General features: G+C 41.9%; 1 protein-coding gene across 2 annotated transcripts; it reads right to left on the reverse strand.

Moving 5' to 3' along the window:
• Nucleotides 1-28,663: 28,663 nt before the first annotated feature.
• Nucleotides 28,664-109,807, reverse strand: gosr2 (golgi SNAP receptor complex member 2). 2 transcript variants are annotated; one of them, XM_072249297.1, is made up of 6 exons: nt 109,629-109,805; nt 95,851-95,915; nt 85,247-85,355; nt 82,027-82,159; nt 72,886-73,026; nt 28,664-30,826 (listed from the first exon to the last, which is right to left on the reverse strand). In XM_072249297.1, exons 1-6 carry the CDS (start codon nt 109,655-109,657, stop codon nt 30,665-30,667), a joined length of 639 nt encoding a protein of 212 aa, XP_072105398.1. In that variant the 5' UTR covers nt 109,658-109,805; the 3' UTR covers nt 28,664-30,664. The 2 variants fall into 2 exon arrangements, with proteins under 2 accessions (XP_072105398.1, XP_072105399.1); XM_072249298.1 differs by lacking the exon at nt 28,664-30,826 and adding an exon at nt 54,265-54,316 and having other exon boundaries at nt 109,629-109,807.
• Nucleotides 109,808-144,179: the final 34,372 nt, after the last annotated feature.

Here is a 144,179-nt window from a genome sequence, read left to right on the forward strand (position 1 = left end):
CCTAATCTAGACATCCCTGACCCATGCACCTGGGAGGCAACACATCATCCGGATATCTCTTTCACATCCACACAATTTGTACCTGCTCCTCCAATTATGGAATCCTTATACCAACTGCACTCTTCTTCTCCCCCTCCCCTTTTGAGCCATAGTCAAACTCAGTGCCAAAGACCACATATAACCATATAACAATTACAGCACGGAAACAGGCCATCTCGGCCCTTCTAGTCCGTGCCGAACTCTTACTCTCACCTAGTCCCACCGACCTGCACTCAGCCCATAACCCTCCATTCCTTTCCTGTCCATATATCTATCCAATTTAACAATCAAATTTCAACGGTCCTAAATATAGACTTACAACCTCATCCAATTACTGCTATCTTTGGACTACCAATGATAGACTCAAATAACTTAACCTCTTCATCACGAAGGATGATTGCATTTCTTACTTTAATAGCTAGAAGGTCCATTTTGTTGAATTGGAAAGAGGTCAACCCTCCTACAGTATTTCATTGGTTTTCACAAACTATGGTGTGTCTGAATCTGGAGAAAATTAGAAGTGCAGTTTATGACCCTTCTATTAAGTTTGAAAAAATTTGGAGGCCATTTATTCAGCATTTTCATTTGATGTAATTTGATCATTTCCAAACTTGTTTTATCTCTCTGTACTGTTGTTGGAGGGGAATGGAATCGTCGACGCTGAGGTTTTCTTCTTTTCCATCTTTAAGTTGTTAGTTTTGCCCAAGTCTTTTAGTTTAGTTTAGTTTTTTTTCTTTTGGGATGGGTTTTTTTTTCTCTTTTCCTTTCTTTTTTCTTTTTTTTGCTTTATATTATCCGTGATCAGTTCTACATGTATGGGAGTTTTGGTAATTTCCACTATTTGGTTTTGCAATTACTCTTTTTTTTAAATGTAACAATACATCTCATATTATCTGTATTATTGCTATGTTTTGTTTCTATATTTTGAAATTAATAAAAAGATTGAAAAAGAAAGACAATTTAACTTTAAGTGACAACATCGAACCTGCCTCAACCACTTCTGCTGGAAACTCGTTCCACACAGCTACCACTCTCTGAGTAAAGAAGTTCCCCCTCATGTTACCCCTAAACTTTTGCCCTTTAACTCTCAACTCATGTCCTCTTGTTTGAATCTCCCCCACTCTCAATGGAAAAAGCCTATCCACGTCAACTCTATCTATCTCCCTAATAATTTTAAACACCTCTATCAAGTCCCCCCTCAATCTTCTACACTCCAAAGAATAAAGACCTGACTTGTTCAACCTTTCTCTGTAACTTAGGAGATGAAACCCAGGCAACATTTTACTAAATCTCCTCTGAACTCTCAATTTTATTGACATCTTTCCTATAATTCGGTGACCAGAACTGTACACAAGACCTGACTGCTGTGGCTTTCTTCTGCGAGTCATTGCTCCCAACAGTATCCAAAGCCATTGAGGGGAATGGCCACTCTGCACTGACTGCCTATCCCATTTTCCCCTCATGACAGTCACCATGATACCAGTGTCCTGCACCATGGTTGTAACTACCTGCCTGTATGTCCTGTTGAATGATCTGGAGTTCATTCAGTTCCAGCTCCAATTTAACATGGACTGAAAGGAGTTACAGCTGGATGCACTTGCTGCCGGTGTAAGTGCTAATGACACTGGAGGTCTCCCTTCCTTCCCACATTCCACAAGGGGAGCATTCCATTATCCTGCCTGGTATCCCCACTGCTCGAACTGTGCAATAAGAAAGATAGAAAGAAAAATTAAATGAAAAAATCTGCCTACACCCTACACATCTCCTTGTGGAAGCCTCTATGAGCCAAAGCCTGAGCTCCCCACTCCAACACTGACCTACTCACAGAATGGCCTCTCTGATTAAACGTAATTTCTTCATATTGGCCCTTACCAAAATGCCCAATTATGCACAATCCAATGCCTTGTCAGGAACTGCGGCATTTCGAATGTCATTTCTTTTGAACTCTCTCCTGCTCTGTAATCCAACGTCTCCTTGGGAACTGTGGCGTACAGAATGTTCCGACTGACCCCACTCGCTTCTTTTGAACTCTCTCTCTCCCACTGTGCAAATCTGTCTCCTCAAGAACTGTGGCACACAGATATTCCTTTGCCTGTTCCCCACAGCCCTCAATTCCTCGATCTTTTACCCATGCTTCTTAGTTTGCCTATCTTCATCTTAAATATATCTAATGCTTGGGCCTCCAAATCCCTCGGGGCAGAGAATTCCAGAGACTTACCACCCTCTGAGAGGAGAAAATTCTCTGCTGCTTTAAGTGATTGGCCTCTTATTTTGTAGTTTTGTCTCTTGTCCATTGTTCTCCCACCGGCAAAAACATTTCAATTGTTAAGGATGAGGTTAACCTTGCCTGACGAACCTGTTGGAATTCTTTGAGGAAATTACAAGTAGGATAGATAAAGGGGATGCAGTGGATGTTGTATATTTGGACTTTCAGAAGGCCTTTGACAAGATGCCATACGTGAGGCTGCTTATCAAGCTAAGAGCCCATTGGAAAGTTACTAGCTTGGGAGTCCTTGTGCAGAGCACCCTAAAGGTTAACTTACAGGGAGAGTCGGTGGTGAGGAAGGTCAATGCAATGTTAGCATTCTTTTCAAGAGGTCCAGAATACAGGAGCAGGGATGTGATGCTGAGGTTTTATAGGGCACTGGTGAGGCCTCATCTTGAGTATTGTGAACAGTTTTGGGCTCCTCATCTGAGAAATGATGTGCTGGCATTGGAGAGGGTTCAGAGCGGGTTCACAAGGATGATTCCGGGAATGAAAGAGTTATCATACGAGGAACATTTGATAGTTCTGGGTCTGTACTCACTGGAATTTAGAAGAATGAGGGGGGATCTTATTGAAACCTCTCAAATATTGAAAGGCCTAAACAGAATAGATGTGGAAAGGAGTTCTCCATGGTGGGGGAGTCTAGGACAAGAGGGCACAACCTCAGGATAGAGGGGCGTCCATTTAAAGTAGAGATGCCAAGAAATTTCTTTAGGCAGAAGATGGTGAATCTATTACCACAGGCAGCTGTGGAGGCCAGGTTGTTGGGTGTATTTAAGGCAGTGATTTATAGGTCTTGATTGGACAAGGCATCAAAAGTTACGGGGAGAAGGCTGGGGAGTGGGGCTGAGGAGGGGAGAAAAGGATCAGCCATGATTGAATGGCGGAGCAGACTTGATGGGCCAAATGGCCTAATTCTGCTCCTATGTCTTATGGTCTTATGGTCTTACCTCAGTATTTCCACTATCAAGCTCTCTTACAATATGATATATTTTAATAAAGTCATCCCCACAATTTTCTAAACTCCAGGCAATACAGATGCAGCTGTCCAGCCTCTTGTGATAGGAAGCCATCTCAACCAAAGAATTAGCCTGGTGAATCTTGGTTAGACTGTCTTCAAAGTTACTATCTTTTTTCCTCAGCTTATCATCATCAAAATTATGTGATGTGAGATCATGGTCTATCTATGACTATGATTGTTCTTGGCAAATTTTTCTGCAGAAGTGGATTGCTATTGCCTTCTTTTGGGCAGTGTCTTTACAGGACGGGTGACCCCAGCTATTATCAGTATTCTTCAGAGACTGTCTGCCTAGCGTCAGTGGTCACATAACCAGGACTTGTGATATGCACTGACTGCTCGTACAACCATTCACCATCTGCTCCCATGGCTTCATGTGACCCTGACTGAGGGGTTAAGCAGGTGCTGCACCTTGCCCAAGGGTGACCTGCAGGCTAGTGGAGGGAAAGAGCACCTCACGCCTCCTTTTCCTAAGTTAGGGGAACAAAACTGTGTGCACGGCCTTCCAGGTGTGGTTCGCCAACATCCTGTACGACTGTAAAAAATCTCACTGCTCTTATATTCTAACCACTTGGCAATAAATGCCAACATGCCATTTACCCTCTTATTTATTTGTCGGTTTTACTTGCTAACTTTTTGGGAATCATGCACTGGACTGCCTATATCATAAACCATAATTTAGGCATCTTATGTTGCTGCCAGAGGCATGGTGACATGTGGGCTACCCCCAGCACATCCTCAATGCAAATTACACATTTCACTGTTTCAATTTTTTGATGTACATTTAGTGATTAAAGGTCATCTTTATCTTTATCTTTAAATCCTTCTGCAGTCATTGCCCATGTAGATAATAATCCACCCTTTGTTTCCCCTTTCCAAAGTATAAGACCTCACACTTCCCCACATTAAACTCCATTTTTCCACTTACCAAGTTTTCACCAGATTACTCAAGCTATTTATAACCTGTTGCAGGAACTCTATGTCCTCATCACAACATGTCCTTTGACCTATTTTTGTATCATCAGCTAACTTGGAAACCTTATATTTTGTTCTCTCTAGCAGGTCACCAATGTAAATAGTAAACAGTTGAAGGCCAAATCTGATCCCTGGGGCACTCTACCAGTTACGTCCCTCCAGATGGAAAATGACCCACTTAGTTCAACCTGTTTTCCATGTGACAGCCAGTCTTCTTTCTGTACTTTACTCACTTCTTCCAATACCGTTCCTTCATATGACACCATGTCAATGCCTTTTAGAAATTCAAATACACCAAATCTGCCGGTTCCACCCTGTATACTCTCCTTGACACATCCAAATCAGGTTTGTTATCACTGGCAGATGTCATGAAATTTGCTGTTTTGCAGCAGCAGTACAGTGTAAGACATAAAAATCATTGGAGGTTAAAAAATAAATAAATAAATAGTGCAAAAGACAAATAACAGGGTGGTGTTCATGGACCATACAGAAATATGATGGCAGAGAGGAAGAAGCTGTCTTAAAATGTTGAGTGAGTGTTTTCAGGCTCCTGTACCTCCTCCCTGATGATACCAAGGTGAAGGCCCTTAACGTTCGATGCTGCAGTCTTGAGGCACCTCAAGAATCTGACTCGTTTTAATTCTATTCAGCTTTCCTTAATGATTAGTGATTTGCTCTGTGATTATTAACTCAGGTATCTTGCCAATAATGGATATTAAATCAACTGGTCTATAGTTCCCTGCCTTCAATAGATGTGTAGTGGAGATATCTTGACCCATTGCATCAATATGATATGGAAACACCAATTCCCTTGAATGGAAGAGCATACAAAAAGTAATGAGTACAGCCTAGTCCATCATGGATGAAACTCTCCCCATCATAGAGCACATCTATATGAAGCACTGTCACAGGAAAGCAGCATCCATCATCAAGGCCATGATCACTGCTGAACATCCGTCTTTGTCGTGAGTGGTCCTTCATTAATTCTATTGTGTTTCCTGTACTTACTGTGAATGCCCGCAAGAAAATTAATCTTAGGGTTGTATATGGTGATATATATGTACTTTGATAATAAGTTCACTATGACCTTTGAACTTTTAAACCTTCTGTCTTACTCACTTTTTGAACAAGGGAGGAAGACAGACTGGCTGGTTTCCAATCTCCTGGAACCCTTCTAGAATTTGGCAAGTTTTGTAAAAAAAAAAATCAACAATGGGCCCATTATCTCTGCACCTTGGGTATAGTTAATCAGATCTTAGTGATTTGTTCACCTTTCACCCTGTGAGCTTCTCTCATACTTTATTCCTTATGATTGGAATTTTTAGAAGTTACACACTATTATTTCAAGTAAGATCTTCTGTTATCTTAGGGATATTTGCAGTGTTCTCAAGGTGAAGTCTGATGCAAAAAAAAATGATTTTATCATATAAGACCATAAGACATAGGAGCAGAATTAGACCATTTTGGTCCATCAACTCTGCTCTGCCATTTCATCATGTCTGATCCATTTTCCCTCTCAGCCCCGATCTTCTGCCTTCTCCCCCTATCCCTTCATGCCCTGATCAATCAAGAATCTATCATCCTCTGCCTGAAACATACCCAATGACTTGCCCTCTAGAGCTGCCTGCGGCAACGAATTCCACAGATATCTTGTAGTTCTTTGTTCCCTGCTATTAATTCAGCAGTCTCATTTTCTAAAGGTCTCACACCCAGCTTAGTTGCTTTATTTCTCTTTATATATCCATTTAAAAAAACCCTTGCTGCTTGTTCTGATATTACACACATTTCTGTCAAAATCAATTTTCTTCCTTGTTATGAGAATTTTAGTTTTGCACTGTTGGATTCTGAAAATCTCCCAGTCTCCTGGCCATTTTATATCCTCTGCTGTACAATTTAATATTATCCATATCTCTTTTGTTAACCACAGATTGTGCTTCTTTCCCATGGAAATCCTCTTTCTAAATGCGATAAATTCCTGCTGAGTGCTACAGACGATCAACACTGGTGCACCTCAGGGGTGAGTGCTTAGCCCACTGCTCTACCCTCTATATACACATGACTGTGTGGCTAGACATAGCTCAAACACCATCTGTAAACTTGCTGATGATACAACCATTGTTGGTAGAATCTCAGGTGGTGATGAGAGGGCGTACAGGAGTGAGGTATGCCAACCAGTGGAGTGGTGCCACAGCAACAACCTGGCACTCAACGTCAGTAAGACGAAAGAGCTGATTGTGGACTTCAGGAAGGGTAAGACGAAGGAACACATACCAATCCTCATGGAGGGATCAGAAGTGGAGAGAGTGAGCAGTTTCAAGTTCCTGGGTGTCAAGATCTCTGAGGATCTAACCTGGTCCCAACAGATCAATGCAGTTATAAAGAAGGCAAGACAGCGGCTATATCTCATTAGGAGTTTGAAGAGATTTGGTATGTCAACAAATACACTCGAAAACTTATATAGATGTAGCATGGAGAGCATTCTGAAAGGCTGCATCACTGTCTGGTATGGACGGGGGGTGGGGGGGGGGAGCTACTGCACAGGACTGAAAGAAGCTGCAGAGGGTTTTAAATCTAGTCAGCTCCATCTTGGGTAGTAGACTACTAAGTACCCAGGACATCTTCTAGGAGCAGTGTCTCAGAAAGGCAGCGTCCATTATTAAGGACCTCCAGCACCCAGGACCTCCAGCACCCTTTTCTCACTGTTACCATCAGGTAGGAGGTACAGAAGCCTGAAGGCACATACTCAGCGATTCAGGAACAGCTTCTTCCCCTCTGCCATCCGATTCCTAAATGGACATTGAACCCTTGGACGCTACCTCACTTTTTTAAAAATATATAGTATTTCTGTCATTTGCACAATTTTTAATCTATTCAATATACGTATACTGTAATTGAGTTACTTATTTATTATTGTTATTTTATTATTTTTTCTTTTCTATATTATGTATCGCATTGAACTGCTGCTGCTAAGTTAACAAATTTCACGTCACATGCCGATGATAATAAACCTGATTCTGATTCTGAAGTTGAGTACAGTGTTTTTGACCTGTAATGTTCACCCTGATACCACATCTGGAGTTCTATCATATTGTGATCACGACCTCCCACAGATCTTTAGTAACAAGATCTCATTAGTCCCAGATTACTCAGGATCAAATTTAAAATAGACTGCTCCCATGTAGGCTCCATAATATATTGTTTGAAGAAGTAATCCCTGACACAATCCACAAATTCTTCTTCTAGACTTCCTAGCCACTTTGATCCATCCAATCAATATGTAGACAACCATGACAACCCCTCTCTACAGAACAAAAGGCTGCAAACCAACTACTTCTTATGTAAGGGCCTAATGTATTTTACCTGGTGCCTAATTTAGTAAAAACTCTATTTGGACCCGATTCAAAACAGAGTTCAAAGCCTGCTTCGGGATTTGAGCATGCAGTCTCAACAAACCTATATGCTTTGAGAGTCCTTCTGCTGAAAGTGCTGTCTATCAGCTGCAGTCAAGCAATGCCTCAAATCTAAATTTTTAATTCTAAATTGTTTGTGAATTCCTCCATGACATCACCCTCCCATCTTTCACTTCCTCCATTCCTTGAGCTCTCTGAGATATCTGTAATCATCAATTTCTGGTCTCCTGGTTATCCCTGAATCCAATCACTCCACGACTGGTGTCCATGCCTTCAGCTGCCAATGCCCCAAGCTCAGGAACCCTCTATCTAAAGCATTCTGCTCAGTTTACAGCTTTAATGTGAAAACTACCCAGTGTGACACTATATCTCAGTTGGCTTGATCTCAATGTTCATTTTCCAAGAGGCACCTTATGATATTTTGCCTTATGAAAGGTACTCAAAATCAGAATCAAGTTTATTATCACCAGCATGTGTCGTAAACTATACTTAACAACAAGGAAGGGGCTATTTGGCTCAACAAGGCTTTGTCGTTGATCAATTTACTTTACTTAGAAACATAGAAAACCTACAGCACAATACAGGCCCTTCGGCCCACAATGCTGTGCCGAACATATCTTTACTTTAGAAATTACCTAGGGTTACCCATAGCCCTCTATTTTTCTAAGCTCCATGTACCTATCCAGGAGTCTCTTAAAAGACCCTATTGTATCTGCCTCCACCACTGTTGCCGACAGCTCATTCCACGCTCTCACCACTCTCTGAGTAAAAAAACTTACCCCTGACTTCTGCTCTGTACCTACTTCCAAGCACCTCAAATCTGTGCCCTCTTGTGTCAGCCATTTCAGATGATACTGACAGCTCTGGACACCTTTCTTCTGGATGTTTTGGCATCCTGAACAGTGCATGGCAAGCTACCTGATCTGCTGACCCATCCCAGGCCACCAGACAAAGCTTCGAGCCAACGTGTTCATATTGACCACACCTAGATGACCGGCATGTAGCTGCTCCAACACGTTATCTCTCAGCCTGGATGGTGCAACAACATTCAACCCCTACATAAGGCAACCCCCATGAAGGGCAAGTTCATCCCGGCGCTGGTACAGATGGGAAACTGGAATTTCTGCTGCACATTCCAGCCACCTTCGGTGGCCATGTAGACCTGAGACAGTGTGGCTCTTTTCTGGTTTCCCTTTGGATTATCTTTGTCGAAATAGAGAGACTTCTGCAGGTCATCAGCATTTCCATGATTAGTTGTCCTCTTGAATTTGATCTTGTAATTGTGTCCACCAAGAAACAGAGCCCATCTCTGCATTCATGTGGAGCACCGTCTGTGGATTGAAAATGGAGACTAGTGGTTGATGATCAGTAATGAGGGTAAACTCTCTCCCATACGGGTACTGGTTGAAAAGTTTTACACCTTAAACCAGACTCAAGACCTTCCATATGACGTGGTTGTGTAATGACGTATGCCATTTACGTACTTTTACTCACAACCATAAAGAATTATGCAAACATAGAACGCTTAATCAAAAAAAATTTACAATATTACTTAAGTATTACTGAAATATTAAATACACTACACATCAGATAAAAGTTCTCATTGCTGTCATTCAGGTATTAATCTGAGATGACTTCTGTTCTCTTTAGTGATTATAATGACACCAAGGCTATATTTGAAAAGTGTGGTGTTCTCCAAACCTACAGTTATCTCTCAGTCGATACTGCAAAAAGCAGAGAGACCTTTGTCACCAGCTTCAGCTTCAAGTTCTGGACATTTTGCTGCAAATCAAAGAAGGCCTGCATATGTCGGAAATCTGAAATAAAAGCAGAAAATGTAGGAAAAGCTGAGCAGGTCAAGCTTCAGGCTGACTGAAGTTTTAACTCTGTTACTCTGTCTACAGATGCAAACTGATCTGAAAATTATGTTTGCTTATAGTAGCTGTCAGAACGAGTCAGAAATGACGTTGGAGTTTGGAGTTCAGTCTTGGCACCGTCCTCCCCGGGGGGAATGTGTGGGTTTTCTGTGAGTGCTTCGGTTTGCTCCCACAACGGCTGGTCAGTGGGTCATTGTAAACTGTCCCGTGAATAGGTTAGGGTTAATCGGGTTTGTTGGGAGTTACTGGGGTGGAGTGGTTTGAAGAGATGGAAATGCCTACCCAGTGCTGAATCGCTAAATAAAATTAATACATAAATCATTCATAATTTTGCAAGTACTTGGGAGCTCCAGAGGATGTAAACATAGAACACACATAGATCAGTACAGCACAGGACAAGGCCTTTCAGCCCACAGTGCCTGTGTCGAACAAGATACCAATCCAAAATAACCCCTTCTGTCTGCAGGTCTCTGTGCCTCCGTTCCCTGTTTGTTCATGTGCCTGTCTAAATAGCTCTTCAACATTGCTGTTGTATCTTCTTCCACCACCTCCCCTGGCAGTGTGTTCCAGGCACCTACCACTCTCTCTGTAATCAAATCTACCTCATAACTCCATTCAAACTCCCCCCTCTCACCTTAACACTATGCCTTCGAGTGTTTGATATTATCACCTCACCTTGCTATTTGATATTTTCAACACTTTCACCTTCACTCTCTGATTACCAATTATGTCTATGCCACACATAATTTTGTAGACTTCTATCAGGTTTTCTCTCAGCTCCTGAGACTTGACAGAAAACAATCCAGTTTTGTCCAATCTCTCTTAAATTCTCTTATTTAATTATTTAGGTAAAATCATAACATGAGAACCAGTTTATTTATTTTATTTCTATTTAGAGACTCAGTGCAGGACAGGCCACACCACCCAGTAACCCACCTATTTAACTTTAGCCTAATCACAGGACAATTTACAATGACCAATGAATCTACTAACCGATACGGTTTTGGAATATGGGAGGAAACCCATGCACTCATGGGAAAGACATACAGACTCCTTACAGACAGGTCTGGAATTGAACTTCAAACTCCGACACCCTGAGCTGCAATAACATCGCACGAACCACCACACCGCTGTGGCGACCCATTAGAGCTGCGCGATGTTCTCGAGTACTTTCCCTGGTCACTGGCTGAGGCATCATGCTCCCAGTGTTGTAAAGGTTTATCAATGTTATGTCACCCATTCTGCTGGGCACCTTTCAGTACTTGCACACAATGACATTGCTTTTGCATTTTCAAAATCATCATCATCATCGTCATTATGTGCTGCGTCGTATGACGTGGGCGATCATGGTCTTCATGACCATGATTGTTCTTGGCGAATCTTTCTACTGAAGTGGTTTGCCATTGCCACCTTCTGGGTAGTGTCTTTACAAGCCGGGTGACCCCAGCCATTATCAATAGTGTTCAGAGATTGTCTGCCTGGCGTCAGTGGTCACATAACCAGGACTTGTGACATACACCAGCTGCTCACACGACCATCCAGCACCTGTTTCCATGGCTTCATGTGACCCTGATCAGAGGGGCTAAGCAGGTGCTACACCTTGCCCCAGGGTGACCTGCAGGCTGGCAGAGGAAAGGAGCACCTTACACCTCCTTTAGTATCTCCACCACACCACCCAGTTTTCAGAATGCCCTTGTACAACATGGCATGATAGTGTAGCAGTTAGTGCTGCTGCCTCACAATTTCAGGGACCTGAGTTACAAAGCTGACCTAGGGGGTGTCAGTGTGGGGTCATCTTTCTGATTATTGACATTTCCTCCAAGTGCTCCCATTTCCTTCCACATCTCAAAGGCGTGCAGGTAGTTTTGTTAGTGTACATGAGTGATGGAAAAATCAAAGGGGACTTGACAGTCATGTGAGAGGGAATGAATGTAGTAATGGAAGAATACAGGGAGTGGAGAATGGAACCAATGGGACTAGAAGCTAGTACAGACCCAATGGGTTGAATGGCCTCCTTCTGTATCATAGTATATTTCGCAACCATGAAATGCTTTAGAAGCTCAGCAACCATTGTGTACACTATACAGAACTTTTCATTGAAGCACAGCTGACGTGTTCAAGTCCAATGCACAAAAATTAGGGACAAGTGTGCCATGATTTCCAACAGGCTAGCACATCACAAAGTTTGAAAAAAAATGGCAAACAAACAGTGGGAAGAATTTAAGTGATTACTGCGGGATTGGTTCTGCAAGTATTTGTTACTGGAAAAAAAACTTGGAAGGACCCTTGCCCAAAGTGAAGAGTAGTGTACATCTTCAGTAAAGTAAAGTGAGCTGAGGAACAGCATTGAATCATAGAATTGTACAGCATAGAAACAGTGCAATTGGTCTATCTTCACATACAAGCCACTGGGTGCTGTTCCATATTAACCTCATCTCCCAGCACTGGTCCATAGGCCTCTATAAACCAATTCACGTGTTCTTCTAGGCACTTCTTGAATGCTGTCAGTGAACCAGCTTCAACCACTCTCTCAGGGTAGTACATTGTCATTCTCTGAGAAGGCAGTTTCCCATTAAATCCCATCTTAAGCCTACACTCAGTGGCCACTTTATTAGGTACACCTGTAGACCTGCTCATTAACGTAAATATCTAATCAGCCAATCATGTGGCAGCAACCCAATACATAAAAACATGCAAGCATGGGCAAGTAGTTCAGTTGTTGTTCAAAACAAACATCAGAATAGGGAGGAACTGTGATCTGACTGACGTTGACCATGGAATAATTGTTGGTGCCCGATGGGGTGGTTTGTGTATCTCAGAAACTGCTGATCTCCTGGGACTTCCACACACAACAGTCTCTAGAGTTTACAGAGAATGGTGTGAGAAAAAAGCATCCAGTTAGCAGCAGTTCTGTGGGCGAAAACAACAATGATGTGCAGAAGAGCATAGGTGGTAGTCCATCCAGCACATCAAACCTTGTGGTGGATGGACTACATCAGCAGAAGACCATGAACATACACTCAGCGGCCACTTCATAAGAAACCCGCATGGATTTCCTCCCACAGTCCAGAATCATACTGGTTGGTAGGTTAATTGGTCATTGTAAGTTGTCCCGTGATTAGGCTAGGGTTAATTAGGTAGGTTGCTGGGCAGTGTGACTAGAAAGGGCCATTTCCGAGCTATACCTCTAAATAAATCAAATAGTGAAGCAGGGAGTAAAGGTAGACACAAACTAAATTAGTAAAATAGATAGTACAACAGATAACAACAAGGACATTATTTTATTTGGAAATCTGAGGATGATGTCAATTATTTCAATATAGCTTCACTTTTACTGATTGTGTTTGAGTTTTGGCCCAAATGACAGAAGCTAAGAGCACAAATAAGATTTGAACTTGGAAGGAAATTTTCCCCTCGAGAAGTAACTGATGTGGCGCTTAGAATATCACGAGGTAACTATCTGAATAAGAACAAGGTTCAGCTTATTAACAGTGACGGGGTGAATGAATGCCATGGGAAACACGGGGAAGTTTGACACAGAGTGTTCAACCAAGGTATAGAGTTGTTATGTGGGATGTAAGAGAAAGCTAATGACTTTAGAAATTTAGATGATACATTTTTACCAGAGTGAGATAAAAGCTTTCCTGAGAAAATGGAGGTGTTCTGCAGAGTCCATAATCAAGAGTGGTCTGCACATGCTTCTATGGATAAAGATAATTAGTCAAAGATGTAACAAGGTTGAAGAAAATGGGTTAGAGTATGGTAGAAGTGGGAAGTACTGACTATGTTGTGGAGGTACCTTCTAACTGCTATTAGTTGCCGTCAATGCCAAACAGTGAAAGGAAGACTCATCAGAAAGCAGAAACTTTAGAGGTGCAAATCATTTGAAATCACAATTGAAAATACTTCTTTCAGAATCATGGTGTGGAGATCAAACATGATAGGAGTGTATAAGGAATATAGAGACTACATTGAGTAAAGGAGTGGCACATTTTGCAATCCAGCCATTCATGATTGAGTTGGTCATTTTTTTGTGGACACCTTGGACTTCTCCTTTGCTCACATCACTTTCCAGTTGCTGTGCTATTTAGTCACTTGAAGGCAAACTTGTTTTATTTTCTTTTGTAGGTTTCAGCATTTCACACAGATTAACAAGGATTTCAAGCTTGTTTGCTTCAAGCAAATTTACTGATTTAAGAGACTAGATGCTGTATTGTGATTCAAACTGGTGTTAAAACTCAATACAGGGATATCGGTTTACACTTCTCATTACCTTGGTAAAGCAGCCAGCACAAGCAAAGACCCTACCCACCCCAGGCATTCTTTCTTCTCCTTCCCATCAGACAGAAGATACAAAAGCCTGAAACCATGTAGCATAAAGGTACAGCAGCCTCAGGACCTGCGCCACCAGGTTCAGGAACAATTGCTAACCTAAACCATCAGGCTCTTGAACCAAAGGGGATAACTTCACTCACCCCATCATTAAAATGTTCCCACAACTTATGGACTCATTTTCAAGGTCTCTTCACCTCATGTTCTTAATATTTATTGCTTATTTATTATTATTATTATTATTTCTTTATTTTTGCACTCGCACAGTTTGTTGTCTCCTGCATTCTGTTTGAACACCCTAATTTGACAGTTGTTCATTGATTCTGTTATGGTTATTATTCTATAGATTTGTTGAGTATGCCCACAAGAATATGAATCTCAGAGTTGTGTATGGTGACATACATCCATACTTTGGTAATAAAATTTACTTTAAACTTTGAACACCAGACTCAAGGACAGCTTCTAACCCACTATTATAAAATGATTTGATGGTACCTTAATACCAAAAAATGGACTCCTGACCTCACAATCTACCTCACTGTAACCTTGCACCTTTGTGTCTTCCTGCACTGCACTTTCTCTGTACTGAAACACTTTAATCCGTACTCTGTATTACTTTACCTTGTATTACCAGAATGTACCGTTGTAATGATCTGATCTGCATGTAAGGCAAGTTTTTCACTGTACCTCAGTACATGTGACAATAATGAACCAATTTGCTAATAACCTCCAGAACACGAAGGCCCTATTTGATTTCAGTTCTCATTTAGTCTGTGTCAATGTACCTGAACATACTGTATTTCAATTAGTAAAGCCTTTGGCTATTCATGCATTAAATTCTCCAATAAGATTAAGAGACCTGCTAAAGCTCAGCCAAAAGTCTAAAGTTCCAGTTTGCCCTTCCCACATGCACAAAAGGAGAAACCTTACTGAACTACTTCACCCACTAGCCAAGCCCAGAGATAGGAAGCGATTAAAACTGTAAACGGTGGAATCAAAAACAAAACAGAAATACTGGAAGAACACAGCCAGTCAAGCAGCATTTGTGGAAAGAGAAACCAGTCAGTGCTGTGGGTTGGAACCCTTCCTTGGGTCATGGGGGAAGAGTGGAAGGTTTAGTATTCCAATTAGAGCTAGGGGGGTGGATCAACATGTAAAACAAGAAACTTTATAAGGAGATAGGTTAAGACCGGTTAGGTGATAAGAAGAATGAGTATTGACCACTAGAAAGACATTACAAAGAAATAGGATGGGAAAGAAAAAAAACCCTTTGGTAAATGAAATGATGCAAGAGCAGTTTATGTGAAATAGAGAAATTCAATGTTCATGTCTAGATAAGATCCTGTTTTCCAACTTTACATTGGGCCTCACTATGGCTGGACAAGTCTACAGACAGACAGGTTAGAAGGGGAACGAGATTGAGAATTAAAATGGGATGGAGCAGATTGCTCGGGATCATCCCTGTGGATTGGAATTTGGGTTTGGTTTCCCCAATCTACAGGAGATCACACTGCAGTAGGTGAGATTGGACAAAGTACAAATGAGTCACTGCTTCACCTGGAAGAATTGTTTGGGTCCCTGGATGATGGGCAAGGAAGTTGCTAAGAACTCTCTCTACTTAGTCTGGTCAGCAAGCTTCTTGCAAAGATACTACTGTAAAAATTCCAAGTCCTTACTGAGTTACATCACTCTGAGTTTCATTGCTGGGTTCACAATTGGATTCTGCACAGCATACACACGTGATGGTGGTATGAACCGGTACCCTTTTACATAACAAGAATAACAACCATAGAATCATTCCAAAATTGGCGATCCAGTAAAGGTCTTCTTTCTACCTGTGGTGTTTCAGGTTTGTCTACCTTAGATGATATTTTTTAAATGTTCATTTTCAGGTAGGTGTCACTAGAAAGTCTATTTATTGTCCATCCCTAGGTGCTTAAGTTTGATTCTAAGCTCGAGCGAGCTTGCTGGGTTGGTTTGGTAATAAATAGTTAGACCTGATGAGGTTATCCAGGTTCCTTCATGAAATGACATTGACTCACAAGTGCTGTTATGTTTGCAATAAATAACCACTAAACAAAGGTCAAATCACAAACAAGCGAAAACCTGCAGGTGCTTAAAATCCGAGTAAGTCCTGCCGCAGAATTTCGGCCCAAAATGTCAACTGTACTTTTTTCCATCGATGTTGCCTGGCCTGCGGAGTTCCTCCAGCAATTTGCACGTGTTGACCAAACAAAGGTCCTCTACTGATCCTGTCCCCCACTAAGCAACACTGCCCACCAAACAATAGGGGTTCACAACAAGACCTTGGAAAAGGTGCAGTGCTTTCCCCAGTCACACAGCCCCCGCCCATTAAAGATGAGATAACTTTTGACACCATCTTCAATAAACCAACACTGCTCTAAATTCACCAGAGGGTGGTGGTGGTTGTCCGTCATGTCCGACGATGACAGGAAACCTGTGCGGAAGAGTTTTTAAAGTGGAGAAGCCATCGCACCAGGGCAGTGCCACTCTCTTGACCTCAGACATCCAGGTCCAGTGGTATGAACAAGCATCACAAACTAGGGTCTTCCTTGATTGCAGAGGATGATCATGATGTCTTCCGTGCCTTTTGATCTCCACAGAATGTTGCAGTATCACTTTTCTGGCCGTTGGATCTTACTGTAGTTCTCACCCACACAGTCCGCCAGAGCTGACTTCGCATGCTAGGAAAGGCATGTGCCGATCTCACCGGGGTATGTGGCCACTGGTTACCGTCATCTGGTTTAGAAAAGAATGTTGAAAAATCAAAACTTCAAGCCTAATACAAAGCTCCTGATCCTCAAGGCAGCCATGACCCCTGTCCCTCTCTATGTTTCTGACACATCCCACAGCTTCCACGTCACCTTCTGGACAACCTACAGCAGGCACCTAGGACCACCTACACAGTCTCTGCAAATTCCTTCAAATCTATTGGCACAGTAAGAGAGCTGATTACAATGCCCTCTCCCAGGGCTGACAACCCCACCATTGTAACCCAAATTACACTCATAGAAACATAGAAACATAGAAAACCTGCAACACAATACAGGCCCTTCAGCCCACAATTCTGTGCCGAACATGTACTTACTTTAGAAATTACCTAAGGTTACCGATAGCCCTCTATTTTTCTAAACTCCATGTACCTATCCAGGAGTCTCTTCAAAGACCCTATCCTGCCTCCACCACCGGCAGCCCATTCCACACACTCACCACTCTCTGCATAAAAAACTTACCCTTGACATCCACTCTGTACTTACTTCCAAGCATCTTAAAACTGTGCACTCTAGTGTTACCCATTTCAGCCCTGGAAAAAAGCCTCTGACTATCCACACGATCAATGCCTCTCGTCATCTTGTACACCTCTATCAGGTCACCTCTCATCCTCCATCACTCCAAGGAGAAAAGGCCAAGTTCATTCAACCTATTCTCATAAGGCATGCTCCCCAATCCAGGCAACATCCTTGTAAATCTCCCTCCTTGTAAATCTCAGCCAGCTCTAATGGGCAGGGCACATTTTTTTTAACTATATACTAGCACTGTATTCCAAAATCCAATTATCAGGTGGATGGAGTGAATGGCCCAAGGATGCTATTAATATCTTCCAGAAAAGCCTTCTCAAACCCATGGGAATCCCAATGTGACCAATCAAAATGAAGAAAGAGCAGTCACAGATACTGAGAAGCTTGGTTCTCTTTGTTGAGTGCAAGTGCAAACCCAAAGAAAATGGCTTGGGTTTGCCAACACCCCACCAACTATACACACACCCCAACACGAACAAACTCCTTCCGCTTAAACATTGTCTTCCTCAGTGATCTCAGAACGTACAGAACCAGAATGTAAACAAGTCATCGCGGGCTTTGAGGGAACACCCGACAGTCAGCAAGTTTGGATTTGTGCCACAGCAATGTTGTTTACAGGTCAAGGAATTCTCTCACTTGTTGTAAGGGCCCAGTTGACCAGCATGGCTGGCATGGCTGGTATGACCACTCCCTGCGGCTCATGGGAAAAGAAACCTGGGAATTAACGCAAAAAAGCAGAACAAAAATGTATTCATTAATTTAAAGGCTCAGAATCGGGTATAATATCACTGGCATACAGTATGTCATGAAATTTGTTGTTTTGCAGCAGCAGTACATCGCAATTCATAATAATAAAAATAAATATATCATGCAAAAAGAGAGGGGGAAATACTGAGATAGTGTTCATGGGTTCATTGTCCATTCAGAAATCTGATGGCAGAGGGGAAGAAGTTGTTCCTGAGACATTGAGTGTGTGTCTTCAGGCTCCTGTACCTCCTCCGTTATTGTAGCAATGAGAAGAGGGCATGGCCTGGGTGATTGGAGTCCTTAATGATGGGTGTCTCCTTTCTGAGAGATCACTTTTTGAAGGTCTAATGCATTAAGTAAAAAATATCGATAATGTGGACAAAATATTCTTGGATTTATTTAATACATTCCTCATCCACTGACATCCTAAAGGAATTAAGTAAATTGCAATTTAGTGGTCCTCAATTTCAACATTCTGAATACTTGGTTCTCCCCAGTACAAAGAACTGGGAAGGCCAAATTTGAGCTTTGTCAATACCAACAATTTTATTTTCAGCTCATTGATAAGCATGAGTGATTCAATTACAAAACCTATATCCTTAAGTAAGGAAATTAGGTGAGTCTCAGTTCTGGAATTCTGCGTCTGCCAAATAACTTAATGAGCAACTCACATGTTATCTTTTTGTTAAGTAAGGTGAGAGAATTTATGAACCATTATTAAAGAATTCAAAACTAATGAAGTAATTGAAAAATTACAACAAATAGATGTTAAAAGTAACATTACTAAAGCAATCATACAACATTTACAAATAGAAGAGTGATGAGAAAAGGCCATTTGACCTGTGTTTTAGGTGATATGTTAGGAGGACGAGTCAGTCACAGTCCCTTGAGCATCTGCTGCTATTTAATAAGACCATGAATGGTCAGATTGTAACTTCACCTTAACTTTGCTGTAAAGTTCTAATTATCAGAAAAAAAACAATTTACTTTTTCAGTAAGATTATTCCGAGTCTGCATCCACCACCCTTTCATGGACGTAAAACAGAGCAGTACAGCAAAAGCACAGGTCTTTTAGCCGATAAAGTTGAACCAGGCTCATTTAAAACTAGTAATTAAACACCTAACTAAACTAATCCCTTTCCATTCTTGGGCATTGGTGTTTCCTTATCGGGCCATGATGCAACCAGTCCACTCTGGAAATTCATGTGCCTATTTAAGGACCTTTTAAACACCTCGATTGCATTTGCCTCCACTACAGCCCCTGGCAGCACATTTCAGGCACCCATCACTCTTTGTGTAAAGCAACTTGCCCACACATCTCCTTTGTACTTACCTCCTCTCACCCTCTGATTTCAGCCCAAGTAAAAAGGTACCAGCTATCCACTCTATCTTTGCTCCCATAATCTTATAAACTTCTATTGGGTCTATCAGGGAAGGGAACTTCACTTCATCACTATCCAAACTGGGCAAATCATTATTTTTAATCAATGATCCCTAGTTAGAGATTCTTCCAAAAAAATTCTTGCAACATTCGCCCTTTCAAGTCTCTTAGGGCCTTATCAAAGTCCCTCTCACTGTTCTAAGCTCCAGCAGAAACAAGCCAGCCTGCCTAGCCTTTCTTCAGAGGAAAGCCTACCCATCCTTATATTAGTCTGGTAAATCTCCTTGAACTGTTTCTGTAACTTCCTTCTGTAAATAGCCCATGCCCTATATAACCTCCCTACAGTTTTATTCACTTTTGCTCACAACAAAGGCATTGCGTTAACTTTACTAAATACTTACCGTACCTGCATCCACCCCTTTGCAAGTCATACACCTGAGCACCCAGATCTCCCTTCAGCTGGGCACTCTGCAACCTCTCACCATTTACGTAATATGCTTTTTTTTATGTTTTTCATGCCAAGATGGACAAGTTTACATTTTCAAGCAAGAGAAAATCTGCAGATGCTGGAAATTCAAGTAACACACACAAAATGCTGGAGGAACTCAGCAGGCCAGGCAGCATCTATGGAAAAGATTAAACAGTCAATGTTTTGGGCTGAGACCCTTTTTTTTATTAAGTGCCATCGTGAACAATAGCCAGATCAGAAATGCTGATCAAGTCAACTGGTTCCCAAAGAGAACTCTGATAGGCCAATCAGATGGTTCACTGCTGCTCAGCGATAGAACACAAAAAAATCATATGTACTATTAAGTCCTTCATCAGGGACTGGAGAAAAAAAGATGAGGAGTCAGAGCAAGAAGGTGGGAGGAGGGAAAATTTACATTTTCCTGCATTATACTCCATTTGCAAGATTTGTCCACTCATCTGCCCTATCTCTCTTTCGAGCTGCTTCATAACCTTCCTACTTATCTTTGTTTCATTTGCTATGCGTTTAACAACTACACCTTCTGTTTCTTCATCCATTTTTAAAATTGTAGAAGTTGTGGACGCAACACCACTGATGCCAATGGGCATCATTAATTGATGCCTGCTCTTCGTTTCCTGTAAGCCAGCCATGCCGTTAACTCTTACTCCATCAGCATATAGTATTTTCTGTAATGTTACACGTAATCAAACACCTTCTTAAAGCCTATTAAAACCATCCATTCCCCTTCACCCACAGCACACTACTTCTTCAAAAAATCCAGTAAATTGCTCAAACATCATTTCCCATGTCGATTTTGTCCAATTAGCTTTTTTTTCCCTAAGCAGCCTCTGAAGCCTCTGTCAGTCAGGGTCAACCACGGATGCTGCGTCTGAGCTGTCTAGATACGCAAACCTGGGCAGTATGATACGGAGAGCAAGCCGCTGTCCATATAACAGCTTCCCCCCTCCATGCAGCTAATGAACCCAAAGGAACGGCAGAGACCGATACAGTTTGGTACCAGCAGCATTGCAGGAGTTGCCAGTCAACACAGGACTGTCTTAGAGACTCCAGCTCCAGAATTTTCCCTTGGGGTTTACTCCCAAAGCCTTCCCCATGAGTGGGTATAGCCACAATGTATTGAGGTTTGAGACCTGAGTTTTCAGTCTCCTAGATGAGCTGCAAATCACGGCTGACGAGTCCCATCTGCCCAAATCAACTGGTTTTAAGGCACCAGGAACCTGCGTTTGCCCCTTCTCCTGTCAGTAGAAACACTTCCACTGGGCTTAGTAGCCAAGCCACGCGTGAAGGCCAGGAGCTGGACTTAGTTGTCAGAAGCTATTTGAGATGCACGCCATTGGGAGCATTTAATAGGTAGTGGGAGCTTGTCCCCATTCCCACCCCCGGCTATAACAACCTTAAGGAAGCAAGCGTCCTGCAATAACATATTCAGAAACAGCACCTGACGTTTTCTCTTTGACAGATATTAAGATAGCTGGTCTGCAGTTACCTGCTGTCACACAAATCTTTTGAACAAAAGAGTTAAAATATAATAAACACTGCTTTGTCACAAGTTTAATAAATAAGCAGTCATCTGGCTGACCTCGATAAGTCTGCAATCCTCTTTTTAATTGTTAACTGGTAATTGCAAGTTACCTGATATTATTCTACAAAATGTGTAGGTCCACAGATATCAGTTTGGTTGCAGAATGACAAAGTTTTCCAAGCTGAGGCTACAGAATGAGATGAGTACAATATTTATACTGACTAGGCAGCAGTGATGCCAAATTAATAGCAGAACAGTTTGAGCTAATTCATTCACAGCTCCATCGACGCAGATTAGTCGCAACCTGGAGTGATCTCTGCATGGCGTTTTCACAACCTCCCCTTGAGAACGTAGCTACTTAAAATGTAAGAAGCATAACTCCCAAACTGCTCGCGTCAAGTGCCCATTCGAACACCTGGTGATGATGTTGAAGAATATTTATTGGCCTGAAATACTCGAGAAACTTCCTTTATCCCCACTTTTTGGTGGGGGTCAGAGAGGTGATAGATGGAGCCCCAGTTTAACATCTCCCATCTCCAACACTATTGCACTTGCTCTGCATTGTCTGTGTGAAGTGGGGCCTGAATCCATAATTTTCTAGCTCCAATGTAAGTTGCCATCAAGGGAACCACATCTGACACCAATCAATTACTGTTCAGAGCCTCAATGGCAAAATAATTTTTCAGGAAATGAACAAAGGTAGAGATCTCCAGAGCCCAGCTCTTCACCAGGATAAGGTGCAGATACTGGACCCCAAAGATCCTAACATTCCAGGTTGGTGGTATGAAGACCCCAGGAGGTGCTCAGTGCTGGACTCTCTCCCTGCTAGTAATTCTCGAGCTAAGGACTCTGTGCTCTGTCATGAGGAAACATCAAGGACAATTCTGAATTGTCTAGTTATAGATTGAATTTTCTAGATGGCGCCACCGAACAATGTGACCAACGACGACATCTTACAGACAGCTCATGAAACTACGCAATATGCTTCTTCTCCTGAACTGTGATCGACTGCAGCCTGGAATTTTGAGTTTGTTGATGTTTTTTTAAGCCGCTTGAGCGACCAGATGCTTTTGCTATCTCCTAGGGAATTTGGCGAGATTTTATTTTAATTTTATTTACCAATACAGTGTGGGGTGGACCCTTCCAACCCTTCAAGCCACACTACCCCAGCAACCCCCCCCCCCCAAAACCCCAGTACTACCTGACTATTGGTTTTGATGTTGGTATTGATTTATTATTGTCACAGTGAAAAGTTTGTCTTGGAAACTGTTCAAACAGATCAAATCATTACACAGTGCATTGAGCTGGAATCAGGTAAAACAATAATAATGCAGAATAAAGTGTAAAAACTGCCAACAGAGTGCAGTGCAGTTAAATGATAAAGTGCAAGATCATAACGAGGTAAATTGTGAGCCAAAAGTCTACTTCGTCATACAAGAGGTTCATTCAAGAGTCTGATAACGGTGGGATAGAATCTGTCCTTCAGCCTGGTGGTATGTGCTTTCAGGCTTTTGTATCTTCTGCCTGAAGGCAGGAGGGGAGAAGAGAGAATATTTGGGGTTGGGGGGGCCTTTGATTATGATTACTAAAGCAGCAAAAAGTATAGACAGTGTTTATAGAGGGGAAGCAGGTTCCCCTGTGCTGAGCTGTGTACACAGCTCTCTGAAGTTTCTTGTTGTTACATGCAGAGCAGTTACCATACCAAGCCATTAAGCTTTTTGTGGTGCATCAATTAAACTTAATGAGTCAATGGAGACATTCTGAATTTCTTTAGCCTCCTGAGGAATTAGAAGCGTTGGTGAGCTTTCTTAGCCAGGACATCTACTTGGTAGGACCAAGACAGGCTACTGCCAATGTTCACACTGAGCAACATAAGAGGTGGCCAGAGCTTTCTGCGTGTTCGAGGCAGTTTAGAACTAACCCACTTCCCAAACACCCTTCCAGTGTTTTCACATCACCGGTTACTTCAGTCCTCATGCCTGACAACCCTTGAATTGTTAACGTAGCAGCAAGTTCAAGAATGTCAATGAGTTTATCAGGAGATATAGCTACGTTATTTAGTTCAGTGTGCTCAGTTGCAATTTTCACAAGCCAAATATTTAAAACAAACTCTTAAAATTGATTACAAGGTGCAATGAAAACCAAATCAAGATAACTTGAAAAGCAATTAAAGGTTACAATCAGAGCAATTCCCAGAATTGCAGGCTACCTCACAGGTTCATGTTGAACAGTGGCAAAGCGGTGCCTCTACATTTTGTGTTTTAGAACGTAGAACAGTCAAACACAGAAAATGCAAACACGAGGAATTCTGCAGATGCTGGAAATTCAAGCAACACACATCAAAGTTGCTGGTGAACGCAGCAGGCCAGGCAGCATCTCTAGGAAGAGGTACAGTCGACGTTTCAGGCCGAGACCCTTCGTCAGGACTAACAAAGAGGAACTAGTAAGAGATTTGAAAGTTGGAGGGGGAGGGGGAGATCCAAAATGATAGGAGAAGACAGGAGGGGGAGGGATGGAGCCAAAAGCTGGACAGGTGATTGGCAAAGGGGATACGAGAGGATCATGGGACAGGAGGCCCAGGGAGAAAGAAAAGGGGGGGAACCCAGAGGATGGGCAAGGGGTATAGTCAGAGGGACAGAGGGAGAAAAAGGAGAGAGAGAGAAAGAATGTGTGTATATAAATAAATAACAGATGGGGTACGAGGGGGAGGTGGGGCATTAGCGGAAGTTAGAGAAGTCGATGTTCATGCCATCAGGTTGGAGGCTACCCATAAGGTGTTGTTCCTCCAACCTGAGTGTGGCTTCATCTTCACAGTAGAGGAGGCCGTGGATAGACATGTCAGAATGGGAATGGGATGTGGAATTAAAATGTGTGGCCACTGGGAGATCCTGCTTTCTCTGGCAGACAGAGCATAGGTGTTCAGCGAAACAGTCTCCCAGCCTGCGTCGGGTCTCGCCAATATATAGAAGACCACATCGGGAGCACCGGACGCAGTATATCACCCCAGCCGACTCACAGGTGAAGTGTTGCCTCACAGAAAATGGCCCTTTGGCCCACCTTGTCTGTCCTGACCATGATGCCAATTTAAACTAATCCCATCTGCTGGCACATGGTTTGATCAGAATCAGGTTCAATTATCATTGGTATATGTCGTGAAATTTGTACTTATGTGGCAGCAGTACATTGTAATACATAATAATAAAAACTGTGTTTGTCTTTAGGTTCCTCTATCTCCTCCCTGATGGTAGCAATGACAAATGGGCATGTCCTGGGTTGATGGGGTCCACGATGATGGATACTGCCTTTTTTAATCTTTTTACATTTTTCTATTCTCTTCCTGTTCATAGTCTATCTAAATGCCTCTTGGATGCTGCTACATTTGAGATTTGTTCTTCTTTTGATTTAAATATGAAGGCTGTTTGTAATTAAACCCATTCAAAATAATGCTAATTGTGCATTGTGCTATTACAATCTAAATAATATTGTTTTAGCTAAAGTATCAGATGGATATGTTCATCCTCTGCATGTATAACTAGCAGCAGTAATCCTTAATTATGTCCCCCTTCCCACACCCCCAAAGCTTTCCTCTTCAGAATTGGAGCATACCTTCCCTGTTAAATTAAGGGAAGGTTTCTGCAAGCCAGTGCCTATGACTTTTCACACACTCTGCATTCGAAGAGCGTGCAGTACAAACTTTGCTTAGTAAGACATTCTGAAAGTTGTTCAATACTCAAAAAGTGTGTAAACAGCAGAGTCAACAATCACATGATGGAAATAGAGTGAAGTTAATGTTGAGCTATCCAATGTGGTGCAACACATTATCAGCCTGCATCCTTTCTTATCTGCACTATATCAGTTAGGATATGGCCAAACATTACTTTTATTGGCTCTTTTGAGTCTGCCTGATAAATTTACAGTTGTCAGTATCAAACAGTCCCATGGTAAGCATGTTATTAAGTTGATCATCTGATAGGGCAACTAGAGTGGCATTCCCATGGACTGGGATCTCACACACTGAAACTACACCAATGTCTGACCATTTCAGGATGCACAGCTTAAAATGTAATCAATTCTGGGGCAAGTTCACAGTGAGCAAGTATGGACTTCAACAGACTCCAAACTCTAGGGGATGAAATTGTATTATACTACATTATTAAATCTAATCCCTGTTAATATCACTAAAGTATAAATAATCCTTTTGGGTGCAATAAATGTGCCTGGGATACATATTCCAGCTCACTTGGCAGTGATAGGAGATAGGAAACTGAAATGATAATATAGTAGACCCTTGACAGACGATAAAAATAATTAATATGCCACAGTCATCAAGAAGAAACTAGTTTTAAAATGAAAGCAAGCACTCTGCACAGTAATAGCCCCAAAAGGGTTGTTTCGCAAAAGTAATCTAAAAGTGAATAGAGGAAATTAACTGAACATTTGAAACATCACCCAATGATACTTGTTTCCAATATGACAGATGAGCAAATCACAATGTCACTGATGCAAAATAAGTTGAAATATTAACTGGGCAGAAATTACTGTGCTTTGGACCATTCTGGGTCATTTGGGCATGAGGAGAATGCAGCAGAGAAGTGTGTATAGCCATACAGGGGCCTCCCATAATTTAAATCACAAATTTGCCAAGATTCTGCACCTCATTAGTGGCTATCAGATGCTTCAGTGCTGTAAAAGCTATCAACAGCACCAGCACTCACTGAGAGCCTGGAACTGGGATGAAATCATCATGGATTGAGATGTAATCAACACATGCTGGAAGGAACACTCCAAAAAACCTCCTCAACTGCAACTCTTTTCTACTTTCCCAAAGAACTCTACCCACCACTCCTGATTACAAGATGTCAGGAACGGATGGAATCCCTGCTGAAGTACTAAACCTCGGCAGTGAAGAGTCCAGTCACAAATCCACTATCTTCAAGAAAGAGACAAACCTGCCTGTGGTAACTATACAGGGCTCTTCCTGTTGCCCACCAAGGAGAGTCATTGTCTGGGTCCCACTCAACCAATGCCTCCCAACAGGCTATTTCCAAATCACAGGGTGACCTAGTGGATCAATTCACCAAGCAATAATTTCAAGAAAAAAGCAGGAAGCAGCACTTGCCATCATACTTAGCCTTTGCAACCTTACTTCAGCCTTTGACTAAATCATTCAGTGCACCTCTTTCAAATTCAACTGCCACAAGAAAATTTGCCTCCATCTTACACTGGATCCACACCAGTGTCACATCACTGTGCCAACATTTCTGAATCCTTCTTGCCGCATTTCATCTAACCTCCAAAACTTTCCACGGAAGTGTCACTTATCTTCAAAATTAATAGGGCACTGTTTAACCCACAGCAATCTCATACCTTAACACAATGTCCTTAGCATTGTCAAAGATCCCTCCCATCTGTCCAACAATCTCTTTGAACCTCTACCATCTGGCCGGAGGTACCATAACACTAGGACAAGGATAGGAAGCAGCTTCTTCTCCAAGTCCATAACACTACTGAACTCCCCATCACCACCCAGGTCTCATTACACATGAAGGGCAAGTAGCATTATACTGTTTACTTTTTCAACTTACACCGTATTATTTGTTAATTTATTTGTGGTTATATTAATTTATGTGTTATCTGTGAGAGTTACATGCACTGTGTTGTGTACTTTGGTCTGGAGGAATGTTGTTTCACGTGGCGGTATATATGTGCATGATTGAATAACCATAAACTTGAACTTGAACCTAAAGTTACCCTAACATGGAGACAATATGTTTATCCCTGCTGAGCTCCAAGCCATGTCAGCTCTTTCCAAGAAATATGAAAGGAGGGCAGGATTTACATTCAAAACCTTTATCAAAGGTCCTCTATCAACCTTCCGCTGCTGTGCTGTGACCAGAAGAAACATGGACCACTGCCTTGTCTTTGTTGAGCAAAAGTGGACATTGATGCCAGCTTCAATGCGTCAGTACAGACATTGGACAGTTGGGAAAAAGACTATTTCAAGATGAGAACCTCAGATCTGGCACAAAACCATCATCTACAAAGGCAGCAACAAAGCCTGCCTTTTTATAAACTTCTATAGATTGGACTACTTACAGTGGGCATCTTGAGGACAGTTCAAGGCACAGAGCTCGGAAAAAGCGATGCAACAGACTTTTAACACCATAAATCAGTGAGTTGTTTGTTATGTCTCCCCTCTTGCTGTGAAACGGGGATGGGGACGGGGACGGGGACACAGAGAGAGAGACAGACAGACAGACAGACTGTGGTACGTCCAACTACCGGCTGAACAAGTAGTCTTTAGGGCACTGCAAGTCTGTGTCTTTATCATTGCTTTGCTGCACGCTTGAGTGCTCTGCGGAGGGCACCGATGTTTTTTGGCTGGTGGGGGAAGGTTGTTGCCTTGCTGCTGCTTGTATGTGGGAGGGGCTTTGGGGTCATTCATTCTTTGGGGCACTCCTCTGTCTTTGTGGGCGTTTGCAAAGAAAAAGAATTTCAGGATGTATATTGTATACGTTTCTCTGACATTAAATGTACCTACTCATTGAAATTTCCGATTCAGTATTGCTTAAAGTGGAGGAACACTGAAAAGCTAGAGTCCATTTATTTCAGAGAGGAAAGCTGTACATGCATCGGAAAGGGCAGGTCACCTTATAAACCGCTCAGCTACCTGCCACATCGACACTTCCAACTCTACCCATGGAAGAGTCTGCAGTTCCACCATTGACCTTCTTGGCCACCAAAGAATCCATAGCACTGGAGTGGAAATAAATCAGCCTGGATCTGAGGGGCTGCCTAAAAATGATCTTAGACAGAAAATTAAGTCCACCTCCCTTCTGAGAGCACACTCACCTATTTCAATTTCCACTCTGCCCAGGTGGGTTAATAGATCCAGCAAATCTGCCTCACTAAATTTGGATTGAAATATACATGTTACAGTCACAAACTACTGAGGTGAAAAGACAGGATTTACAGTCTGATAAAGGGAACATCAACATAAATTACAAGCTATAGGGAGTGTAGTTGCAGGATTAAGTTCTTATCAGTTTTCATACATTCACAGTCTAACCATAACTACAACAAATTTACATGCTATACTTTAATGGTGGCCAACATTAAAGCACCTTTGGGCTTTAGTAGATTTACATTTGTCTCTGGGTATCTATATAAACTGGGGCATTTTAATGTTTTTAAAATACAATTTTAGGCCACTCTCCAGTTAGAAAAGAAAATGCTTTCTCTTCAGTCAGTAAATATAATAAAACATTCAAATAGAGACAAAGGAATAATGAGCAAGGATGCCAGTTAGGCTTTTTTTTAATTACTATATGGCAGATAGTTTTTGAAGTATATGCAGGCCAAACAAGAGATGTTTCTGTGGAAAGTTGTCACAGTCTGATGCACAATCAACAAACAGCTTGCTTCAGTCAAGAGCAGTTCACATCACATATTTTCATCAAACACAAACCGATGGTCTTTAGGTACTGATACACAATGGGACACCACTTTTATAATATGCTATTGCCACACTGAACACATCTGGAGACCATCAAGACTGAAAAAACAAGTTTGTTGTTTTATAATGAATACAGGCTCAAACAGCAATAATGAAAATAATTAGAGGCGACATTTTAAATATATCCCCATTTTCCCTCAAGCTCCCTGCATATTTTGACTTTTCTTTGAAAGTGATCATTGTGTAAACTCCAGTAGGTAGGGATTGGGATATCTTGCACACTTGCTGAGCAGCACTGCTTGGGATCCATCATTTGAGCTGTGGCAGATGGTTAGAGTTGACCGTCATCAAATGTCTCAATCTAGGTTGACATTCTCTCACCTAGCACTGTGATTTTAAATTTGTAGTACAGATTTGTACTAATTAACTAATTCTAAGCATGATCTAGTAAAGGTCTAAAATTTAAGATCTGTACTGACTAACCCTCCCATGTTGACTCAACTGACAGTGTTTCTGACTTATGGAAACTTTGGGTTACACTTAGTTCTCAGAACCTTTAGGTAACCCAGGGAATATATATACTTTAAAAAGAACCATTCTTCTACTCAGAGGAAGATCATCTGGTGCAATTTCTGTGATCTGGCAATGGTCAGGTCAAGTGTGACAGACTAGTGAGCTTTGACCTGTATTATCTAAAATTGCTTGTACTGCAATTACAACCTTCTGCCAGTGGTGTCACTGTGTGGCCATTGTTGGCTAATTGCTCAAAGCAGGGTGCCACATCTAATTGTTTTCTGAGTAACATTTGCTTATTTACTTATTTTTAGATACAGTGAGGAATTGGCCCTCCAACCCGCACCACCAAGCAACCCCCAACAATCCCTGACTTGATGCTAATCTAATCACGGGACAATTTACAATGACTAATTAACCAACTAACTGTTACATCTTTGGACTGTGAGAGGAAACTGAAGCACCCAAGAAAAACCTACAGATTCCACGGGGAGAATGTACAGTTGTCAGGGCTGAGCTCTGAACTCCAACGCCGTGAACAATGCTGAATGAGGAAGAAATACTGGCAGGATACATTATTAGGGGGAACGAGGGGGAAATCTCTCTTACTTTTTTCAAAACCTTAACATAAGGTCTAGCTGAGTGGACACGAACCACAGAAAGCAGCCTTGGAATGGATTTGGAATTGGTGGAACTCTGGAATAGGGACTTCTTCCCCTTTGAACTTAAGAAACTGGGAAATTGCACAGAGGCTAGCCAGTTTCTGAAGCACAACTTATGTCACTGTTCATGGCATTCCTAGAATTCAACCTTTGACAGTCAAGGATTAACAGATTACATTGGGAAGTGCTGGTTTTGAAGCCACCACAGCAAATATCTGCAATTATTTAACTTTTTTTTTGAAGAAGGGAAAAATATAGGGGTGGCAGTGCTGAGAGGAGATAACTGCCAAAAAGTAGCTTGCTGGTTAAAAACATTTTAATCAATGTACAGAGTGACTGAAATATTCTTCTATTCCAGGTACAAGAATATAAAGTTCATTGATAACCAGTATTTTATTCACTATAACTAGAATTAATAGCCTTCATCACGACTTTGATCAGTCTTCGTGTTAGAAACAATTGGAAGCTTTATTGCTAAGTGTGCACACTAAAATTGTTCATTGAGATCAGTTGTCCAAATTTGGTCCTGTAAAAGGTTTGAGGCAGGCTGAAGGGAGGGGAACGATTCTGAAAGCAATGAGCCAGACAGATTTGGCCAGTTTCTGAAGGAATTACTGACTGGTTCCTGTAGAAGATTGCATCACAAAGGCATCTGCTCATGTCAAGTATTTAACTGCCAAGACCATGATAATGCAGGTAACAATCATTCCACCGATCATGATGAATTTGTCCTGGAAGGCCCGTTTCTCAATCAGACGCATCACAGTATTTGACATTCCCAACATATTTGCCACATCTAGGACCTTCTTTTGTGCTCCCTGTAATGAAAGAACATAATTATTAGACACCTTTGCAATTATTGTAATTTCTTAAATTAACAACTCAGGTGTATCTTGTTTGAGGGTATTTCTCCTGACATTCTTCTCAATATTTACTTGTTCTTCAACAACAGTCAAAGATTCAGTTTGCATGTATACTACAAGTTATTTGTGAATCGTTTCCAACAGTAAGTGGCTGTCAATGGCTGAACAGTATAACCACTGCAAGTTTTCATAATAAAATATTTATAAAAAAGAAAGAAGGTATGAGCCTTAAACAGGAGCTGGAACAGGTCAACTTACTTACAAAAAAGATAACATCCAAGCAACATGCACAAAACGCTGGAGGAACTCAGTAGGCCAGGCAGCATCTATGGATGAAGGGTCTCGTCCCAAAACATTGACTGTTTACTCTTTTCCATGGATGCTGCCTGGCCTGCTGAGTTCCTCCAGCATTTTGTGCGTGTTGTATCAACTCATGTACACCCTAGTTTCAGTTAGACTACATTTGATCACAAAAGAAAGAGCATGAACAAAGTAATACACACACAACTACACACAGTACATTGGCGTGGATTCATCCTTTGAAGATCAATTAACACATCACTCAGGGGAATCCACTGTCTGGGAAGATTCAGCTGTTTTGTCAGGGCTCTGGTAGTGAGCTGTTTAAGATGAGAGGAGGGTACGCACACAGCCAAGTTTGCACTTATCGAGGCACTGAACTTACTACACTGCAAGAATGTCTCAAGAACGGCAAAGAGGCCCAGCTGGTAGAACCTGGAGAGCTGCGTTAAATCCCAACCTTGGGTGCTGTCCCTGTGGAGACTGTATGGACTCTCTGCAACCAAATGGGTTTCCTTCAAGGTCTCCAAGTTTCTTCCTATATCCTAAAGGTGAGCAAAATTAACCATTTTCTAATTTCAAAGCGATGACCTGCTAACTACATATTGAATGCATTTTTGCAATTGGAGTCTTTCCTGTTCTTTTACACACAGCCTTGTACTCATCCATAGATGGAATTCTGAGTGTTACAGGTTATAATTTATATCAACCCATGACTGTACCTTTTGCAGTGGGAAATTAATATATAGGTGAATGATAGAACCTGGGTGTGCTGATAGAACAGAGGGAAAATGGGTTTAATGGTTGGCGGGGACTTGGTGAACCAAAAGTGCCTGTTTCCAACCTGTATCCGTGACTCTATATACAGCTGTCAAAAGAAAATCACGTTGGTGGCTAAAATAAATGATAGCATTCAGAAATGATGCTGCAGAGATTGGATGGCAGAGTGGAGATACATCTCTACCAAAGAAGATGCAAGGCGTTCCTTTCCTCCACTAGCCTGCAGGTCACCCTTGGGCAAGGTGTAGCACCTGCTTAGCCACCCCCACCCCCCTGCCACTGATCAGAGTCATGTGAAGTCATGGAAGCAGGTGGTGGATGGTCATATGAGCAGCTGGTGCATATCACAAGTCCTGGTTATCCGACCACTGACATCAGGCAGACAATCTCTGAAGAGTGTTGAATAATGGCTGGGGTCCCCTATCTTGCCCAGAAAGCGGCAAAGGCAAACTACTTTTGTAGAAAAAATTACCAAGACCATGATCGTTACATCAATTAGACATGGCACATGATGATGATGCTGCAGAGGTGATTCTGAAATATGAACAGATGAAAAGAAAGCTTTTTTATCTGATAGTTACGGAGCTGATAAGAAATAACATAGATAAGTTGATTTCATGAGGCAGAATTAAATCATGTTACACACAACTTTGAAATGAGATTTACAATTATTTTTGAACAGACACCAACAATCAGACTGCTTGTTTAAACATTTCATACATTTGGTATTTAGATTTGTGAAGTCATATTTCCTCATGCTACCAAAACAACATTTAATTTGCTTCTATTCGTTTGTAAAGTTAAGATTCAATTTAGCACACCGGTACATGAAATGCTTCAGTAATGCGGGACCTTCACATCTATTAGATTGCTTTAGTTATCAGCAGAATCACATTATATTATAAGGTCATTAAGTAAATCAATTTGCAGACTTCCTGCTGTTAAAACTAATTTTGGCAAATCTTCATTCATTCTTGTTGAGGTTCAATTATGTAACTCTATATTCATCAAATACAATTATCTCCAAATCTACATTTATTTAAAGCAAACAAAACTGCCATTTTTTCCCACTGCATAAGGTACAGTCATGGGTTGATATAAATTATAACCTGTAACACTCAGAATTCCATCTGTGGATGAGTACAAGGCTGTGTGTAAAAGAACAGGAAAGACTCCAATAGCAAAAATGCATTCAATATGTAGTTAGCAGGTCATCACTTTGAAATTAGAAAATAGTTAAACAACACTGCACCAGGAACTATATCACACTGTCCTGCGGAATATCTTACTGCAATTATGTGCTCTTCTGAATTTATCAAGTTGATATAAAGCAGTTATTAATAAGTTTCAATGGCATTTGGGATTCTACATAAATCACAATTTTTCCTTACCCCCACAACCAAAATTTAAAATGCTAAGAGGCTACAATACAATAAAACTGTATTAGTAAAAAGAACAGGCACAAACAGCAGGTGAAATCAGAATCAGGTTGAATATCACCAGCATATGTCGTGAAATTTGAGCAGTACATTGCAATACATAATAACAAAAACTGTGAATTACACTAAATATAGATACTAGTTAAATAAGTAATGCAAAAAAGTAATGAGGTCATGTTCATGATTCAATGTCCATTCAGAAATCTGATGGCAGAGGGGAAGAAGTTGTTCCTGAAACATTGAGTGTGTGTCTTCAGGCTCCTGTACCTCATTCTTGATGGTAGCAATCAGAAGAGGGCACATCCTGGGTGATGAGGATCCTTAATGATGGATGCTGCCTTTTTGAGGCATCGCTCCTTGAAGATGTGCTGGATGCTATGGAGGCTGGTGTCCATGATGAAGCTGACTGAGTTCACAACTTACTGCAGCTTCTTTTGATCTTGTGCAGATGGTGATGCAGCCGTAAGAATGCTTACTTGCATACAAACTTATACATACTAGGGTGGCACAGAATTGCAGCAAGTTAAGCTGCTGCTTCATAGCACCAGTAACCGAGTTTGAATTGTGACCTTAGGCACTGTCAGTGTGAAGTTCATAGATTTTCCATGCAAATGCATGAGCTTCCTCAGTATTCTCCAGTTTCCTCCCACATCCCCTAGTGTGTAGATAAGTGCTACAATTTGGAAGTTGATGATATTATGGGTAAAATTTTAAAAAGTGGATTAATGATCATTTAACATAAATAGATGGGTGATGTTCCAGTGTGGTCTGATTCCCTGCTGTCGCCTTTTGTAACTCTAACTCTTACTCTGACTTTATATCAGAGCCTGCAAGGAGCCACCATCCTTCCCACAGGTCCCATTGACACAGATGCTCTTCTCTAGCCTCAAAGCCTGTATGTTCACAAACACCAGAAATAGTTTTCTGCTGTTGTGCACTTGGTAAATGCACTTCTTTTAGACACACACACACTCACAAACATTGCCTTGTCATTCTGTTGTCACTGCGCTGAGCATACACACTTCAAGGTCTTTCCAGGTATATTCTTACAAAGGGTTGGCTTTATGATGCCTTTCCCGCCATACACAGCGGAATATTCCATTTCTTTAGTAATGGGGATGTGTAAATGTGTATATGGTGTGTATATACTGTATTTAAGATAGATACTTCTGTTTATTTTGTTATATGATCATAACTAGATTGTGGGGTGCACTATATTCTGGTTCATGTGTAGTCTTAAGTTAACTTTTCTGGTAACTAAGATAGTATGGCTTAGTGTCGATTTAATTCTGGCTCATCGGAGGCGGGGTGGAGCGAGGGGAGGGGGGAAGAGGGGGAGAGGAAGAGACGGGGAAGAGGCAGAAGCTGCCAGGAGTTCGCACTGGCCAAAAATAGTATGGAGTTATTATTGTGTTTTCTGGCAGATCTGTTTGTGAATATTAGCAGTTTTGAGTACTTTTTGCTAATTTTTGTATGTTTACTTCTGACGCACTTAATAAACACCTTTGCATTAAAGTGCTAAGCGACTCCAGCCAATTTTCCTTTGGTCACAAGCTACCTATCTAACAGTTTCTATTAATGACTTATCATTCCTCTTTGCAGGATTTTGTACCTTACAACTGACAGTGGCCACAGAGGTGACATTATCTAAAACTTCATACTGACATCATTCAGGGATATTATAGGTAAGGTTCATTTAGCAATATTCTGTCATATTTGGGTATGAACTATGGCTTTTCCAACTTGGAAGGCAGGGAACTATGGACCAGTTGATTTAATATCCATTACTGGCAAGATGCCAGAGTCAATAATCACAGAAAAAATCACTGATCATTAAAGAAAGCTCAGTATAATTACACCTAGTCACATGGAAAGCTTTGGCACATTTGGTTAAATTGTTTGAGGATGTAACATGGAGAGTTGATAGGAACGTGAACCTGTAGATATAAAGCATTTAGGTTTCCAAAAGGAATTTGACAAGATGCAAAATAGAGACTGGTACATAAATTAAGGGCCCAAGATATTGGAGAAAGTGTATTAGCACAGAATGAAAATTGGCTGTCACATGAAAAGCAGAGTTAGAATAGATGGACCTCTTTTCAGCTAGAGCAGGGTTCTGTACCTACGGTGCACAGACCCATTGCTTAACGGTATTGGTCCATGGCACAAAGAAGGTTGGGAACCCCTGAGCAAGAGGGATATAATGGTGGAATGCCCGAGGGATTACATCTTGGCCCTCAATGACCCAGTGATGGGAAAGAAATTAAAGGTTTCCAAGTCCACCATGATATGAAAATAGATGGAAGGTCATTTTCTGATGAATGCTTAGGATTCTACAACAGGATAAAGACAAATTTGAGTAACTGGGCCAAAACCTGGCAAGTGGAGTTTAAAGGTGGGGAAATGTAACATCATGCACTTCAGTAAGAGCAAACAAAAAGCAGATTATCTAAAAGTTCAGAGGGATCAAGGTGTTCTAGTGTATGAATTATAAAAATTCACAGGCAGGTCCAACAAGTAGCAAATAAAAAGCAAACAGCTTGTTGGCAGTAATTGCAAAGAGATTTGAATTTAAGGTTAGAGAGATTTGGTTACAGTTTCACAGGGTGTTGGTGAGGCTACAACTGGAATACCATGTAGTTTTGGTCCCCTTACCTAAAAAAGAAGGATAGTAAATTTGGAGTGACATAGTAAATCACAAACATGAGATAATCTGCAGATGCTGGAAATCAAAGCAACACAGACAAAATGCTGGAGGGACTCAGCAGGAAGTCCTGAAGAAGGGTCTCTGCCGGAAACGTTGACTATTTACTCTTTTCTATAGACGCTGCCTGGCCTGCTGAGTTCCTCCAGCATTTGGTGTGTGTTGCAGGTCACATAGTAAATATTTTAAAATTAACTACGGAACAAATTTGCTCTCTAAAGTTCATGGCAGAAATACTCAGTGCAAAAAGGGTGCTCCAGTTACTTCCCACATCCCAAACCCGTACAGGCTACGAGGTTAACTGACCACTGCAGATTCCAGTAATTGGTGGAATATGGGGGGGGTTGATGGGATTAACGTAGGTTTAGTGATTGCTGATCTACATGGGCTCAGTGGTCCAAGGGCCTGCTTCTATGCTGTATATCTCTGTAATTCATTGCTCGACAGAAATGGATTCAGATCACCCACACAACACACCCACCAACTAAAATGTCAACTGTTTATTCTCCTCAATAGGCACTGCCTGACCTGCTGAGTTCCTCAGGTATTTTGCGTGTAATGCTTTCTACACTTTAGCTGACTGGAACTGGGTGCAACCCAATTACTGCCCAAGTTGCAATTTACTTTGTAATAACTATTGATAGCATGATATACAAACCAAACTGCTACAAGGGCAACAGTCAGATTGTGCACAGTTCTAGACAGCTCAAATACAGGACCGACTTGGTGTTGTTTGGATGAGATGAATCTATTCCTCTGTTCACTGGCACTTCATCTTACAGCAAATCTATTTTATTTAGCAACTGATAAACAGTCTCTTGCTTTACATTGATGTGGGGTTAAATCCTTACACATGAAGAAAGGTGATTTGCAGAGATTCAGCTGTTGACTGGATTCATCTGAAAGAAACAGAATCAATATTTCAAGATGGAAAAGAGCGTTGCAGCTTCTGGGGATTAAGGGAGTGGAAGATGTCATCAGTGTGTTTACTACGCTGATAAGCATGCCAGTCGGAAAACTAATCAAATAGTCTTCCTTAAAAAACGTGGCTGTACTGACAGCCAAGTTAGGAGGTAAAATAAAAGTGGTAACCAATTTCTTGCATTTCAAAAATAACCAATTTTCAACTGAATACAATGGAAGTAAACATCAGGCACACTTTTGTTAAATGAACCATTGACAGAAACAGCAAATTTTGTTGTAGCCATCTAAATGTCATTAAATGCTATCTGTTGCTTGTATAGTTTAGAGTTTAGATCATTTCTACACAGCCCAAGGACACAGATGTTTTCTATCTGGAGGAAGGCACTTCGGAATGGATGCTTAAACCAGCAGTGTGGGAACCAAGCTCTGGTGATCAGTAGATAGCCTGGATCTGAACCATCCAATTACAAATTAGCACCAAATCCAAAACATCTTTCTTTGAAGAAGGGTGGGGTGAACACAAAGCATGCATTCTGTTTCTCATACCATTGAATTGAATAGTCAGGGCATAGAAATTGGCAGGGATATCTTAACCAGCTGTGGAAGCTGCAATGTAAGTAATTCTCAACTCTCTGATAGAGGCGGGCAGAGCTTGTATTTCTTGCAGCTCTAGTCACCGCTCTTCAGTTCCCAGGGACCACACCTTAGATAAAAAGGCTGACATGTTTTCCAGTGGCAGCCAACACAGATAGAGAAACGGGCAATCATAGACAGGGAAACTAACTGAAGTGAATGTTGAACAAACAAAAAAAAACCCCAAGTCACTTTCACGGAGCCACCTTCACAATTAGGAAGGCTTTTTGCACACACTTCAATAGAAAGAAATTCAGACTTCAGGTTATCGTTTGTATTTATAATCTGTAAAATGCCTATAAAACTTAAGTACAGTAATTGAGCAGTACACTTAAGAAGCAATGGAATGTAACATTGCTTGATAAGCAATACTGTAATCATTTTTAAATATGTATAAAATCACCCTTATCAACAAGGTTGATAGAACAGGAGAAGTGGACTTCTCAAAGTTTGATATTCCTGATGTACGCCAAATTTGTCGAAACAGGCTCCAAAGTAACCATCACTCAAGTGCTGTGTGTGTGTGTGTGTATATACGTACGCATGCACGCTAATGTTACTCAGTGCAAAGGGTACTTCCGTTTCCTCCCACATTCCAAACCAGTACAGGTTGCTAGGTTAACTGACCACTACTGATTGGCCCGCAATTGGTAGAATCTGGGGAGACTTGATGGGAATGTGGGAGATTGGGATTCACGTAGATTTTCAAGTCCAGCCACAAATTCTCAATTGGATTGAGGTCTGGACTCAGATTTGGCCACTCCAGGACATTAACTTTGTTGTTTTTGAATTGCATTGAATTTATTTAAATCTTATATCCGTCCCACAACATGAAGGAGTAAAATTCTTTGCGTTATGACTCTGTCGTAATGTACAGTCATGAGAATTTAAAAGTCTAATGGCTGGTATAAAGAAGCTGTCCTGTAGCCTCTTGGTCATGGTTTTAATACTGCAGTACTGTTTGCCAGACAGAAGCAGCTGAAACAGTTTATGGTTGGGGCGACTGGTGTCCCTGATGATCTTCCAGGCCTTCTTTCTGCACCTGCTGCTGTAAATGTCCTCAATGGAGAGAAGTTCACATCCACATAAAATGCTGGAGGAACTCAGCAGGCCAGGCAGCATCTATAGAAAAAAGTACAGTCAACACTTCAGGCCGAAATGCCTCGGCAGGACTGGCGAGAAAATGCTGAGGAGCCAGTTCTACCAAAGGGTTTCAGCCCAAAACGTTGACTGTACTTTTTTCCATTAATGCTGCCTGGCTTGCTGAGTTTCTCCAGCATTTTGTGTGTGTTGCTTGGATTTCCAGCATCTGCAAATTTTCTCTTGTTCACATCCACAGATGCCATTTCGATCAGCTACCTACAGGAAAGATGTAAATAAGGTTGAAAGAGTACAAGGAAAAGTTACAAGGATATTGCCAGGTCTGGAGGAGCTAAGTTATAAGGTGAAATTGAATAGGTTAGGACTTCATTCCTTGGAATGTGGAAGATTGAAGGGAGACTTGATAGAGGTATACAAAATAATGAGTATAGATAGGGCAAATGCAAGTAGGCTTTTTCTGGGGCTACAACTAGAGGTCATGGGTTAAGGGTGAAAAGTGCAAAGTTTAAGGGGAACATGAGGGGAAACCTCTTCACTCAGACGGTTACAAGAGTGTGGAATAAGCTGCCAATGCAAATGGTGGACAGGAGCTCAATCTCAACGCTTAAGAGCAGTTTGGATAGGTACATGGATGGTAGAGCTATGGAGGGCTATGGTCCAGCTGCAGGTCAATGCGAATAGGCAATTTAAATGGTTCGGCATGGTAAATGAGCCAAAGGGCCTGTTTCATATGTTATATCTCAATATGCAGAGTACAAGAAATAGGTGGATGATCTTGTTGCACTACTACAGATTTCAGCTATGATGCTGTGGCCATTACTGAATCTTAGCTGAAGGATGGTTGAAGTTGGGAGCTGAATGTCCAAGGTTACACGTTGTGTCAGAGGGATAGGAAGGTGGGCAGAGGGGGTGGGATGGCTCTGCTGGTAAAGAATGGCATCAAATCAATAGAAAGATGTGACAGAGGATCGGAAGATGTTGAATCCTTGTGGGTTGAGTTAAGACACTGCAAATGTAAAAGGATTCTGATGGCAGTTATATACAGGCCTCCCAATAGCAACTGGTATGTGGGCCACAGATTACAACAGGAAATAAAAAAAGGGAAATTATCTGATAGTCATGGGAGATTTCAACATGCAGGTCAATTGGGAAAATCAGGTTGTGAGTTAGTTTGTTGAATGCCTATGAGTTGGCTTTTTAGAGCAGTTTGTAGTCAAGCCTACTAAGGGATCAGCTATACTGGATTAGGTGTTATGCAATAAACCAGAGGTGATTAGGGAGTTTAAGGTAAAAGAACCTTTAGGAGACACAGATCACAATATGACTGAGCTTAACTTGAAATTTGATAATGGAAAATGTAAAGACTGATATAGCAGTATTTCAGTGAAGTAAAGGAAATTACAGTGGTATGAGAGTTGGTCAAAGTAAATTGGAAGGAGATGCTGACAGGGATGACAGCAGAGCAGCAATGGCGTGAGTTTCTAAGAAAAATGAAGAAGATGCAGGATAGATGTATTCCAAAATCAAAGTAGTACTCAAATGGCAAAATAGTACAACCATGACAGACAAGGGAAGTCAAAGCTAATGTAAAAGCAAAAGAGCAGGCATACAACAAAGCAAAAATTAGCAGGAAGATAGAGGATTGGGAGACTTTTAAAAACCTACAGAGAGAAACTAAAAGAATCAGTAGGAAAGAAAAGAGGAAATATGAAGGCAAGCTAGCAAACACTATCAAGGTGGATAGTAAAAGCTTTTTCAAGTATGTAAAAATAAAAGGGAGATGAGAATGGATATAGGACTGCTAGAAAATGAGGCCAGAGACATTACAACAGGGAACAAAGAGATGGCAGATGAACTAAATGAGTATTTTGCATCAGTCTTCACTGTGGGAGACACTAGCAGTGTGCCAGATGTTGAAGGGTGTGAGGGAAGAGAAGTGGGTGCAGTTACTATTACAAGGGAGATGGTGCTCAAAAAGCTGATAGACCCAAGGGTACATAAGTCACCCAAACCAGATGAACTGCACCCTAGTGTTCTGAAAGAGGTAGCTGTAGAGACTGTGCAGGCATTAGTAACCATCTTTCAAAAATCATTGGACTCCGGCATGGTGTCAGAGGACTGGAAAATTGCAAATTTCACTCCACTCTTTAAGAAAGGACGAAGGCAGCAGAAAGGAAATTATAGACCAGTTAATCTGATCTCAGTGGTTGGGAAGATGTTGGAGTCAATTTTTAAGGATGAGGTTATGGTGACACAGGACAAGATAGGACAAAGTCAGCGTAGTTTCCTTAAGGGAAAATCTTGCCTGACAAACCTTTTGGAATTCTTTGAGGAGATTACAAGTAGAATAGATAAAGGGGAAACAGTGGACGTTCTATACTTGGACTTTCAGAAGGCCTTTGAAAAGGTGCCACACGCAAGGCTGCTTACCAAGTTAAGAGCTCGTGGTATTACAGGAAAGTTACTAGTATGGTTAGAGCACTGGCTGATTGGTAGAAGGCAGCAGGTAGGAATAAAAGGATCTTTTTCTGGTTGGCTGCCAGTGACTAGTGGTGTTCCACAGGGGTCAGTGTTGGGTCTGCTACTTTTTAATGCTTTCTACAGGGGCACACCTGATAGCATCCTGACTGGCTGCATCACTGCCTGGTATGGAAACTGTACTTCCCTCGATCGCAGGACTCTGCAGAGAGTGGTGTGGACAGCCTAGTGCATCTGTAGATGTGGACTTCCCACTATTCAGGACATTTACAGGGATAGGTGTACAAAAAGGGCCCAAAGGATCATTGGGGACCAGACTCACCCCAACCACAAACTGCTCCAACTGCTACCATCCGGGAAACGGTACCGCAGCATAAAAGCCAGGACCAACAGGCTCCGGGACAGCTTCTTCCACCAGGTCATCAGACTGATTAATTCCTGCTGACGCAACTGTATTTCTATGTTATATTGACTGTCCTGCTGGACATGCTATTTATTACAAATTATTATAAATTGCACATTTAGATGGAGACAAAACTAAAGATTTTTACTCCTCATGTATGTGACGGATGTAAAAGATAAAGTCAATTCAATTCAATATCGATGATTTAGATGATGGAATAGATGGCTTTGTGGCCAAGTTTGCAGATGATACGAAGAATGGTGGAGAGTCAGGAAGTGTTGAAGATACAGGTAGGCTGCAGAAGGACTGGTTAGAGCACTGGTTGATTGGTAGGAAGCAGTGAGTGGGAATAAAAGGATCCTTTTCTGGTTGGCTGCCAGTGATTAGTGGTGTTCTGTAGGCTTTGGCGTTAGAACTGTTTCTTTTGTTGCCAAGTTTGTAGATGATACAAAGATTGGTGGAGGGGCAGGTAGTGTTGAGGAAACAGGAAGGCTGTAGCTTGACTTATAAAAGATCAGGAGAATGGGCAAGAAAGTGTACAATGTCGGAAAATGCATGGTCATGCACTTTGGTAAGAGAAATAAATATGCAGACTATTTTTAAACAGGGAGAAAATCCAAAAATCTAAGATGCAAAGGGACTTGGGAGTTCTTGTGCAGAACAACCTAAAGGTTAACTTACAGATAGAGTCGGTGGTGAGGAAGGCAAATGCAATGTTAGCATTCATTTCAAGAGGTCTAGAATACAAGAGCAAAGATGTGATGCTGAGGCTTTATAAGGCACTGATGAGATCTCACCTTGAGTATTGTAAACAGTTTTGGGTCACTCATCTTAGAAAAGATGTGCTGGCATTGGACAGGATCCAGAGGAGGTTCAAAAGGATTATTCCGGAAATGAGAGGGTTATCATACGAGGAACGTTTGCTGGCTCTGAGCCTGTAGTCGCTGGAATTTAGAAGGATAAGGAGGGATCTCATTGAAACCTTTCGAATGTTGAAAGGCCTAGACAGAGTAGATGTGGAAAGGATGTTTCCCATGGAAAGAAAACATGATAGAAGTGTTCAAAATCATAATTATTAAGATGGATGCCAGCTGCTACTTCAGAATTAATCTATCAACAAGGACACGGGCCCCACAGGTGGAGTCTGGTTAAGGGGATATTTTAGACTAACATCAGGAAGCATTTCTTTACACAGTGAGTTGTGGACACATGGAACAAACCACCTAGTTATGTAGCCGAGAGCAGTACCTCAGAGACTTTCAAATCTAAACTCGATAGCTATTTTGACACACTATGTGAATAGGAACTTGGCAAGCTTTAACGGGCTGAATGGCCTGTCCTTATCAAAAACTTCATATGCTGTAATGCTCTAAATTTTAAAAGTAATTTTATGCTTGGGCATTGCTCCTTACAACAAATTCGACCGTAATATCAGATCATTATATTGATTGCAGCAAATGTTGGGATCTGCTACACAGCATTTACTTAATGAACACTGCTCCATCCATTGATGGATGAAGCACAATCTGAATCCCTAATGCAGGTTAATACGCACATTTAGTCAAATGTGCCACCAGTTACAGACTGCTGAACAACAATCAATCTGTTTGGAGAATGTCAGCATGTCGAGGAGATTCTGTGGAAAGAAAAAATATTGAACCAAAATGTCAACAACTCCTTTCCTCCCGCAGTTGCTGCATGACTTATTGAGTACCTCCAGCAGATTATTTGTTGTTTCAGATTCCAGCATCTGCAATCTATTTGTCAGCTCAGCAACAATCCTTAATTGAGGTACAAGTCCAGTAAGCAGATAGACCCAATCAGTTTGGAAATCATTACTAATTGTGAAGCCTTAAAAATTTCTCCCATTGTCACTTGGAGGATTTTGGTTCCAACTCAAAGAAAAAAAGAAATGGGTGAAAAGGAATAATGAATGCAAGCAGATGTGACTGGGAACCGAAGAAGGGAAATAGAGACAGTCAAACCAAAAATAGCAATGTAAGGTATAGCACAAATCAGCAATGCAGAGGTGCATGAAATATGTAAAATAATCGTAGAAGACTCTAATCTCTGGGTAGATGACACAATGCAATTTAGCCATAATGGTGATCAGTTACCTCCAGGAGGACCACAACCTTGAGACAGGGTTTGGAGGCTTGCGTGCCTCAATGACCCTGGGAGCTACTTTGGCTGGAGTCGGGGTTTTATGCTTTGGCTCTTGGTAGGGTCATCCATGCCAAACAGGTCAAAGGGTAGAAGACAGATTAAAAGTAGTCCAGCAGTCCTCTAAGTTCGGGGGTTCAGCTCAGGGCTAACAACCCTGACTGGTCAAACAAAATTGTCACAGAAACAGCAATAAAGAATCCTTCTACATCTGAGTGCAACAATATTCTCGAGTCTCCATCCGGGACCTAGAGGACTGACAGTAGTGAAAACCGAAAGGAAGCTATGGACATGATGAAGGAAGTCCAGAACAGCACCGAAGATGGAGGAGCTTTATTGCTGCTCTAAACACCAGCAGCATAACAGGCAGTAAGTGACCAGTTGACTGTGATGTAATGGGGATTCCAAGAAAAAGATTAGCCAGGACATTTGGGAAAACTCTGCTCCTATTCGAGCTACTGCCTTGAAAATCCTTTATGTCCAGCTGAAAGAGCAAGCAAGCATCCACATGATGGCACCTTGAATAATGCAGCACTCGCTCTGTCGCTCCCGGCAGTGTCAGCTTATGCTCGTGTGCTTATGTCTGAGTGGGACTTGAACATACAGCTGGCAAAAGTTGACCAACCACTACCACATGAGCATCCTTGTCACTCAATTTATTTATCATGCATAACAGTTTGTAAGAACACATATTTTGCAAATTCTAGCAACATCACCTGTTAAAACAGGTGCCAAGAGTGAATGCTGAACACTGTGTACATCAGTCCATCAATCCACTTCCACGCATCAAATAGTTCACTAATCTTCAAGTATATATCTAGGGCAGTGAAATTAAATGAGACAATAACTTCAGCTCCCAACTGACACGACACACCTTCGCTCTTGATTTCTAATAAAGAGAGAATGCACCTCAGCACTTTATAGAGCCCCAAGCTAAAACTGTATTCTACGTATTCAATGCATTTAATAACATACAGAAGTCTTGCATTGTCTCGAGCCTCTCAGCTCATATACCTTCCCTATTGTTTGCAAGATGGAACAATTTATTAAAAAAAACAGCAAACTCAATGCCCTTTATAAAGACTGTGTCCCTCTTGTATCAGATCAGTTGACCTACATCCAAGGCAATTTCCATTTTTTTCCCTTCAATTTCATTTTATTCAAGTTCCCTTAATTAGCCAGCTCAGCTTCTGTAGTAGAAATTGGATTGGGTGGCACTGTTTTATTAAGTGCTAAATGATCCAAAACCAATTTTGCCTGGAGTGAATTGTCCCATCTCCGGATGAGATTGTGGCAAGTGTAAAACTGGATCAAACACTTCTGCTGCTGACATGATTTGAGTAATGCATATTCCCACTTATATCAACATTACTGGAGCTCAAAGCGCCACATATCAAAGCCATTGCTAAATGGCTGTTAACAACTGTCTGACTGGGCAATTCTAAAGTAGACACACACCTCACTACATTCATCGTGCAACTAACATAGATACGTTTTGCTGCAGATTGTGCTAAGCTCCTCATTCAATGAGTACCTCCATACTTCAGACATACAGTGTGGCACAGGCCATTCCAGCCCAACGAGCTGCACCAACTCCAAACTCTAATGCCCTGAGCTATAATAGCATTGCATGAACTGCTACATTACCATGGTGCCCATAGTGACACTGGTGCAATAGCGACATGCCCGAGAGCACTTTATGTCCAGAAGCCCTGAATTGGCACTACAGGTTACTCAAACATTTTGGGCCATAAGATAATAACTTGCCAATCTGTGATGTATCCAATCTCACAGTCTTTACAGACATCTTATCCTATGTGGACAACACCTATCCTCTACTTCCGTGGCTTCCCATACCAAAGGGGCAAAGGGGGTTGCACCTAGGGCTGTGGTGACGCAACAGTCATGAGCGGAGTGAAAAATGCCAGTCTTCTCCTGAAGATGAAAACTATATACTACCTCAGGTTCCTTAAGGTTGTAATACCGGGGTCGGGGAGGGGGTGGAGAAAGAGTATGGGGATAAGGTCCCACCACCTATTAAATGCTCACAACGGCATGCGACTCAAGTAGCCTCTGCCCACCAAGAACCGGGCCCAGCTCCTGGCTTTCACACATGGCTCAGATACTAAGTTCGGCAGAACAGTTTCTACTGACAAGAGAAGGGGCAAAGGCAGGTTGCTGGCACCGTAAAATCAGTTATTTCAGGCAGATGGGGTGCATCAGCCATGATTGGCAGCTCATCTAGGAGAATGAAGACTCTGATATTAAACCTCCACTACATTGTGGCTATACCCATTCATAGGGAAGGCTTCGGAAGTAAACCCCGAGAGAAAAAGCTGGAGCTGGAGTCTCAAAGGCAGACTTGCGTTGAATTCAACGCTGACTGGCAGCTCCTACAAAACCACTGGTGCCAAAGCGTATAGGCCTCTGCAGTCCCTTTGGATTCATCAGCTGCATGGAGAGGGGGAGCCTGCTGCATGGGCAACAGCTTGCTCTCCATATTGTACTGCGCAGGCTTGTGTATCATGAGGACAGCTGGAACATAGACTGGGAAAGGATGAGGAATGTGGATGGAATAACAATACTTGTGTGCTCAAGTGTACTTGCACGTGCATCTGGATAAGTGTGAGACAGCAGTCATTTCACTAGAATGTGACTTACTTTGACGCACAAAGATTGATTCGACACTGATCCACTATTTGGGTATTCTCACATTTCAAGCTACCCATTGCCAATCTCTTCTAATACTGGCTTGGACAGGTCACCTGCCACTCAACATGAAAGACCTCCCTCTTGGTAAAGTCATCACCCTCATCCCCTCTCACAAAACCATGGAGCTTTTGCTGCTGTCAGGCTGTTTTGAGAAGTTCACCTTAAGGTGAGAAAGCCTTTCAAGATTACAGTGTAGCAAAATATTAGTAGCTGTGTCAATTAACTCTGGTGCTGTGAAGAACGAAGAGCTTTTATAGTTTCTGTTTGGCTGGAAATCACCTCAACATCATTTCCAAGTGGCTCTTAACCAGAAGTAAAAAACAGACGATGCTGAAACCACTCATCAAGTCGGAAAGGAGACACAGGGTTAACAATTCAGGTCCAAAGTTCTTTGTCAGGCTGAGAAAAACTTCTCATGAAGTTCACAGTTACAACAAAGGGGTCTTCTAACTTAACGCTAATTCAGTTGCTCTTTCCACAAATGCTGCCTGACCTGTTGCGTCTTTGCAGCATTGTTTTTCTTTCAGATTTCTAGTACCTGCATTTATTTTTTTCATTTTTCCTTGACCAGATTCGCTATTTGCTTTTGAAGGGAACTTGATTTGATACTTTCACTAAACACAACAGATATGTGTACCAAAAATAGTTGAAATCTAATTACGAGGCATGTAACTTGTATGGAATCTAACACTGAAATTTGCTACTTTCACACATTCTTCCAGTTTTACAAACTCTGTTTTTCGTTCCTCATCAGCAATTATGTAATTGATAAACATTTTATAAAGGCTAAAAAAGCCTATCTATACTTTGGTAAATACAACCATCCCCAGAGCCTTATTTAGGGTAATGGCAACTACTCTTGAAAATAACTTCTCTAAATGTGGAAAACTTTGTTACGAAGTGTCACAAGTGCTGACCACACAACATGACACCCACAACAAATCATAGCATTTAACAGAGTAAAACATCCCAAGGCACTTCACGGAAGGAATTATTAAACAAAACTTGACACTGAGCCACACAAGGAGCTATTTGGACAGCCAGACAAAAGATTGATCAAAGAAGTAGATTTTAAGGAGTGTCTTTAAAAGTGGAGAGTAATGCGGTGTTTTGGGTGGGAGTTCTTGAGCTTAGGGCCCCAACACCTGACACTGGATTGCTGTCTGTGCAGCAAAGGAAATCAGAGCTGTGAAGGGACCAGTGTAGATGAAGAGAGACCTGGGATAGTTTCTGAATTGGTCGAGTTATAAAGAAAGGAAGGAGAATCATGAAAGCATACAGCACACAAACCCACAAAGACTATCAAATATTGATGTATAATGACCCTGCAAAACATCCTGTTCAATTCACCCCATATTCCCTGTAACTCGCCTGAAATTGATCACTCACCTGCAGATACTGTGGGCAATTCACCAACCAACTTTGGGATGTGGAAGGAAACTGGAGCACTAGGGGAATACGTGCAGGAGCTGTGAAGCAGTAGCTCTGCTAGCTGTACCACCGTACCACTGTACCACACAGCAAGGCGATATCCATGCGGCACCCCCTGATCTGCTGATTTGTCGTAATAAAGACTAACTTTTGGTTTTCAATATCTACCATTTTTTAAAATTTAGAGATACAGCACGGTAATAGAACTTTCCGGCCCAACAAGTTCACATCGCCCAATTACACCCACGTGACCAAAAAACCTACTAACAAGGGGGAGGAAACTGAAGACCTGAAGGAAACCCAAGGGGGTCACGGGGAGAACGTACATAGGAGACTGTATATTCTCCCAGTGACTGTGTGACAGCAGCAGTGGCGTTGAACCAGCGGGTTGGGTCGCTGGCACTGTAATAGCGTTACATTAATTACTATGCTACCGTGCTGCCCTAACTTTATCCACTTGAAGCTGCATTCCCATATTAATCACAGAACTAATTCCTGCATTCGTTATTTGCTCAACAGCACCTTGCTCTGCTGCGCGTGACCGGAACAATCCAACTAACAAGATCACAAAACGTCTTGGCCTGCGATGTTTCCTCTTGAGAGAGAAACTAGAACTAGGGGTCACTGCTTAAAAATAAGGGGACACTCATTTAAGCAGAGATTAAGTGCTATTTTTTACCCCTTCTCAGTAACTTGTGAGTCTTGGGGGATTCCCTTCCAGAAAAGGCAAAGGTAGTGGAGACGTTGAGTATTTTTGAAGGCAAGGTTAGAGTCGTAGGGAGATACAGCATGGAACAATGTCCATTTACGAAACCCATGCTATATTTCCTGAGGAGACTGAGGTCCTTTAACATCTGCCGGACAATGCTGAGGATGTTCTACGAGTCTGTGGTGGCCAGTGCTATCATGTTTGCTGTTGTGTGCTGGGGCAGCAGGCTGAGGGTAACAGACACCAACAGAATCAACAAACTCATTCGTAAGGCCAGTGATGTTGTGGGGATGGAACTGGACTCTCTCACGGTGGTGTCTGAAAAGAGGATGCTGTCCAAGTTGCATGCCATCTTGGTCAATGTCTCCCATCCACTACATAATGTACTGGGTGGGCACAGGAGTACATTCAGCCAGAGACTCATTCCACCGAGATGCAACACAGAGCGTCATAGGAAGTCATTCCTGCCTGTGGCCATCAAACTTTACAACTCCTCCCTTGGGGGGTCAGACACCCTGAGCCGATAGGCTGGTCCTGGACTTATTTCATAATTTACTGGCATAATTTACATATTACTATTTAACTATCTATGGTTCTATTACTATTTATTATTTATGGTGCAACTGTAATGAAAACCAATTTCCCTCGGGATCAATAAAGTATGACTATGACTATATAGGACCCTGGTCAGACCCCACTTGGAGTACTGTGCTCAGTTCTGGTAACCTCACTACAGGAAGGATGTGGAAACCATAGAAAGGGTGCAGAGGAGATTTACAAGAATGTTGCCTGGATTGGGGAGCATGCCTTATGAGAATAGGTTGAGTGAACTTGGTCTTTTCTCCTTGGAGCGACAGAGGATGAGAGGTGACCTGATAGAGGTGTTCAAGATAATGAGAGGCATTGATTGTGTGGATAGTCAGAGGCTCTTCCCCAGAGCTGAAATAACTAGCACAAGAGGGCACAGTTTTAAGGTGCTTGGAAGTAGGTACAGAGGAGATGTCAGGGGTAGGTTGTTTATTTTTTTTACGCAGAGAGTGGTGAGTGCGTGGAATGGGCTGCTGGTGGTGGTGGTGGAGGCGGAAACAACAGGGTCTTTTAAGAGACTCCTGGATGGAGCTTAGAAAAATAGAGGGCTATAGGTAAAGCATAGGTAGTTCTAAAGTCAGTACATGTTCGGCACAGTTTTGTGGGCCGAAGGGCCTGTATTGTGCTGTAGGTTTTCTATGTTTCTATGCTTCTAATTTGCCCCATATTCTCAACAATCTTCCCAGATTTGAGCTACAAAATAGAGCAAGTTACATTGGCTATTAACGAGCCAGCTCACAGATCATCAGGACATGGGAGGAAGCCCACACAGTCACAGGGGGAACATACAAATTCCGTGCAGGCTACACCCAAGGTTAGGATTAAACCTGGGTGTCTGGCGTTGTGAGGCAGCTATACCGCTGAATAAACAAGGGTGGTGGGGGGGGGGGTAAAGTGCATATGCTCTTGTACCACAAGAACACCAATTCAATTGCTTATTGGCTAAACTGCAAGAGAGAAATTGGGACAGCTCATCATCAAATGAACGAGACCACAGGCAGACAGGATAACAGTCCAGTGGATTTCACAGCACATCCAAAATCAGCCTGGATTTGATCTAAACAGGAGCTCCCAACCTTTTTTATTTCATGCACCCCTACCATTAACCGAGGGGCCCCTGGACCCCAGGTTGGGAACCCCTGCTATAGAGCATCCAGTAACAGGGCATTTACAAAAATGTGCATCTACAAGGGAGAATATATCTATGAGGGTAGCAAAAGTGTTATGTGCAAATAACTCCGAGTTCCTTCATTACAACACTGATTACCTTTCAGAACGACTTGACTGGCTATAAAGTGTTTTGGTACACCCTGAAATACTGATTATAAATGAAGGGCAAGGGAACAAGATAACAATGAATGCACATTACACAGAGTAAGAGGAATTCAAGGCTGTGTACAAAATAAGCGTAACTGTTGGGAAGCTGGGCCTATTGTGGTGCATTTATATAGAAATACGTACACAACAAAAGAATATGCTATTGTGGGATCAACAGGCATACTCTATCCTGTCATGTACCATCCTCACCCATTTAATGACCCATTTTCCAAATAATCATGCCAATTAGTGAGAATTCAAACAATAACATTAGTTGATTTAGTCAGTTACTCTTGAGGTATTTAGTCATTTATTTTGTCTAAATCTTTTTGAATTGTTGCTAATTAAAAGAACAGTGGGAAGCTGTGTTATTTTCAGTGAAGGAAACTATAAGGATTTGTTCTACTATATTCAGACACCCAAAACAATATACGTCAGACATTGATGCCCTCCTCTACAAAATATATATCTTCAGAAAAAGATAGAAGCATTAAAAATAATTGAAAAACCAAATGCGTCTGCTGTGGTTTATGTTATTCGGTGGAGATTACTCTCTGGATAAGTAAACAGATGATACAATATCTAAGAAAGAACTTTGCTGAATGATTAGAAATGCTTGAAACACATAATGTGCTCAAATATTTCCCTTTTTATATCAGGCGTGTGCAGTTTCTTTCCTTTTATTTCCAACTGATGCATTACTGAGAGTCTTTACGACATTAAGGCATCATCCCAGCTATAATCTGTGCTCCAGAAATGGTAACACCTCCAAGCCAAACTATTCTAATACAGTCAAAACACTGGCATAGATCCAAAGTTGAAGAAATTATATGAATATGTCCTATCCACGAAAAGAAACACGACATATCCAACTCAGCTGATTAGTCTATTTTCAATCACCAGCAAAGTGATGGCAGGTATCATTACGTCAGGGCTTCCTGCTCACTGATGCTCAGTTTGGGTTTTGTCAAGACCACTTGGCTCCAGACTTGATTACTGCTTTAGTCCAAACAGGGACCAAAAAGCTGAATTCCTGTAGTAAGACGAGAGCGACTGCCTTTGACATCAAAGCAACATTTAAACAAGTGTGTCATCAAAGAACTCTGGCAAAACTGAAGTTATTGGGTGCTAAGGAAGGTGGCTGTGGTTGTTGAATCAATCAGCCCAGCCCTAGGATATCTCCAAGGGAATGTCTTGGGCTTAACCATCCTCATCCATGTCCTTCCTTCCTTTACAAGATCAGAGCTCGGGATGTTTACTGATGACTACATATCTAATTCTATCCATACCACCACACTAAGTCAAGCAGTCCATCCTCACACATCTATGGAAAATTATATTTACGCCACACAAATGCTGGACAATGGTAAATTGTAGAGCAAGTTACTTTATCCACCTACACCTAACAATCAGTGGCATTACAAAGTTCTCCCACATCAACATCCTGGCAGTCACCGACTAGAAAGTAAACAGGAACTACCACAAAAAATACTGCATCTACTCAGTGGCCAAGTGACTTACCTTCTGACACCCCAGAGCGTTTCCACCAACAAGGCACAAATGCTGAATGTGACAGAATACCATCCGTTTGCCCAAATATACAACTCCAAAAGCACTCAACACCATCCAGGAAAAAGTCAAACCATTTAAATAGGAACCCAACCACCATTCCAAAAAAGTTATTCCTTGTATCATCACCACATGATGGTCAAAGTGTGCATCATCCACAAAAGATACTTGATTTACTTTGACAGTGCCCTCAAGTCACTTCTATCACAAGTGACAAGGGCAGCATGTATCAACAGCAAGTTCATCTCTAGATCATGTCCTCCTGACTTGGAAGTGCATCACTGTACCTTCACTGACACTGGATCCATATCCATGACCACCTCACTCAACAACTTTGTCTCAGTACTGTCATTAGTTCCAAGGGCAAACGGAGATGGCCTATAATTGTTGACTTGCTGGTGAGATCAACATAACATGATGTTAATAAAATGGTGAGGAACTTCAGTGAAAAAATACAAAATGGAGAGGTTGCAATCATTTTTCCCTAGAGCACAGAAATTAGTGCCTGTTGAACTGAAGTGCTCAAAGCTGGGAAGGTTTTCAAAGAGCAAATAAGGAGAAAATGCCTAACCTTGCAAGAAGGTCAATAACCAGAGGGCACAGATTTAAGATAACTGGCAAAGAACACAAGCGGGCAGATTTTAAAAAATGTAATTTTGATCTTGACTATTTACATAAAAAGTGATGGATGAAGATTCAACATGACTTTCAAAAGATAATCAGATATACAAAACAAAGGAAAACATTGTTAGACTCTGAAGAATAAACAAGGAAGTGGGACTTCTTAACTCTTCTAAAGAGACTGCACAGGTATTGCGGGTTAACATGCTACCATTTCCACTATATATTTCTTTAAGTCACTGAACATTTTGCAAATGATAGTGACACACTGGTATACTGTTGTGATGCATCATGACAATTAAAGTAAGGTGCTTGGCATTTGTCACGGTTTCCTGGCAAGACAAAGGAAGTGAAGCATCCTGTTTCAGGATTACATCAGCAGGATCATATCAATGCTAACAACACTTGTTCTATTTTCCATATTTGGAAATGGTTTATCCAATTGCTTCAGATACCCATGACTTAAATAAAATTAACCATATTAGTCACTGCTTGACATCTTAGAGAAACCGACTGTTGAGAAAGCTGTTAACAATGCCATATGTTTTATTTGAGGTAGAAAGAGCTTTATATCAACATTTTTTTGGATAATATAGAGTCATCTGTGATAGAATGTAAAAATTGAGATTAGTGCATTGTGTAGGACTGATCGACTATTTATGCAGTTCTGCATTACTAACAGAAATTTATGAAAACAGTTCTTGGAAATAATCAAAATCAGAATGAGGTTTAGTATCACCGGTATGTGACGTGAAATTTGTTAACTTAGCAGCAGCAGTTCAATGCAGTACATGATCTAGCAGAGAGAGAAAAAAATAAATAAACAAGTAAATCAATTACGTATATTGAATAGATTTTTAAAAATGTGCAAAAACCGAAATACTGCATATTAAAAAAAGTGAGGTAGTGTCTAAGGGTTCAATGTCCACTTAGGAATCAGATGGCAGAGGGGAAGAAGCTGTTCCTGAATCAGTGAGTGTGTGCCTTCAGGCTTCTGTATCTCCTACCTGATGGCAACAGTGAGAAAAAGGCATGCCCTGGGTACTGGGGGTCCTTAATAATGGACGCTGCCTTTCTGAGACACCGCTCCCTAAAGATGTCCTGGGTACTTTGTAGGCTAGTACCCAAGATGGAGCTGACTAGATTTACAACCTTCTACAGCTTCTTTCAGTCCTGTGCAGTAGCCCCTCCATACCAGACAGTGATGCAGCCTGTCAGAATGCCCTCCACGATACATCTATAGAAGTTTTTGAGTGTTTTTGCTGACATGCCAAATCTCTTCAAACTCCTAATAAAGTATAGCCGCTGTCTTGCCTTCTTTATAACTACATCGATATGTTAGGACCAGGTTAGATCCTCAGAGATCTTGACACCCAGGAACTTGAAGCTGCTCACTCTCTCCACTTCTGATCCCTCTGTGAAGATTAGTATGTGTTCCTTTGTCTTACCCTTCCTGAAGTCCACAATCAGCTCTTTCGTCTTACTGACGTTGAGTGCCAGGTTGTTGCTGTGGCACCACTCCACTAGTTGGCATATCTCACTCCTGTATGCCCTCTCGTCTCCATCTGAGATTCTACCAACAATGGTTGTATCGTCAGCAAATTTATTCAGCATTAGGAATATTCAACATTCCTAATTTTAATTTATTAGCTAATCTGGAAGTTACCCAGAACAAGTACTTCCCAAATATACAGATGCAAGACTCAATTTACTACACTGGAAAGGGAAATGAACATATATTTTAATTAAATATCAACATAACGGCTGCACAGATTAACCATGAAGCAGCCATAACAAATATCACAGACCAAGTACATCCCTAATTTCTAGCCCGATTCTTTTGATCATTGCTGAGCAGGGCAATAATGGGACCTCCAGCATGTTGTGATATGTATTTCCTATGAAAGTAGTTGAACATCAAATCCCATATATATAGCACCTTAAAAAGAGAAAATGTGTCCAAATGAGAATCAGAATCAGGTTTATTACCACTGACACGTCATGAAATGCGCTGTTTTGCAGTAGCAGTACAGTGCAATACATCAAAAATTACTATAAGCTACAATAAGAAATGTTTGCAAATATATAGTACAAAAACAGAGCAGAATGATGAGGCAACACACACAAAACACTGGTCAGGCAACATCCCTGGAAAGGAATAAAAGATTTGACATTTCGAGCATATTGTGGGTTACTCCGGATTTCCAGCATCTGAAGAATCTCATGTTTAGAATAACGAGGTAGTGTTCCTGGACAGTTCAGAAATCTGATGGCAGGGGTGAGAGCTACTGAACATAAAAAATTAGTATCAATCTGAAAAATAAGTAGGAAAAATGACCAAAAAATGTAGTCGAATGGGTAGGTTTCATAAGGGAGTATGAAGCTTTTTTAGGGAGGCAATATCAGAGATTGCTGTCTTACGAGCTGAATCACCGCCACCTCAGATGGGACAGTGACAGCCACGGATGAGCAACAGATCAGTATCAGAGCAGTGCAACTATCTTAGAAGATTACAGGCTTAAGTAGTTTTTACAGAGATGATAGCGAGACTATGGTGCTGTTCAAAAACTAAATTGTGAATTTTAAAACTTAATGCATTTCAAGTCAGGTCAAGTCACTTTTTATTGTCATTTCGACCATAACTGCTGGTACAGTACACAGCAAAAACGAGACAACGTTTTTCAGGACCATGGTGCTACATGAAACAATACAAAAACAACACTGAACTACGTAAAACAACACAAAAACTACACTAGACTACAGACCTACCCAGGACTGCATAAAGTGCACAAAACAATGCAGGCATTACAATAAATAATAAACAAGACAATAGGCACAGTAGAGGGCAGCAGGTTGGTGTCAGTCCAGGTTCTGGGTATTGAGGAGTCTGATGGCTTGGGGAAAGAAACTGTTACATAGTCTGGTCGTGAGAACCCGAATACTTCGGTGCCTTTTGCCAGATGGCAGGATGGAGAAGAGTTTGTATGAGGGGTGCATGGGGTCCTTCATAATGCTGTTTGCTTTACGGATGCAGCGTGTGGTGTAGATGTCTATAATGGTGGGAAGAGAGACCCCGATGATCCTTCTCAGCTGACCTCACTATCCGCTGCAGGGTCTTGCGATCCGAGATGGTGCAATTTCCGAACGGCAGTGATGCAGCTGCTCAGGATGCTCTCAATACAACCTCTGTAGAATGTGGTGAGGATGTGGGGTGGGAGATGGACTTTCCTCAGCCTTCGCGGAAAGTAGAGATGCTGCTGGGCTTTCTTTGCTATGGAGCTGGCGTTGAGGGACCAGGTGAGATTCTCCACCAGGTGAACACCAAGAAATTTGGTGCTCTTAACGATCTCTACAGAGGAGTCGTCGATGTTCAGCGGACAGTGGTCGTTCCAAGAGGCAATACAGGTCAAGAGTCAAGATTAAAAAAAGGATTTTGTGTTAGCCAAGCTTAAGTATTTGAAAGGTAAACAAGATGCCAAACCTCAACATTGGCTCCAGATTCTCTAAAGTTTCATGGTACCAGTCCAAAGTGGCAAGGAAATTCTAGGCAAGGGCAACACCACCAGTGCACCTCAAGGACATGTGCTTAGCCCAATGCTCTACTCTCTCTCCACCAATGACTGTGTAGCTAGGCACAGCTACATCTATAAATTTGCTGATGACACAACTGTTGTTGGCAGAATCACAGATGTTGACAAGGTGGCATACAAGAGTGAGATAAGTCAGCTGGCTGAATGGTGTTGCAACAGTAAGAACACAGAAATTGATTGTGGACTTCAGATAGAGGAAGTCGATGGAACACATACCACTCCTCATCGAGGAGTCAGCAGTTTCAATGTCCAGCATGTTAACATCTCTGAGGATCTATCCTAGCCTTGTATTGATGCAGTTACAAGGAAGACACATTAGAAGTTTTACTTCATTCGGAGTTTGGGATTTGGAATATCACCAAAGACTCTAGAAAGTTCTACAAATGTACCACCACTGAGAGTATTCTAACTTGTTCCATCATAGTCTGGTATGGGGGGTGGGGGGGGGGGAGTTGCCATTGCACAGAATTGGGAAAAACTGCTGAAAGTTGTAAACTCAGCCAACTCCATCATGGGCACCAGCCTCTCTACCATAAGACCATAAGACATAGGAGCAGAAGTAGGCCATTCTGCCCATCGAATCTGCTCCACCATTCAATCATGGGCCGATCCAATTCTTCCAGTCATCCCAACTCCCCTGCCTTCACCCCATACCCTTTGATGCCCTGGCGAATCAAGAACCTATCTATCTCTGCCTTAAATACACCCAATGACTTGGCCTCCACAGCCGGTCATAACAACAAATTCCACAGCTTTACCACCCTCTGACTAAAGTAATTTCTCCGCATCTCAGTTCTAAAAGGATGTCCTTCAATCCTGAATTCGTGCCCTCTTGTCCTAGAATCTCCTAACATGGGAAATAACTTTGCCATATCTAATCTGTTCAGGCCTTTTAACATTCAGAATGTTTCTATGAGATCCCCCTCATTCTCCTGAACTCCAGAGAATAAAGCCCAAGAGCTGCCAGACGGTCCTCATACAGTAACCCTTTCATTCCTGGAATCATTCTTGTGAATCTTCTCTGGACCCTCTTCAATGTCAGTATATCCTTTCTAAAATAAGGAGCCCAAAACTGCACACAATACTCCATGTGTGGTCTCACGAGTGCCTTATAGAGCCTCAACATCACATCCCGGCTCTTATATTCTATACCTCTAGAAATGAATGCCAACATTGCATTCGCCTCCTTCACCATCGACTGAACCTGGAGGTTAACCTTTAGGGTATTCTGCACAAGGACTCCCAAGTCCCTTTGCATCTCTGCATTTTCAATTTTCTCTCCATGTAAATTATAGTCTGCCCGTTTATTTCTTCCACCATCTCCATCTACCTTAGGCCACAAACTTATCAATCACCCCTGATGAGTTATTAACTTCAAACTTTCTGCATAATCACTCAAAGAGTTGACCTGCATGCGCATGTAACGAGAGCTGTATAACTCATCTTCTTCTACCTTAGGCCACGAACTTATCAATCACCCCTGCTGTGGACACTTTCTGGAGGTCCAAGATCCGCATGCTCCACAACCGCTGGACTAAGTGTGTGAATGTAGGAGGGGACTATGTTGAAAAATAAATGTGCTAGGTTTTCTAAAATTGACTCCTTCTACCTTAGGCCACAAACTGATCAATCACCCTTTGTATCTGTCTTGCATTTCCCTCATTTTTCACAGAAACTCCAGCCATTGCTGCTCAGCTGTCTCTCCTGCAAATATCCCTTTCCAGGCAACTTCGGCCAGTTCCCCTCTCATGCCATTCTAATTTCCTTTATTCCACTGAAATACCGACACATTGGGTTTCATTTTTTCCCTCTCAAATTTTAATGTGAACTCGATCATATTGTGATCACTGTTCCCTAAGGGTTCCTTAACCTTAAGCTCTCTTCTCACCTCCGGATCATTACCCAACACCCAATCCAGCACAGCCAATCCCCTAGTGGGCTCAACAGCAAGCTGTTCTAAAAAGCCATCCCTTAGACACTCCACAGATTCTCTCTCTTAGGGTCCAGTACTGACTTGGTTTTCGCAATTCACTTTCACGTTAAAATTCCCAACGATTATCACAACATTGCCTTTCTAACACGCCTTTTCTATCTCCTGCTGTAATTTGTAATCCACATCCCGGCTGCTGTTTGGAGGCTTGTAGACAACTGCCATTAGGGTCCTTTTACCCTTGCCATTTCTTAACTCAACCCATACAGACTCTACACCTTCCAATCCTATGTCATCTCTTTCCAATAATTTAATATTATTTCTTATACGCAGGGCCACACCACCCCCTCTGCCTACTAACCTATCTTTCCGATACACTGTATATCCTTAGACGTTAAGCTCCCAATGGCAGCCATCCTTTAGTCAAGTTTCAGAGATAGCCACAATGTCATATTTGCCAATCTGCAGCTGAATTCCAAGATCATCCAATTTATAGTATATTTTATTTATTACACTGTACTACTGCCATAAAACTCAATTTACTGGCTGAATCAGTGTCCAGAGCAAGTTACAGCATGGAATAAAGGCCCTTTAACCTACTGAGACTGTGCCAACTCTCAATCATGTATTTACACCCATTCTACGTTAATCCTATTTTATTCTCTTCACATTCTCATCTACTATTTCCAAATACCACCACTCACAATTAACCAGCTAATCCTCAAGTTTCTGGGATGCAGGAAGAATCACAGCACGAGGCCACAGCTCTACCAGGGGCACCATTGTGCCTTCTAAGCCGTTGAGAATTTATCTAACAGACTGCATCTGCAGCAAGTATGATGCAATGTTAATTTAAAGCATTGCAGATTTATCTACGATTACAATCAGCAGGAGACATCATTGATCAAAAAATGTTCAAAGTAAATTTATTATCAAAGTACTTATATGTCAGCATATACAACCTTGAGATTCATTTTCTTTGTGGGCATACTCAATAAATCTATAGAATAATAACTATAATACAATGAATGAAAGACCGCTCAACTTGGGTGTTCAACCAACGTGCAGAAGACAACAAACTGTGAAAATATAAAAAGAAATAATAAATAAATGAGCAATAAATATCAAGAACATGAAATGAAAAGTCCTTGAAAGTGAGTCTGTTGGTTATAGGAACATTTCAGTGACAGAGCAAGTGAAGTTATCTGCTTTGTTCAAGAGCCTGATGGTTGAGGGTTAGTAACCATTCCTGAACGTGGTGGTGTGGCTCCTGAGGCTCCTGATGGCAGCAGTGAGAAGAGAGCATGTCCTGGGTGGTGGGGACCTTCGATGATGGATGCTACTTTTCTGCGACCGCACTTCACATAGATGTGCTCATTGGTTGGGACAGCTTTACCCGTGATGGACTGGGCCATATCCACTACCTTTTGTAGGATTTTCCATTTAAGGGCATTGGTAGAGCCGCAGTCATGCTGTGCAAATAAAGTGTCTGTCTTCGCAATAAAGACAATCTCCATCATATTGTGTGGCACTACTTCCTAGCTTAATTGTACAGGAAATTGATCTCATAGCTAAATAGTGGGTATCCCTGAGATACTGTGGATTATCAATCTAAGAATGCTATTCTAAATTAATCTGCAACGTCATGGTCTGGTACATCTTGTACCCTTACATCAGAGGGAAACCCAGAAAAGTAATGACAGGACCAGCACCGTACAATATTTAAAACTTTAGTGCCAATTGCCACGGTCAATCAAAATCAGCATGCATCTGAGTAAGCAAAGCCCCAACTGCAGAGCTGACACATCCAAACATGAATGGCTGTGGGTAAATGAATAATGAATTCAAGTCACCCAGAGCAGTCATCTTCAGTTCTCAAGCAGAAGTGGTGTACAGATGATTCTGAGATCCCAACCATCACAGCCAGCCTTCAGCAAATTTGGTTCACTCCTTATGAGGTGCAGCTGAACCCTGAACACTGTTTAAACATGCTTGTAATTCTTCAAAACAATGTGGAATGCAGAATTCAATAAAGATTGAAAAGTGGCAAAGGAATATTCATGCCTTCGATCCATTTTGCTACCTTTGACTCTCATTGCCATCCCATTGCTGAGTTTCCCTATCAACATCCCTCAGGGCACCACCAACCAGAAGCTGAACCAGCTACACAAACACCGTTGCTACGGAAGGAGCGCACTGGATACTTGCCTCAATCCGTGCTGCTCCTGCAACAGTCAAGTGTCATTCAGGACAAAACATCCCACTCGATTAGCATTCCATCCACCATCATACACAATTACTTACTCATTGGTACGTACTTCAGCCACAGTGCGCCATTTACAGTTACCTTTGACCTCTATCATCAAGAACAAAGACAACAGTTAAATGGGATCACCACCATCTGCAGGTACCTGTCCAAATCATACAACATTCTGACTTGGAAAACTATTGCTAATCCTTCTAATTTGTTGGATCTAAGTCCTGGAACATAATATCCAACTGCATTGTGGGATTACCCTCATCATAAGGGCTAGTGAAATCCAAGAGGATACTTGCCACCACCTTCTCAAGGGCAATTAGAGATGGCCTACATCATCCATGTCCTACAATGAAATAAAAATAACAGCACATTTAATGACAACTTCAAGATTAGACCAGAGAATTCAGAATGCTGCAATTTCAGGAGGTGGCAGAATGGACAAGAGTGGAGACAATATCTTACAGGGAATTTCCAAAGCAAGAGTACAGTCCAAAGGAGGGGCATCAAGCTAGATGAGGAGCTGTGCAGAAGGAATAAAGAGTTCATGAAATAAAAAGAAAATTAAGGCAAATGAAGAAGAGCTCTAACAGCAACAAAATAAATGCAAAATTTGTTGAGATTACTAAAAGATTAATTCACTATTTCAGAACTAATACAGTGAAAAGAGCACTGATCTCAAGTGGCAGCAAGAGTAAGGTTTGGTGAATTGCGTTAGAGATCTCTGTAATTACAGATGGATTCAAAACTTGGGTGACAGAGCTGGAGGTTGTTGAAGAAAGAGACTAAGGTACCAAAGTCTATTTTAATTGAAAGGGAAAGGAAGCAGAAAAACAAACCTGGAAAGGTGGAAAATAAATTTAGCCTTGTAAGAGAAAGGCAGCAGAGTTTTGGACTTGCATGTTCAGTGTTAACTGATGAAAACTGCTGCAAATAGCCTTATCATTCTACATAACTAAGTCATGACTAGTGCCAAAGGCTACTGATCAGGTACTATACTGTGACCACTATGTATCTGGGGAGCACACCAAGCAGCTTGGCTCATGTAAAAACAATTATTTTTTTTTAGTAAGGCAATGGAGAGCTGCCAGAATCTATGCAACTGCACACCCACATGAGTCAGTCATAAGAGGAAGAGTGGAATGAACAGATGGTGAGAGGTGTGGGGGAAGTAAACCATATTAAGGCTGTAAGCCAATATGAAACAGGAAGCTGTAACACTTCAGAGAGGAAGTGGAACAAGGTGCACACATATTCCAGCATATCATGTAGTAGAGTCATATTGGACAATCTTGATTTATTCCAGCAGATCTACTGTGAGCTCCCAAGAGATACAGAGCATTAGTTATAGTGTATTCCGGTTAATTGGGCCATCAGTTAATCGAGGCAGCCGCTTATCTGGGACAACTCGTAAAGAACAAAAGTTAATTGAGTAAAGAGCCAGGATTCCCTTCATATATTTGGGACACTATGCCACTGGGACAGGATACTGTTGCCGAACAGTTTTCAAATAGTGCTAGTTGTGTGTGCTTGTGTTATGTTATCCACTTGGGCCAACAAATGCTGATTCAAAAAAAAAGGAATTTGTGGTCATTTTGCTTTTTATTTCAGAATCAGAATCAGGTTTAATATCCTTCTCGGCGGTAACAATGTGAAGAGGGCATGTCCTGGGTGATAGGGGTCCTTAATGATGGATGCTGTCTTTCTGAGACACCGCTCCTTGAAGATGTCTTGGAGGCTAATACCCAAAGATGGAACTGACTAATTTTACAACTTTCTGTAACTTCTTTCAGTCCTGTTCAAGAGTGCAACCCCCCCCACCCACCCCACATGCCAGACAGTGATGCAACCTGTCAGAATGCTCTCCATGGTACATCTATAGAAATTTGAGTGTTTTAAGTGACAAACCAAATCTCTTCAAACTCCTAATGAAATATAGTCGCTGTCTTGTCTTCTTTATAGCTGCATCGATATGTTGGGACCAGTTTAGATCCTCAGAGATCTTGACACCCAGGAACTTGAAATTGCTCACTCTCTCCACTTCTGACCCCTCTATGAGGATTGGTTCGTGGTCCCTCGTCCTACCCTGCCTGAAGTCCACAATCAGCTCATTGGTGTTACTGATGTTGAGTGCAAAGTTGCTGCTGGGACACCGCTCAAATAGTTGGCATATCTCGCTCCTGCACACCCTCTCGTCTCCATCTGAGATTCTGCCAACAATGATTGTATCATCAGCAAATTTATAGATGGCATTTGAGCTATACCTAGCTACACAGTCTTGGGTATATAGAGAATAGAGCAGTGGGCTAAGCACACACCCCTGAGGTGCACTAGTGTTGATCATCAGTGAAGATAGGTCATCACTAATCCACACAGAATGTGGTCTTCTGGTTAAGAAGTCGAGGATCCAATTGCAGAGGGAGGTATAGGGACCCAGGTTCCGTGCCTTATTGATCAGAACTGTGGGAATGATGGTGCTAAACGCTGAGCTATAGTCAATGAACAGCATTCTGACATAGGCTTTTGTATTGTGCAGGTGATCTAAAGCCATGTGAAGAGCCATTGAGATTGCATCTGCCGTAGACCGATTGTGGCAATAAGCAAATTGCAATGGGTCCAGGCCCTTGCTGAGACAGGAGTTTGTTCTAGCCATGACCAATTTCTCAAAGCATTTCATCACCATAGATGTGAGTGCTACTGGGTGATAGTCATTAAGGCAGCTCACATTATTCTTCTTAAGCACTGGTATAATTGTTGCCTTTTTGAAGCAGGTGGGAATTTCCGACCATAGCAATGGGAATTTGAAAATGTCCTTGAACACACCAACCACTTGGTTGGCACAAGTTTTCAAAGCCTTCCCAGGTACTCCATGTTAGAGTGATTTTTTGGTTTAGGTCATTTACATTTAGCAAATAGCTTTGGCTACCAGTCTTCTGTTCTTTGATAATGTATTGTGGAAGTAATTTGGAACAATGCATTCCCAAAAAGCTGTGAATCCCAGTCCAAATGATGCTGGTGTCTGTGGGATGGATGAGAATCAGAAGGTGTGAAGTTTGTATGTAGTTTCAAAAGAAAGCATTGTATATACTTTGTAAATATGGAATTGTCCTTTGTGTTTAGTACATAAATATTGAGCCCCATGTTGGGACAGCAGACCTTTCCACCAAAAACATCTCTGTATGATGCCTGCTGTACTTTGATTTATCGAATAAAGAAGCTACTTTGTATCCACTAGTAAATTCCTCTGGCAATTTCATTCACGCAACAACACTCCAACAGGGCCTGCCGCCTTATGAGGGTTCATCCTCCTGAAAGACAGTCTGACATCGGCCTCTGAGACAGATATCACAGGGTCACTGGGTGCAGCAGGGATCTTCACAGCTGTAGTTATGTTCTCCCTTTCAAAGCAGGCATAAAAGGCATAGCTCATCTGGTAGTGAAACATCGCTGCCATTCATGCTATTGGGTTTCGCTTTGTTGGAAGTAATGTCCTGCAAACCCTGCCAGAGTTGATGTTGCCTCCAACCTTGCTTGGAATTGTTTGTTCACTTTTGAAATAGCCCTCTGCAAGCCATACCTGGTTTTCTTGTACAGACCTGGTTCACCAGACTTAAATGCCACAGATCTAGCCCTCAGCAGACTATGGACCTTCTGGTTCATCCACAGCTTTTGGTTTGGAATGTACAGCAAGTTTTCATAGGCACACACTCATCCACACAGGTTTTAATGAAGTCTGGAACAACTGTGGTATACTCTTCCAAATTCAAAGATGAATTCCTGAATGCAGTCCAGTCACTGATTGAAAGCATTTCTGATCATTTTGTTTTTCATTTTGACTCAAAAAATTCAGACCCTTACCACATAACATGCAGTACAATTTGTTAGCAAAAAATAAACAGTAAAACAACTCAAAACTGTTTTGCTCACTATGGTTTCAAACATTCAGGCTTGGAGATTGCAGAAACAGCCAGGAGTGAAACAATTTCACTACTTCAATAAGTTAGGAACTACAAAGAATTTGAAGATATCGACAATCATCTTGAATGTTACAATAAAACTGAAGATTTAGAGTATGCAATCATCAAAAGCATTGTATTAAAACACCAAGGCATGATATATGAAGATAGGGAAGGGACGAAGATGACACATCTGAACTGGAGCTAGTGACTACACAGGGTGCCAGGGGATTTATTGTTATATTACAGCACTACTTCATGCAAGAAGGGAATGAAGGCAGTCCATCGTCTGCACTAGCTGCCAATTAAAAGGACATAACAGTGTACAATAGATTAATTCCTGTCGATAACCATTATGAACTAATACGCAGTTTTATAGTACTGTAGTAGTTTTGGTAGTGTTTTAATTTGTTTTGCACTTTATTTAAATACATAATTTGCTACTCAGTTTGAAGGTAGCTTGGCCTTTTTTTTAATATAGCTTTTTAACTATTTCCATGAAACTTCAGCTAATTGGGGCAACTATTAATTGGACCAAAATATACTGCTGCCAATGTGTCCAAATTATCCAGAATCCAGTGTATCAAACAATCCAAGAAATACCAATCTTAACAAAAGAAAATGATTGTTTTCAATAAATGTAAATCTTAATCCCTTATTCTCACAAACTATACAGTATTTGATTTTTACTTTCAACAATCTTTCTCCACCACCCTTGTGTGGCGATGAGGTTACAAGATTTGTACTGTTTTTAACATGTTTGCGTTCACTTAGACATTATTTTAAAATCTTCAATGTTGGACCTCTGAAAATATTCAAAAAAGGAGTTGATCTATATTTTAGATTACTTCCGCTCAGTTTATGTAAATATAAAATGACTTTTAAAAATTTGGCTAGTTGACAGCCATAGAATTTCAAGGGAGTGAGGCATTATTTTAAAGTCTATCCTGCTGCTACTGAACAAGAGTTTCAGTTCCAGACAGTACATTCTATTTCAATGGAATACATTTCAATTCTGTACAATCAGATGTGTTCATAGATTGACACAAAGATTACTTGACCACAATCTGCAATACCACCACCTGCCAAAGATGTCAGTGTTGCTCCAATCACAATTACGCAATAAATACTTAAAAGGAAACGAGAGAAACAAAAGGAGTCAGGGTTTGAAATTTCAGTTGTGTTTCTAGTAATTGCTCACTTCTAGGATTTCTTCATGTCTAGTTTAAATTTTATTTGATTAAAGAAAAAATTCAAAAGACCTATTTTTCTGTACCTCTCTATAGACCCATTGTAGTATGAATGATGTGTAGTTAGACAAAAAGGGAAAATGAACAATTGTGTATTACATATACATAGAATAGTACAGCACAGTACAGGCCCTTTGGCCCACAATGTTGTGCTGACCCTCAAACCCTGCCTCCCATATAAGCCCCCACCTTAAAATCCTCCATATATCTCTCTAGTAGTCTCTTAAACTTCACTAGTGTATCTGCCTCCACCACTGACTCAGGCAGTGCATTCCATGCACCAACCACTCTCTGAGTAAAAAACCTTCCTCTAATATCCCCCTTGAACTTCCCACCCCTTACCTTAAAGCCATGTCCTCTTGTATTGAGCAGTGGTGCCCTGGGGAAGAGGCGCTGGCTGTCCACTCTATCTATTCCTCTTATTATCTTGTACACCTCTATCATGTCTCCTCTCATCCTCCTTCTCTCCAAAGAGTAAAGCCCTAGCTCCCTTAATCTCTGATCATAATCCATACTCTCTAAACCAGGCAGCATCCTGGTAAGTCTCCTCTGTACCCTTTCCAATGCTTCCACATCCTTCCTATAGTGAGGCGACCAGAACGGGACACACTACTCCAAGTGCGGCCTAACCAGAGTTTTATAGAGCTGCATCATTACATCACGACTCTTAAACTCTATCCCTCAACTTATGAAAGCTAACACCCCATAAGCTTTCTTAACTACCTTATCCACCTGTGAGGCAACTTTCAGGGATCTGTGGACATGCACCCCCAGATCCCTCTGCTCCTCCACACTACCAAGTATCCTGGCATTTACTTTGTACTCTGCCTTGGAGTTTGTCCTTCCAAAGTGTACCACCTCACACTTCTCTGGGCTGAACTCCATCTGCCACTTCTCAGCCCACTTCTGCATCCTATCAATGTCTCTCTGCAATCTTTGACAATCCTCTACACTATCTACAACACCACCAACCTTTGTGTCGTCTGCAAACTTGCCAACCCACCCTTCTACCCCAATATCCAGGTCATTAATAAAAATCACGAAAAGTAGGGGTCCCAGAACAGATCCTTGTGGGACACCACTAGTCACAACCCTCCAATCCGCATGTACTCCCTCCAGCACGACCCTCTGTCTTCTGCAGGCAAGCCAATTCTGAATCCACCTGGCCAAACTTCCCTGGATCCCATGCCTTCATTACATCTAGATATTTTCAGAATTTTCATTTTTATACTGGTCTAATATCTTTATGATTGTGAATTACATCTTTCCTTAGCTTCATTTGGCAAGTTCTTGAATAGCCAGGGCATCAAAGGGTATGGGGAGAAGGCAGGGGAGTGGGGATGACTGGAAGAATTGGATCAGCCCATGATTGAATGGCAGAGAAAACGCGATGGGCTGAATGGCCTGTTTCTGCTCCTATATCTTATAGTCTTCTGTGAAATATTTACTTTTAAAAAGATATAACATCCAAAAGAAACCCTACCATCAGGCCAGTGCTTACAGTCCATTATTAAACTGGATAATTCTTAGGAAAGAAAGTGAAAGGCATACATATACTTTACTTCATACTTTATTGTTGCCAAACAATTGGTACTAGAACGTACAATCATCACAGCGATATTTGATTCTGCACTTCACACTCCCTGGATTACAAATATTAAATATTTAAAATTTAAAGTTAGTAAATATTAAAAATTTAAATTATAAATCATAAATAGAAAATAGAAAAATGGAAGGTAAGGTAGTGCAAAAAAACCGAGAGGCAGATCCGGATATTTGGAGGGTACGGCCCAGATCCGGGTCAGGATCCGTTCAGCAGTCTTCTCACAGTTGGAAAGATGCTGTTCCCAAATCTGGCCGTACGAGTCTTCATGCTCCTGAACCTTCTTCCGGAGGGAAGAGGGACGAAAAGTCCGTTGGCTGGGTAGGTCGTGTCCTTGTTTATCCTGGCAGCACTGCTCCGACAGCGTGTGGTGTAAAGTGAGTCCAAGGACAGAAGATTGGTTTGTGTGATGTGCTGCGCCGTGTTCACGATCTTCTGCAGCTTCTTCCGGTCTTGGACAGGACAACTTCCATACCAGGTTGTGATGCACCCTAGAAGAATGCTTTCTACAGTGCATCTATAAAAATTAGTGAGGGTTTTAGGGGACAGGCCAAATTTCTTTAGTTTTCTCAGGAAGTAAAGGCGCTGGTGGGCCTTCTTGGCAGTGAACTCTGCTTGGCTGGACCAAGTCAGGTCATTTGTGATATTGACCCCGAGGAACTTAAAGCTTTTGACCTATTCCACTTATGCACCACCGATGTAAATTGGGTCGTGCGGTCCGCTACTCCTTCTGAAGTCAACAACCAATTCCTTCGTCTTAAAGCTTTTGACCTATTCCACTTATGCACCACCGATGTAAATTGGGTCGTGCGGTCCGCTACTCCTTCTGAAGTCAACAACCAATTCCTTCGTCTTGCTGACGTTAAGGGATAGGTTATTGTCTTCGCACCATGCCACCAGGTTCTTAATTTCCTCTCTGTACTCAAACTCATCATTACCCGAGATACGGCCTACAATTGTTGTGTCATCAGCAAACTTATATATTGAGTTTGATGGAAACTTGGCTGTACAATCATGGGTGTACAGTGAGTACAGCAGGGGGCTGAGTACACAGACTGAGAAGTATAAGGTATAAGTATAAGGTCTCATCAATCAAGCTTGAACTTTCCAATTAAAGTTAACAGCTATATAAAAATGCCCCCAAGTAACAGATTACCTTGATAATTGAATGAAAACTGACTGAAATTTGAGCTAGATCTTATCCTTTTAGCTATGGAAATCCAATTATTAATTCTGACTATGATATCTGCAGGCCAGCGTGAAATTCAGAGATGTTATCTCCTTTTTTCTTTTGCATTCAAATAAAATGATTGTACACAGTTCACATAAGGAAGGAAGGAAGCAAGGAAGGAAGGAAGGTAGGAAGGTAGGTAGGCAATCATACCAATCCAGTCATGTGCACCTTGTTCCATTCGGTTATAAATGGAACATGCAAAGGGCACAGGGCAGGTGTCCAGAGCACTTCACTGGACAAATTCATTTGACAGTAAACATTATGGAGAAAGAACACATTACTTTCTGGGTCTTTTACTGATTTGATCACAGATTTAAATATTAAAAAAATCACATCTTCCTCTACATTTGCAGAAAGCAGGAGTCATGAGCAAAGCTGGCATTTAGATGCCCTCAGTAAATGTTACTAAGAATATGCTGATGAGGCATCTTCTTAATCTGCTGTAATATGCATGGTTCAGGTATACCCAGTGCTGTTAATCATAAACTTTCTTAATTCATCTATCTTCTCAAATGGTCAGCTCATGTTCCATCTGGCCAAGGAACATTTCCATTCTTGCACACCACAATTTCCCCATAAAATAACAGTATGAGGAACAGTTAAATAAAACATCCAGCCCAGGGATTCCTAATCTTTTTTGTGCCATGGATCCCTAACATTAACCGAGGGGTCTGTGAACCCCAGGTTGGGAACCCCTGACTAAATTCTAAGACATGCTGCTCACTTGAAACTCCAGCACATAAAGAACAACTTCACAGGCTGTTTGGGATTTCTAATAACAAAAAGAAATTTGAACCCCAGTTAGCTTAAGATGGTCTATTTCGCTCCAGAGATGCTGCCTGATCTGTTGAGTTCATGCAGCTGTTTGTTTCTAACCCACTGCTCAGACGGACAGGTAGACAGCAGTTTCTCTCTGAAAATGATAGGCAAAGGACAGGCTCCAGCCACCTAGCCACAATGCAAGTTCTATTGAACGGAAACATCCCATGTCTTCCTCTAACATTTGTATTTGAGAGAGTACGCTAATATGATAAACACCTACTCCCAGCAGAATTCAGGATAGTGGGTAGTGCTGCTGCTTCACAGCTCTAGACATCCCAGTTTAATTGTGATCTTTGGTTGCCTGTGGGGAATTTGGGACTTTGTGGATTTTCTTTCTCTCTCCTCTCTCCTCCCTGTTCTAGGTTTCCACCTTCCTCCCCCCCATCCCACCCCACCCTGCCCTTGGATGCCAAAGATGTGCTGGGTAGTGATTGGCTACTGTAAATTGCCCCAAGTATAGGTAGGTGAAAGGAGAATAATGGAGCAGGAGGAAGAACTAATGGGAATGCAAGAGGTAAGGTGCAACTGGTACAGATTGGATCAAAGGGCCCATTTCCTTTTTGGATGACTCCCTAACTCTAAGCATTTTCATGCAACAATTTATGGGCACTTACAATTTCAGAATCAGAATCAGGTTTAGTATCACTTGCAATGTCATGAAATTTGTTGTTCTGTGACCGCAATATATTGCAACATTTTATAATAAAGGTGTTGAATTACAATAAAATTAAATTAAATAAGTCATGCAAAAAGAAAGGGGAAAAATACTAAGATAGTGTTCATGGGTTCAATGTCCATTCAGAAATCTGATGGCAGAGGGGAAGAAGCTGTTCCTGAATCATTCAGTGTGTGTCTTCAGGCTTCTGTACATCCTTCCAGATGGTAGCAATGAGAAGAGGGCACAACCTGGGTGATGGGGGTCCTTAATAATGAATGCCACCTGTTTGAAGCATCACCTTTTGAAGGTGTCCAATTTAGAAACCAAGCAACTATGTTGCCTATCGTTTGGTATAAATGTAGCAAATGCTTGTAGGTTACAAACAGGGTAATGTTTAAGTAACTGAAGTGACAGATTGACCACCATTTAATCTTTACACAGGTGAGCCTTCTTACTATGGTTTCAGTAAAATAATCAAACAGCAATGGGTAGATTAATCAGGACAAGTGAAAGTTTTCCTTATTACAGATCCCTTGTGCCATGGGCAAAGATTAATAGATGAGATGATTTATTTTTCATTGAGAAAGGCCCAGGTGCTTTGAGATGTGAATAACATCACATGTGGATAATATTCTGGTCCTGATAAATGAACAGCATTCTTCATCAAAAAAAGACTTCAATAAAATGATCCTTGGCAGAAAACAAATGGAGTGCTTGCCATTTGTGGTAACATGGTAAACTTCCTTTGTATGGAAAGGATTGGTTTCCCAGAGCAATGGAAATTCCTACACTACATAGAGGAAATCAATTAAATAGATTGTGTGGTACTCTACAGGGACATTAACGAAATATTCACTGTGGAAATAAAGATCAAAATGAGTTCAGCACATACATTTTTAAAAATAAAAACAAAAATTCAATGCAATTGACATGGCAAATTAAATAAGTGTTTGAAGCTACTGTTCTTTTAAAAAGGCATTACAGTTTAAAAGTATATTTGAAAACAGCTTACACAGTGATTTCAAAGCACTGTAAAGTTAGGTTTTGCCATTTTCCTCTTTGACAGCATGACAATGAGAAAACATCAGTAAATATTGTGCAAAAACAACAGGATTTAGAATAGCAATGTACAATCAAATTGAGTGTTTAGAAATACAAGAGCAGCTTCAACTTTGTGAGGCAAGAGAATATGAAGGCATGGAGAGCAAGTAGATATGGATCAACATCATCGGACTTCTGGATGAAGATAGCTACAATTGCTTCAGTCCTTTCCTTTGAATTTGTGTGGTGAACTCCCACGTCACCATCAATAGGGATGTCCAGTTTCTTCCCTCCTCCTGTCAGTTGTTTAACTGTTCACCCTTCCTGAACGGAGGACATTTGCTTTAGCCCACTCATTACTAGACTTTAAGCTCCAGCTATAGCACTTTTGTCAGATCTGTATCCCATTCTTAGGTGAGCTTGTTGCTAATCTAGGCATGCTGCTAGATATTACTTGAAGGAGCAACACACATCGAAGTTGCTGGTGAGCGCAGCAGGCCAGGCAGCATCTCTAGGAAGAGGTACAGTCGACGTTTCAGGCCGAGACCCTTCATCTGAAACGTCAACTGTACCTCTTCCTAGAGATGCTGCCTGGCCTGCTGCGTTCACCAGCAACTTTGATGTGTATTGCTTTAATTTCCAGCCTCTGCAGAATTCCTCGTGATTACTTGAAGAAGAATCGGTTCCTTGCATGAGAGATGGTGAAGAGTTCTAGTTGTGGGCCTTTTTTAAGTGACCAGGATTTACATGAAAACAGGCTATATTCTATTTTGTGGGGTGTGACAGAGAGTGCTCAGTAAACACAATCTTTCAAACACCCACAGGCTTGTCATTCTGCTGTTGTTGCACTGACTGTGTGCACTTGAATGTCTTCCTCGGCATACTTTCATAATGAGTCCTAAAGGGTTTGGCTTTCCCTCCACAAACTGTGGAATATTCCATTTCTTTAGAAATGGGGATGTGTAAACGTGTATAGTGTTGTTTGCATACTGTATTGAAGGTAAGTGCTTCTGTTTATTTTGTAATATGATTGTAACTACATTGTGGGGTGCATCATATTCTAATTCATGTGTAGTCTTAAGTTAACTCTGTGGGTGATTAAAGATGGTATGTCCTGGTGCTGAATAAACAGTGCTCATCACTCTCAGTGGGAGAGAGATCGAGGCTGCCAAGAGTTCACACTGGACAAATTGTCTTTTCTGGTAGATACCTTTGGTAAATATTGGCAGCTTTCTTTTCAGTAGTTTCACTAGTTTTTGTAAGTTTGATTTTTGACGCACCTAATAAACATCCTTGCACTGAAGTGCTAGGTGACTCCAGCTATTTTTCGTTTGGTCAAAACCCATGTATCTAACATGGAAGCAGCTCCTTTATACAAACTTCTATAGAACCACTGTACTGCTTTTCTACTGTTATTTCTCTGCTACATGATTTTGTTGGCATTTTTTGGACAAAGTTATGACACTCCACATGCACTGAGTTGACTATAAGATATAGGAGCAGGAGACGATAAGATATAGGCCATTTGGCCCATCAAGTCTGCTCCAATAGAGTCTGAAGCTGGAGACAACCACAAATTCAAGATGCCATGGATTAATGACATCAAGTGGTAAAGAAGATACAAGAGCATACCAGCCCATTCATAAATGTTTGCCTCACAGTCATGTTAAAAATTGTATTCAATGAATGGAGATATTCATTATGAAATAATTTGAATTTAAGAAGTCAGCACAGGGTAATACAAAATAAAAGGGTTACAGGGTGTCTTTTCAGAGATTCCACAAGCTTAGTAATGTCCCACCTTGAGAGTCATCCGCTGATCCCGTAGTCCAGTGAGAATAGAGGACCCGCTCCCCAGAAGATCATCCATTCCTTTGTGTGCATTGTGTAAAGAAGTATTAAACTGCAAGGTCTCGTCTATTGCTATTGAGGTGTCAGCATCCTGCACAAGAAATGGGAGGTCCTCATTACCCATTCAGATCCTTCTCAGCATCAATATATTTTTTACTGCTCAGTACTTTTGACACATACACTGATTAGGGAATTTTCCTTACAGGCTACTTACTCATCAGCCTCTGTTAGAACTATCACTTAAGCGAATGGCACAAAAATAAATTATTGTAAACACAAGCTTCAAATCCCTGGATCAGAATGTTAATCATCTGGAACCGTATGATCAAGCTATTTCCAGCAATGCTCTTCAATCCTAAACTTACTCGTCTAAGTAGTTTTTTTTTTAAAAAGTATATTCTCTAGAAACAGAATTCACCACTCAAGCACTCATCCTGCTTGCCAAGGCCTTCTCATGGCCCCTTCTGGCTCTCCTAATTTCATTCTTAAGCTCCTTCCTGCTAGCCTTATCACCTTCTAGATCTCTATCATTACCTAGTTTTTTGAACTTTTCGTAAGCTTTTCTTTTCTTCTTGACTAGATTTTCAACAGCCTTTGTACACAATGGTTCCTGTACCCTACCATCCTTTCCCTGTCTCATTGGAACGTATGTAGAACTCCACTCAAATATCCCCTGAACATTTGCCACAAAGCAGGACAACAGACTCAAAATGTAAAATCAAGTTCATCATGTTCTGCCAGTGGTAGAATTTTACTAAGACTTTATTTTTATCTATGTTCTCCACATTTCAATGGTACTTAATAATCCTGGTGGTAAAATAATTCAGTAATATACTATTCCTGATTGCCTTTTTATATGAAGCCACCCCTCCCCTTGGGAAAAGATATAAAGCAACATCTGGAACTTTGCTCAACAATTAAAAGGAAAGATATAACAATAATTTAGAGTACAGGGTAACATTGAGCTATACACCAAAGTTACTAGTCATTGGCTAAAATCATCTAAAATTATTTTGTTTTAAAAAGTTGAGTTGATGTATTTATTTATTGAGATACAGTGTGGCGTAGGTCCTTCTGGCCTTTCGAGCCACACCACACAGCAATTCCCCAATTCAACTCTCGCCTAACTATGGGACAATTTACAATGCCCAATTAACTTACCAACCGGTATGTCTTTTGACTGTGGGAGGAAACCAGAGCTCTCAGAGAAAACTCACGCGTTCCACTGGGAGGACGTACAAACTCCTTGCAGATGATGTCAGAATTGAACTCTGAACTCTACCCAGCTGTAAAAGTGTCATGCTAACCACTACGCTACCGTGGCGTCCATGTACTTGCACCTTCAAGTTATTTGATCATATCTGTCTTGAATGACTACCCAGATATGCTTCCATCTGATTGTATCTTAGGAATCCATTTTGCCTTTCAATTTTCTGGATTATGTGGCTTATAGAACATAGAATAGTATAGCACAATACGGGCCCTTCGGCCCACAATGTTGTGCCGACCCTCAAACCCTGCCTCCCATATAAGCCCCCACCTTAAATTCCTCCATTTACCTGTCTAGTAGTCTCTTAAACTTCACTAGTGTATCTGCCCCCACCACGGACTCAGGCAGTGCATTCCACGCACCAACCACTAACCAAAAGGAATCAAAGCTCCTCTAGGTGTGTTGGTTTTCTTATCAGAGAGTATTATCACACCAGTACATACCCTTTTATTCCTTGGAGCTGTTGTGTTGTGTAAGCCAACATTTTTCACATGAGCCTGGATGGCGGTGCTGGCCAACAGGCCTTCTGCTATCCTTGACCAATACTAAAATATTGTATACTTCCCACTGCAGTTACTGACAGCAAACCATTAGTGTCAACCCGTCTGCTTTGTGTCCTAAATACGATGACCAGATTTGATATCCTTAACACTGCCTTCGGTGAGACCTAACGCCATAGAATGGAAGCTCAGTGTTTCGGTTGAATTATTTAAAAAGCATCCAAACCACTATAGTTGTAGAATGAGTGCAAATTGTTTGCACTTTATGCAAATACTAAATCGTGATACTGTAAATCCTGCAATTGGATGAGAACAATACAGTAGAATACAGACAGGAAGATGTGTGTGAGGCCTGTGTTCTGCGTTAGGTGTCAGATGTGGGAAGTATGGAAGACCACCAGCCTCCCAGATGGACACATCTGCGCCAGGTGCGTTGAGCTGCAGCTCCTCAGGGACTGCCTTAGGGAACTGGAGATATAGTTCGATGATCATAAGTTAATGGAGAAGATCCTGAGAGGCAGCATTTCTGAACATTTGGAGAGGCAAAAATATGATGAGGAATAGCTTGCCTTTGTCAAAGGCAGGTCATGTCTTTCAAGCCTGATTTAATTTTTTGAGGATGTGACTAAACACATTGATGAAGGAAGAGCAGTAGATGTAGTGTATATAGATTTCAGCAAGGCATTTGACAAGGTACCCCATCCAAGGCTTATTGAGAAAGTAAGGAGGCATGGGATCCAAGGGGAAATTGCTTTGTGGATCCAGAACTACTTGCCCACAGAAGGCAAAGAGTGGTTGTAGACGGGTCATATTCTGCATGGAGGTCAGTGACCAGTGGTGTGCCTCAGGGATCTGTTCTGGGACCCTTACTCTTCGTGATTTTTATAAATGACCTGGATGAGGAAGTGGAGGGATGGGTAAGTTTGCTGATGACACAAAGGCTGGAGGTGTTGTGGATAGTGTGGAGGGCTGTCAGAGGTTACAGCGGGACATCAATAGGATACAAAACTGGGCTGAGAAGTGGCAGATGGAGTTCAACCCAGATAAGTGTGAGGTGGTTCATTTTGGTAGGTCAAATATGATGGCAGAATATAGTATTAATGGTAAGACTCTTGGCAGTGGGGAGGATCAGAGGGATTTTGGGGTCCGAGTCCATAGGACAGTCAAAGCTGCTGTGCAGGATGACTCTGTGGTTAAGAAAGCATACAGTGCATTGGCCTTCATCAATCATGGGATTGAATTTAGGAGCCAAGAGGCAATGTTGCAGCTACAGAACATAGGACCCTGGTCAGACCCCACTTGGAGTACTGTGCTCGGTTCTGGTCGCCTCACTACAGGAAGGATGTGGAAGCTATAGAAAGCGTGCAGAGGAGATTTACAAGGATGTTGCCTGGATTGGGGAGCATGCCTTATGAGAATAGGTTGAGTGAACTCGGCCTTTTCTCCTTGGAGCAGCGGAGGATGAGGGGTGACCTGATACAGCTGCATAAGATGATGAGAGGTATTGATCGTGTGGATTGTCAGAGGCTTTTTCCCAGGGCTGAAATGGCTCACATGAGAGGGCACAGTTTTAAGGTGCTTGTAAGTAGGTACAGAGGAGATGTCAGGGGTGAGTTTGTTTGATTGTTTTTTTTTATAAACGCAGAGAGTGGCAAGTATGTGGAATAGGCTGGCAGGGGCGGAGATAGAGGCGGATACGATAGGGTCTTTTAAGAGACTCCTGGATAGATACGTGGAGCTTAGAAAAATATAGGGCTATGGGTAACCCTAGGTAATTTCTAAAGTAAGTACATGTTCGGCACAGCATTGTGGGCTGAAGGACCTGTATTGTGCTGTAGGTTTTCTATGTTTCTATATGTTTCTAATATTTTAGTTTTGCCACTTGATAGCTTGTGAAATGAGTACCAGGAAGTACAGACACAGCAATAGTTTTGCAAACTGCACTGATAGAGCTCATAATTCACAACAGGTTACCGCTTCCTTTTATGGAGACAGTAACTGGGTATTGAAGTATTCTAATTCTAGGCCTCAGTAAAAAAAAAGCATAGGATCTGACATTAAAAGACAATAACATTGCTTCAACAACTGACGTTCATGGCCTTGTCACTTTAACAGTGGAAGCAGTAGTTTCTGTGCTCCTCGTTGTTCGGCTTGGGCAAAAAATAATTAAACCCACGGTTCACAATTTCAAGAGATAGTAAGGATTGTCAAAATAACTAAGGTTGACAACTGAATTATGTGGAGAAAGGCATGATAGAAGCAGTGAGAGTACGCCACCCACCAAACAAAAGGGAAGCATTCACAGATGTGTTCCTCATGAGATGCTAAGCATCCGTGTTCACAATGACCTCACTGCTATATAGAATTTTCCCTACAGCTAGTTTTTTTTTAATCTCGTCCCACTGCAGCCATCATTCTCCCAGCTGGATACACTTACAATCCATTTCATCCTGCTCTAAACACGCAAGTTCGGTCAGCGGTTTGGTAAGCACCTACACCCTTTTCTATCGTAATTAGAGGTCCTCAATAACAAACAGCAGATTTCACAGCAAGGGTGAGATGATGGACAGCCAAACTAAGTAAAGCAATCTGGTAAAGATGCTTTGGACTCAGAGTCTATGCACAGCTTCTTCTATGCTGTGTGCCTCCATGACTCTGCAGAGTCTGGCTCTGGGCCTGTACTCACTAGAATTCAGAAGAATGAGGGGGATCTCACTGAAACCTATTGAACGTTGAAAGGTCTCTATAGAGTAGATTTGGAGAGGATGTTTCCTGTGGCGGGGGAGCCAAAGACCAGAGAACATAGCCTCAGAATAGAAGGACGTTCATTCAGAATGGAGAGGAGGAGAAGTTTCTTTAGCCAGAGAGAGGTGAATCGGTGGAATTTGTTGCCACAGGCGGCTGCCGAGGCCACGTTACTGGGTGTATTTAAGGCAGAGGTTGATATATTCTTGATTAGTCAGGATATGAAGGGATATGGGGAGAAGGCAGGAGATTGGGGGTGAGAGGGAAATGGATCAACCATAGTGAAATGATGGAGTAGAATTGACAGGTCAAATGGCCTAATATCTGCTCCTATATCTTATGGTCAAACAGTGCGGAAGGTCAGGATCTTGCTGCACAACCATTCTCTGCAGCTTTTAATTTACTGAACAGGAGCTTATTGGCACGGTTAGCCTTTATTGTCTGAATTCAATTGCCTTTTAGCAGGTATGATGAGCTGCTTTCTTGAACTGCTGCAATTCTTCTTAAGGTACTCACTCCACGACTATATATAAAAAAAAGAGTGCTAGGGTTTCAGATCCAATGGAACAAAGAAATGGAAATGTATTTCCAAATCAGAAGTGTGCAATTAAGCATGCAGACACAGGTTAGCAAGAGGCCATTTGGCCCATCTAATCTGTACTAGCTGCTAACTAAGCATCAAATCAGTTCCACTGGCACATTCTTTCCTTATTACTCTGTAAATTATTCTCTTTCAAATGCCTATCGAATTCCCTTTGGAATGCTTTATTAGCTTTGTTTCCATTTATCTTACAAGCAACTCAAATGTTAATTATGATGAGTGAGCTCTTCTCTGGGTGGTGGAGTGGAGATACACCTCCACCAAAGGAGGTTTAAGGTGCTCCTTCACTCTGCCAGCCTGCAGGTCACCCTTGGGCAAGGTGTAGCACCCGCTTAGCCCCCCGATCAAACTCACATGAAGCCATAGGAGCAGGTGGTGGATGGTCGTATGAGCAGCTGGCGCATATCACAAGTCCTGGTCATGCGAACACTGACGCCAGGCAGACAATCTCTGAAGAGTATTGATAATGGCTGGGTTTACCTGTCTTGTAATGACACTGCCCAGAAGGCAATGGCAAACCACTTCAGTAGAAAAATTTGCCGAGAACAATCATGGTCATGATAGACCATGATTGCCCACATTATACAATACAGCACATAATGAATGAGTTCTTCTTTCCCTATAATATACATCTATCTTTTCCTCAAAGAGTCAGGCTCAGACCTATCTAATAATGGGAAGAGCCTCTCTCCATTTCTTAGACAGTTAAGATCCTGCACACTTTTTTCAAACATGCTCCCAACTTCTTGACTCAATGAAAGATTCAGCTTCTTCAGTCTAACCTTGTGGCTAAGATTTCTCTTCCCAGGAAACATTCATCTAAATGCTTTCTGCACTCTGTCTTTCTAGGGCTTTCGCATCCTTCCAAAGTGCAGTCACCAGATTTGGACAAAATATTCTCGGTGTGGCCTGACCAGGTTTAACATAACATTCCCTCTTTACTTCTCAATACATCTACTAATGAATGCCAGGTGGCACTCCAACTGATTTTTCGATGTGCCTTGCCATTTTCATGAATACCCTGTTACCATGCATCCCTTTATACCCATATTATTTGGGCTATATCGTCTCGCATTATTCTACGAGAAGACATCATTTCACCCACTGAAGTATGAAATTTAAATTCCCATGCACCTGTCTATTCAGATGGCCTACCAGTGTCTTCCTGCAGTCTATTACACTCCTTCAGTTTACAACTCAGCTTTGCTTGCTCTGCAGATACAGATATTTTAACAGTACCCATACCTAAAGCAACAGTGCTCTCAGCACTAATCCTCTAAAGAACACACAAGTAAATACTACCAAACAACAGGAATTCTGCAGATGCTGGAAATTCAAGCAACACACATCAAAGTTGCTGGTGAACACAGCAGGCCAGGCAGCATCTGTAGGAAGAGGTACAGTCGACGTTTCAGACAAAGGGTCTCGGCCTGAAACGTCGACTGTACCTCTTCCTAGAGATGCTGCCTGGCCTGCTGTGTTCACCAGCAACTTTGATGTGTGTTGAGTAAATACTACCATTTTGTCCGAAAAACTAGTTACCACTGCTCTCGGCTTCCATCCTTAACTCAGTTTCCAGCTGCTCTTGACCTATTTGTTCAATGGGCCACAATTTAATTAACTGACTGGCTGTTTAAGACCTCTGTAGCAACATCCACAGCATTTTCTTCAACTTTCTTCCATAACCTCCAAAAATTCACAGATTAGTCAAACATGCCTGTAACAAACTGCCATTGGCTCTGCTTCATTAAATTCTCCCAGTCCCATGTGCTTCCACAGTTTATTGGTTTTAAGATTCTCCACAACCCAAATACAAAATGCTGAAGATACTCATGACAGCCTGAAGAAAATATAGTTAACATTTCAAGTCTGAGCCATAACAGGAAAAGAGAGAACAAGCAACACACATAAAAAATCCTGACAAAGGGTCTCGGCCTGAAACGTCGACTGTACCTCTTCCTATAGATGCTGCCTGGCCTGCTGCGTTCACCAGCATTTTTTTTTTTATGTGTGTTGCTTGAATTTCCAGCATCTGCAGATTTCCTCGTGTTTGCGTTTTTAAAGAGAGAACAAGCTAGTCTGAGTAGCAGAGAAGGTGAGGGATATGAGGCTGGAAAAAAGGGGAAAATATCTCTAATAAAGTGAGCCCAAATAAGTTAATGTAGCAGTTAGAATCAGGTTATGCTTCTTTGTCTGCGTAATGGGTTGTTAACAGTGAGGTTGTGGGTGTAGCTCAGTAGGGCAAACAATATTAATTGGAGAGAAAAACTGAGCCAAAGGACAGCAAGCAGGAACTGCAATTCTGATGCAAACAGAAAGACCAAGTAACCTAAAGTTGGAGAATTTGATATTGAGTCTGATGGCTGATGGAATCTCACAAAGGATGATCTATTGAATGTGGAAGTTTTTGTGGGGGAGTTGAGGACCAAAAGAACTTCGTTCTTGGTCTTCCCAGGAGAAAAGGGGTTGAGAGCAGAGGTGCGAGAAAAGGAAAGGATGCACTCGAGGGCTTTGTCCACAATAGTAGATGGGAAGACACAATTTAGGAAGAAAAATAAATTTCGAGGCACAAGCACAGATGACTTCCTGAAATAAGCTGCCAATCAGTACAAATGTCTTTAAAATGCAAAATAATGGAAATGGATTGTTTTACCAAAACTTGCTCATCTTTATCACAATCCAATGAAAATATTTATTAGCTACTGCAACATTACAAAACTCTATTTTCTATTTGAAGGCAAGCACTCAGCAAGAAACATCCTTTGCAAGAAAGCTAGCCACAGGTCATAAATGTTTGCGCCATGCATAAATGTCATCGATTTTGTGAGATTGCGTTCTGCTGCCCAGCAGTTTCTTTCCAAGGTTTAATATAATAAAAACATAGAAAACCTACAGCACAATACAGGCCCTCCGGCCCACAAAGTTGTGCCGAACATGTCCCTACCTTAGAAATTACTGGGCTTACCCATAGCCCTCTATTTTTCTAAGCTCCATGTACCTATCCAAAAGTCTCTTAAAAGACCCTATTGTATCCGCCTCCACCACCATTGCCGGCAGCCCATTTCACACCCTCACCATTCTCTGAGTAAAAAACTTACCCCTGACATCTCCTCTGTACCTACTCCCCAGCACCTTAAACCTGTGTCCTTTTGTGGCAACCATTCCAGCCCTGGGAAAAAGCCTCTGACTATCCACCTGATCAATGCCTCTCAACATCTTATACACCTCTGTCAGGTCACTCCTCATCCTCTGTTGTTCCAAGGAGAAAAGGCCGAGTTCACTCAACCTATTCTCATAAGGCATGCTCCCCAATTCAGGCAACATCCTTGTAAATCTCCTCTGCACCCTTTCTACGGTTTCCACATCCTTCGTGTAGTGAGGTGACCAGAACTGAGCACAGTACCCCAAGTGGGGTCTGACCAGGGTCCTATATAGCTGCAACATTACCTCTCAGCTCCTAAATTCAATTCCACGATTGATGAAGGCCAATACACTGTATGCCGTCTTAACCACAGGGTCGACCTGCGCAGCTGCTTTGAACGTCCCATGGACTCGAACCCCAAGATCCCTCTGATCCTCCACACTGCCAAGAGTCTTACCATTAATACTATATTCTGTTGTCATATTTGACGATCCATATACAAGATGAATAAGAAGAGGAGTTTTGTCTTGTTATGTGCAGATTTCCCTTCTTCTCATTTATCCACTAGCTGTTCCAGTACAAGGGGTGATGCGCTGCTGTCATGCTTACCACTAAATGAAATCATGCCACCAGATGTTGTTCTCCTCCACCCCAGCCCACCCACTATGGTAGAGGACACCAGACTCTAATTCAACATTTTACACTCAGAAATCCAAATTCCACCATACCACACTGAAAATATTGTAATTCCCATGTAGAGAACCACATAATTTTCCAATGATGAATATTAGCATCCACTTTCACCAGTACAGATAGCACTGATAAATCCTTACATTGGTTGTGAATGTGCGCGTCAACAATTCCTCACGCTCTCGATCCTGTTGCTCGCGTGTATAGCGGCGGTGCTGGAAATTCTTTAAAGCCGTTTGTAAGTGCTGGCAGTCATATTTCAGTTGATCCACTCGGCTAGAAGAGAGAAAGGAAGCACTGAATGCTATTTAAAACTGAGGCTGGCAGACATTATAAAAATATCAGCGCAAAAAATTTGTGGTGGGCCACTGATCACAATGATTTCAGAGCACATTTAGGACACATAAACTGGTTGGAAGCTACATATGCAGTCAATTCCAGTTAACAGGGATACATCGGGACCAGTACATTTTGGCCCAATTAAGTGGCTGCCGCAATTATACTTTATTGTCGCCAAATAATTGGTACTAGAACGTACAATCATCACAGCGATATTTGATTCTGCGCTTCATACTCCCTGGATTATAAATATTAAATATTAAAAATAGTTAAAATTAGTAAATATTAAAAATTTAAATTATAAATCATAAATAGAAAATAGAAAAATGGGAAGTAAGGTAGTGCAAAATAACCGAGAGGCAGGTCCAGATATTTGGAGGTTACGGCCCAGATCCGGGTCAGGATCCGTTCAGCAGTCTTATCATAGTTGGAAAGAAGCTGTTCCCAAACCTGGCCATACGAGTCTTCAAGCTCCTAAACCTTCTCCCGGAGGGAAGAGCGACGAAAATTGTGTCGGCTGGGTGGGTCATGTCCTTGATTATCCTGGCAGCACTGCTCCGACAGCGTGTAGTGTAAAGTGAGTCCACGGACGGAAGATTGGTTTATGTGATGTGCTGCGCCGTGTTCACGATCTTCTGCAGCTTCTTTTGGTCTTGGACAGGACAACTTCCATACCAGGTTGTGATGCACCCCAGAAGAATGTTTGCTACGGTGCATCTATAAAAATTAGTGAGGGTTTTTGGAAGACAGGCCAAATTTCTTTAGTTTTCTCAGGAAGTAAAGATGCTGGTGAGCCTTCTTGGCATTGAACTCTGCTTGGTTGGACCAAGTCAGGTCATTTGTGATATTGACCCCAAGGAACTTAAAGCTTTTGACCTGTTCCACTTGCGCACCATCGATGTAAATTGGGTCGTGCGGTCCGCTACTCCTTCTGAAGTCAACAACCAATTCCTTCGTCTTGCTGACGTTGAGGGATAGGTTATTGTCTTCGCACCATGCCACCAGGTTCTTAATTTCCTCTCTGTGCTCAAACTCATCATTACCCGAGATATGGCCTACAGTTGTGGTGTCATCAGCAAACTTCAAAAAAAGACAAACTTCTGTTTAGCTGAGTAACAAATAACGTATTTAAGTGAAATTCAGATCAAATTAGAACATTATCAAAAGCTACTACAGTGCCATAAAGCTGTGTATTAGCTCCTAATAGATATCAATGCTGTCATGTTCTTTTAATTGCCTAAATTAAAAATCAACATAGACATCTAGTGCAGGACTGCCTTCAACAATTGAATCCTCCAAATCTTCTTTTTCATTGTAGCATTCAAGATGATTGTCGATACTTTCAAATTCTTCATAGTTCCTAACTTGTTGAAATAGTGAAATAGTTTTACATTTCACTCCTGGCGATTTCTAGCATCTCCAAGCCTAAATGCTTGAAACCACAGTGAGCAAAACAGGTCTGAATTGTCTTGCTGCTTATTTCTTGCTAATTATCAATGACAAAAATCACTGCTTTTTTGAACACAAACACAGACAATTGACACTATTGATATAACTGTTCACTCTCAGCCAAGTATAATGTCTCAACAGCCACATGTGTGCACGTGCAAGTTAGAAACTGTCAACAGTCTCATCCCAATTAAGCGGCATAGAGTCCACAATGAACAAAGGGAATCCTGGCTATTTTCTTGATTTGTTTTTGTTCTTTAAAGGTTGTCTCAAATATGCGGCTATCCCAATTAACCGATGGTCCCATTAACCGGAATCCACTGTACTTCTATACTAAACTATTTCATCCCATCAACTGATTGCATATGCTACATAGTCACTTGTAGAGTTAAAGTTAATTATACTGTCATTAGCATACATAACACTGGCAACAGCTTAGTCTTGCAGTAAGTTATAGCTCATTTATTGGGACTGAAGAGGGTGAAGCTTCGTCATGATGACACTAAACGGCAACTCCTTTGCTTGCATCTTCAGAAACAGCTCTATTTCCACCGTTAATATCTCTATTTTTCCCTTTCAGGGTTCTTTTGAAGACCCTGACCTGGAGTTAACATGCTGACCGAGTCTTTGCGGAAATGGGACCCGCTCTCAGGGTTTCACGACTGGCCGCTATTCGATATGCCAAGGACATGACCTAAGAGCTCAACATCCTTCTGAGGTCCAAAATCTCGTGGCTCTGGAGACGGGTGGGTCAAAAGTCAGTGTCCCAGCAGGAGAACAGTGTGTCGTGAGAGTCAGAAGATCTTTATCTGTGTGCCCAGAGACCTGAGACCTTTAGGCTCTGGAGACGGGTGGGTCAAAAGTCAGTGTCCCAGCAGGAGAACAGTGTGTCGTGAGAGTCAGAAGATCTTTATCTGTGTGCCCAGAGACCTGAGACCTTTAGGCACAGAGCTCAGAAAAAGCGACGCAACAGACTTTTAACCAGCGAGTTGGTTGTTATGTCTCCCCTCTCGCTGTGAAACAGAGACACCTCTTTCTCCCTTATTAGGGAGTGAGAGAGCCTGGGGTATGTCAAGTACCAGCTGAACAAGTAGTCTTTGGGGTATTACAAGTCTGTGTTTTTGCTGTTGCTTTGCTGCACGCTTGAGTGCTTGGTGGTGGGTGGCGATGCTTTTTTTTGCCAGTGGGGGGAGCGGGGATTGTTGCTTGCTGCTGCTTACGCGCGGGAGGGAGGAGCTGGGGGGGTGGTTTGGGGTTCTAACATTTAACTGTCATTCATTCTTTGGAGGCATTCCTCTGTTTTTGTGGATGTTTGCAAAGAAAAAGCATTTCAGGATGTATATTGTATACATTTCTCTGACATTAAATGTACCTTTGAAACCTTTGATTTACTTTGGTCCAATTTTGATAAAATATTTGAACCTCAACAATGCAACAGAAGCTCAAACTATAAAAACAAACCATGCAACTCATTAATTTATTTAGCTTAAGTCTAGGGAATTTTTGTTTGGAGATGTTCAACAGTAATCTGAATACATAAATAGGAATATACATTAAAATGTTAATCACACTCACAGCTTGGCATTCTGACGTCTGTTTGGTGGCTCCTTGCTAGTCAATATTTCAAGCCGCTCCAAGCTGCTAAATACTTGATCTATTCTGGCTTGGATTTCATTTTCCACCACTGCAGAAGCATCAAAATTGTTAGCTTATTGAAACAATGGGAGAATTATACAAGTTCCACTGGTAATATTATAGACAAGCAACATATGAACCCATCTCTACACTTACAATGCTATATGCTGTATATTTTTATGCTGGCAGCTGATCACCCACTGGCAATAATCAGGTTAGGATGCGGTTACACTTTACACTCCAGAAATATAGGCACACAATCCAAGACCGACATTACGAGTCAAGGATTGAAGAGGTGCTGCATTCAGAGGCGCTGTCTTTTAACAAGACATTAAACAAAGATTTCTTTTGCTTTAAGTGTTGGACATAAAGAACCCTGTGCCTCTACTTTGTAAATGGACTTAATGACTAGTCAATATTTATCTCTCTGTCAACATCTCTGCAACTTACCTGGTCATTACAAATCACTGTTTCGGAGCTTGTTCTGCATAAAATGACAACTGCATTTCTAACTCTGTAAAATGAAAAGTACTTCATTGGCTGTAAAGATGCAGGTCATGAAAGTTAAATGCAGAGGGGAATGGGATGTGGTGAGTGGAAAATTTTCAGGCAAGAGCTCCAGTTCATGCCCTGTGAGTCCTACTGCAATATACACACATACAAGAACAATAGATGAAGATTGGGTCTGACACATGGTCTTGGGGCAGGGGAGTGGATTCACACAAGGAAATAGTGAAGGGAAAGTTGTGTTGAACAACTGTACATGAACAAGAAGTGATCACCGTGGGATCAAATAGATCATTTTCAACACCATCAAACGACAGTTTAAAAAAGCAAAGTCTAATAAGCTGTGTTACAAAAAAAAAACCCTCGAGCCGCATAATTATCAGGTCCATATGGTTTCAGTGTTGGAACTTTTGGAACCTATAATCAAGGGGGACAATTAGGAAACTGGGAGAAATCCAAGTTGTTAGCATAATTTGGTAAAGGCAAATCATTTTAAATTATAAGGAGGTAAGAGAAAGGATAATGAAGGAAATCTTTCTCTAAGGATTTTCTGAAGATAATTGACAAAGGTCTGCATAAAAGGCTGCTTAATAACATTGAGACCAATAGAATTAAAATATAATCAAAGGATGAGAAATTAGCTACAGGCAATAGCAGAGAGACACATAAACAGAAGGATGGTAGACAGTAGGTTTCCCCAGGACGAGTGAGAACACAACTTTATTTTTGATATTTTGGGGAAGCAATCGGTGAAGTATGTGAGATCCTGGAATACATTGAGTACAAAAACGGGTCATATTGAAGCTACATCCAAGACAGATGTGGCCAAACTAGAGTATCGCAATAAATTCTGAGTTTATTTGAATCCTTTGTAGAGTGTACAGAAAAAAATTTTTCCCAAGAATAAAAGATTTCATTTCTGATAGATCGGAGAAACTGGTGTTATCCTTTACAGAACCGCAGAAAATTGAACAGAGAAAGAAAACAAAATGCTGAAAGATAAGGAGAGTTAACCTTTCAGGTTGAAGACCATTTGTCCATTTCCAGCATTTGTTATATTTTGCTTCCAAAAGGAAATGTCACATTGGTGTAGTCAGTCATGTTTGTTCTGAGTTTGGGGCTAAGCTGGAATCAGGCAGGGCACACTTTTTATAATATATGTATATCTAAACAATCCTGTAGCCAGCCATAAAGTATTACAGCTTGAGTATCCCTTATCCAAGACTACAAAATCCAAAAACTTCTGAAATCTGAATTTATTTTTGAGCACTGGCATGATGTCACAAGTGGGAAATTTACATTAGATGCAGTGAAGGTTCTCACGTGCACTCAAGACAGTTTTGAGATGTGACCTCACATCAAAACCAGAATCAGGTTAAATATCACTGGCATACGTGGTGAAATTTGTTAATAGTGGCATCAATTCAATGCAATACACGATAAATACAGAAAAAAGTAAATAAGTATATATGTTAACTTAAAAATAGTGCAAAAATAGAAATAAAAATGTAGTGAGGTAGTGTTCATGGGTTCAACGTCCATTTAGAAATCGTATGGCAGAGGGGAAGAAGCTGTTCCTGAATCACTGAGTGTGTGCCTTCAGGCTTCTGTACCTCCTCCCTGATGGTAGCAATGAGAAGAGGGCATGACCTGGGTGATGGAGGTCCTTAATAATGGATGCCGCCTTTTTGAGGATTTGCTCCTTAAGATGTCTTGGGTACTCTTAATGTCAAAGTCCAAATGAAATATAGCCACATATGTAATGAACAGAAGTTAATGAAAAAGAGAAATGCTGCATAAAGCAAAAAAATGAAGATCTCAATCATGCACGTCAGCATTGGAGTGAACATATGCCGGTAACTATATGCTGCTTATGAAGCAAGCAAAAGTCTATCAAAGTGAACAAAATTGTAGGTAATTGTGAATATTCAGCTGACCGGTTGCAGAAATTTAAGAAAAGGCACAGAATTAAATTTTTAAAGTGTCTACTGATCATGAAAATCTAACACCAGAACAAGTCTACAATGCTGATTGTTTTTATACCTTACATAAAACTTATAAAATGTAAAGTACAAATACAGTGCGCTGTAACTTTTTAATCAAATTACAGTATCATAGGTGGAGACTGAAAGCCTGCTATTGTGCGTTGTTGTTCAGCAGTTGATTTAGGTATTCTCCCAATCCTGCGGTGTTGCATTTGTTACTCTGCACACATTATATTTTATATATTAATGGTACATAATAGTTTTTACTGCTTAAGTACACGTGTGATGAACAAGTGTAAGACAACGACTGCTTATCAGTAACACAGAAATTCAAAGTCGGAAATGATGGCGATCCCAAGCTATATATATACATTATATATTCCAAAATCTCAAAAAATTCAAAATACTAATCGACCCCAAGCATTTTGGATAAGAGGTACACAACCTGTATCTGCACATTTCTATCTTCAATAATCCATTATCTTCCATTGTAAGATTTTCTTTTAAGTCTTTATAGTTCGAAACAGAGGCACGCAAGTTCCCATAACAAAGCAATTTCCTGCATAGAGCATTGATATCCACGACGATCACTGCAGTTTCAATTCCTCTAAGAATTACAAATGAATACAGAGTTGGAAGCACTCAACTGATCAAACAGTATCAATGTGGAAAGAAAGATAATGTTTCTGCTCAAGGACTGTTGATCAGAAGTAGAAAAGTGAGCAGTTAAGTTGCAGTGAGAGTGAGGGGTGAAGAGAACTGAGGGGATGTCTGTGATAAGGTGTACATCAAAGATATCAAAGGAACATTCGCTGGCAGTTGAAAGTACAAAAGAAAAAGAAACAGAAACAAATTGAAATGGAGATACACCCACATCTGTGGAGCAACAAAAATAAAACTGGGCAATGGAACTGGGCACACTCTGACAGAAGATGAAGACCTGTTCTTTGATCTACATTTACTTAGAGATACAGTACAGAATAGGCTCTTCAAGCTGCACCATCCAGCTACACCCAACAACCCCAATTTAATGCTAACCTAATCACAGGACAATTTATAATAACCAGTTAACCTACCCGGTACGTCTTTGCTGTGGGAGGAAACCAGAGCATCTGAAGAAAACCCACGCATTCCAAGGGGAGAAATGCTTTACAAAGGATGCCAGGATTGAACTCCAAACTCCATTCCTCCAACACACCGAGCTATAATAGCTACGCTACTGCGTACCATTGGAGCAATGGGAGAAACAAAGAGTTCAGCAGAGAATTAATCAGTCATCTTGAACACTGAATGGAGATGTTCAGCAAACTGGCCACTCAATCTGTATTTGGTTCTCCAAATGCAATATGCTAAATTGGAAGGAGGACGAGTTGTTGCTTCACCTGAAAGGACCATTTGAGACCTGGATGATGGGAAGAGAAGAGTTAAAAGGGCAAATGTTGCATCTCCTGTGGATATGAAAAGTGAGAGCTGGGGGGAAACTTGACAGCAAAAGTAATGACTTTTTCAAGCTTTGTATGAGTTCAAGAAGTGTCACCAATATACTCACCAATGCAATGGAAAAAGTTGACAGAGTAGGCCTGAAAAATACTGAAACAACAACTGATCGATATATCCAATCAAGTGACAGATTCGCTTGGGCCAATATGAGCTCCCACAGCTACACTTATGACTTGAAAATGAGTGAGATGAAGGAGATCTTGCTCAATGCAAGGACAAATTCAGCCAAGTGAAGGAGAGAAGTAGCAGAAGGGCAATGGCTAGACCTGTTTAAGATATAAATGAAGGGCTCTCAGATTATCCCAATGTAGGATGGGGGTTACAGACTGCACTGATGATGAACCAGTTGGGGAGAAAAAAAGACAATGAAAAAAAAGTGGCAGCAGGCACCAGAGTTGTGACAGATGTAATGGGAAGTGACTAAAGATGAGAAGAAAGTATGGAGTCCACAAGACAGCAAGAAGGTTCCATGAGGCCAGTGCATGCTGAAACAGTGAGGCACTAGAAGAGGATCAAGTAAGGATGACAAGGATCTTACAGATGAGGTAGAAGGCTGAGGGACAATGAGGGGATGCTCATTCAGTGGTGGATTTTTGGCCCACTGGGACATATGATGTTAGAGTAAATGCAATGGAAAATTTACCATTGTCTGATGCAGGGTTTTGACCTGAAACAGCAGCAATTCCTTTCCTCCCATAGATGCTATTCGAATCACTGAGTTCCTCCAGCAGATTGTTTGTTGCTTAAGACTGTCAATGTTGTGTTGGCAGTTAGCAGTGAATAGATCCAGAAAGGGTATGAGGCCAGAGGGAGGGATCCACTTGGATTGGGAATTCTGAAGGCGGAATGTTTTCTAAAAGCAAAAACCATGGTATCCCTGGCTCTCCCCTCAATAAGACACAAAACCAACTCAAAGTCCAACAGCTGAACATCAAATTGAGCTTCCAGCATGAAAATACACCACCTCCCTTCCTCTGGGCATATAGCCAATAAAAAATACTATTGAGGAAAAAAAAAGATTTATGCATTTTTGCGAACAATGTTAGCTTGATTTTATTACTCATAAGGGCTAACTTTATAAAACAAACAGCTTTCATAGATGGGGAATAGGAGCAAGGACTAAAGAAATGGGCAGTAATTTACGCCTGCCTATACAGTATCTCTACACTCAAATGTTCTGAGGCGTTTAGAATGGTTCTCACAACCCAACTGCACCCCACTCTCAGTCAGCAGGATGCTGTGTGTCAATTAACAAAGTGCTCATCATATTAAATAATTAACTGTAATGTAAATATTTAATATGAAATAATCTACTACTTTTAATTGAAATATTATATTTTAAATGACTGATTCATGATTACATTACTAAATCTGAGTTTTATGGTGTTGAGTACCACTTCAAAATCTTTTGCATAATCTCAAGAAAAAGCAGGAAAGTCAATGCAGCAAACATGATGAAAGCTCGTATACAAGTGTCATAGAGAGTATACTGACTGGCCTGAAATGGAAACACCAATGCCCTTGAATGGGAAATCCAACAAAAGTAGTGGATATGACTCAGGCAATCATAGGTAAAGCCCTCCCCACCATTGTGCACATCTACACAGAGAGCCCTCGCAGGAAAACAGCATCCATCATCAGAGATCCCCAACACACAGGACATGCTCTGTTCTCACTGCTGCCATCAGGAAGAAGGTACAGGAGCCTCAGGACTCACACCACCAGGTTCAGGAACAGTTATTACCCTTCAACCATTAGGCTCTTGAACCACACGGGATAACTTAGAAACACAGAAACATAGAAAATAGGTGCAGGAGTAGGCCATTCGGCCCTTCGAGCCTGCACCGCCATTCAGTATGATCATGGCTGATCATCCAATTCAGAAGCCTGTACCTGCCTTCTCTCCATACCCCCTGATCTCTTCAGCCACAAGGGCCATATCTAACTTCCTCTTAAATATAGTCAATGAACTGGCCTCAACTGTTTCCTGTGGCAGAGAATTCCACAGATTCACCACTCTCTGTGTGAAGAAGTTTTTCCTCATCTCGGTCCTAAAAGGCTTCCCCTTTATCCTCAAACTGTGACCCCTCGTTCTGGACTTCCCCAACATCGGGAACAATCTTCCTGTATCTAGCCTGTCCAATCCCTTTAGGATTTTATACATTTCAATCAGATCTCCCCTCAATCTTCTAAATTCCAGAGAGTATAAGCCTAGCCGATCCAACCTTTCATCATATGAAAGTCCTGCCATCCCAGGAATCAATCTGGTGAACATTCTTTGTACTCCCTCTACGGCAAGGATGTCTTTCCTCAGATTAGGGGACCAAAACTGCACACAATACTCCAGGTGTGGTTTCACCAAGGCCTTGTACAACTGCAGTAGTACCTCTCTGCTCCTGTACTCGAATCCTCTTGCTATGAATGCCAGCATACCATTCGCCTTTTTCACCGCCTGCTGTACCTGCATGCCCACTTTCAATGACTGGTGTATAATGATACCCAGGTCTCGTTGCACCTCCCCTTTTCCTAATCGGCCACCATTCAGATAATAATCTGTTTCCCTGTTTTTGCCACCAAAGTGGATAACTTCACATTTATCCACATTAAATTGCATCTGCCATGAATTTGCCCACTCAGCTAACCTATCCAAGTCACTCTGCATCCTCTTAGCATCCTCCTCACAGCTAACACTGCCGTTCAGCTTCATGTCATCCGCAAACTTGGAGATGCTGCATTTAATTCCCTCATCCAAGTCATTAATATATATTGTAAACAACTGGGGTCCCAGCACTGAGCCTTGTGGTACCCCACTAGTCACCGCCTGCCATTCTGAAAAGGTCCCGTTTATTCCCACTCTTTGCTTCCTGTCTGCCAACCAATTCTCCATCCACATCAATACCTTACCCTCAATACCGTGTGCCTTAAGTTTGCACACTAATCTCCTGTGTGGGACCTTGTCAAAAGCCTTTTGAAAATCCAAATATACCACATCCACTGGTTCTCCCCTATCCACTCTACTAGTTACATCCTCAAAAAATTCTATGAGATGCGTCAGACATGATTTTCCTTTCACAAATCCATGCTGACTTTGTCCGATCATTTCACCGCTTTCCAAATGTGCTGTTATCACATCTTTGATAACTGACTCTAGCATTTTCCCCACCACCGATGTCAGGCTAACCGGTCTATAATTCCCTGGTTTCTCTCTCCCTCCTTTTTTAAAAAGTCGGGTTACATTAGCCACCCTCCAATCCTCAGGAACTAGTCCAGAATATAAAGAGTTTTGAAAAATTATCACTAATGCATCCACTATTTCTTGGGCTACTTCCTTAAGCACTCTGGGATGCAGACCATCTGGCCCTGGGGATTTATCTGCCTTTAATCCCTTCAATTTACCTAACACCACTTCCCTACTAACATGTATTTCCCTCAGTTCCTCCATCTCACTGGACCCTCTGTCCCCTACTATTTCCGGAAGATTATTTATGTCCTCCTTAGTGAAGACAGAACCAAAGTAGTTATTCAATTGGTCTGCCATGTCCTTGCTCCCCATAATCAATTCACCTGTTTCTGTCTGTAGGGGACCTACATTTGTCTTAACCAATCTTTTTCTTTTCACTTATCTATCAAAGCTTTTACAGTCAGTTTTTATGTTCCCTGCCAGTTTTCTCTTATAATCTCTTTTCTCTTTCCTAATTAAGCCCTTTGTCCTCCTCTGCTGGACTCTGAATTTCTCCCAGTCCTTAGGTGAGCCGCTTTTTCTGGCTGATTTGTATGCTTCTTCTTTGGAATTGATACTATCCCTAATTTCCCTTGTCAGCCACGGGTGCACTACCTTCCCTGGTTTATTCTTTTGCCAAACTGGGATGAACAATTGTTGTAGTTCATCCATGCGATCTTTAAATGCTTGCCATTGCATATCCACCGTCAACCCTTTAAGTATCATTTGCCAGTCTATCTTAGCTAATTCACGTCTCATACCTTCAAAGTTACCCTTCTTTAAGTTCAGAACCTTTGTTTCTGAATTAACTATGTCACACTCCATCTTAATGAAGAACTCCGCCATACTATGGTCACTCTTACCCAAGGGGCCTCTCACAATAAGATTGCTAATTAACCCTTCCTCATTGCTCAATACCCAATCTAGAATGGCCTGCTCTCTAGTTGGTTCCTCGACATGTTGGTTCAAAAAACCATCCCATATACATTCCAAGAAATCCTCTTCCTCAGCACCTTTACCAATTTGGTTCACCCAATCTACATGTAGATTGAAGTCACCCATTATAACTGCTGTTCCTTTATTGCACACATTTCTAATTTCCTGTTTAATGCCATCCCCAACCTCAGTACTACTGTTAGGTGGCCTGTACACAACTCCCACCAGCGTTTTCTGCCCCTTAGTGTTACGCAGCTCTACCCATATCGATTCCACATCCTCCCGGCTTATGTCCTTCCTTTCTATTGTGTTAATCTCCTCTCTAACCAGCAATGCTACCCCACCTCCTTTTCTTTCATGACTTTACTTGCCCCATCACTGAAATGTTCCCACAACTTATGGACTTACCTTCAAGAACTTTTCCTCCATGTTCTCAATATTTATTGCTTATTTATTATTATTATTTCTTTCTTTCTTCTTGCATTTGCAAAGTTTATTGCCTTTTGCACACTGGTTCAACACCCAGGTTGATGCGGTCTTTTATTGATTCAATTATTGAATTGAATTGACTTTATTTCCTACATCCTTCACATACATGAGGAGTAAAAATCTTTATGTCACACCTCTGTCTAAATGTGCAATGTGCAATCATCGTAATTTATAATAAATAGAACAGTCAACGTAATATACAGTATACTCAAATCAGCGTGAGTTAATCAGTCTGATGGCCTGGTGGAAGAAGCTGTCCCAGAGCCTGTTGGTCCTGGCTTTTATGCTGCGGTACCGTTTCGCAGATGGTAGCAGCTGGAATAGATTGTGGTTGGGGTGACTCGGGTCCCTAATGATCATACAGACCCTTTTAACACACCTGTCTTTGTAAATGTCCTGAATCATGGGAAGTTCACAACTACAGATGCACTGGGCTGTCCACACCACTCTCTGCAGAATCCTGCGATTAAGGGAAGTACAGTTCCCATACCAGGCAGTGATGCAGCCAGTCAGGATGCTCTCAATGGTGCCCCTGTAGAAAGTTCTTAGAACCTGGGGGCCCACACCAAACTTCCTCAACTGTCTGAGGTGAAAGAGGGCTGTTGTGCCTTTTTCACCACACAGCTGGTATGTACAGACCACGTGAGATCCTCGGTGATGTGGATGCTGAGGAAATTAAAGCTGTTTAACCTCTCAACCTATCATTCTATAGATTTATCATTCTATGGATTTGCTGTGAATTGCCTGCAAGAAAATGAATCTCAGGGTTATATACAATTATATATATATATATATATATATATATATATATATATATATATATACATATATATATATATATATATATATATACACACACACACACACATACACTTCGATAATAAACTTACTTGGAAGTTTGAAATTTGCCCAATATTCTGCTGTGGATTAGCACAAATTTTCTCCTAAAAATTGGGAGAAACTGATTATCTTTCATCACTATAGTAATGTCCCAAATTGTAGCCATTGACTTCATTTTTCTTGCTGGAAATTATACGAAACTAAATTGCACAAAATCAGAATCAAGGTTTACTACCACTGACATCTGTCATGAAATTTTCTGTTTTGTGGCAGTACAGTGCAAGACTTTTTAAAAATCACTATAAGTTACAATAAAAAATAGATAAATAGATAGACAGATAGAGCACCGGGAAGGGCTTTGGACTATGTATCTTAAAATCTGTCTATTTAATCTCCCATTGCCCTCGATCATGATTCAGTCATACAGCACAGAAACAGGCCCCCTTGTTTGGCCCACCATGTCCATATTTGTCTCTAGAATTGACTATTTAAACATACGCCTTCATTCTTCTCCCTACAAACTTTAAGATATGAAGACGTTTCTGTCGCCACCCTAACCCGGTGTTCTATTTACTCACCATCCCCGGCTAAGCTACATCTCAATTTATTTAGAAACCCCAGTCGAGACCCCTGCTCTTCCTAAACACAAGCTCTACAAAATTTTCTCCAAGCCTGGCATTCTGATCTTTGCTGAAATTAAATCTTCTCCAACATCCTGGGTACAGAATTTATTTTTCTAAATGTCTGTACCTCTTTTCCTACCTTCACAGCACTTCAAACCTGCCACATACTTATCCAAATATCTTCTTTTGGAGCATTATCAAATAAAATTGGACCACACTTTTGTGAAGTGCCTTGGGATAATTGAAATATTAAAGGTGCTATTTAAATACAAGTTATTCTTGTTGGATTTGTCACTTTGTAAAAAGAAACGTAATAAGGCATCCCACTGGGAGGAAAACAATGTCATTATTTCTTTTGGCAAAGGTTTATGCCCACTCCACTCCCAGCCCCCTGTCTTGGCACCAGGCAGGCTCTGTTTACAACGCTTAATTACGAATACTTACAGTGAACAGATTGCGCATCCGCCTTCTCCAGCCGCCCCATGTGGGCTTGCACCTCATGGATCTGCCTGTTGAGACGCAAAGGAAATGGGTGGTTAGCATCTATCTACAAACTTCTGGGCAAGGCCAGTGAAAGGAAAGCTTTTTTTTTGCAGTGTGCTATACATGGATTCTCTATCAGCCCTGGGAAAAACATGACAATAGCAAAAGGGGTGGTTCCATTTACACAGGACAACTGATGGCAAAGATAGTGGGAGACTGGATGTGTGCACCGTGACAACTGAAATCAATGGTCCAAAACAATGACGAATCTCCGGCATCAATTACACTCATGTAGATTCTCGGCCTCTGTGAAAACAAATGGGGAAAGAAGGTTCTCTCACAAGTGGGAATTGCTGGCAGATATAGAAAAAGATGCAATTAGTAACATACAACTAAGCAACCCAAGCCATAGCTGCAAAAATCAAAGCATTCATTTTCATTGAAGATTAAGACCATTCAATTCAAATTCCACAGCAGACAAAGTAAATAAATGTGCCAATCTATACCTAAAGAGTGGCTAAAATGTAAAACATAATCATAAGGAGTGTTTAAAAAAAAGGCAAAGTAAACACAAAGGAGAAAGGGAAAAGGCACATAAGGGGTGGGAAAGGGTTCTTGTGAGCTCTAAGCAATAAATCAATCGGACTGTCTAAACACATGCTCACCACTGTTGTAACTTTATTGTAACTCAGTGAAAATATTCCATACACTGAGGTGTTGGATCACAGACCTGAAAGGTTCTATAATCAATTTCAGATGGATGCTGATTAACATTATCTCTGGCAGCATACTACAATAGTTGTCAATAATGTCAGTTGGATTGGTCCCAAAGTAGAATACATGCATTTACCAAGCAACACACACACACACACACACACACACAAAATGCTAGAGGAACTCAGTAAGCCAGGCAGCATCTATGGAAAAAAGTAGAGAAAGTCGATATTTCAGGCCCAGACTTTTCATCAGGACTGGAGAAAAAAAGATGAGAAATCAGCATAAGAAGGTCGGGGGAGGAGAGGAAGAAGCACAAGGAGGTAGATGATAAGTGAAACTGGGAGAGGGGGAAGGGTGAAGTAAAGAGCTGAGAAGTCCACTAGTGAAAGCAATAAACAGCTGGAGAAGGAGAAATCCGATAGGAGACCATGGAAGAAAGGGAAGGGGGAGTAGCACCAGAGAGATGGGCTGGCAAGGAAAAAGGTGAGGGGGGAAATGGTGAAGGAGAAGAGGGGAGCAATATCCGGTAGTTTGAGAAATATATACATTGACCAGCTAGGTTCACTCCTGACAACTGGCCAGTTATTGATGGCACTGGAAGGCCATCATTAATGCATGATAATTACAGCTCTCAGAATTCTAGGATTGGGGGACCAGTCTGATGAATGAACCATAATTTATCACTGTTCCAAAGTAGGAAGTTTCCAAATTGCCCATCATGTTCAGTGCTAACCTACATCCTTTTTTAGATTTGGCACAGAAAGGTTTGAAAACTTTGAAGTTAACTGCTACAACTATTCACATTACTTTAACTGAATAGACATACTTCTCATCTCCATTCACAAACTTGCTCATTCAAACAGTAGACCAAGTAAACTATTGTAATCAAAAAAAGATCAACTCACTAAAGCTGATCTAATCAGAGAATTTTTGAGGCAAGCTTCAGGTAAAGATGACAGTAGCAGGAGTGCAGGCATTAGGAACAGAAGACACACTCTGTTTATTTTTTGATGCTGTATTTATCATTATCGCCATTATCATGTATTCAGTGATTGCCTATAATACCACTCCAATATAAGTGTTCCACTCACAAAAATACATAGCACTCATCATCAAACTTGTATTTTGTTTCAGTAGTTTGGACATTAGCAGAATGCTTTATGGCTCTAACTAATATCGTAGCACAATCTGCAGTGTAAGTACACCCGAAGAACCGCACAATTCAAATAAGTGTGATCAACTGAACGCTGTTAAGTATCCAAGATCATTACAGATCTTAACTGTGCAAACTTTATATTAAAAAAAAAATCAGCCTAAATTTGGCATACTGCATTACCATTTCAGTGTAAAGTTCCTTAACTCCTGGGAATTTAATTTGTTGTTTTGTTGTTCTTCTCCACGCCTTGTGACACATCGGGTGACAACCTTGCCATTTCTTTAGCATTTGTCTTTTTTTTTTAAAAAGAGGTTAAGTTGCTAGCTCGACACTCAACCCAGCTCAGATGGAAAGCGCGCAAGGAGCCGGCAGGATTCGAACCCGAGACCACTCGCCTCGAAGCCTGGTGCAGATGCCGCTACCCCACCGGCCAGCGGAGAGTGAGATTGTAAACCTGATAGGAGCAAAGGATGTTGGGAATGGTGAAAATGCTGTGCTGTGAGAGGGGTGTGGGACAGGTGGCAGAGAAGGAGTTCCAGGGTGAGGGGTGGTGCGGGTGCAGACACACCCAACCCTGAGACACCAGGCAAGGTCATTTGATTCCAAACAGTTGGTTTATTGATCATTACAGAATGTCCCTCTGGTGCTTCCCACTCCCTCCCCTCTCCCTTCCCCTTTTCCCAACCACGATCCTCCTCTCCCTGCCCCCTTCCCGCTCTCAGACCACAATGAAGACCCACATTAGAATCAGGTTTATCATCACTCATGTATGTCATGAAATTTGTTTTCTTTTGTGGTAGCAGTACTGTTCAATATATAAAATTACTACAGTACTGTGCAAAAGTTTTAGGCACCTTACCCTTGCTATATATACAGTACATGTGCCTAACTTTTGCTCAATACTATACATTGTGCAGATTTCCCCTTAAAACATGTAACATCAAATCAATATCTTTTACAATAGCTTTATGTAAATCCAGCATGCAGTAAAGTTTAGTTAGATTGCTTAAGACTGACAGACAATCTTCCCTCCAGTTCATCTAGTCTGAACTTTCATTGCAGGAATTGCATTCAAAGCATCATACTTAGTGGGTCAGGAAGCATCAATGGAAGAAAATAAACAGTTAGCATTTCAGACTGACACCCTTCAGCTGGACTAGGTCCCAAATCCAGTCTCAAAGAGTGGTTGTAAATGGTTCGTATTCTGCATGGAGGACAGTGACCAGTGGTGTTCTGCAGGGATCTGTTCTGGGACACCTCCTCTTTGTGATTTTTTATACATACCCAGATGAGGAAGTAGAAGGGTGGGTTACTATGTTTGCTGATGACACAAAGGTTGGGGGTGTAGTGGATAGTGTGGAGGGCTGTCAGATGTTACAGCGGGACATTGATAGGATGCAAAACTGGGCTGAGAATTGGCAGATGGAGTTCAACCCAGATAAGTGTGAGGTGGTTCATTTTGGTAGGTCAAATATGATGGCAGAATATAGTATTAATAGGACACTCAAAGCTGCTGCGCAGGTTGACTCTGTGGTTAAGAAGGCATACGGTGTATTGGCCTTCATCAATTGTGGGATTGAATTTAGGAGCTGAGGGGTAATGTTACAGCTATATAGGACCCTGGTCAGACCCCACTTGGAGTACTGTGCTCAGTTCTGGTCGCCTCACTACAGGAAGGATGTGGAAGCTATAGAAAGCGTGCAGAGGAGATTTACAAGGATGTTGCCTGGATTGGAGAGGAAGCCTTATGAGAATAGGTTGAGTGAACTCGGCCTTTTCTCCTTGGAGCGGCGGAGGATGAGAGGTGACCTGATAGAGGTGTATAAGATGATAAGAGGCATTGATCGTGTGGATAGTCAGAGGCTTTTTCCCAGGGCTGAAATGGCTATCACGTGAGGGCACAGGTTTAAGGTGCTTGGAAGTAGGTACAGAGGAGATGTTAGGGATAAGAGAGTGGTGAGTGTGTGGAATGGGCTGCCGCCGACTGTGGTGGAGGCGGATACAATAGGGTCTTTTAGGATGCTCCTGGATAGGTACATGGAGCTTAGAAAAATAGAGGGCTATGGGTAACCCTAGGTAATCTCTAAAGTAAGTAGATGTTCAGGACCGCATTGTGGGCCGAAGGGCCTGTATTGTGCTGTAGGTTTCTATGCTTCTATGTTGCGGCCATCACTGAATTGGGGCTGAAGGTTTCACATTGTATTAGAGGGATAGGAAGGTAGGCAAAGGGGGAGACATGGCTCTTCTGGTAAAGAATGGCATCAAATCATTAGAAAAATATGACATAGGATTGGAAGATGTTGAACCTTTGTGGGTTGAGTTAAGAAACTGCAAGGGTAAAAAAAAACTACAGCAGTTATATACAGGCCTCCAAATAGTAGCTGGGATGTGGACTACAGATTATAACAGGAAATAGAAAAGGCCTGTCAAAAGGGCAACGTTATGATTGTCATGGGAGATTTTAACATGCAGGTCGATTGGGAAAATCAGGTTGGTAATGGATCTCAAAACAGTGAGTTTGTTGAATGCCTACGAGATGGCTTTTTAGAACAGGTTGTCATTGAGCCTATGAGGGATCAGCCATACTGCATTGGGTGTTATGTAATGAACCGGAGGCAATTAGGGAACCCTTAGGAAGCAGTGAGCACTATACGATTGAGTTCAACCTGAAATTTGATAAGAAGAAAGTAAAGTCTGATGGAACAGTATTTCAGTGGAGTAAAGGAAATTACAGTGGTATGAGAGAGGAATTAGCCAAAGTAAATTGGAAGGAGATGCTGCCAGGGATGACAGCAGAGCAGCAATGGTGTGCATTTCTGGGAAAAATGAGGAAGGTGCAGGACATGTGTATTCCAAAAACAAAGAAATACTCAAATGACAAAATAGTACAACTGTGGCTAACAAGGGAAGTCAACGTTAATGTAAAAGCAAAAGACAGGGCATATTACAAAGCAAAAATTAGTGGGAAGACAGAGGATTGGGAAGCTTATAAAAACCTACAAGCAGATGGCAGGTGAACTAAATGAGTATTTTGCATCAGTTTTCACTGTAGAAGACTGGTATATGAAGGATATAAGAAATAAAGTCAATTGAATTCAAAATTCTGTGGGCCAGATGTTATAGGGTGTGAGGGAAGAGAGGTGAGCGCAGTTACTATTACAAGGGAGAAGGTGCTCAAAAAGCTGAAAGACCCAAGGGTACATAATTCACCCGGACCAGATGACCTGCACCCTCGGGTTCTGAGAGAGGTAGCTGTAGAGATTGTGGAGGCATTAGAAATGATCTTTCAAAAATTATTGGACTCTGGCATGGTGCCAAAGGACTGGAAAACTGCAAATGTCACTCCACTCTTTAAGAAAGGAGGAAAGCAACAGAAAGGAAGTTATGCCAGTTAGCCTAACCTCAGTGGTTGGGAAAATATTGGAGTCAATTGTTAAGGATGAGGTGATGGAGTACCCAGCAACACTGGACAAGATAGGACAAAGTCAGCATGGTTTCCTTAAGGGAAAATCTTGCCTGATGAACCTGTTGGAATTCTTTGAAGAAATTACAAGTAGGATAGATAAAGGGGATGCAGTGGGTGTTGTATATTTGAACTTTCAAAAGGCCTTTGACAAGGTGCCACACGTGAGGCTGCTTACCAAGTTAAGAGCCCATGGTACTACAGGAAAGTTATTAACATGGTTAGAGCATTGGCTGATTGGTAGGAAGCAACAAGTGGGAATAAAAGGATCCTTTTCTAGTTGGCTGCCAGAGACTAGTGCTGATCTGCAGGGGTTGGTGTTGGGACTGTTTCTCTTTATGCTGTATATAAATGATTCAGATGATGGCTTTGTTGCCAAGTTTGCAGATGATATGAAGATTGGTGGAGGGGCAGGTAGTGTTGAGAAAACAGGAAGGCTGTCGAAGGACTTAGGCAGTTTAGCAGAATGGGCAAGAAAGTGGCAAATGAAATACAATGTTAGAAAATGCATGGTCATGGATTTTGTAGAAGAAATAAATGTGCAGACTATTTTCTAAACAGGGAGAAAATTCAAAAATCTGAGGTGCAAAGGGTCTTGAGAGTCCTTGTGCAGAAAAAACCTAAAGGTTAACTTGCAGGTAGAGTTGGTGGTGAGGAAGGCAAATGCAATGTTAGCACTCATTTCAAGAGGTCCAGACTACAAGGGCAGAGATGTGATGCTGAAGCTTTATATAGCAATGGTGAGGCCTCACCTTGAGTATCGTGAACAGTTTTTGGCTCATCTAAGATGTGCTGGCATTGGAGAGGGTTCAGAGCGGGTTCACAAGGATGATTCCGGGATTGAAAGGGTTATCATATGAGGAACGTTTGATAGTTCTGGGTCTGTACTCACTGGAATTTAGAAGAATGAGGGGTGATCTCATTGAAACTTCTCAAATATTGAAAGGCCTAGACAGAATAGATGTGGAAAGGATGTTTCCCATGGTGGGGAATCTAGGACTAGATGACACAACCTCAGGATAGGAGGGCATCCATTTAAAATGGAGATACGGAGAAATTTCTTTAGCTAAAGGTGGTGAATTTGTGGAATCTGTTACCACAGGCAGCTGTGGAGGCCAGATCACTGGGTGTATTTAAGTCAGAAATTGATAGGTTCTTGATTGGCCACGGCATTAAAGGTTACGAGGAGAAAACTGGAGGGTGGGGCTGAGGAGGGGAAAAAAGTATCAGCCTTGATTGAATGGCAGAGCAGACTCGACAGGCCAAGTGGCCGAATTCTGCTCCTGTGTCTTATAGAAACATAGAAAACCTACAGCACAATACAGGCCCTTCGGCCCACAAAGCTGTGCCGAACATGTCCCTACCTTAGAAGTTACCTAGGGTTACCGATAGCCTTCTATTTTTCTAAGCTCCATGTACCTATCCAAAAGTTTCTAAAAGACCCTATCGTATCCACCTCCACCACCATTGCCGGCAGCCCATTCCACGCACTCACCACTGAGTAAAAAACTTACCCCTGACATCTCCCCTGTACCTACTCCCAAGCACCTTAAAACTGTGCCCTCTAGTGGCAACCATTTCAGCCCTGGGAAAAAGACTGACTATCCACATGATCAATGCCTCTCATCATCTTATACACCTCTATCAGGTCACCTCTCATCCTCAGTCGCTCCAAGGAGAAAAGGCCAAGTTCACTCAACCTGTTTTCATAAGGCATGCTCCCCAATGCAGGCAACATCCTTGTAAATCTCCTCTGCACGCTTTCTATAGCTTCCACATCCTTCCTGTAGTGAGGCGACCAGAACTCAGCACCGTACTCCAAGTGGGGTCTGACCAGGGTCCTAGACAGCTGCAACATTACCTCTCAGCTCTTATATTCAATTCCACACCGTACGCCTTCTTAACCACAGAGCCAATCTGCGTAGCTGCTTTGAGCGTCCTATGGACTTGGACCCCAAGATCCCTCTGATCCTCCACACTGCCAAGAGTCTTACCATTAATACTATATTCTGCCATCATTTTTGACCTACCAAAATGAACCACCTCACACTTATCTGGGTTGAACTCCATCTGCCACTTCTCAGCCCAGTTTTGCATCCTATCAATGTCCCGCTGTAACCTCTGACAGCCATCCACACTATCCACAATACCTCCAACCTTTGTGTCATCAGCAAACTTACTGACCCATCCCTCCACTGCCTCATTCAGGTCATTCATAAAAATCACAAAGAGTAAGGGTCCCAGAACAGATCCCTGAGGCATTCCACTGGTGACCGACCTCCATGCAGAATATGACCTGTCTAGAACCACTCTTTGCCTTCTGTGGGCAAGCCAGTTCTTGATCCACAAAGCAATGTCCCTTTGGATCCCATGCCTCCTTACTTTCTCAATAAGCCTTGCATGGGGAACCTTGTCAAATGCCTTGCTGAAATCCATATACACTACATCTACTGCTCTACCTTCATCAATGTGTTTAGTCACATCCTCAAAAACTTCAATCAGGCTCGCAAGGCACGACCTACCTTTGACAAAGCCATGCTGACCATTCCTAATCATATTATATCTCTCCAAGTATTCATAAATCCTGCCTCTCAGGATCTCCTCCATCAACTTACCAACCACTGAAGAAAGACTCACTGGTCTATAATTTCCTGGGCTACCTCTACTCTCTTTCTTGAATAAGGGAATAACACCCGCAACCCTCCAATCCTCTAGAACCTCTCCTGTTCCCATTGATGATGCAAAGATCATTGCCAGAGGCTCAGCAATCTCCTCCCTCGCCTCCCACAGTAGTTTGGGGTACATCTTGTCCAGTCCCGGAGACTTATCCAACTTGATGCTTTCCAAAGGCTCCAGGACATCCTCTTCCTTAATATCTATATGCTCAAGCTTTTCAGTCTGCTGCAAGTTATCCCTACAATCACCAAGATCCTTTTCTGTAGTGAATACTGAAGTAAAGTATTCATTAAGTACCTTTGCTATCTCCTCCAGTTCCATACACACTTTCCCACTGCCACACTTGATAGGTCCTACTGTCTCTCATATCTTATCCTCTTGCTTACACTGCCACCAAATTATTAACAGTGTAAAAGCCAAAAGACAGTTTTATAGATAGGCCCTCATAAAGCTTTTCTGTGTTTATTTTCAGTTTTAAAATCAACTCAGATACCCAGAGTAACGCTGCTTTGTTTGGTTGCATTCATGGGTATTCATGCATGAATGAATGACAATTAAACTTGAACTTGAATTGAGGGATCAGCAATGGAAAAGGTGAACAGCTTCAAACTCCTGGACGTTAGCACCTCAGAGGTTCTATCCTGGGCCCAACATATCATTAATACAATTATAAAGAAGCCAACCAGCAGCTCTGCTTTGTTAAGAGTTTCAGGAGATCTGCTATGGCATCTAAGCTCTTGAAAATTTCTATTGTGGACTGTGGAGAGCGTCCTGACTTCTTCCATCACAGCCTGGTATGAACTTTCCAATGCACAAGACCACACAGCCATCACCATCATGGGCATAACTCTCCGCACCATCAAGGACATATTCAAGAGGAAGTGCCTCGAGAGAGCGGCACTCCAGGGACCCCCACCACCTGGGGCATGCCCTCTTCTCATCACTACAAAAAGGAAGATGTACACAAGCCTAAAGACCTACATTTAATGAATTAGAAACAGCTTCATCCCCTCCACCATCAGATTTCTGAAAAATGCATGAACATTATTCCTTTTGTGCAATAGTTATTTTTGTAATTTATAGACTTTAATATCTTTGCACCATACTGCTGCCACAAAAAAAATTGGATAGTCCTCATGATAAAATTGATAAGGGTGTTGGTGGCCTAATCAAAGGTGCTGATGATTCAGAATATAGGAGGGTGATTGAAAATAATCTGGCTGAGTAGTGCCATAACAACATCTCATTTATTGTCAGCAAGATCAAATAGCTGATTATTGGCTTCAGGAGGAGGAAACCAGAGATCCATGAGCCAGTCCTCATCAGGGGATCAGAGGTGGAGAGGGTCAGTAACTTTAAATTCCTTGTGTTATCATTTCAGAGGACCTGTCCTGGGCCCAGCACACAAATGCAATTACAAAGCAAGCACAGCAGTGCCTCTAATTCCTTAGGAATTTGCAAAGATATGGCATGACATATAAAACTTGGACAAACTCTATAGATATGTAGTGGAGAGTATATTGACTGGGTGCATCACAGCCTGGTGTGGAAACACCAAAGCACTTCAATGGAAAATCCATCAGAAAGTAGTGGATCCAGCCCAGTCCATCACGGGTAAAGCCCTCCCCCACCATTGAGCACATCGACATGGAGCATTGTCATAGTGAAGTAGCATCCATCATCAGGGACCCCATCACCCAGGACATGCTCTCTTCCCGCTGCTGCCATCAGGAGGGAGATACAGGAGCCTCAGGACTCACACCACCAGGTTCAGGAACAGTTATTACCTCTCTACCACAAGGCTCCTGAACCACTGGGGTTCTTAACCAGTAACTTCACAATTTCACTTCCCCCAACATTGAAATGTTCCCACTGACTTTCAAGGACTTTTCATCTCATGTTGTTGTTATTTATTGCTTATTATTTCTTTCTTTTTATATTTGCAGTTTCTTGAACACTCAGGTTGGTGCGATCCTTCACTGATTCGGTTATCAGAATCATAATCAGTTTTACTATCACCGGTATATGTTGTGAATTTTGTTGTTTTGTGGCAGCAGTACATTGTAATATATAATAAAAACTGTAAATTACAGCAAGTATATATATTAAAAGTTAAATTAAATAAGTAGTGCAAAAATAAAAATATAAAAACTATTGAGGTAGTGTTCATAGGTTCAATGTCCATTCAGACATCTGATAGCAGAGGGCGAGAAACATTGAATGTTTGCTTTCAGGCTTCTGTACCTCCTTTCTGATGGTAGTAATGAGAAGAGGGCGTGCCCCGGGTGATGGGAGTCTTTAGCGATGGATGCCACCTTTTTGAGACATCGCTCTTTGAAGATGTCCGCAATGCAGGGGAGGCTAGTTTCCGTGATGAGACTGACTGAGTTTACAACCTTCTGCAGTTTCTTTTGATCCTGTGCAGTCCCGCCACACACCCTCCCCCACCACAAATGCCTGACGGAGGGTCTCGCCCTGAAGTGTCTCCTCCACAGATGCTGCTTGACCTGCAGAGTTTCTCCAGCATTTTGTAGCTGTTGCTCTGGTAGCAGCACAGAGTTTAAACGGCACATGGAGTCACTCAACCTATCGAGTCATCCCTTTCTTCCCTCCATTTCATTGACCTTGAAGGCCCTGCCTGATCTGCTCAGTATATCTAGCTTTCCCCTGTACAATTCTGGAAAAGTAACTAATTACTGAGCAGATCAGGCAGGGCCTTCAAGGTCAATGAAATGGAGGGAAGAAAGGGATGACTCGATAGGTTGAGTGACTCCACGTGCCGTTTAAACTCTGTGCTGCTATCAGAGCAACAGCTACAAAATGCTGGAGAAACTCTGCAGGTCAAGCAGCATCTATGGAGGAGACACTTCAGGGCGAGACCCTCCGTCAGGCATTTGTGGTGGGGGAGGGGAGGGTGTGCGGCAGGACTGCACAGGATCAAAAGAACACTGAGGCTGTCTACAAGAAGGGTCAGAGCCGTCTCTATTTCCTGAGGAGACTGAGGTCCTTTAACATTTGCCGGACAATGCTGAGGATGTTCTATGAGTCTGTGGTGGCCAGTGCTATCATGTTTGCTGTTGTGTGCTGGGGCAGCAGGCTGAGGATAGCAGACACCAACAGAATCAACAAACTCATTTGTAAGGCCAGTGATGTTGTGGGGATGGAACTGGACTCTCTCACGGTGGTGTCTGAAAAGAGGATGCTGTCCAAGTTGCATGCCATCTTGGTCAATGTCTCCCATCCACTACATAATGTACTGGGTGGGCACAGGAGTACATTCAGCCAGAGACTCATTCCACCGAGATGCAGCACAGAGCGTCATAGGAAGTCATTCCTGCCTGTGGCCATCAAACTTTACAACTCCTCCCTTGGAGGGTCAGACACCCTGAGCCAATAGGCTGGTCCTGGACTTATTTCATAATTTACATATTACTATTTAACTATTTATGGTTCTATTACTATTTATTATTTATGGTGCAACTGTAATGAAAACTAATTTCCCCCAGGATCAATAAAGTATGACTATGACTATGACTACAATAGGTGCCCACTGAGTCTATGTTCATGGTCTGCTGTTGTAGTTCATCCACTTCAAGGTTCAATGTGGTGTGCGTTCAGAAATGCTCTTCTTCACACCACTGTTGTAATGCATGGTTATTTGAGTTACTGTCACATTCCTGTCAGCTTAGACCATAAGACATATGAGCAGAATTAGGCCATTCAGCCCATCAAGTCTGCTCCTGGATTCCACTCAACTCCATATATCTGCCTTCTCACTTTATCCTTTGATGCCCTGACCGATCAGGAAACTATCAACTTCCACCTTAAACGTACCCACAGACTTGGCCTCCACCACAGTCTGTGGCAGAGCATTCCACAGATTCACTACTCCCTGGCTAAAAAAATTCCTCCTTACCTCTGTTCTAAAGGGTCGCCCCTCAATTTTGAGGCTGTGCCCTGTAGTTCTGGATATCCCTACCATAGGAAACATCCTCTCCACATCCACCCTATCTAGTCCTTTCAACCTTCAATAGGTTTCAATGAAATCCCCCCCCACGTTCTTCTAAATTCCCGTGAGTACAGGCCCAAAGCTGCCAAACGCATCTCATGTTAACCCTTTCATTGCCGGCATCATCCTCATGAATCTCATCTGGCCTCTCTCCAATGAGAACATATCCTTTCTGAAATATGGAGCCCAAAACAGTTGACAATATTCCAACTGCGGCCTGACTAGCGTCTTATAAAGGCTCAGCATTATCTCCTTGCTTTCATATTCTATTCCCCTTGAAATAAATACCAACATTGCATTTGCCTTCTTCACCACTGACTGAACCTGTAAGTTAACCTCTGAGAGACTTGCACAAAGACTCCCAAGTCCCTCTGCACCTCTGATGTTTGAACCTTCTCCCCCATTTAGATAGTAGTCTGTACTATTGTTCCTTTTACCAAAATGCATTATCATACATTTCCCAACACTGTATTCCATCTGCCACTTTTTTGCCCATTCTTCCAATCTGTCTAAGTCCTGCTGCAATCGCATTGCTTCCTCAGCACTACCTACTCCTCCACCTATCTTCGTATCATCTGCAAACATTGCCACAAGGCCATCAATTCCATTAGAGAAGTCATTGATATACAATATAAAAAGCAGCGGTCCCAACACTGACCCCTGAGGAACACCACTAGTCACTGGCAGCCAACCAGAAAAGGCCCCTTTTATTCCCACTCACTGACTCCTACCTGTCAGCCATTCCGCTATCCATGCCATAACTTTCCTGTAACACCATAGGATTTTATCTTGTTAAGCAGGCCCATATGTGGCACCTTACAAATGCCTTCCTAAGGTCAAGTAAATGACATCCACTGCCTCTCCTTTGTCCACCCTGATGGTTACTTCCTCGAAGAACTCTAACAGATTTGTCAGGCAAGATTTCCCTTTACAGAAACCATACTGATTTTGACTTATATCATCATTAGTCTCCAAGTACTCTGAAACCTCATGCTTAATAATAGACTCCAACATTTTCCCAACCAATGAGGTTAGGCTAACTGGCTTATAATTCCCCTTTTTTTTTTCCCCTTACCCCCTTCTTAAAGAGTGGAGTGACATTTGCAATCTTCCAATCCTCTGGGACCATGCCAGAATCAGGTGATTCTTGACGATCATGACAAATGCATCCATTATCTCTTCAGGAACCTCTCTCAGGACTCTGGGATATAGTCCAGGAAACTTATCCACCTTAAAACTGAGTTTGCCTAGCACCTTTTCCTTTGTAATAGCAATGTCACTCATTCCTGTTCTCTGACACTCACGGTCCTCTGGTACTCGACTAGTGTCTTCCACAGTGAAGACAAGATGCAAAGTACCCATTAAGTTCATCTGCCATTTCTTTGTCCCCCATACTACCTCGCCAGCACATCATTTTCCAATGGTCCAATATCAGCTCTCTCCTCCCTTTTACTCTTTATATAACTGAAAAAAAACTTTTACTATCCTGCTTTATATTATTGGCCAGTTTGCCCTCATACATCTGGAGAAGGAAATCACTGGGCCCATCAATTGAGTGCTATGCACTGATAACTTTCTAACTTGTTTCTGTGGACAGCCGAACAACCTTTTCGTCTCATTCCCGGTGTTACACTGAGCCACCCTATCTGCAATAGGCTGCAATGGGCACGGCCTGCCCCTATCCACCGCCCTCCACCTCACCAAGCAGTGTCACTTACTTATTGGTTTGATGATATAAAGTCTCCATCCTGGGAGGCCCGGGAACCGGAGCTCAGGGAGGCCGGGACGCAGGCCTGGAACTCGGGATGTCTGAGAACAGGAGGCCGGGGATGACGTTCGAAACCTCGGCCGCTCTCAGCAACACGTCACCACTTGATTTCCCCCTTCAGGACCCGCCGCAACAATCTGCGCCGGAGAATCCCACGTCCTTCCAACTCGTATGATTTACACTTCTAATTATTATTTTTAAAACCAGTTAACATTTGATTTCATTTTTTTTTCGAATTCTCGTGAACCTAACTCCACTTCGGCACCCTTTTCCGTAGTTTAACGGCAAAAGATAGGGCGTATTCTACCGGCGACCTCAGCGGACGTCTCAGGGTCTTTTATCTGCTTCCGCCCTCAAAGAGTGGCTCCAGTTCCGTAGGGCAATATCCACCTCTCTGCTGCTACCTCCAGACCTGACATTACCAGGATGAATGTCAACAAGCTGTATCCAATTTAATTATGTAAAAAAAAACTAAAATAACAGTGGAATAGCAACGTGGCGGAAAGCTGAAGCTTAGGGAAACAAACATAAAGGTAGCAGAGTGAAGAAAGAAAAATATTTAACTTTTGAGACCGATCTTCTTTCAACAAAACTGTTGGAAGTTCTTTCGAAATACCACTGGCTTGTAATATTAATTCTATTTTCCTCCAAAAATAACTTAAAACATAACACTGGGGTATTGTTAATCTGAACCAAACACGCATATAACATTACTTAAATAACCTCTGACGTTTTTTTTACCATTATTTACAAAAACATATTCTGACAAAATCAAACGTCGTGCCTTATGCCGATATCAGCAATGATGATAACATAAGTGTCAGCACAGAAATATGATGTTGGGCTGCAGAAGTCGTGGGACAAATATTTTTGTGAAGACTCTGCTCTGCTATTTAGAGGAGCTCAGCACTTGGGCAGAATCTGGAGATAAAGGGGTGGACAACATTTTGGATTAAGACTCTTCATCATGACTGAGAGTGCAGAGGGGTGATTGGCAGTATTTATTTATTGAGATACAACATGGAATAGGCCCTTCCACTCCTTCAGCCGGGTTGAACCTTGGTCGCTAGTACTGTAAAGTGTTGTGCCATCCACTAAGCTACCAGGGGTGAGGTAGTGGCTGGCAGGTCTGGAAGAAGAATGAGCGGTGACTGCAATGAAACCTTTGAAATAGCAAATGGCCTTGCTAGAGTGAATGTGGAGAGGATGTTTCCTATGCTGAGAGAGTCTATCACCACAGGACACAGCCTCAAAATAGAGGGGTGTTCTTTCACAATACAGCCAGAGAATGGTGAATCTGTGGAATTCTTTACCACAGACAACTATGGGGGGCAAAGCCTTTATGTATATTTAAGGCAGAGGTTGGTAGATTCTTGATTGGTCAGGGTATGAAGGGATACGGAGAGAAGGCAGGAGATTGGGGCTGAGAGGAAAATTGAATTAGCCATGATGAAATAGCAGAGCAGACTTGATGGGCCAAATAGCCGAATCCTGCACCCATATTTAATGGCTTATGGTGATTGGTGGAAGACTAATATAAACTACAGAGGGGGAGCAGTGAGAGTCTGGCAGAGTTTTTTTGTTGAAGAGAGGAGCAATGTTTCCTCAAAGTGGGCATATCTTGAAGAAAGGCTTTAGTACAATGGAGGCAAAAGACTGCAAGTACTGGAATCTGGAGCTAAAATCAACCTGCTGGATAAACTCAGGGATGGACAACATTACAGGTAGAAACCCTTCACCAGGACTGAGTGCAGAAGGAAGATGGCCAGTAGTGCAGTAGTGTAGCAGTTGGCACAACACTATTACATCTCTGGGCATCAGAGTTCAGAGTCAATCCTGGCTTCCTCCAAAAGGAGTGTCCATGTCCTCCCTGTGGAATGCGTGGGTTTCTTCTAGGTGCTCTAGTTTCCTCCCACAGTGCAAAGATGTACCGGTTTGTAGGTTAATTTTACATTGTAAATTGTCATGTGATTAGTCTAGGGTTAAAAGGTGGGTTTCTGGTGGTGCGGCTCAAAGGGCTGAAAGGTCCTTATCCACGTGGAACCAAGACCTCAAAGTCCATCCAACGTTAAAAGAATTCATGTAATGTCACAAGAAACGCTGTGGCAAGTGTTGGTGTGATGAAGCAGCCTTGCCTGGCTCCAGTCCTCACAGGGGTAGGATCTGCCATGGATCTGTTGGTTAAAATTATAGCTTGGCCATGACCGTCCAGCTGATATCAAAAAGAGAGGAGTCAAAGTTGAGAGGACGTTTTCACAATCTCTCCTGTTGCAGACTCAAAGGTTGTTCAAGTGCAAGTTTATTGCTGTCACAGGGGTACATACACAATGAATAAATGCCATGAACATCAGCTTTTTGCAGCAACAGCACAGTACGTTGCAACATAAATCTAAATGAGCATGAATTATACATATGGTAAATCAAATAATAAAATAAACAGAGTGACACTAGTAAACATTTGACAGACAGGTAGAATTACATACAAATACATAAAATGCAGTTGCAAGGTCATCAAAAGTCATATAGTATTTCATGGTCCCTCCCTGGAATTTTCATAAAGTTGTCAATGAAGATCATGTCTAATGTGCCTCTAGTGGGGGGGGGGGGGAGTGAGCTGACACTGGGTATAGCTGATCGAGTGGTGTCACAGCAACATCCTTGCATCAATGTCAGTAAGACCAAGCGATTGATTGTGGACTTCTGGAAGGGGAAGTTGAGGGAATACACATCAGTCCTCATCGAGAAATAAGAAGTGGAAACGGTGAGTAGTTTCAAATTCTTGGGTGTCAAGATCTCTGAGGATCTATCCTGGGCCTAACATATTGATGCAATTATAAAGAAGGTGTGACAACAGGTATATTTCATTAGGAGTTTGAGGAGAAGTTGTGTGTCACCAAAGACTCTTGCAAATTTCTACAGATGTACCATGGAGATCATTCTAACTGGTTGCATCACCGTCTGGTATGGAGATGCCACTACACAAGATCAGAAAAAGCTGTAGAAAGTTGTGAACTGAGCCAGCTCCATCATGAGCACTAACCTTCCCACCACTGTGTGCACCTCCAAAAGGTGATGCCTTAAAGAGGTGGCACCCATCATTAAGGCCCCCCATCACCCAGGACATGTCCCCTTCTCATTGCTACCATCAGGGAGGAGATACAGGAGCCTGAAGACACACACTCAATGATTCAGGAACAGCTTCTTCTCCTCCACCATCAGATTTCTGGATGGACAAAGAACTCATGAGCACTTCCTCAGTACTTCTTTACTGCCTTTTTGTACTACTTATTTAATTTAATTTTCTTTTTTTATATATACTTATTGTAATTTATAGTTTTTATTTTATGATTACAAAGTACTGCTTATGCAAAACGACAAATTTCACAACATATGCCAGTGATATTAAACCTGAGTCTGGTTCTGATTAGCTCTCCTACCACTTAATATGAGGTTGAGATTTAGACTTGAGTCTCATCTATAATGGAACTATTATTTGTTATATAATGTTCCAAACCTTTCTCACATGCGTCCACATACAAACCACAGGAACCCAATACATCTAATTTCTATTAAAACTTCAGACCTCCTGACAATGGAATGCCTTTGAGGTATAGATAGTGGGCTACTGTAAGAAGCATGGTAACCAATTTGAACAAAAGATACTCACAGAAACAACATAGTGACGTCAATAGTCATAGTCATAGTCATACTTTATTGATCCCGGGGGAAATTGGTTTTTGCTACAGTTGCACCATAAATAATTAAATAGTAATAAAACCATAAATAGTTAAATAGTAATATGTATATTATGCCAGGAAATAAGTCCAGGACCAGCCTATTGGCTCAGGGTGTCTGACCCTCCAAGGGAGGAGTTGTAAAGTTTGATGGCCACAGGCAGGAATGACTTCCTATGACGCTCTGTGCTGCATCTCGGTGGAATGAGTCTCTGGCTGAGTGTACTCCTGTGCCCAACCAGTACATTATGTAGTGGATGGGAGACATTGTCCAAGATGGCATGCAACTTGGACAGCATCCTCTTTTCAGACACCACCGTAAGAGAGTCCAGTTCCATCCCCACAACATCCCTGGCTTTACAAATGAGTTTGTTGATTCTGTTGGTGTCTGCTATCCTCAGCCTGCTACCCCAGCACACAACAGCAAACATGATTGCAGGGGCCACCACAGACTCGTAGAACATCCTCAGCATCGTCCGGCAGATGTTAAAGGACCTCAGTCTCCTCAGGAAATAGAGACAGCTCTGACCCTTCTTGTAGACAGCCTCAGTGTTCTTTGACCAGTCCAGTTTATTGTCAATTTGTATCCCCAGGTATTTGTAATCCTCCACCATGTCCACACTGACCTCCTGGATTATTATGTCATAGAATGGATATGGGTTGTGGAATAACCATTAGCTACTAAAAAGTCAGAAAGTGCTGGGAACACTCAGTAGGTCAGGAAGCAGAAACTGAGATTCTGAGCAAGTCTGAGATTCTTTATCAGAACTGGGAACAAGAGAAGTCCATTTTCAACAGCAGCAAAGCTGGAAGAGGGATGTGTAGAACAAAGGGAATATCTCTGAATGAGTGAGACCAAATGGTTTAATGTGGCAATTGGAACCCCATTATACTTCTTTGTCTATGTTAGATGTTGCAAAAGGCAAGGCTGTGGGATGTATTCAAAAGTCAATGCTATATTAAAAGAAAGCATAAAGCTGAGCTAAATGATGGCAGACAGAAATTGCAGGTCTCATATAGACAGAAAGAGAGGACAAGTTCCCTGAAATTGGAGAATTCAATATTGAGTGCTAAAGGCTACAATGTGCTCATGAGCCTTATTGTAATGGTATAGGTCATAGACAGAAAGGTCAGAATAGGGGTGGAATAATTAATTAAGCTGGCATGCAACATGAATCTCATTACTATCCCTGTAGACAGAACAGGTCCAGATGCCCTGCAAAGCTATTATCAAATATGCCTATATTTTGCAGTGCACAATACTAGGTCATAACAAAATAGATTATGAGGTCAAGAATCAACAGGCCTGCACAGGCAGGCACTTCCCAATCTTCACCCAGCTAACAGGAATCACCTGCTACTCATTTCCAACTCATCACCTGCAGCCTATTTAAACCCAGTCCTTGTTCACCCATTGAACCAGCCAACCTCAATCAGTTGCTCCTAGCATTCAGTTATCTTTTTGCCTTGTTGAGTTCAGTATCTGTTCCCACTAGCCTTGTGGTCCCTTGTGGCTTGTTATTTTGCAGTTTATTGCTCTCTGCTAAATCGTCTCTGCTGCTTTGTTTTTTGGTCAAGCTTCGTCTCCATTTCCCGACAGTTATTGTACAAGAGGTACATTCAATAGTCCTAACAGTGGGATGGAAGCTGTTCTTTTGTCAATGTTTATCCCTCAAGCAATATCTTTAAATTAGGTGAACAAGATCATTATCACATTGCTGATTACATAAGCTTGCTTTAAGCAAATTGGTTGCCACAATTCCTATATTAGAACAGTGCCTGAACTTCAGAACTACAGTATTGCTCATAAAGCAGTTCAGAATATTCAAGGTTTGTAAAGGGCAGTACAGGAAGGAACGTCCTAAATTTTTACTTCGATTAAATGAAAGGAAACAAAATTATCAGTCCCCAAGTCTCACAAAGCAAACGTGAAATGTTTAGAAGTGGTACAACAAATTAATTGGATTAGAGGAAGCAATACTAGAAAGGGAGTGTTATCAAAAATTATGATTTTCATGGAGTGCTGGGAGATATGAATCAGTTTGGGTGGAAAAGTGTGACGCAAAAGGAAACTGATAATTGAGAATTGTCACAGACCATCTGGGCAAGAGAAGAGAGAAGGAAATTGATATGGAATTCATCGAACAAATAGAAAATAGATTGAAGAAAGGGAGGTTGATGCCTACAAAGGATGTCAATAACATTAGATTGAATTAAATTCAAGGAAAAGGTCATTTCATGGAGCCAACTGGAGCTGAGCACGGCATGGTTAAGAAGGAGGAAGGAAGAGACAATTGTTTTCCCAATAAATAGCTGCAGTAGCATGGATTCAGAATTGAAACAGATCTACAACTCTGCAGCCAAAGCTCATCTCCCAAATAGTGAAGTAACAGCTGTGAATTATATGCAAAGGCATCCACTTTTAGCAATAGAGAAGAAGGTCATATTGACTCTAAGTGAGGACCAGTCCAACTGTAACAGAACTAACAACAACGATCATCTATCACTTTTAATATATCAAGGCATCCCACAATATTTGACAAGAGTTTGGTGTCAGAGAAAATCTGATGCCAAACTAAAGAAGGAACCAATATGACAATTGACCAAATTCTTAACCAAAGAAGTTGATTCAAGGTGTGTCTTAAAGGGAAAGATAAATACAAAGAAGTTAAGGAAGGGATTCTGTAACTTGGGGAAAATAGAGAAAGACAACATCACCAATGATGTGTGAAGAAAGTCTAAATTGCACAAGGGGCCAGTGGAGAATGAGCAGAGAGATCTTGGTTGATAAGAGAACTAGAGGAGGTTATAAAGGTACTGAGGTATAGAGGCATGAAATGATCTCATGATAAGAATTTGAAAATAGATATAGTCCCACAGAAATGCAAAGCAGCAGACATGGTATAATGGGTGTTTTAGTCATGATAGGGAAGGATAGAGGGGTGTATTACCCCACCTATCGATGTAGAACAATATCTTTAACCATAGTGTTATTTTCTGCAAATATCTCTGTGTAGATTAATAACTGCCAGTAAAAATCTGCAGTCCAGATTTAATGAGGTCATTTGGAATAGCAAAATGAATTTGACCCAATTTTTAAGAGGAACAACATTCTCTTTTAAATGTACAAATGTTTTGAAAAAATTCCAAAAATTACATCTGAAGGCATATCTTGAACATATTTAAATAGTTATAAAATAACCTTATATCTGAATTTGCTTCAAACCCATCGCCTTCAAATCTTCAGGTTGTATTAACAGAATGCCAGACTGGGCTGAGAAGTGGCAGGTGGAGCTCTATCAGGAAAAGTCTGAAGTAATACACCTAGGCAGGTCGAACTTGAAGGCAAAGTACAAGATTAATTGCAGGATTCATAAAAGCGTGGAGTAACAAAGGGATTTTGGGGTCCAAGTCCAGAGATCCCTCAAAGTTGCTGCATAAGTTGGTAGGGTTGTTAAGAAGGTGTATAGTGTGTTCGTCTTCATTAGTTGGGGGATTGAATTCAAGAGCCAAGAGGTAATGTTGCAGCTCTATAAAACTTTGGTCAGACCACACTGGGAGTATTGTGTTCAGTTCTAATCATCTCGTTATATGAGAGATATAGAAGTTTCAGAGAGGTTATGGAGGAGATTTACTGGGATGCTGCCTGGATTAGAATTTGTGTCTTATGAAGATAGGTTGAACGAGATAGGGTTATTCTCGTGGGAAAAAGGAGAATGAAAGGCGACCTGATAGAGATGCATAAGATGATAAGAGGCATAGATAGAGTGAGCAGCCAGTACCTTTTCTGCAGGATGACTATGGCTAATATGAGAGGACATAATTTTAGTGACTGGAGGGAAGGATAGGGGTAAATTTTTTTGATCTACCCCAGAGGTAGATCTTTTACACAGAGAATGGTGAGTTCATGGAACACACTGCCAGAGGTGATGGTAGAGGCAGATACATAAGAGACATTTAAGAGACTCCTAATGGGCACATGGATGAAAGAAAATAGAGAGCTATGTGGAGGGGAGGGTTAGATTGATCGTGGAGTAGGTTAAAAGATTAGCACAATATTGTGGGCTGAAGAGCATTACTGTGTTGTACTGTTGTATGTAAAGGTGGCAGATAGACCTGATTGTTATGGCTGTTTCTACTCTCCAATACCAGCATATTCTTTCTTAGATAAGGAGCCCAAAACTGGTCAAAATACTCCAAGTGTGGTCTGACCAATACCTTATAAAGCCTTGGCATTACATTCTGGCTTGTATATTCTAATCCTCTAGAAATGAATAGTAACATTGCCTTTACCTTCCTTACCACTGACTCAACCTGCAAGTTAGTCTTCAGGGAATCCTGCACAAGGTCTTTTGAAACTCTGATTTTTGAATTTTCTCCCTGTTTAGAAAATAGTCTACACTTTTATTCCTTTTACCAAAGTGCATGTCTATACACTTCCCTACACTGTATTCCATCTGCCTCTTCTTTGCCCATTGTCCCAACATGTCTAAGTCCTTCGGCAATCTTCCTGCTTCCTCAACACTACCTCCCCCTCCACCTATCTTTGTATCATCTGCAAACTTGGCCACAAGCCATCCATCAAGGATAAGAATTTGAAATCAGTAATCATAGAACATAGAACAGTACAGCACAGAAATAGGCCATTCAGCCCACAAATTTGTACTGAAACAGCTAAAAAGCAAATCAAAAACACCCAAGCACTAATCCCTCCTACCTACACAATGTCCATATCCTTCCATCTTCCTCACATCCATGTGCCTATCCACCTAAAAGGCCTCTAATGTATTTGCCTCTACCACTATACCAGGCAGAGCATTCCAGGCATCCACCACTCTCTGAGTAAAAAACTTACCCCTCACATCCCCCTTGAACCTACCCCTCCCACCTTCAATGCATGCTCTCTGGTAATAGACATTTTAACCCTGGAAAACAGATACTCCCTGTCTACTCTATCTAAGTCTCTGTTTATCTAGATACCACATGCCCTTGAAACCAGGCAGCATCCTGGTAAACCTCTTCTGCACCCTGTCCAAAGCCTCAACATCTTTCCTATAGTGGGGCAACAGAACGGTATACAATGCTCCAGGGGTGGTCTAACCAGAGTTTTATAAAGTTGCAACATAACCACTTGACCTTTGAACTCAACACCTCAACTAATAAAAGCAAGCCTTCTTAATCAGCTTATCAACCTGTGTAATCACTTTCAAGGAGCCATGAACTTGGATGCCAAGACCTCTCTGCTCAGCAACCTATCCTGAAATAGTTGGTTTGAGGTACAGGAGACAAAACTTTGTAGATAATATTGAAAGAAACAAAGAAAAACCATGTCCTCACAATCTTTGCAATGAAAAGTTAATCTTGCATAAATAAATTAGTGCATAAATAAAACAGCAATGTATTTGCTGCACCTGCCCATATTTACCATTGCAGACTGTGGAGGAGTCAATTACCAATTAGGCACAACATTTCATGTAGATCCTGAACACCAGTTCTTACAAAGATTGGAAGGTGGCCACTCTCAGCAGCACACTGGTGGTCACCACCATTACGTAATGTTGCTGGCCACTATGTCAGCTTCACTTGGAGCCCAAGGATGAGCTTCACAGCATCTGGATGGTGTGGTGGTAGCTCGGGCTGTTCCCCATCCTGGCTCCGGATAGCAGAGCCACATGACTTTCCAGTGCGTCACAGCATTCCAACAAACGTGTTCTCCAGCAGATTTATGAGATGCTGTCCATGTGGAATAAACATGCTCTCCTCTCTCACTCTATCACTGCACAAACAGTTGAATGTTAGACTACCCAACTGCTTCACTCATGCCAAGAATGTGAAGACTTGATGACCACATAAAATAAGAAATAGAATGAAGCCAAGAATAAATCCTTCAGGGTCACCAGAGGTAACATAGAACATAGAACAATACCACATAGGAATGGCCCTTTAGCCTACATTGTGCTGAACCATTTTAAAATTAGTAATCAAATGGCCTGCTAAACTAATCCCTTCTGCCATCACAATGTCCATATCCTGGCACTGTCCTCACACTTATGTGCCTATCTAAACATCTTTTAAAAGCCCTTTATGTATCTGCATCTACCACCACCCTAGGCAGCACATTCCAGGCACCTGTGTTGAAAAAAAACACAGGTCTTTTTTCTGTTTAAAAAAAAAATTGCCCCTCACATCTCCTTTGAAATTACCCCCGTCACCTTAAATGCATGCCCTCTGGTACTGGACATTTCAACCCTATTATTCCTCTCATAATCTCTGCCCATATCTGCAACTGATCTATATCCCACTGCATTCCTTGACAATCTATGTTATCCACAACACCACCAATCTTCGTATCATTCACAAACTTACTAACCCACCCATCTACACTTTTGTCCAGGTCATTTATATATATAACAAGCAGCAGAGGTCCCAGTGAAATCTCTGTGGAACACCCTAGTCACAGACCTCCAGCTAGAATAAATCCTTTGGACCACTACCCTCTGTCTTCTATGAGCAAGCCAGTTCTGGATCCAAACAGCCAATTCACCAATGATTTCATGCATCTTAATCTTCTGCACAAGCCTCCCATGAGGGACGTTGTCAAATGCCTTACTAAAATCCATGTTGAATGCATTCACAGCTCTACCTTCATTCATCATCCTCGTCACCTTGTCAAAAAACTTAATCAATTAGTAAGACATGACTTGCCATGTTGACTCTCCCTAATTAGGCCACAGTTTTTCAAATGTTCATAAATCTTCTCCCTTAAGAATTCTCTCAAATAACTTCCCTACCACTGATGTGAGACTCACCGGTTGATAGTTAACAGGATTATCTTGGAAAAAGAAACCACTGCAATGTTAAAAACGCAAACACGAGGAAATCTGCAGATGCTGGAAATTCAAGCAACACACATCAAAGTTGCTGGTGAACGCAGCAGGCCAGGCAGCATCTCTAGGAAGAGGTACAGTCGACATTTCAGGCCGAGACCCTTCGTCAGGACTAACTGAAGGAAGAGTTAGTAAGAGATTTGAAAGTGGGAGGGGGAGGGGGAGATCCAAAATGATAGGAGAAGACAGGAGGGGGAGGGATGGAGCCAAGAGCTGGACAGGTGATTGGCAAAAAGGATATGAGAGGATCATGGGACAGGAGGCCCAGGGAGAAGGAAAAGGGGGAGGGAACCCAGAGGATGGGCAAGGGGTATAGTGAGAGGGATAGAGGGAGAAAAAGGAGAGTGAGAGAGAAAGAATGTGTCCAACGGGATCCCATCACTAAGCACATCTTTCCCTCCCCCTCTCTCTACTTTCCGCAGGGATTGCTCCCTACGCGACTCCCTTGTCCATTCGTCCCCCCCCCCCCCATCGCTCCCCACTGATCTCCCTCCTGGCACTTGTCCTTGTAAGCGGAACAAGTGCTACACATGCCCTTACACTTCCTCCCTTACCACCATTCAGGGCCCCAGACAGTCCTTCCAGGTGAGGCGACACTTCACCTGTGAGTCGGCTGGGGTGATATACTGCATCAGGTGTTCCTGATGCGGCCTTCTATATATTGGCGAGACCCGACGCAGACTGGGAGATCGTTTCGCTGAACACCTACACTCTGTCCGCCAGAGAAAGCAGGATCTCCCAGTGGCCACACATTTTAATTCCACGTCCCATTCCCATTCTGATATGTCTATCCATGGCCTCCTCTACTGTAAAGATGAAGCCACACTCAGTTTGAAGGAACAACACCTTATATTCCGTCTGGGTAGCCTCCAACCTGATGGCATGAACATTGACTTGTCAAACTTCCGCTAATGCCCCACCTCCCCCTCATACCCCATCTATTATTTATTTATTTATATACACACATTCTTTTTCTCTCTCTCCTTTTTCTCCCTCTGTCCGTCTCACTATACCCCTTGCCCAGCCTCTGGGTCCCCCCCCCCCCCCCGATCTTTCTCCCCGGACCTCCTGTCCCATGATCCTCTCGTATCCCCTTTGCCAATCACCTGTCCAGCTCTTGGCTCCATCCCTCCCCGTCCTGTCTTCTCCTATCATTTTAGATCTCCTCCTCCCCCTCCCACTTTCAAATCTCTTACTAGCTCTTCTTTCAGTTAGTCCTGACGAAGGGTCTCGGCCCAAAACATCGATTGCAATTGATTGGCTGGCTATAATTAAATAGATAGCAACTGAACTAGATGGGTACAGTCTGATCCCAACCAGAGAACAGCGGAGAGACATGCCAGTAGGTTGGAGATGGCCAACACAGGTTTGCATCCTTGTATCCTTGCTCAAATTTTTAGCAAGTTCATCATCATCATCATCATTATGTGCCATGTTGTCTGCATGGGTGATCATGGTCTATCCATGACCATGATTGTTCTTGGCAAATTTTTCTACAGAACTGGTTTGCTATTGCCTTCTTCTGGGCAGTGTCTTTACAAGATGGGTGACCCCAGCCATTATCAACAATTTCAGAGATTGTCTGCCTGGCATCAGTGGTCACATAACCAGGGCTTGTGATCTGCACCAGCTGCTCACACGACCATCCACCACCTGCTCCCATGGCTTCATGTGACTGTGAACAGGGGGCTACCTTGCCCAAGGGTGATCTATAGGCTAACGGAAGGATGGAGCACCCTACACCTCCTTTGGTAGAGGTGGATCTCCACCCCACCACCAATTTACTTCAGTAAATTACTAATCTGATTGACCATTTCCTTCCATTAAGGGATGCAAACAAAAGACAGTCAAGAAGATATCAGGATCCAAATGTTGAAAGAGATAATTAGTGGAGATGACAATGGGGAGGATGAGATTAGTACTCAGAGCTCGTGAGGGGAGAAATAGGGGGATAAGGAATATGAATGCGTGGCTGGTAGACTGGTGATTGGGATCTTTCCTGGGGCCAAACTGAAGCAAACTTCTTTTTGCAGAGAAGGGCGACACTCAAACTCTTCTTACAAATGAGGCTGGGCAAGTGGTTGATGTGTCAGCGAGGGGGATTTAATGACCAGTGACCATAATTCTATTAGATTCATAATAGTCATAGCGGAATATATGTCTAGCCCTCATGCTGAAATTGGGAGCACTGTGCTAATCTACGTGTGGAGCCATGGGAAATGGGCAATAACTTAAATGAATACTTCTTGCGGAGAAGGACGTGGAAGCTAATGAGTTCAGGGGAGGGAGCATCGATGTCCTGGAGCATATCAAGATTATAGAGGAGGACCTTTTGACATCCTGAAATGTAGGAAGGTGAATAAATCTCTGGAGCATAACCAGGTGTATCCTAGGATGTCATAGGGAGCAAGGGAAAGGGTTACTGGGGCCCTGACAGAGATTTTTGTATCTTCATTTGCCACAGTTGAAGTACCGGAAGACTGAAGGATAACTAATGTTTTGCTTCATTTTAAAAGGGCTCCCACAAGGAGTCAGGGAACTACAAGCTGGTGAACCTGTTTATTTGTGAAAATTTATTGTATGGATTTATTTGAGACAGGATGTGCTTTCATCTGGAAAGCATGAACTAATTAGAGGTCATCAGCATGGTTTTGTGTGTGGGAAATCATGTGTCACACATTTAAGTGAGCTCTTTTAAGAGATGACAAAGAGAATTAATCTGGACAGGGCAGAGATGTTGCTTGAGCAAGGTCTTTGACATGGCCCGATATGGTAGGCTTGTCTGGAAGTACATGCTATCCGGTGTAAACTAGCAAATCAGATACAAACAACACACATAAAAGTTGCTGGTGAACGTCTCGACTTCACCGCGTATGTGTGTTGCCTGAAATTCCAACATCTGCAGATTTCCTCGTGTTTGCGAATCAGATACAAAATGAGCTTGATAATAGGATGCAGATGGTATTGGAAGGAAGGTGTATTTTCCAGGTTAGAGGCCTGTGACCAGTGGTGTGCTGCAGTAATCAGTATTGGGTCCTCTGCTTGTCATATATTTAGTGATTTGGATGAGAGTGTAGGTGGTATGGTATGGTTAGTGAGTTAACAGATGATACCACAGTTTGGTGGTATAGTGCACAGTGAAGAAGGCTGTCTAAAATTATAACAGGTTACAGAAATTAGGGAACAGAATGGCAAATGAAATTTAACTTAGACAAGTGTATTTTAGGAAGTGAAATAAGGCTAGGATATACACAGGGACGTGCTGAGCAGAGAGAGTTAGTTCAGTGAAAGTAGACAGACGGATAGATAGGGTATTGAAGAAGGTGTATGACATTCTGGCCTTCATTGGCTGAAGCATTGAGTACAAGATTTGGAATGTCATGTTACCATTGCACAAGTCTTGGTTAGGCAATGCTTAGAGTATTGTGTACAGTTCTGGTCACCACACTACACAGCATGAGCTGGAGAGGATGCAGAAAAGATTCAAAAGGATGTTGCCTGGATTGGACAGCTTGAGTTAGAGGGAAATATCCAATATTTTGGGCCTGTTTTCCCTGAAGCAAAGGAGGCTAAGAGATGACGTAAAATTATGGAAGGCATATATAACGTACAGAACACAAGTCTGTTGGCCATGAAAGGGGAATTCTAAAATGTGGGGGCACAGATTTAAGAGCAGTTGATATCTGGAATGAGTTACTATAGAAAGGAACAGTAGCAACCTTTCAGAGGCATCTGGGCTGGTACTTGTATGGCCAAGGCATAGAGGGATATGGAACTTGATGCAGGAATGTGGGATTAGTATAAGATAGGCAGGAACTTGGCAAGGTCTTTAGAACAGAAATGAGGAAGAATTTCTTTAGCCAGAAGGTAGCTAATCTGTGGAATTCATTGCCACAGACGGATATGGGGGCCAAGTCATTGGATATGTTTGAAGCAGAGGTTGATAGGTTCTTGATTAGTCAGGCCATCAAAGATTATGGGGAGAAGGCAGGAGAATGGTATTGAGAGGTTTAATAATTCAGCCATGATGGAATGGTTTGAGCAGATGTGATGGGCTGAATGGCCTGATTCTGTTCCTATGTCATATGGTCTTCAATATTGGAAATAGTGATTACTGCACATTAGAAATAAAACGACCACTCTCTATGGGATTGGTCTGATTGCTTCATCACTCACTGTGTCTGAGCCCTGAGGAAAACGTTCATTCCATAAATCATTCTCAAAGCATACAATTGTCTGGCCTTATGCCCCTACAGAACTGTGTATCATTCACACCTTGAAGCCACCAGACATCATTTAGACATGTGAAGACTGCAAAAACCATTTGGTTTAATCCTTGATGTTACAAAGATGATCAAGAGGCATTACACAATAAGCTGCAACTTTTCACTTTTAAAAGTTGCTCGATGTCAATGTACACTCAATGTACATCAGGTACTTATGTAACAGAGACACAAACTCAGAGTGTCATTAACATACAGAGCAGGAGGACATACATTTGGAATGTTGTGTGCTAAACTACAGGAAGGATGTGGAGGCTTTGTCAAAGATGCATCAGAGTTTCACCATGATATTCCCCGGATTAGAGAAAACTAGCTCTGAGGAGAGGGGCATCAGAGAGTGAGGAACAACTTGAACAAAGTACTATATATAAATATGATGAGCATAGATAGGGTAGATAATCAGTCTTTTTCTCAGAGCGAAAATGTCAAATACTAGAGGGCATAGATGAAAGATGAGAGGGGAACAAGTAAAGGAGATTTATGAGGCAAGCCTCTTACACAGAGAGTGGTAGTTGGCAGGATCGTGATGCCAGGGGAGGTGGTGGAAGTAGATATGCAAGCAACATGTAAGAGGCATTTAGAAAGCTAATAAAGGGGTATAGAGCATGTGCAGACAGATGGGACTAACTTGACTGACATCTTGTTCAGTGCAGACTTGGTAAGCCGGAGAGGCCTGTCCCCATGCTGTACTGCTCTATGTGAGCAACACGTGCAAAATGCTGGAGGAGCTCGGCAGGCCAGGCAGCATCTATAGGAAGCGGTACAGTCGACGTTTCGGGCCGAGACCCTTCGTCAGGACTAACTTAAGGAAGAGCTAGTAAGAGATCTAGCTCTTCCTTCAGTTAGTCCTGACGAAGGGTCTCGGCCCGAAACGTCGACTGTACCTCTTCCTAGAGATGCTGCCTGGCCTGCTGCGTTCACCAGCAACTTTGATGTGTGTTGCTTGAATTTCCAGCATCTTCAGAATTCCTCGTGTTTACGTTATGATGCAGGATCCTGATAGATGCTGCCTGGCCTGCTGAGTTCCTCCAACATTTTGTACGTGTTGCTTTGGATTTCCAGCATCTACAGATTTTCTCATGTTTGCTACTCTATGTTGTGTGTTCTGTGTCCTATGTTCTAAATCCTAGCCTATAAAAGGTGACAAGGCAAAATCTAGGGAGTAATCCTTCCCAGAGTAGATGATACCAGAAAGATCTCCAGAACTGGTGATAGTAACCACAAGCTTTAAAATCATCTCGAAAGCAATTGATGCTTTAATAGGAAGGAGACAAATTCTTTATTTTCACTGATTCCCATTCTTGAGTTCTTAGGCTATCCACGTTCCCACAGTAATACAGCACCAGTGTAAACAGTCCTGCCAGTGCAGAAAGTGGTATAATATTCCTTTCCATTTCCCTACTTCTTCCTTTCATGCATCAGGTTTAAAAAAATATACAAATTCTGCAATACAACTTTAGGGTTGGAGGTTGTTTGCCAAAGAAAGCATTTGCAAATGGTTTTAAGCTGAAACAAATTAGTTTGGAAATACCACATGAGGGTGGAGACAGTTCATAAAGGTAATGGACTATTTCCAAGCTTACAGGAAAGAAGCTTGCCCAGATCACCCCAAGTGTCATGGAAATTCCTGCAGCTTGGCTGGAATACCATGAGGAATATTTCCTCATTAATTGTGCGTGGGGTGGCTTGGGAGAGTGAGAAGCAGTGTGGGAGTTAAATTCCACAACTGTACTCATGGATCCAACACCTCCTGCAAACGAACTCTTTGATTAATACATAAGAGCAATGACATTGAATGAAGAGCACAGCCTTGCACCTGTGGCTATCTTGAGCTGTTGATTAATTAACTCAAGGTCTATATGATACTTTGAGCAAAATTCTTTATTACTGATGAACAATATACTACAGTTAGACAAAACAATGTGCAGCACGTGATGTTGTTTCTGCGATAGATATTAACGGGTGAATATTTCGTGATGAGTTGAAAATCTCTGCAATCAGCAAAGTGAATCTGTAAAGGTTTCAGTGGAAGCCTGAATGTGAAACTAAATCATGTGATAATCTACTATAACCAATTAGGTTGTGAATTATATTAGTTTACATGACACTAGATCCTCAAAGCAAACACACTATTTTGAGCTCGGTCATGGGAAGAGGTGAACAGGAAAGCATTCAAGGATATGCTTGATGCTTGTTTGTAGAAATGTAATATTCCCGATGACTGCTGGGAACTTTCAGCCCATGACCACTCAAACTGGAGAAGTAGTATTCAGGATGCTATTGAGAATATAATGGTCATGCATCAAGAGTTCACAGGTTATTTGTGTACTTAATAGATTGAACACATCCCCCCTCCATCTGTGGAAAAGTCCGTAGATTTCTCGTGGCTCTCATTAGCCTCATCAGAATATGCACAAAGGAAGTTTAAGTAAGTTATCTTTTATGAGGGTTACTTTGCAAACAAAGATAATCATTACTCTTGATATGTTGTGAGGAGGGTTACATAGGAGGTTGAGTAGGCCATTCGATCCCTCTACCTCTACTCCCATTCACTGGGTCATGTCTGATCTGCACCTCAACTTCATTTAGCAACTTTGCTCCATTTCAGTTGGTGGCCTTGGCCATCACTGGTCTCAAGTTTGAAAATTCCATACGCAATCATTTGGGGAGAGAAATCTCGAGCCAATGTTCTTCAGGTGAGGATCAGTTTCCTGATTTTACTTCTAAGGAACCTGTTACTAATTTCAGCAATGTGCATCTTGTTCTGAATCCTCCAAAAAAAGAGGCTAGTTCTCCCCAATGATCCATTTGGACTCTTTCATCATTGCTATCAAAGTTCAAGGAAATACAAGCTTAACTTGTGTATAACCTAACTCTTTAAGGCCTACATGAATCAGAGATCTAAAGCTAATGTCTACTTTATGAAATGCAATGCCCAGAGCTTCAAGCAGCACTTGAGCTGTGATCTGATCAAGGTCCCATATTTGAATGCTAACTTTTCTAACCTCATTGCATTGATGTAGAAGTTTACATTCCATTATCTCTTATAATTGATTTTGTAGATCAGTTGACTTTCCATAATCTTTGCAAGTGGAAAGTATTTGTTCCATCTCACCTCCAAAACCCTTTCCAGTAAAACATAATGATTATTTTTCTTGCATTGAAAATGACCAATGCCATCTATCACTTTCTGTCCACTCAGAGTCATGTTCTTTTTGTAACTCTTAACTCTCCATCTACACAGTATTCAATTTCTCCTAATTTGCTGTCTTCTGAAAGTTTAGAACTTCCCAGTTCCTTTATCAAATGTACTGAATATAGAGCTGAGGCTGGGTTCAGGTGGCTTATAGCACCTCATTGATCTCAGAATATTATGTTCCATCTGCCACTCATTTAAAAGCATTGTCATAGGTTCTTTTGCAATTTCATTCTTTTTGGCATTTTCTGATAAATTATTTTGACGATCCTTATCAAATGTCCTTGGTAAGTCCACCTAAGATTATGGAAAGTCAACTGATCTACAAAAGCAATTATAAAAGATAATGGAATGTAAACTTCTAAATCAATGCGATGAAGTTAGAAAAGTTAACATTCAAATATGGGACCTTGATCAGATCACAGCTCAAGTGCTGCTCGAATCTCAGACATAAGCATAAGCATAGCAGCAGCCTTGGAGTGAGGAGGAACCTAAACTTCACTGAAAAACAGGAGGACAAAAGTGGTACACTCCACGAAAGCTGTTTGGGATAAGATTAACTAACTGTATGATTTATGATTTTGAAAATTTTACCAACAATTGGTTCATTATATGGGCTCTAACGGAGATCTTTGTGATCACCTAAAACAGGAATTCCCAAACTTTTTTGTGCCATGGAGCCTTACCATTAACAAAGGGGTCCATGGACCCTGGGTTGGGAACCCCTGATCTAAAATGAGACTCCAGGCCTCCTTTCTATTTTGTGGCCACTACCTCACTGGCAAAAACTCTCAGTGTCCCAGGTGGAGGAATCAATGGGAAGAGGTGAATGCAGAGCAGCTGATAACCTTGAAGATATCTCTGCTTCTCCTGGCTTCACAGATAAATCCCTTGAGGAAGAAAAAAATGTCCTTTGGTGGTATTTACTGCTCCTACGCAGAGCACATGAAAGTCAGCTACATTGTCGCTAAATAATTTGCTACAGGAGCTCTGAAAAATACAACCATGGTGTTGGATACATGAGAGAGCTGGCATCTACTTCTTATCTGTGCTACAGGTGCTAGTGCAGGTACCTACACCAATGTAGTGGTGCATGCACACCTGAGTCATCTTGCTGACATTGGCCCCCAATTATGTTCTCTCACATGTAAAGCAATGAAGACTAAATTATACTCCAAAATTGTAGTTTCTTGATAAATAGAAAGAAATCTTTTTATTGAAGGCTAGGTCAGAATCCAAATATACAAGCAGAGAGCCATGTGTAGGAAGCATATCTAGTAAGATAATTGTTAGCAAAGTTGGTAATTACAAGTCTGCCAAAAAAATTAATTGGAGTAAGATCATTGGCCAGGTGCCTCTGACTTCCTGAGGTGTGTTCCCTGGAAAGGTCACTTCCCACTGCAAAGTTGAATGACAGAATCATCAGTTTCCACAATTTCCTCAAAATATTCCTTGAATTGTTTCAGATCATGATTCTCTCACCTGCAAGTGTAGTCTGTGTAAATAGTAACAGGACATTATTATTGATGTTCAGTTGTTCATAAGCCTCTTTAAAGTTTATTTTAATCCCCAGTGAACTAACTCCCAATGGACTGGGAGGAACTGTCGATTTGTGCACTGTCCTTTCCAACCCAGGGTAATGACACATTCTTTAGCATGAATGTAAGCTGTTGTTAAACATTCCTGTGAATTAGAAGCATCTTGTGTAAATAAATTTGGACAATCTGAAGCCAACTGCAGTCAGCATTGATTACTGTCTCATAATTCCACACAAATTGGTATCACATTATAAAACTGATGCATAGAGACCAGGCTGCTGTAGGAAATGGTTGATTTCACAATAAAAGAATAATTAATATTCTTCTGGAGGTTAAGGGTGCCATACTGTTTGTCAAAGTGAAGAAAAGTTGATTTGAAGACATTTTCGCCTGGCTGTCTTCCCAGCTTGGAGCTCTGCTGGAGGGAGGATATGTTGATGAGCAATCTATAAAAAAATAGCAACAAATCTCACAAACGTATTCCTGTCTTGAGAGACAACAAGACCATCTTAAAATGAATTAATCTGCCTTTATGTTCACCTGTGTTCTGATATGCATTTAAATGCCCAATGCAAAGAATCCATTTTCCTCTCAAGATCCCCACACTGAAGTGTATGCAAAATATGAGTTATATGGTGTATTGGCTATTTAATACCTTGTAAAGTAAAACATGGGCATTCCCTTCACAGAAACTATTTTCTTGCATCATGAATTTTCACATTTTAAATTGAGCCCAGTTGATATATTGTAAGGTAGAAGGAGTTTCTTGCTGTAATTCATATTTCTTTTCAACTTCACAATATGAGAATGTGCATCAACCTTAATTGCATATTTTCATCTTTCAGGGTGGCAGGGTGGAGATACGTCTCTACAAAGGAGGTGTAAGTCCCTCCTTCCCTCTGCTAGCCTGCAGGTCCCCCTTGGACAAAGTGTAGTACCTGCTTAACCCCCCGATCAGGGTTACGTGAAGCCATGGGAGCAGGTGGTGGATGGTCGTATGAGCAGCTGGTGCATATCACAAGTCCTGGTTCTGTGATCACTGACACCAGGCAGACAATCTCTGAAGAGTGTTGAAAATGGCTGGGGTCACCCGTTTTGACACTGCCCAAAAGAAGGCAATGACAAACCACTTCTGTAGAAAAACTTGCCAAGAACAATCATCGTCATGGAAAACCAGGATTACCCACGTCCTATGACCTGGCACATAATGATGATGATTTATCTTGACAGATTTGGACATTGCGAGCAAGACCAGCATTTATCATCCATCCCTTTTGTCTTTGAGAAGCTGATGTTGATCTCTCTTGTTGGATACCTGCATTACTTTTGTTGAAGGTGCTCCACCAATGCTACAGGGTTGAGTTTGAAGCTTCAGTGATAAAAGAAGACATTATTATACTGGGTTAACGCTCATAAAATGCTGGAGGAACTCAGCGGGTCAGGCAGCATCTATGGACAGTTGACATTTCAGACTGATACCCTTCAACAGGACTCCAGGTTGTGTTTATTGGGGCTGCACTAATCCAGGCAAGTGAAGTGTATTCGGTCTTGCTTGTGATTTTTACTTTGTGGATAGTAGAGGGGCTTTGCAGTGCTAGGAGATAAGTCGCTTGTTGTAGGATACCTTCTATCCTGCTTTTGTAGCCATGGTGTTCATGTAATTGGTCCAGTGAGTTTCTGCTCCATTGTGACTCCAAGCATATTGATGGTAATGAATATGAAGGGTAGGTGTGATTGGACTCTCTCCTGTTGCAAATTATCATTGTCTGTCTCTTTTGAGGTACCAATGTCACTTACCACTTGGAGACATGAGAGACTGTAGATGCTGGAATCTGGAGCAACAAAATGCTGGAGGAACTCATCAGGTCAAGAATATTCTGTGGGAGGAAAAGAATTGTTGATATTTTTGTTCAAATTCCCTTCCTCCCACAGAGTCTCCTCAACACGCTGAGATTTCTGGTCAAGACCCTGCATTAGGACTGAACATGGAGAGGGGGAGCAGATAGTATAGAGAGGAGGAGCCTGAGGTGAAAGGTAGACAACTAGCAGATTGAACCAGGTTGGGAAGGGGAAGGGTGGAGTTGGGACACAAAGGCAGATGGAAGATAGATGGAGACAGACAAAAAATGAGTCAAATGGAGAAAGGTGAGGAGGATGGGAAGGATGACGGTAGAGACAGGAGCTGGAGGAAGATAAGCAGGAACTCAAGGACTACCAATACGAGAATCTGATCATTAAAGGAGGGGATAATGGGAACTATGAAGGGAGAGAGGAAGGGTAGTTGGAATCAGAACTGAATGAAGTCTGTGGTGAACTGAGTGTGTCATCAGTGGATGGAACCAAAAGAGGGAGGGGGACAAAGATCGGTGATGGGGGTGGGTAGGAAAGAGGATAAAAATAGAAGGACCAGAGGAAGATTGAAAGGAGAATGAGAGAGAAAGGGCATGCAGGTGGGGTCGTAATGGGAAAGCACACTGGAGGAAAGTGTTACCTAAAACTGGAAAAATCAAAGTTCATGCCATTAGGTTGGGGCAGATATGAGATGTTTTCCTCTAAGATCATTTGCCATTTGTCAGTTTATATCTGAATGTTGCCTTAAGTCCGGCTGCATGGTTGCTTCTTGGAGTTGTCAGGATAGAACAACTTTCCATAGTGGAACACACTGTTTCCCAAAACTAAGCAAAAAAAAACTCAATGTGCAGTTGGTAAGGCTCATCAAGTTGATGAATTTACCTCAGAGTTATGTAGAGCCCACTATCCTACTTTACTGGACCAACAACTCAGCATATAAAAGTGGGCTTAAACTATGTCCACAGATAGTCCGAGTGACAATTTATAAGATCATCACTGATAAACACAGCTTTTTAACAGATTAGAATATGAATGTACTATCACAGTTATTCATTGAGGAAACAATGCATTTAAAGGAAAGGAAAATAAATAGATAAAGAAGGCTGCAAAAGAAGGTTACATTGATAGAGGAGGACAAGATCTAGAGCATTAACATTGATCCTGACATGATGTGCGGAATGACCTGGCCCTGTGCTATAAAAATTCTCTTCAGTCCTTTTCTAGCTCTAGAATCTACAGGAAGGGGAAAGGGGTGGCATTCTGTTTGGATTTGGAATTTTTGGTTTGAATTGTATCCACAGTTACACTTATATAATAAACAAGGAAGTCTGATACAAATAAATGCCACACATGGTACATCTCCATCTGTGACCTTACAGAGGAATGATAGTTACATCGTGCTTCATACACGTCCTCCTTGCTTTCAACTGAACCTCCTCAATTCCACTCCCTACTTTCAAACGCACAACAAAGGCAGACTCCCGCGCATAGCAGTTAGCGCAACTCTATTACAGCTCATGGCATCAGAATTCGGAGTTCAATCCCAATGTCGTCTCTAAGGAGTCTGTGTGTTGTCCACATCAAATGTGTGGGTTTTTTCCTGGTGCTCTGGTTTCCTCCCATAGTTCAAAGATCTACTGGGTAGGTTAATTGGTCATTGAAAATTGTCCCGTGATTAGGTTAGGGTTAAATTAAGAAGCCTGTGCACCCTCCCCGTGGAATGTGTGGGTTTTCTCTGGATGCTCTGTTTTCCTCTCACAGTCGAAAGATGTACCAGTTAGTAGATTAATCGGTCACTGTGAGTTGTCCTATGATAAGGCTTGGAGGCTGCTGGGCGGCATGGCTTGAAGGGCTTATTCGATGCTGTATCTCAATAAAAAAATAAATAAATTTCATTAAGTTTGGCAGCTAGAGAGAGAGGGAAGAGAAAGTGAAGAGGTTTGTGTGGAGTGATGCTGTCACAACAAGTTAAATGGCTTTAAGGTTTTCGCCCAGTTATTGGAACAGACTTGCAAGGAAGAATGATTCGATCAATCGTTGTTTGGTACCAGTAGGTGGTGTGTGTGCAACTCAAATTCATCCCATTGTTGCCTCATCAGTGTCTCGACTTTGGCTCCTGAGAAAAATACTTAAACGTTATTTAATGAAGGGGTGCTGGCCACCTATTTTACTTGGGAATAAAAGGTTGTAAATGGATGAAACCCTATATGATACAAACCAGCTTTTAAGCTTAATTGTTCTGTCTCCCCACCTCATCCGTTCATTTTTGTACTACATCATCTGAGGTGAAGAGAGATACTTGAGACAAGAACAGAGACAAGTGCCTCATTCTGAGCTTTGACTGTTTTGGGATCTTCCCATGCGGAAATGTAAGCTTGACCCAAAGCTGCTCAAGATGTCTGGTAAAATGTCTAAGTTTGCCCTTGAGAGTGAGGAGCTGAACAAATTTAGAGCTCAGCACAATTTTTGTTCCCAGAACCTTTTGGCCAGCTATGGCAAACCTCTACAGGCACTTACAATTCAGACAGAAGCCGCAGTCAACTTCAACACATGAAAATAAATACGCTGCACTCTTCCACCTTTTACAGTAGGGCAAAAGATTGTTACTTACATAGTATATACACAATATAGTCACAGGTTTAACCATTCTCTCATGCCACTGTAAAATTGCTGGTGTAACCAAAACCTCACTCACATTTCCCTATGATATTATTTTCTGCAGGGTTTACTAGACTTTTGCCATCTTTCTGTTGCCTTTTCCTCTACAGCTTCTTCAAGTCAAGAATCATATCCTCTTCAAAAGCATTGGGAAATCTTGGCTGAACCGATCATTCCCCAGTTTTCCACAAATAATTATCTTTGTCCAGGTCTGCTCTCAATTTCATGATCATTGTCAACCTCAAACCTGGATATTGAAATCTGGTTACAAAGAATAGCCAAAGGCATTCTCATTCACCTCACAAATGGCTTACTGATAAGAACAAACTGGCGATGTGCCTCTATCCCATATCTTTCTAACTTTGCTACTTCTTGATTTTGGGTGAAGCTGTTCATCTTTGCATTTCTACATATCCTATCTTTACTTTGAATAATAATTCATCTTCTTCAGATGCATGGTCTTCAAGGACAAAATTCTGCAAGTTCGTTTAATTTTCATCTAAAATGCTTCGGGCGCTACACATACAAAATGGTGGAGGAACTCAGCAGGTCAGGCAGCAACTATGGAAGGAAAAGGGCAGTCAACATTTCCAGATTAGACCCTTGATCAGGACTCAACAGAGATTTCAGCATCTGAAGCTCTCTAGTGTCTCCACTACGCTTCTAGTGCCCTTGTCTTCTTCACCATTTCCTTCAGCGTTTATTCAGTCATGGCAGTAGAAAGGTCATGATTAGTAGCATTTTCTCTCATTCCATCATTTACTTATCCTCTTTAGAGTATTCATGGAAAGCCATTGTGAAACATGGAAGGATAGCAAGCACATAGGATTTGCAGTTGTCCAATTTCAATCTATTGAGGAGGCAAAGAAAACTCTATAATGTTAGGACTGTTTCTCCAACTTCAATATGGGTTATGTGTTTGTGCTTATTAAGGACACAATGTTTAAGTCATGGTCTACCTTTAGCAGCCAATACTAAGCACACTCTATCTGGCAACATCAGTCTTTTCATGGCAAAATGCAGAGAAGACAGAAGCCTCAACTTGAATGTGGAACAGCAGTGATGAAAAGGAAAGCAATATTAAGAAATAATTCTGAATGCTAAAATGAAGAATAGAAAATAAAAACAAAAATCACCTTGGAGAATTGCAAATGAAGACGCACAATTCTGCAAGCTAACAACCAAGACTGAAGAAAATGAGTGAAACAAAAGGTAAAAAATTAAGTGTCGCACATGAAAAAGCAACACTAAAATGAGGGAGGTGAATCGTAGAGAATATCTAGTGACCCTCATGATGGTAAACAAGAATGGAATAAGTGTAAATTTCCACCACATTTGTTTCAACTCTAATCCACAACAAGAATATTGCAATCAGTTTTAGGTGACGACACAAAACGCTGGGGAGATTTGGCAGGTCAGACAACATGGTGCATTACACAGAGTCCTCTGTGCCACTTAATGGAATATACACAGTGGTCACTTCACTGGGTACACCTGTTTGTTAATACAAATCTCTAATCAGCCAATCACGAGGCGCAACTCTGCATAAAAACATGCAGGCATTGTCAAGAGGTCCAGTTCTTCTTCAGACCAAACGTCAGATCTAATGCGATCTAAGTGACTTTCACAGTGGAATGATTGTTGGTACTAGATGGAGTGGTTTGAGTCTCTTAGAAACTGCTGGCCTGCTGGGATTTTCACACACAACAGTTTTTAGAGCAGGGGTTCCCAACTTTTTTTATGCCATGGACCAAAACCATTAAGCAAGAGGTCTGTGAACCCCAGGTTGGGAATTCCAGTTCTAAAGTTTAGAGTGAATGGTGTGAAAAGCAAAAAAAAACAAGGAGCAGCAGTACTGTTGGTGAAAACATCTTGTTAATGAGAGCGGTCAGTGGCGAATGGCTAGACTGGTTCAAGCTGATAGGCAGGCAACAGTAACTCAAATAACCAGCCTTTACAACAGTGGTGGGCAGTAGAGCATCTCTGAATGCACAATACATTGAACCTTGAAGTAGGTGGGGCTACAGCATCAGAAGACCATAAAATAATAACGGGTGCCACGATAGCACAGTGGTTAGTGCAACACTATTACAGCATTCAATGTTGAGTTTAAAATTGCTCTGCATTCCAACAATGGTCTCGCCAAGATCTTACCACTCCTTTTGTCTATAACCATGCACCCAAGGAATCTCAATGAAGCAACTCAGAGACAACTTCTATTTTCCCTTCTCTAGGACCATACAGGTAGGTTTTAAACCACTGGGTCTCAGGATAAGCAGGATTAATCGGTGGTTGATAGTTGGCATGGATTTCGTAGGTTGAAATACCTATTTCTGTGCTGTATGAATCTATGATATTGAAGTTTGAGAAGACATTACAATTATGGGAGGGGTAACAGGACCATTCATATTTTTAGGGTTCACTGTGCTCTGTTGTCGAGACTCGGTTTTGGGTGCAGACTGTGTTTGGCAGTAATGCAATTAGTTGTGGTTGAGAGTTTGCAGGCATGTGGCATTGTAGGGTTTTATGTGAGATACTGGAGATAGGGGAATAGCTGTAAGACAGGTTAATGTCAGCAGAAGAGCTTCCTGATGTATGCTGGTTTCAGCAATCAAATCAGAAACATTTATATGAACAGTAGATTATTGAGAGACAGATTGGGGTGGTGAAGCAAGTCATAGCCAAGCTACAAAAGTCCTCAGCATGGCAGGCAGGGTTTCAACCCAAAATGTTAACAACTCCTTCTCCCACAGATTGACTGAGTTTCTGCAGCAGATTGTTACTCTATATTCCAGCATCTGCAATCTCTGCTATCATTCCAGTGTCTTGTTTTTTTAAATATTGCTGCATGGCTACCATTGAAAAACATAGATTTTGGACCCTTGAGATTGTAAATATTAAAGGGCAATTATCTGTGAAAGAAAAACAAATTCATAGCAGTCAGTGCCAAGAAGACTACAATGCTTATTGATTTGAATCAAGGGAAATGTATATAAAAACAAATCCTTATTTGTGGAGCTTTTTGACTTGCTCTGGTACAAGCCTGTTGCTCACCAGACACAATTAAAACAAACTACAGGCGGGGGGCGGGGGGAGGAATATAGCTGGAAGGTTGTCATTTTTGGGCAGATTTGTACTGAATTAGGGCAGGTGTGTGTGAGTAAGGAAATCCATCACACGGCCAGTCAATCTCCTCTCACCACGGTTAGTCAGTAACTCAGTTCACACAGCCACAACAGCCAGCAGCAACAAGCAAATGAAGCATGTCAGATAAAGCCAATGTATTGTAAATAGGATTAGAGTATCAGGGGCAGCAAGCCACCAGTGTACTACATGTCCCCAGGTGATTCTCTCACTGGAGCTCAGCCAGATTCACCCAGGAAGGAGAACAAACGGAGAGCTTTATTAGGAGGAGCCTTCATGTCCTGGGGCATTGGGGCAGGCAGTGGGGGAAATGAATAGCAAAGGACTGATGAATATGTTAAGTGAAGCACCTGGAGCTGTGGGTTGACACATCCCAGCTTTGTCAGCCTCTGTTACACAAAACAGGTCCCAACTATACCTTCCACCACTGCAGGGGATAAACTTGACAAGTGTGTAAGGAGATCATCCATCAAAAGCTCCAAAAAGAGCTAAAGAACTTCAGAATTACTTTAATGTTAACCCTCTAAGCAATGGTGCTGCCCTCCCTATCACATCCCAGCTCAACTCATCACTTAAGATTTAATTTGCAAACACAGATCCCCATTAAATTGAGTCAACTCATTTGGACAGGTATGTTGATCCATGGATTCAGATAAATTATGGCTTTGAAATTCCCACCAAGTACAGAAAGCATGAATGTTTCTGCCATGCAAGTTTATGCAAGAGCTCTTCAAAATTGATGATCAACAAGGAACAGTAGCTATGGTAGAATCTACACCGCATACTGTAATTATGACTTCAGGAGATAGCACAAAGTGAGGAAATGCCATCAGCTACATATATACCTCTCTTCTGAGTTTTGGCTTCTCTGGTCATAAAATGTTACATTGCATTTCCTGGAATAGATACAAATAAAAAAATGTCAAGTAACTGTTTAGCTTTTACTGAACATGAAGCTAATTGAACTGAACAGAGTAGGGAACAAAGTTCTTGGGGTTCTCAGGCTCTCTGTTCAGCCTTGGGATGTAATTATCGGATTACTATTTGGAAATTCATCAATTGATCTGAGATAAACCACCATCAAAATATTATTACAAAATGATAACAAAATGTTGCAGCATGAAAGGAATCTGGGAGCTCTGCTGAATAAAACGCAAAGGATTAGCGTGCAAGTTTGCCAAGTAATTAGGAAGGCAACTGAAATGTTGGCCTTTACCGCAAGGGGTATGGGGTGGGGATGGTTTGATGTAATTTACAGGGAACTGATTAGACTGCACCTGGAATTCTGTGTACAGTTTGGTTTTCTAATGGAGATAATGTAGAGAAGGTTCAATGGGTTTATACCTGGAGATGAAGGGGTTGATGCATCTTTGAGAAGGTTGGGCCTCAACCTATTGGAGCTCTGAAGAATGAGTCATGAAGCAATAGAGTACAGATACAAGCCCTTCGACACAACCAGTCCACGCCTCCCAGTTATTCAACCAGCTGCTCCCAATTCCTTGCACTCAGCCCATATCGCTCCAACTCCTGCCCTACCAAGTACCTATCCTGGTGCTTCTTCATTGATACTATTTTACCGCTTCAACCCCTGGCAGCTCATTCCAGATACTCATCACTCTCTACCTGGAAAGGTTGCGCCTTGGGCCCCTTTTGAATGTTTCCCATCTCACCCAAATCTATGCCTCCTAGTTATGGACTCCCCTATCCTGGGGAAAAGGCCGTTTTCTACAGTACGCCTCACCTGTTTTCTAATCCATTTGCCATTCCTTGGTCCACTTCACTAACTGATCAACATCCCCCTGTAACCTACCGCACAAAAACATCTTCACTATCATCTACACCTCCTAATTGTTGTATCGTTGGTATGGAGGGGTGCCTATTTCAGAGAGAGGTGAAGAGGAATTTATGCTCTCAGAAAGTTGTGCATCAGATGTGTGCTGCAGGGCATTTGAACTATGAAAGACAGAGTAGGAAAATGGGATTGGATCAGCCATGATCATTCAAATGGTGGAGATGGATCAACTAACTGACTGGCCTACTCCTGCTGTTGTTTCGTTTGTTCTTACACAATCCTACCTCCACTCACTCTAGGGGATCAGATATATTGTCAGTCCCCATTCAAAGCCACTTTGGAACATTACTGGTAATTTGGTGAGATTGGACCATCGTACAACCCACCTCAGACAATCATAAACTGAGGTCTGTACAATGCTACTTGCCAGTGAGTTCCTTAAGGTTGTTAGAGCTGGGGGTGGTAGTGGAGATAACTCACATGACCTATTAAAAGCTCACAACGGCTTGTGTTTCAAATAGCTTCTGACAACCAAGTCCAGCTCCTGGCCTTCACGTGTGGCTTAGTTAGTAAGCCCAGCGGAATGATTTCTACTGACAGGAGAAAGGGCAAAGGCAGGTTACTGGCACCTTAAAACCAGTCGCTTCAGGCAGATGGGGCTCGTCAGCCGTGGTTGACAGCTCATCTAGGAGTAGGAAAACTCTGATCGCAAACCTCTGCTGCCTTGCAGCTACACCCACTCATGGGGAAGGCTTTGGGAGTAAACCCCTGAGGGAAACATCTGGAGCTGGAACACTAAGGCGGTCCTATGTTGATTCAACGCTGACTGGCAACTGCTACAATGCTGCTGGTGCCAAACTGTACTAGTCTCTGCTGTTCTTTTGGGTTCATCAGATGTGTGGAGAGGGGGAGCCTGCTGCGTGGGCAACACCTTTCTCTCCATATCATATTGGTCTGGCTTATGTATCACATAGACAGCTGGAACGCAACATCCATGGTCGATTCCAACTAATGGAGGGCCTCACTCACTTGGCAGTGCCATTTCAGTTGCAACGCCAGAGATTTCAAACTGCTGTATATCCAGTCTATAGTTTCAGGAGACTAAATGCTTAACCCAAACACTCCTCACAACAAGACAACTCAATGCAGCCTTACTAGGAGGTCAATGTCTGTAATGGCTGCCTATCATGGACTCTTGCTCTGGAAGAGATAATGACCAGCGATTGTGTGACACCATGCACAACTGGAGTCCAGGATAATTGGACGTCGGGCAAAGATGAGTATAGCAGCTGAGAACCAAAGGAAGAAAGATAAAAACTGAATTCCCAAGGAAGCTCAGCACTGTCACACTCCCGAGGCCAGCGGAACTCTTTGGGGATAAAGGGATGTAGATATGCCAGGACACAACACAGATAACACATTTGTCAGAAAACCTGCAGACCTGTGTTGAAACTTATGACATCCCATAACTTAACTGTCTGTTCCCTGAGGAATGTAACTCTGCTCTGGCGCAATAGTGAGTTGCTTCCAAAAGACACAACTCAGTCTCTTGGTGATATTTTTCTGTGGATAACAGAATGCATTTATCTGTGGCATCTCCCTGTACTTAGACAACAGAATTCTACCCAAGGGTGATACTACTCTGTTCCAAGAACTTTGCCTAATGTCAGCTCCCATCTGTGTAAGTTCAAAATTCCTACCATCATCTCCTTGGTGCTTCATATATTCGATCCAGGGAAGTATAGCTCTGATGTTCAGGCTCTATGTCATAGACTCTCCTGTGGACATAAGGAGAGATAGGATATTCTGGCTTTGATCTCATTGGAAAGTAGGAGGCTGAAGGATAACATGATAGAGGTTTCTAAGTTTATCAAGGACAGAAATAAAATAGATAGTCTCAATCATTTTCCCAAGATAACAAACTCTACAACTACAGTACCTACAAAAAATATTCATCCCTTTGGAAGTTTTCATGTTTTATTGTTTTACAACATTGAACACTGATGGATTTAATTTTGCTTTTTTGTCACTGATCAACAGAAAAATACTCTTTCGTGTCAAAGTGAAGACTGATCTCTACAAAGTGATCTAAATTAATTATAAATATAAAGCACAATATAATTGATTGAATAAGTGTTCAACCTCCTTCAATAAGAAGTTTTTTCTTCAGCGGTTTGATCGAGGCATGACTGTGCAAGCATGTGGACATCAGCGAGTTAGACCAGTGGGAAGAGTTTAAAAGGAGACAGTTTTATAGAGCAGGCAATTGAGTAGAGGTAGACAGAGTAAGAGGGCTTTCGCTCAACGGGGCTTTGGCGATAAAGGGTCGAGGCGAGGTAAGTTATTTGTGTAGAATAGAAACAGGAAGTGTGTCTGTGATGCCAGTGTTCTGCACTGGGTGTCAGATGTGGGAGACTCCCAGCCTCCCGGATGGCCACATCTGCACCAGGTGTATTGAGCTGCAGCTCCTTAGGGACCACGTTAGGGAACTGGAGATGCAGCTCGATGACCTTTGTCTGGTCAGGGAGAGTGAGGAGGTGATAGAGAGGAGTTATAGGCAAATAGTCACACCGGGGCCTCGGGCAACAGGTAAGTGGGCAGCAGTCAGGAGAGAGAAGGGGAAGAGTCAGATACTAGAGAGTACCCCTGTAGCTGTCCCCCTTAACAATAAGTACTCCTGCTTGAGTACTCTTGGGGGGGACGGCCTACCTGGGGGAAGCAACAGTGGCCGCACCTCTGGCACAGAGTCTGGTCCTGTAACTCAGAAAGGAAGTAAAAGGAAGAAGGTGGCAGTGATAGGGGACTCTATAGTTAGGGGGTCAGACAGGCGCCTCTGTGGATGCAGGAAAGAAACACGGATGGCAGTTTGCCTCCCAGGTGCCAGGGTCTGGGATGTTTCTGATCTTGTCTACAATATCCTGAAGTGGGACGGTGAACAGCTAGAGATCATGGTATATATTGGTGCCAACAACATAGGTAGGAAAAGGGAGGAGGTCCTGAAAACAGACTACAAGGAGTTAGGAAGAAAGTTGAGAAGCAGGACCTCAAAGATAGTAATCTCGGGAGATTTCTGGATCATCGGGACCTTTTTTGGCGCAGGCGTGACCTGTACAAAAGGGACAGGTTGCACTTGAATCCAATGGGGACCAATATCCTGGCAGGGAGGTTTGCTAAGGCTATTGGGGAGAGTTTAAACTAGGATTGCTGGGGGGTGGGAAAAGAACTGAAGAGTCGGAGGAAGGGGCGGTTGGCTCACAAATAGAGAAAGCTTGGAGACAGTGTGAAAGGGAGGATAGGCAGGTGATAGAGAAGGGACGCGCTCAGACCGATGGTTTGAGATGTGTCTATTTTAATGCAAGAAGCATCATGAACAAAGCAGATGAGCTTAGAGCGTGGATCAGCACTTGGAGCTATGATGTTGTGGCCATTACAGAGACTTGGATGGCTCAGGGGCAGGAATGGCTACTTAGAATGCTAGGCTTTAGATGTTTCAGAAAGGAAGGGGAGGGAGGCAAAAGAGGTGGGGGCGTGGCACTGCTGATCAGAGATAGTGTCATGGCCGTAGAAGAGGAGGAAGACATGGGGGGATTGTCTACGGAGTCTCTGTGGGTGGAAGTTAGGAACAGGAAGGGGTCAATAACTTCACTGGGTGTTTTTTATGGACCACCCAATAGTAACAGGGACATCGGGGAGCAGATAGAGAGACAGATTTTGGAAAGGTGTAATAATAAGTGTTGTCGTGGTGGAAGATTTTGATTTCCCAAATATTCATTGCATCTCCAAAGAGCAAGGGGTTTAGATGGGGTGGAGTTTGTTAGGTGTGTTCAGGAAGGTTTCTTGACACTATATGTAGATAAGCCGACAAGAGGAGAGGCTGTACTTGATCTGGTATTGGGAAATGAACCTGGTCAGGTGTCAGGTCTCTCAGTGGGAGAGCATTTTGGAGATAGTGATCACAATTCTATCTCCTTTAGCATAGCATTGGAGAGGGATAGGAACAGACAAGTTAGGAAAGTGTTTAATTGGAGTAAGGAGAACTATAAAGCTATCAGGCAGGAACTTGGAAGCATAAATTGGGAACAGATGTTCTCAGGGAAATGTACGGCAGAAATGTGGCAAATGTTCAGGGGATATTTGCGTGGTGTTCTGCATAGGTACGTTCCAATGAGACAGGGAAAATATGGTAGGGTACAGAAACTGTGGTGTACAAAGGCTGTTGAAAATCTAGTCAAGAAGAAAAGAAAAGCTTACGAAAGGTTCAAAAAACTAGGCAATGATGGAGATCTAGAAGATTATAAGGCTAGCAGGAAGGAACTTAAGAATGAAATTAGGAGAGCCAGAAGGGGCCATGAGAAGGCCTTGGCAAGCAGGATTAAGGAAAACCCCAAGGCATTCTACAAGTACGTGAAGAGCAAGAGGATAAGATGTAAGAGAATAGAACCGATCAAGTGTGACAGTGGAAAAGTGTGTACGGAACCAGAGGAGATAGCAGAGGTACTTAATGAATACTTTGCTTCAGTATTCACTACGGAAAAGGATCTTGGTGATTGTAGGGATGACTTAGAGTGGATTGAAAAGCTTGAGCATACAGACATTAAGAAAGAGGATGTGCTGGAGCTTTTGGGAAGCATTAAGTTGGATAAGTCTCCGGGACCGGACAAGATGTACCCCAGGCTACCGTGGGAGGCGATGGAGGAGATTACTGAGCCTCTGAAAATGATCTTTGCATCATCAATGGAAATGGGAGAGGTTCCGGAGGATTGGAGGGTTGCTGACGTTGATCCCTTATTCAAGAAAGGAAGCAGAGATAGCCCAGGAAATTATAGACCAGTGAGCCTTACTTCAGTGGTTGGTAATTTAATGGAAAAGATCCTGAGAGGCAGGATCTATGAACATTTGGAGAGGCATAATATGATTAGGAATGGTCAGCATGGCTTTGTCAAAGGTAGGTCGTGCCTTACCAGCCTGATCGAATTTTTTGAGGATGTGACTAAACACATTGATGAAGGTAGAGCAGTAGATGTAGTGTATATGGATTTCAGCAAGGCATTTGATAAGGTACCCCATGCAAGGCTTATTGAGAAATAAGGGGGCATGGGATCCAAGGGGACCTTGCTTTTTGGATCCAGAACTGGCTTGCCCACAGAAGGCAAGGAGTGGCTGTAGACAGGTCATATTCTGCATGGAGTTCGGTGACCAGTGGTGTGCCTCAGGGATCTGTTCTGGGACCCCTACTCTTCGTGATTTTTATAAATGACCTGGATGATGAAGTGGAGGGATGAGATAGTAAATTTGCTGATGACATAAAGGTTGGGGGTGTTGTGCATAGTGTGGAGGGCTTTCAGAGTTTACAGCTGGACATCGATGGGATGCAAAACTGGGCTGAGAAGTGGCAGATAGAATTCAACCCAGATAAGT

Source organism: Mobula birostris, chromosome X (genome assembly GCF_030028105.1).
Source record: "Mobula birostris isolate sMobBir1 chromosome X, sMobBir1.hap1, whole genome shotgun sequence".
NCBI classification, from domain to species: Eukaryota; Metazoa; Chordata; class Chondrichthyes; order Myliobatiformes; family Myliobatidae; genus Mobula; species Mobula birostris.

Coding starts and splice junctions, on each gene's coding strand:
- gosr2 (XM_072249297.1), bottom strand. CDS start 109,657: ATGGAGACTTTATATCATCAAACCAATAA. Junction 95,916..109,628: donor TTATATCATCAAACCAATAA/GTAAGTGACACT, acceptor GCGTCTCAACAG/GCAGATCCATGAGGTGCAAG. Junction 82,160..85,246: donor AGACGTCAGAATGCCAAGCT/GTGAGTGTGATT, acceptor TCTCTCTTCTAG/CCGAGTGGATCAACTGAAAT.